This window comes from Ostrea edulis, chromosome 5 (genome assembly GCF_947568905.1).
Source record: "Ostrea edulis chromosome 5, xbOstEdul1.1, whole genome shotgun sequence".
In the NCBI taxonomy this organism is placed as follows: Eukaryota; Metazoa; Mollusca; class Bivalvia; order Ostreida; family Ostreidae; genus Ostrea; species Ostrea edulis.
The window spans coordinates 32230106-32374284 of record NC_079168.1 but is presented as its reverse complement, the minus strand read 5'-3'; the positions used below and the strand labels follow the sequence as shown (position 1 = coordinate 32374284).

The following is a 144179-nucleotide window of genomic DNA, read 5'->3' as shown; positions in this document are numbered from 1 at the left end:
CCGTTTTATGAGGTGGATAACAAATGACCTACATTCATATTTACCTGATGTTATTTGACCTTCATGGGTCCTTGGATACAGAGAAGTCATGTTCTGAGTAATTTGGAACTTGAGTACGGGATATGAAAAATCTTTTTTCTTTTCAATGAATAATAAGTGAATTTGTCAAGTAAGCAGGTTTCAATTTCAATTTTTTTTTCTTTTTCTGCAAAAGCAAAAGAAATTGGGATTTTCTAACTGTTTGAAAAATTTAAGAGCAAGGTGCACGTGAAAATCATAAGACAACTTGAAATAAACAGAGTAGATATTTATTGTGGTTTATATAGTCTCATACAAAATTAATGTCAATACTTAATGCACATTCCATCATTCAAACAGCGATTTTTGTGATGATTGAGTTGACATTGCAATACTCTTGGGTAACAATGAAATAGGGTTTGTGAGCAGCAGTGCTGGTGGGAAATTTCAGAGAGCTGGGTAGTGTTAACTTAATAGCAGTATTAATTCACACCTGTAAAGTACATGTGATCTCAGGTGATCAAATTTCAATTTTACGGGCAAATGAGAGGCCATTAGAATGTGACAGGAGTAGCTTAATGGCTTCAAAGGTAACTTATTGACACAGGATAAGACATTAAAAAAAAGCTGTATATTTGTTAGAAATGAAGTCAAATATGCAAATAGATCAAGGAGGTATCTAGTTTTAAGGAAAGGGGAGACTGGCCCAGCAGTAATTGATTTAGCAGTGTTTGCTTGTCTTGGTGTTATGTCAGATGTAGATTAGAGCTCCTCTCATTGATCTGAATATTGTGATACACTGCCCCGAGGTGATTAATTTGGTATGTTACGTAACTTCTGGAAAATGGGCAAAAAGTATAAAGTAAATAAACATCAAAGTAACGAGCCCCAACAAGCCGTCAATTTCATGTTTTGTAATTGTAATGATTATGCTTCAGGGTGTTCGTGAAATTGTACAAAATGTACATTATTTAAAACTTTTCAAGGATATTTATGAAAGGAAAGGACAGAGTGACACAGTTTTTTTTTAATTAATCAAGCACAGCAGTGAAACACAAAAGAAATTCAAGCCATTTTGATCAGCTGATTAGAGTGACACGATGGTGCAAATGGAAATCTGGTATCTGGGAATTAATTTGATAAGATGGTGCACTAATTGATATTGTTGTTGGGTAATTGGTGCATGGTGTAATCTGAAAATGTCCTGACAGACAAAGCCCTGTGTTAAAACGTTTGTGATGTAATAGTTCTCAGCAGCTCTTCTCTTGTAACACGACTTCACATTAAGATGAAGGTCAAACTATTTTTAGATTTGATTAAAATGAGTTTGTGAATTTCCATTACAACCATGAGGAAGAGTGTAGATTCTGACTGACATTTACATTTACTCTCGAATCTCGTAAAGGTCCACACACTATTATATACCAAGCCTATACTGCTAGTAAAACGTGAAATTTTATGAATTTATTCTAGGAGATTTCTACCACATTATACTTCATTCTGATATGCTCTGAAAATCTGTAAAAAAAAATCTGTCTAGAGAGAAAAATAAATAAATCGCTTAAGTTTTTTGGTTTATCTCATTGGTCTCGATATCTTGGTTGACAAGTTGTTGACATGGACCATTGGTTGATGAGTTGTTGTTCACAAAGACCATTGGTTGATGAGGTGTTGTCGCCTATTCATGGTTGGCGAGTTGTTGTTTATTGTTTGTTTTCTGTTAAATGTATTTGTGCAAAGATTTTACATTCATAGATCCAGTACGAAGCCAACAAAATTTAATTAGATGTCCACAAAATTTAGATGACTTTGCAGTCAACATTATGTCCCCAAAAATAAAGAAAGTAACAGGAAAGAAAATTGATTGTAAGTGTTGATGATATATTCCTTACTCATTCTTTCTCTTGCAGGTTACACGGATCTGTCACTCAGTGATCAGGTGCATCTGATTGAGTGTTGCTGGATGGAACTCCTCCTCTTAAATTGTGCATTTAGGTCCATTGAACATGGGGGCAAAAGTCTGGCCTTTGCCCCAGATCTTGTTTTAGACAGGTAAATACTTCATGTTAGTCAATACCATTATCAAATCCGGTTCATGGAAAAGCTTCACCTACTAGTTTGACTGAGTATTATAGTGTACTGCTAAAAGGACAGAAGAAATTTTTAAATTTTAAATCATCAATTTTAAGAGATATATTATGCAACAACTGTTTTCAACATTATATCAGTGAAAGGAATGAAAAAATTAATTTTTTGTCATGTTTTATTGTTTTTTTGGCAGAATTTCCAAGGAAACACCTTTCAGAGATTACGAAATCTTTGATGAAATTGAAATTATATTCTATTAATTTTTGAATAGGTCGTCGTGGAGCACCATTGAAATGGGGGAGATCTTTGAGCAAGTGGCGGCCGTGTCAGAACAAATGATGCACAACCATCTCCACAAAGATGAAATGCTTCTGTTACAAGCCATGGTGCTTGTTAATGCAGGTACGTCACAGAGGCCGGACTTCAGCACCCCAATAAAACAAAGCAGTTCACGGATCAATCTCATCTTATTGTACGCATACTCTTAGAGGAAGCCATTAAGTCAGTGGCTGTGAAACTCAAAATGCTTTTATTGAAAATAATTTTTTTCAATCCTTACCATATCACAACAAGACATCAAGAAAAGTTAAATTAAGTTTGTGAGTACCATGTTGTACATTTTCATTGGCTGAATAACTTGCTTTATTTTTCGTCAACATTCCTTGTCATGTAAAGCATTATGATATCAACACTTACAGTTTTTGTTTCAAATTCATCCTAAAAGCATAAATAAAAGTGTATTTTAATCAAGTGAAGAATTCAATAAATAAATTTGATAGCAGACCATCTATTATGAAACATAAACTGGTGCTGATTGTACTTTTTATATAAGTCTGCTTTGCAGCTTGCATAATCTTCAACATGTTACATAACCTAATAACACATTTTCTATTAAATCAATTCCCAAATAAAGTAGGCTCTCTGTGTGAATGTCAAGCTTAAAATTCCCCAAAAAAGCAGTTTCTAAGAATAAAGCCATTCAAGTTTAATTAGCTGAAATGTACGTGGGTAATTAGAAAAATCAATGTTTGCAATCTACTTCTTCCTATCACCAGTAGGTGTTTCTGATCTTAGACTAGCAAATCTTTATACAAATCTTTCTAATACATACAGTTAAATGACATTTTTTTAGTGTATTGTAATTGCATTATTTTAAAGATTTTTTGTGTATGAAATGTTTTTTAATCAACTATTGCTATATCTGTATCATTAGCTTCAGGTAGAAATAGGGTCAAACAAGCAGGGTTTTTTTTAATACATGTAACTGTAAAAATATAAAATGTCTCAAATTTCGTGATTGTTCTTTGTCAATTTGGGACTTGAAGCCTTAATGTTCCACCCATTTAAATGCTGTCATAGGTTAATTATTTTAAAATGCTGCCTGTTTCATGCCGATTGCTAGGCCGTTCTTGGCCCACTGATTTTGAATACAGATTACTCCGTTTACCTAATCAAGATATAGGGCTCATGGCAGGTGTGACCGGTCGAGAGGGGATGTTTACTCCTCCTAAGCACCTGATCCCACCTCTGGTATATCCAGGGGTCCATGTTTGCCCAACTCTCTATTTTGTATTCCTTATAGGAGTTATGAGATTGAGCACTGTTCGTTATCTTCACCTTTTTAGGAGTTATGAGATTAATCACTGTTTGTTATCTTCACCTTTCATGATACATTGTACCTTTCATTATACATTATACCTTTCATTATGCACTGTACCTTTCGTTGTAGAAGTGCGACGACTAGCCAGCTATAATCAGATCTACAACATGCAGCAGTCTCTTCTGGACGCCATTGTGGACACTGCACAAAAATATCACCCTGACAACGTGCGGCACATCCCGTCAGTTCTGTTATTGCTGACGCATATAAGGCAGGCAGGGGAACGAGGAATTGCGTACTTTCAGAGACTCAAGTCCGAGGGCATTGTGACTTTTTGTGATTTACTGAAAGAAATGTTAGATGCCCAGGACTTCTTAGAGAAGAAATCTTCAAATGAAGGAGATTAAAAAGGTGTATGTGTTTTGTCTCAATCACCGTAGTGATTCTGTAACTATAGTGATATTTTGACAACTTTGGCAGATGCAATTATATGTACATGTATATATAATTATATATATATATACACAGCAGAGATGATGAATTGGAACTTTATGCATTTATGGTAAGAATGGCATATGTATATATAGAAATTGAAGGTTATGTTTACGGATGTTACAATTACACTGTGTATGAGTTGCTTACTGAATTCCTATTGTTACCATGGTTACTTTGTGTCAACATTTGGCAGGTTTTTTTTCTTTCTCTTGTTACTATCAATTAGCTATTTCTTATTCTAAGATACATAGACTGTGTGTTTTGCCCAGGATTTTTATTTTTGAGCAGCTAAATGTCTGTTAAAATGAAGAAGCATATTTTCATACTTACATTGGCTCACGATCTGTGTTTGAACATATATGTGCTGCTCTTTGAACAAAGTATTATGTACAGATCTATTGGAAGATTTTTGTTAAGAAAGACATAAATAGTTAAAGAAGGTTTTGTTTGTCAACATATCTTCATCATCAAACATCTCATTTTCATCATAAGACAAAACATCTTACACAGAGGATGCATTGTGTGTCATTGCCCTTTTTTTCATAATAAGGATGGAAATTCAGCAAGCAAGCGTTTGTGTTACTCAGTTGTCTTTTTTTTTTTGAACAGCTGGAAATGTGTGTCCAGCTCTAAACATTTCTGAGATGTGAACTATGTTTATAAATAGGGAGAACAAATTGTTATTTATATGTATACAGTAATATGTTTTGTAGCAGCTGAAAGCTGTAAGGGGGAGAATTTCACCATATGTCAAACAGGGGGCGTGTTAGAAAGATGGCTTAACAAGCACACACACACACACATACAGCACTTGTAGATTTTTATTATGTATAGAAAATGTGGTTCTCTGTAAAGAGTTGTCTTCTCTTGTTAAACTTGAATGTCACTGCTTTATGTGTGTAGTAATTTGACTGTATATAATTCACGGCGCTGTGTTCACATTGCATTGTTAGATGGTGGATATGTCGAATTAAAAAAATCACCTCAGACAAACGGGGATTTTCTCTCTCCAGATTTTGTCATGAGTGAAAAGTACTTTCTGGTCGATAATTGTAGAATGGTGGATGTTTAACGTAAGCTTGTCATATCACAATCGATTTTAAATTTGAGTTTTATGATATCCACATTTTAAACAAGTATATTGACAGATTTACTTGAAAACTTCGTAAAACATTGCAGTAGTTCATGATTTTTTTCCCTATTGTACATGAAATTTGATCAATATTTAATTGGGTCAAAATTGATGCAGTTTATAGTTTTAATCCAGGTTTCCTGTATTTTTGCACATCATGTGGTTAAACAATGACTGTTTAGCGATATATTTTACAAGTTGCTTATTTTACATGCATAATTTTTATTGTTTTCACGTATGTATATGCTCAGAAAATAGTGCTTAAGTCAATTTACATATTTTTATAAATAAAAATCATTTTATTCCCTTAGAGAAAAGATTTGAAAATACTAAAAAAGCAACTTTTTTTGTAGTTTTAACTTCTTAATGAAAGTATTGGAATCAAATCATTTTCTTAACTTTTAAATTAATTTTAAAAAAATACAGATTTTTTTGGAAAATCCATATACAGGGTGCTTAAAACACATTTTTAGTCAATATTTCAAGAGAAAATATAGTTCGATATTTAGGTTGTGCAAGTATTAATTAGGGCTTACCTTATTAATGAATGGGGATAAAAACAATAGCGGTGGTTTTGAAATTGTTGCTCTCTTCGTTTTACAGCTTTATTGTTTTTACAGATTTACAATTAATGCTTAAACAGAGCCCTCCAAAGGTTTCATTATTTTCAATATTCAATTTATTGACTTGACAATTAATTAGTGCTTAAACAGAGCCCTCCAAAGGTTTCATCATTTTCAATATTCAATTTATTGACTTGACAATTAATTAGTGCTTAGATAGAGCCCTCCAAAGGTTTCATCATTTTCAATATTCAATTTATTGACTTGACAATTAATTAATGCTCAAATAGAGCCCTCCAAAGGTTTCATTATTTTCAATATTCAAATTATTGACTTGACAATTAATTAGTGCTTAAATAGAGACCTCCAAAGTTTCCATCATTTTCAATATTCAATTTATTGACTTCACAATTGATTAGTGCTTAAATAGATTGCCCTCAAAAGGTTTCATCGTTTTCAATATTCAATTTATTGACTGGACTGGGCATTGGCATGATGTCATCAGTTTCAATGATAAAGGTACTGCTTTAGGTGAACTTCCCATTTCTTGAGCTCTGTTTTTCTAATGACACCCAAGGTTTACAAACAATATATGATGACAGTGTTTTCTGTAAATGGATCGATGCATCCATATAAAACAAGTTTATTGTTAGATATTTTTTGTCAGACCTTCGCTAAAATTTTATGTTGTGTAGTAATGCGTGTTCTCATGGAAAGGCCAGTCAAATTTATGATTAATTGGTTTATCATATATAATGCATGCATGACATACTTAGTCTATATTTAGTCATTGTTTAAAATTAGTTTTTTTTTTTAACCAATTACAAGAAGAAATTGTTATCTATTTTGCTTCTTTTTTAAACCCTTTAATTCTAATTCTGACAATATGGCCCAAACAACACTTCTCTGTCTATCATGTGTGCACTTTGTCAAATTGTCAGGCGTTCTCTTTTTTGTATATTTTTATTCCATTAATTATCACAAGACGTGGCATGTATACCCTTCAATATATAACGGTCTTTTTCAGGAACTAAAATAATACATCCTAACTTGAGTTTCATTACAAGGTGTGGTGTATTTGTTTAGTTATGGTAATTAAGAGTTATATATTGATCTGTATGCAATGGCTTGTGGTTACATGCATGTAGATAGGGCAAATAGAACTGGGGGCTGTTGATTGTATTGGAAAAGTCTGCATGACGACATCTCCGGGGAAATGCATTATAAATGTAGATCTAAAAGCTTATTGTCTGTCATTTTTACTGTGGGTTGAATTTGGATTGGTTAATATAAAATCATGTGATTAATGCATCCTGGCAGTCATTCCAGAACGAAAGAGAATTAATGAAAATATTCAATGTTTTTATCTTGATGAATTCGTAATTGTTATTTCTCACATGGCTTGTCTTTTAACACTTTGAATTTAAATCGACAAACAATGTAGATTTTCAGAACAGGTATTGCATTTCCGTGATTTGTTGTCAAGATTACATTTTTTTAATCGGAGCACTTCTTGGTGTGTTTTTTTGGTGCAGTTTCCCCCTTTCTCGACATTGGTGCAGATTATTATATATATATACCATGTTGTTGTTACTAAGGTTGTCTGGAACCTTAATTTGTATTGTTATCTAGGTTAAATGGTGTCGGAAGTGATGTCATCATCACGGAAGTGATGTCATCGTCACGTCTGCAACATCTCAATTTCATATTGTAGTTTAATATGTATTTTAATAAAAAAAAATTTAAATTAATTTCATGTTTGTTTGCTTTTTATTATCTCACAGTTCATTGCGAGAGGGGGTATGGAAACGGGCTAGTTCATGTGTGGGCGCAAATATATGAGTGGGTGTCTAACACTAAGCTGGTAGACACTCTACAGGCCATATTGTTTGCTCCATTGATTGGATACTTCACACGTAGCTTTGTTATCAAGAAAGGAAGAACCCTATTGGTTTTGGGGTCAAAAGGTTCCAGGTCACTACAGTAAGTTTGTAGAGACTCATTTCGAGGGGACATGACTCGCCCTACAGAGCTCTGGTTTACCTGCATTTTACATTTGTCATGAATTGTTTGGTTGGAGACAACATGTGATGCTAACATTCTCAGCTGAATATGTTTTTCCATGTGAAGTGTAGGGCCCACATTGTCACACTGTGCACTATGTACAAGTGATCTGTGCACAGGGTAATTGTTAAAAGCTGCTGAAATGGTAAGGTTAAAAACATAGCGACATCTTGAGGTGTTGCGGTAGCACTCTAGGGTTGTGGGCCATGACTAGGTGCTTTAGCAGCTGGTTCCATAGTGGAGTCCCCAGCACCTGTCATACAATATGGTAGGACATAGCATAGAGTACCGTATAAAGGGGTTTTCCGTGGGTCTAAAATTTGGCGAAGTGCTGGCTGAAAGGTATGCTAACGATTTTGGCAGAATAAATTTTGGTGGACAAAGAAGAGTTATCTCTCTTGCAAATGCTGAAGTTGCAATTGGGTGCATATATTTGGTGAGAGCTACTAAATCGCTAAAATAAGCTATCAAATTTATCACCTCGCGAAAAAAATAACTGTTATACGTTTGTGACACAGACTGGTTGGAAATATGTCACAGGTAGGTATGTTGGAGGTATGTCACAGCAGGTATGTTGGAGATATGTCACAGCAGGTATGTTGGAGGTATGTCACAGCAGGTATGTTGGAGGTATGTCATAGCAGGTATGTTGGAGATGTGTCACAGCAGGTATGTTGGAGGTATGTCACAGCAGGTATGTTGGAGATATGTCATAGCAGGTATGTTGGAGATGTGTCACAGCAGGTATGTTGGAGGTATGTCACAGCAGGTATGTTGGAGGTATGTCGCAGCAGGTATGTTGGAGATGTGTCGCAGGTATGTTGAGACATGTTGCAGCAGGAATGTTGGAGGCATGTTGCAGCAGGTATATGTTGAGACATGTTGCAGCAGGTATGTTGGAGATGTGTCACAGCAGGTATGTTGGAGGTATGTCGCAGCAGGTATGTTGGAGATGTGTTGCTGGAGGTATGTCGCAGCAGGTATGTGTCAACAATGTTGTATGTGGTAAATCATCGCTCCTTCTCTACTCCGGTGAAGGCCACTCCAGGGTTTGAACAGTCTGATTAAAACCAGCCCCCCCCCCCCTCCTCCCTTCTCCTATCCTCGTCAGATTGACGTCTAACGACGATAGAAGTGGGGGGGGGGGGGGGTGAATAATTTCACTGGTGGAATTGTAGTCCCCCGGTCACAAATTTTGCTGCTCTCCACTGGACTTCTTTAATACTGTTGATGTTCTTAGCTGTGCGGCGTGTATGGGGGGGGGGGGGCTAAGAATTCTATTGATGTTGTTAGCTGTGTGTGTGTGGGGGGGGGGGGGGTGCTAAGTATACTGTTGATGTTGTTAGCTGTGTGTGGGGGGGGGGGGGTGCTAAGAATACTGTTGATGTTGTTAGCTGTGGGTGGGGGGGTGGGGGGTGGGGGGGTTGCTAAGGATACTGTTGATGTTGTTAGCTGTGTGTGGGGGGAGGGGGTGCTAAGAATACTGTTGATGTTGATAGCTGTGTGGGGGGGGGGTGCTAATTCAAGGATTGGGTAGACCAGTGCCTTGTAATATTCCTCCTTATAAAGCTTAGACTGCTATTCCCTTTCTTCGTTATGAAATCCTCATGGTCACTCCAGGTGAGTTTGTCCCCGATAGTCACCCCCAGGTATTTCCTCTTCGTAACAAGTGAAAGATGCTACCCAGGTGAAGGTAGAGTCTACGGTGATACGCTTCCTTGTGTTCTGATCCACCCTGCACTTAGATGGATTAATTGACATCTGCCAGGCCTTAATCTTCCTGCAAAGGAGACTATGGTCAGTAAATAGCCTGGTGGTTGATTTTACTATCTCTGGAAGGTCACTGTTCTGGAGATGAATTTTGGCCATCTATGAATATTCGCTGGCTGCTTTCGCTGACGAAACTCGAGATCCGGTTCAGTAGCTTCTCGTAGTGCTTACGCTTGTGTGGCCGACACTGGTGTGGGACTTCGTCAGAGGCCTTACTGAAGTCAAGGGCTATAGCGTCCACTTCGTCACCTTCCTCACTCTTTGACAAAGTCATCGATGGTCAAAATTAGCTGGCTCTCACGGGATCGTCTTTTGCGGAGTCCATGTTGTTGGTCAGATAGAATGTTGTCCCTATCTAGATGTTTCAGCATTTGGCTATGGGTGACGGTTCCAGGATTTTACAACATAAAGCTGTCAGTGATATAGATCTTTAGAAGATCGGTGCCACTAGGGCCAGCTTCCAACCATCAGACACTCTATCTGCTAAGGTGAGCTGAGGGCTCCTGTGGATTCCTAATTTTATGCGAGTACTTCAAATCGCGAGAATATAAATTCGCGAGTGGTCTGTTGATCCAGAGTTTTTAATTGTATTTCAGCAATATAAAAATAAAAGTTAATAATTTTATTTTGCGCTCGATGCTTCTCGCAAAATTGCAAGATAATAAATTCCTCGAGTATATTTAGGAATCTCTAGTATTTCGTGAGCTAGCTATAGGCCCTTGATGAATCTTGTAGGAATACTATCAGGCCCCTGTGCTTTGATTGGGACCAGGCTCTGCAGAGGCTTTAATAACCAACAGTGATCAATCTCATAAAGTTGATAAAGAAAACAAAATTAAGAGAAGGGCAAGCATGGACCCCTGGACATATCAGAGGTGGGATAAGGTGCCTAGGAGGAGTAAGCATCCCCTAAAGACCGATTACAACCGCCGTGAGCCCGATATCTTGATCAGGTAAATGGAGTATTCTGTAATAAAAATTAGCATGTAAAGAACGGCCTAACAATTGGTATGAAACACGTCATACAGCATTCGACCTAATGACAGGTTGTACAAATGTACTTGTAAATTAGATCTTTATAGCGACCATACAATTTGCGAAATGCTGGACTTTAAACAAGACTGTAGAAACCCCTGTAACATCAGCTTGTTTGTCAGTAGTCTGCCTCATACGCAGACCATGCTCTTGTGAATCAAATAAGTTGAAAGACATAAACATCATATGCAGTTGATAATGAACATATTCATTGCTAACGATGGTTCGGTACTCATTGGTGGTAAAGGAGACGTGTTCTCAGATGTTAAGATGCTGCTGTCAGAATGAGGCCATTACTTTGAGTACGGGGACTCCGCTGCTGGCATGTTTCTGGTTGTTGATGTAAGAGTAGAACCTTTTCGCGTTTCGATCACTAGTGCCAATATCTTGGGTGTAGTTGTTGTGAGAGTCTCTATATTCTCTACTAGTGCCAATATCTTGGATGTAGTTGTTGTGAGAGTCTCTATATTTTCTACTAGTGACAATATCTTGGGTGTAGTTGTTGTGGGAGTCTCTATATTTTCTACTAGTGACAATATCTTGGGTGTAGTTGTTGCGGGAGTCTCTACATTCACTACTAGTGACAATATCTTGGGTGTAGTTGTTGTGGGAGTCTCTATATTCTCTACTAGTGACAATATCTTGGGTGTAGTTGTTGTGGGAGTCTCTATATTCTCTACTAGTGCCAATATCTTGGGTGTAGTTGTTGTGGGAGTCTCTATATTCTCTACTAGTGCCAATATCTTGGATGTAGTTGTTGTGGGGGTCTCTATATTCTCTACTAGTGACAATATCTTGGGTGTAGTTGTTGCGGGAGTCTCTACATTCACTACTAGTGACAACATCTTTGGTGTAGTTGTTGCAGGAGTCTCTACATTCACTACTAGTGACAATATCTTGGGTGTAGTTGTTGCGGGAGTCTCTACATTCACTACTAGTGACAATATCTTGGGTGTAGTTGTTGTGGGAATCTCTATATTCTCTACTAGTGACAATATCTTGGGTGTAGTTGTTGCGGGAGTCTCTACATTCACTATTAGTGACAATATCTTGGGTGTAGTTGTTGCGGGAGTCTCTACATTCACTATTAGTGACAATATCTTGGGTGTAGTTGTTGCGGGAGTCTCTATATTCTCTACTAGTGACAATATCTTGGGTGTAGTTGTTGCGGGAGTCTCTATATTCTCTACTGGTGACAATATCTTTGGTGTAGTTGTTGCGGGAGTCTCTATATTCTCTACTGGTGACAATATCTTTGGTGTAGTTGCGGGAGTCTCTATATTCTCTACTAGTGACAATATATTTGGTGTAGTTGTTGCGGGGGTCTCTACATTCTTTAACAGTCTCTTTATCTTATGTGAGGTCCATGGTTGGCTGAACTGTAATCTCAACGAAATTCGTCGAGGCTGGATATTTGGACTGACCCCTCTTCCGAAGAAGATTAGCTGAACTGCACTGAGACATTCTTGTTTGGTACCTTTTCATCAATGATGGTTAAGGATGATGTCTTGAATGTTTCTCATAAGTCGTTTACTAACATCGTCCTCACAGGTTCTGTTGGAAATGAAATAGTCTGAGAACTGGGTCACGGGGGAGGGGGGAGGGGGGTTGGGTTACCGAGGTGAGAAAGAAAAAAGAGTTCTCTTAAATAATCTTGTAAGACAAACTGATTACATAGCGATATTTTCAATGAATGACGAGAGGGTCATGGGTCAAATCTTCATTTTCACATATTAAAGAATTGAATGCCAATTATGACCAAGGCTCATGTTGAGAACAAAGCCATCTGATTAACCCCGTCCCCCCCCCCCCCCCCCCCCCCCCCCCCCCCCCCCCCCAAAGAATCAGTGAACAAGCTTCAAAAAGATGTTTGGATACTATTTTCTTAAACTGTCTATATATATACTTGACAGTCTGTGCTTGACATTTTTTAGGAAGTTGCGCAGTTTGCGTTATCATGCAACAGAATTACTCTCTCTCTCTCTCTCTCTCTCTCTCTCTCTCTCTCTCTCTCTCTCTCCATTTTCAAGTGAATCAATATATGCGTTGTATTAATAAAATACAAGGTAAAAAATACAAGTGTTTTTATATTAATTAATCGCCCGCTTGGAATTAAACACATCTGTGCAGAGTAAAACACCTACACATTATCGTCAATATTCGATTTAACGCGGTAACAAGACAAATTAGACGGCGATGTGTAAAAAGGGATTGATTTGCGTACACAATGTGGCTAATGATGTCCTAATATGAAATAGATTTTTTTTTCGGTGAGACGGATTTTATTTTTGGACGCTTCATGGCCAGCGTGTTGAATGATCGTCTGTCGAGATTTGTTATGAGGTCATCGATAAATCATATTTGTTAAAAAAGGAAACAGCGGTGTTTGCACCCTGATTACCAGCAGATTTGTCCAAAAAAGTTTGATAACGTGATAAAAATAACAATGACTGAGAGCTAATGATGGAATGAGAAGTATGCAGTGAAATATATTTACATTTCCATTGTTTTTTGTGGGGTTTTTTCTTCTTTTGTTTTTATTTTTTAAAAACTGTAATGATAGCAATCTCTTTATGAATGTGCTGCAGTTGTGAGCAATACAGGTATGACTCTTTATCAATATAGTACATATATATTTAAACACTGGGAATTCCAACAGAAATGAAAGTAAACTGAAAATACAGAAAATAAACAGCATACCTACACGGTTTGTCTGCTCTGAGGTAACAATTCAGAATGAAGATGAAAATGTTCATGACATAATATTCACATTTCCAATGTTTCTGCCTTCAATATCATTACCAAACTTTGTAATGAAAGCCATTTCCTCGTGAATGCGATGCAGATGTGAACAAAGTGTGTATGAATCCTGATAAATGATATAGAACATCTATTTTAATGGCAGAAATTCTGGCAAAAATGAAAGTAGAATGTAAATTACAAAATATAAATTTCAATTTTGAAATTACATGAGGGTATGAACTGCATTGCTTCATGTTCATATACTTATAAGGGAAAATTGTGTACAGAGTTTGCGGACATAAGTCTGCCATAATATTTATTTTACTTTTCACCCCCCCCCCCCCGCGCAGCCCCCATTGTTTGATGTCGTCAATGAGACTATATTTAATACTATACATGTAAATGCAGAGATTAAATGTGAGCAGTTTATTTTTATAGTCACTTTGGAGAAAGAAAATACCCCTTAAAGAAAAACCCTGTTTTGAAGTCATCAATTTCTATTTACGTGCATAGGTCTAAAGGTAACGATCTGGTTTCATAGTTTTAGTATATTTGTCAGACAGGCACTGAGAATATGTGGCAAGTAGAAATCTGCGTCAAGATGTTTCCACTGAAATACAAAATTAAAAAAAAAAGTGTTTCAACGTTCTAAATATTTCATCATCTTCACAAGCTGGTCATCTTCACTTGTGTAGGTGATATTTCATGGCAGTCTCAAAACGTGATTAGAAAATTATTGAAAAGAAACTAAAACATTTCAAATATCACTGCAAGTCATCTCATAGAGTTCTGAAAACAGCCTCTTCCAAACCCATGTTTTATTTGATAATTTAGTTTTCCCCACTTATTAATGATTTGATGGGAGAGTGTCTTGATTTTTAGTAAGGACTCTGTGCGTTTGGGGCCAAATCCGACCCCGAGTCCAAATTAAATGATATATTTCTCAGAATTCTTTTATCGGGTGTTTTTTTCCCCATAAAATGATTATAAGATTTCGTAAGAACCTTTCCAAGTACATATAATACTTATGTAAATACAGTATAGTTTATGATAACGTCGTGTCATTTTGACGTTACTTTATGCGACGTCTATGGCACGCCAAATTCACAAAAATGAGCTAAACATAGTTTTCACAGTTCATCCGTAAAACTATATTTAACGGTTGTAAACTATAGTTTACAAATGCTAATCTAAGTTTATCTGTCTTTAAATAACCGTTAACAATAGATTTTGCTGATAAATACAGATTCACATTTGTAAACTATAATTTACATTCGTTATCTATAGTTCACAATTGTTAATCCTAGTTTCACAAATTGTGATACTATATTTATCAGATAAACTATGTTTAACATTCGTTAATTATAGTTTTTGATCGTAAACTATAGCTAACTGCCATTTTTACTCATAAACTATATTAAACAAAACTGTGTTTATCACTTTTTTGTGAATTCGGCGCATTAAATGACTATAAACTATATCTTACAAACCGTAAACTATCATTTACATTCGTTAATAATAGTTTTTACTTGTAAACCGTAGTTTACAATCGTGAAACCGTATTTATCAGATAAACTATGTTTTGCAATCACTAATGATTGTTTTCATTGTTAATTATAGTTTACGCTTGTGAAACATAGATTATCTGTTAACTATGGTTTACAGAGGTGTATGGCACGCCAAATTCACAAAAATGAGCTAAACATAGTTTCACAGTTGATAAACTAGGTTTATCGACTGTAAACTATAGTTTACGGACCGTAAACTATAGTTAACGACGTTAATCTATATTTCACATCTGTAAACCATAGTTAACAGATAATCTATGTTTCACAAGCGTAAACTATAATTAACAATGAAAACAATCATTAGCGATTGCAAAACATAGTTTATCTGATAAATACGGTTTCACGATTGTAAACTACGGTTTACAAGTCTAAACTATTATTAAATTTATCTGATAAATATAGTATCAAAATTTGTGAAACTAGGATTAACAATTGTGAACTATAGTTAACGAATGTAAATTATAGTTTACAAATGTGAATCTGTATTTATCAGCAAAATCTATTGTTAACGTTTATTTAAAGACAGATAAACTTGGATTAGCATTTGTAAACTATAGTTTACAACCATTAAATATAGTTTTACGGATGAAACTATAGTTATCGAATCGTTAACTATAGTTTACAGTTCGTAAACTATAGTTTACAGTCGATAAACCTAGTTTATCAACTGTGAAACTATGTTTAACTCATTTTTGTGAATTTGGCGAGCCATAGTTGTGAAATATAGATTAATGTCGTTAACTATAGTTTACGGTCCGTAAACTATAGTTTACAGTCGATAAACCTAGTTTATCAACTGTGAAACTATGTTTAGCTAATTTTTGTGAATTTGGCGTGCCATAGACGTCATGAACAATAAAATTTTGTCATAACTCATGATTAAAATAATCCATCTCATTTCACCATAATATGTTAGTTTTATTTTAAAATGTGCACTGTGGTTTTTATTTGAAAAGTTTAACTGACTCTCTCCGAAAGTTTTAATCAATTGTAAATGATTCAATACAGCGGATGCTACGATTTGAATTCATTGATTGATTGCATCTTGTTTAACGTCCCTCTGGAAAATTTTTCACTCATATATAGACGTCACCAATACCGGCGAATAGCTTTCATGGGTTATCCTTGGTATTTATGTATGTATATACCGAATAAACATTTATTTATTTTACCTATGTTAAAAGTGTTCAGCGAAGATACACGCCCTAAACAATACTGCATTGGATTAAGCCACGTCCGGAGTTCGAAAGGGAGAAGATCGTACATTTTGACAGCCCCGCCCCATTCTACATGCCCGATTTAGTCAGAGATATCATAGAAATAACTACGTTAATTTAGTAGAAATGTGACATATTTTCAAAGTTTCAGTTTATTTTTGAGACAAGTGTATCGCCGTCGCTGTTTTACAATGTAAGTGTTTGATTCAACATGTACTTCAGTTTTAAAAAAAAAAAATCACAGGGCCAAATTTAAATATACCAAACGAACTTCGTAATTTAGTTTTTCTGATTTTTAAAATTCATTATCTTTTAAAATTTATATATTGAACATATGCATGTGGTTTGCACCAATAGGCTTCAAAAACACATGGAACTGACTGCAATAGAAGATTGAGTCTTTATCAATATCGGTGTCAAATTCGGAAATCTTACCAAGCAATAAAAACACAGGTTTTCCACATCTTCAGAATCCTAAATGGGGGGGGGGGGGGGGGGGGCTCAGAAAAGTTTCTTCCCCAAACTTCATCGCGAGTGAAGGGGGTGGGGGGGGGGTTAAGAGCTCTTATATCGCTAAACAGTTTTTAATTCACATTCTTCTCATTCATTACCATTAGAAATAAGGGGGGGGGGGGTATTCACCCAACATATCTTTATTTGCATTAGAAAGTAAAAGATAATCATTGTCAAAATTAACAGTAAGGTGGTAGAGTGGTCCCCCCTGATTTTACGTGCCTGATCATGACAAGGATTAGGTAGTCTCGCTTTCCCCAGACTCTCGCGAGACTAAGGATTAGGCAGCAGGCTGAGCCTATAAAAGCCTACTCCAGAGTACTAGATAATGTCCACATAATGAAGTGAGAAATTGCAATGCATGCAACACTGAGATGATAATATCTCAATTGAATTGAAAAGATTCTAACACAACAATAGCAAGGGCGGATTCAGAGGGGTGGTTCCAGACACCCCCCCCCCCCTTTTTACGGACCAAAACGTTTAAGATTTATTCATTTTTGAGTCTTTGAGCGAAATAAAAAATAAATAAATGATAATTCGGGGTATACATACATCCAAACATGCATACATGAAAGCTCGAAAGCTTATTTCCGATGGGGTCCTTTGATGCACGGATGTTTGTGTTAGAGGGTCAAAATGATATAAAAGGTGGATACTTATATATTGTAACTGATTTGAAAGACATGCTATCTTTAACAACTGTGATAATTTTATCTGATGGGAATCTAAAGCCTAAACTGATTTTAAAGTTCTCTTCGTATTCCATGAAAATTTAATTTGTATTATTAATCTGTGATTTGATTCTTTATTAAACACTTTTGTGATGTCTCTCAGTCTGTAAGCTACGACTGCTGTTCCTTCCTACTTGCTGAACAAAGTCTAAAAGCTGTGATTGACAGATGTGTCCATTATGTGTGGGATATTTTCCTACAACTCACAGTATAAAGCAGTGAGGTGAGAGAGGAAACTAGCACCAAGTTTTAATTCAAGCTTTTGGGATTGAACTTGGATTTGAACATACGTGTATTTTATAGTGATACAGAATTTACATTGGAATTCACTACAATATATTACACAAATATGAACAAGTAATTACATGAATAATACACATAAATAAAGGTCATAAAATACACCAATATGCTTACTGGAATACTTAAAAAATAAATTTCATTTTTGAAAAATGCATGAGAGTATGAACTGCATTACTTTATAACAGCATACTTCATGAAGTGCATTATTTCAAAATTGAAATTTATTTCTTTTATTTACAATCTGTAAAATTAAATCCTCGCTGAAAATTCTGCATATACGGTAGAACAAGTACTTTTGATAAAAAGTACAAACATTTAATGATGAAGTATCTAATTGGCATCACAAGAAAGACAACTTTAGTGTTTAAACCATCTATTGTATTTCAGGAAAAACAGTGACATCATCAATATCAACATGTAAAGCTGTGTTATTGACAGTACAGTGTAATTCTCACAATTGATCTATCCATGTTTAGAATCCAAACTTTCATCCAATGAACTAAGACAATGTTGTTGCCATCTTTATCACCCCTCCCCCCCCCCCCCCAATCAATTTCCCCCATTTAGATACACACTTCAGACAACATTTAACAGTATGGTAGGGAGTGGTTTATTTGCTTCAAGTGAGTGAATGTTAAACTTTCTCAAGCTAATAAACTTCTTCTTCCTCTTTGATAATAACCAGAAACCAGAAATATACAAATGGGGAGGGGGGGGGGGGGGGGGGGGTAAGCCTTCCATGGTGTTGAGATGTTAACTCATGTATGTGTGCATTGGTTGGTACTATGTCCTGGCATTCCCAAACCACCTCACACAATCTATGGCTGTATGCTGTATTGAAATCCCAGTCATCATATCAGTCATCACATCAGTCATCATATCAGTCATCACAACAGTCATCACATCAGTCATCACACCAGTCATCACACCAGTCATCACATCAGTCATCACAACAGTCACACACTGTCAGAGTTTGGTAGACTCCATTGCTGAGAGTTGAGGAAATCTTCACACTCAGACAACACGAGCCCGATCTCTGCCTTGTGGCTGTCTATACATTGTTTAGAGGCCTCATGAACGATCAAGTTATCCTGCCTAAACCATATCTACATTTTTAAAAATCAAAAAATTCTCATTAGATACATGAACTAAGTCAGCATATAGAATTTACCTTCACCAGGAAATGAAAAACCATGTCAATATTGTATGCATTTAACACACCTGTGTAAATATTAAACACATTAGTGAAAAATCATGTGAATACTGGTGTAATAAAATCCATACACATGTGTGTACGAATTCTACACACTTGTGAAAACTTATGTCAATATTGCATGTATTCAACACACCTGCATATATGTACAAATTGACACATCTGCATATACGATATCAACATAATCATGAAAAATCATGTTGATATTGTACAAATTGAACACACCTGAGAGCTAGCATTGTTACAATACTGCATAAGGACATAGCCATGCGTTTCTTTAATGTCTGCCGTTAAACACATCCCATAGTTTTTTATTATGCCTTTCTTCTTCCAAGTCCATTCCTGTAAATATCAATTACATCTTCATTATTTTCAAAAACTGATTTGCAGTTTTTATCTGACGTATGCACACTCACAGAATAAAGAATAATTCACATTATTTATCATATCCTGAAATTCAAATCACTGAGAGAAAGTAGAAATATCAGGAACAGTGTTTTAAAACTTCCATATCTAAATGACATACATGTAGGTGTGAAATTATTTATTTGTGAAATTAAACATTAAGGTAGCTCCACTCTCATGTGACCTTTTAATGGTTCAAAGTAGAAAGACTATTAATTTTCATTTAATCTAGTTTAATTCAATTAATAACCAATTAAAATATATATAATGCCACCTTTTTAAAGATGTCGGACATTCATAAACAGAAGTAATTTCCTTAAACAACATAACAAAAATACTAAAAGCTTATTATCAATACGACAAACTTTTAATTTCAACATTTTCAAAAATCTGCTACTTTATAAATATATGTAAATCGATGGTGGATATCTGGGAAATCATTGTATAATAGACATACAGTTGAGAAAATACCAGCACAGGAGTTATTGCCCTTGACAACATTTTTTCAATATATAAAATTAATTGCAGAAAATATAAACTTTTTCAATATCAAAGAGTTTACCAAATTTTCTATAATCCCCTCCCCCAATATACATGTACATGTATATATATTGATCAAGTGCAAAGTTTGATTAAGTAAAGATTTTGCAAAATCCTAGGATGTACGTCATACATGTATGGGGAGAATTAAGATACATGTACATGTACCCTTAACTTACCTAGACATTTTAATATCAATGCTTTCTTTTAAAATAGTCAACTAAATACTTATTCCAAATTTGATATACATGTAGATATTTTTCCATTTACGATAAGCTACACTGAATAATTTAAGTTGATTTCAGTCTCCATTGTATAAAGAACTGACAAGTAGAAAGCACTTTGTGCAGATTTTGTCTAAAAATCCATCTGCAACTAAATATAGTCCCTTCCAAGAGCAGGCTTAACCCACTAACCATAGTTAATTAGAAGGCCATGTATCTAACACTACTACATCCCCCCTCCTGAATGAGAGAGAGAGAGAGAGAGTCTTGACTCTCCTGGAGTGCCAGTGTCTGTGGGGTGAGGTTCTGGAGACACTTATTCTCACCTACCATAGAGTACTTGTGTCCCAACATGGGCACCAAATAACAGATAATTACATGTAATGATTCGGAATTTACAATGGTGAGGATTTTTATTGTGCCAGTGTTCACTGTGGCAGTGTTTACTTACGATTTTTAAATTGTTATCTAATTTAATGACTCTGGCGTGGCAAGGCCAGGCATCGAACCCGGGTCCTCCTGCTTACTGATTACCATGTGCTGTGATGTGTGGAGGTCTGATGAATGAAATGCCTTCATACCTGGGAATTTTTCTCCTCTGAACATGGACTGAGACTGGCCATGACCGGGACATGTCCCAGGGCAATGTCCATACACATGCCTGGTTCCTGTTTTATCCTCCCGTACACAAAGTCATCGTAAGACAGAGGTTTCAGCTGAGGGAAGACATTGTCCAGAAACCACTTAAACGACTGACATTTCAACTGACTCCGCAGCTTCCTACGTTCAGCCACACTAAAAATTCAAAACGATTCAGAGATGTAATTTTGCGAAACAAGAGATAAAATTGCTGAATCTGTGCTCATGAAATTGACTATACTTAAAGGCTAACACTGTCCTGAGTTTGCCCCCCCCCCCCCCCCCAAAATTAAGTGACGTGTGAATTTTTAGGGATACTACAATGCTCTGGAACACTTCTAAATACCTGCCATGTGAGGTCATTCTAGCAGACGGACGTTTGGCGTAGAAATATCTTTTGTACCCGTCTAGCCACACCTCTGCAACTCGCCTAAGCTCTCTGTCAGAAAAGAAGAAAAATGCTGTATGGGCAAGAAAATGTTCAGGGTTGAAAAACCATTTTTTTGAATAGACAACAAGCAAGAATTGATTTCTTTAAGAAAAGAAAATCAATCAATGTATATACTTTCAGTTTCTGGGGTTTTTGTCACCCCCCCCCCCCCCCCCACTTCCCTTCCATTTCAGTTTGTTGCTATATTTTTAGCTGATTGTAACAAATGAGAAGTACATCTCAATTTAAAGATATCTCAGTTTAAACGTATATCAATTCAAAGGTATCTCAGTTCAAAGGAATCTCAAGTAAAGTATCTTACTGAAACTGGACTGGCTGTTTTATACTTGACCTTGTTAATGAAAGGGAATCTCTGTTTTGATAACCGACCTTGTTACTGAGAGAATCTGTTTTGATAACCGACCTTGTTACAGAGAGAATCTGTTTTGATAACTGACCTTGTTACAGAGAGAATCTCTGTTTTAATAACCAACCTTGTTACTGAGAGAGAGTCTCTGTTTTAATAATTGACCTTGTTACTGAGAGAGAGAATCTGTTTTGATAATTGACCTTGTTACTGAGAGGGTGTGGCTGTTTTGATAACTGACCTTGTTAATGAGAGGGAGTTGCTGTTCTGTGCTGAATCAGTCTTCCGTTTCTTTATGATACCCACATGACTGCAGGGTATGATCTCGACAGTCCCACCACACATCCAAGATTTCAAGGACAGCTCTGAAAATTTAAAACCTGTTTTATTCAAATGCAAATAAAGAGCACTCCTGTTAGAATGGGCAGATTTTCCTTCTGATAGTGTGCAACCATATTACATTTTATCTCATCTAAATTTTTTAAACTGAAATTTGAAAAACATTTTCTTATATCCATGCAACGAAGGATTACCGAGTACGAAATTGACTTAGGTTTTCAAGCAACATTAACAAATCTAAAGGTTCAGGAGTTTCATTAGCGAGTCACATTTCAGCATCTTCATTCTCTAAAGCAGATGAAACTGTCATAAAGTCTGTGTACACACAATATCGCATCCTCTAAACTACAGAAAATATACTGTAAATCACATTTTATTCGAGGACTTTTTTACACGCAATTTTAAGAGACAAGCCATTCGCAAAAAATTTGTTCTCATGAATAAACTCTTACCGGTACATATAAAAGACTTGAACAATTAAAAATGATCCGTTGAAGTTATGTCTCATGAATAAATACATTATTGTATCCACGCGGAAATAAAATCTCACAAAATAAAAGTGATATACAGTGATTCACTCCAAAGAAGTGGCCTCTCCAGAATCACAGAGAGCATGCGACACAGGGTCAATATGTCTAATACCACAAGCCCTCCGGGCATCTGGGTCTCTATTATACAGATCAAGGTTACCTTGATGTTTGGGGGGTGGGGGGTGGGGCTGTGGCTGGTACTGCAAAGCCAGTACACTTTCTTTATAAGTACTTCGTACCTAATCCCACATTTGCACTCTCTTCCAGACCGGGGTCAATTTTACCCAGTTTGATGAAGCTCTTCCTGTCAACAGCGACTACTGTCCCATCTATGACAGGTGTTCTAATGAATAAACACAAAATAAATATCAAAATCATATCTCGTTCCAGTTGTATGACGGGTGTTCTAAAAAATAAACACAAAATAAAAAGTCGTAATGTTCATCCGTCTACTGTCCCGACTATGACAGGTGTTCTAATGAATAAACACAAAATAAATATCAAAATCATATCTCATTCTAGTCGCAATGTACATCCTGATCAATTACACGTTTGAAGGTGTGAAATTTCCTATTTCAAGAACTTCCCCATCAATATAAAATCAATCTTAATCAATACAACTAATTCAAACAATCAATCAACACATTAAAAAAATCAATACAATTAATAAATACAAACAATGATTAATATGGTTCGGAAAGCAGAATGCAAATTTAAGGAGATCAGTTTCAGGCTGCAGAATGTAAATTTAAGGAAATCAGTTTCAGAATGCAGAATGTAAATTTAAGGAGATCAGTTTCAGGCTGTAGGCTGTAAAATACTCACACAATGGATTCTGCTAGATTTGACTTTGATGATAACTGCTGCCATTTCACAGATAAACTCCAATCAAAAACTAGAATATCCAAGTCATCACATTTTCATTACAAAACATAAATCTATTCAAATACACATGTTTATTTTAACAATGTATGATCCTGCCTCATTTAATCTAACAATTGTCTTGATAAAATTTATTTTCCACTGTTATTGTGAGGGTGTTTAATTCTGACACATGCTCTCTATTTCTTACTTGCTCTTTGTTTGGTTTCAGTGGATTCCAACCCAAATGTTTCAGGATTGATGGAGTCTACCACTGGACTGACAATAACTGCAGGCTTCTGAAGAAATTTTAAAAACAAACTTACATATTTTCTTCTCATACAAAACCCAATGTCCTACTTCAGAGAAAAATCTAGGCATTTGATTGGAGGACAAGCCAGGAATATGAATAAATAGGTTACAAAATGAGGTTGATAGATCTATATTCTTAACTGCCTCATAAAATAAACATTATAAACATCACTCTGCAGAAGGACATATTCGTTATATGGATTCTTGGCAGGGTATATGGACTCACATTCCCTGCAATCTAATTAAAAGCAGACTTCTTAGATCTGCGCCACATACTCTGCGTAAGTAGTCTGATTTTAATTATATTGACTTTATATTCCCCCTCACCTAACTGTTCGGGAGAATATAAACTTTGACTGGGAATGTGAGTCCATATACCCTGACAAGAATCTGTATAACTAATAATATCAACATTTCCTACATTTTTGCCTTTCATGCAGCTCTAACAAACATCATGAAGCCCTCAAGTACCATGCTCCCTCGATATATTGCCCCCCCCCCCCCTTACTGCCTGAAAATCCAAATTAAGAACAGATTTCTCCCCAAGTTAACACCCCCATTATAATGCTAATCCCACATAATGCCATATGCCACTGATTTTCACAAACAAATGATCAAATTTTATAGGGTGTACCCTTAGTTAATAATAATGCCAATTACCCAACACCCATCAATAATCAACCCGTACTTTGAGAGCAGTGTGGTGAGATGTGACAGTCTGGACAAGGTATTTAGGTTTTCTGGTTAATTACAAATAATTGCTGAATGAAACTCAAGATTATATCAATGTTTATACAGAATGGAACCCAAATAAATTTACAGAATAGAAATTTTTTTGATCGTTCAGTAAATCATTCGTAACGGTGAATTCATTATATTGCCACCCCACTTTATTGCCAAAATTGGTCTTCAACAAAAGTTGGCAATATATCGAGGGAGCACTGTATTTTCAAAAAATGAAATTTATCTTTTAAACGTGTCTGCAATTAAATCAAAATACAAACGTATCAATATTGTTTTTAATATCTAAACAATTTTCTGCAAAATTATATTTGAGAGAACTCAGACCACATGGATTCTGTCCAGCAGGGGTTCCAGCCATCCTGGAATTACTTCCCCTACTCCACTCATCAGGACCAGCACATCCCCATCAGCTTTATCAGCTCCCCATAAAAGGTGTTCCACCGACCCTAATAAAACAAGTATTAAATTCTGTGAAAGGTGTCCCCTAACAGACCAAAATCCACAGCTCATGACAACAAGAGGCCCATGGGCCACAATGCTCACCTAAGTCATCTTCAACTGTTGTGTTTTTTAAGATTTTATTTTTATCAATCTTTATTCCCATGCAGAATTTTGACCCCATATTGTAGCCCTAAGCTAGCCTTAAAGGATTAAAACATCATGGTATGATATGAAAGACCTCACCAAAAGAAATCTAAATACAAAATACAAAAGCCGTATCTTAAATAGCTCAGGAGATATTGAGTAAGTCAGATTTTTATCAAAAGTAAGTCAAACTTCCAGGTCAAGGTCACAAGATCAAACATCGAAGTATTTCAAGGTCTTGCCATAAAGAATCTATAATATACAAAATATACAAGCTTTCCCTTATATAGTTCAGGAGATACTGATTAGGTCAGGTTTTTAAAAGAAAGTATGTCAAGGTCACAAGATCAAATACGATTATATCACAAGGCCCTCTTGTCATAAAGAATCTATATACAAAATATGAAAGCCTTACCTTGAATAGTTCTGAATATATCTAACAGGTTATGTAATTATGTGGTTCTTGAGAAGAAGGTTTTTAAATGACACAGCCTATAGTTGCATTTTCGTGATTATCTCCCCTTTGAAAGGGGTATGGCCCTTCATTTGATTTTGAACAAACTTGAATCCCCTTTTCCCAAGGATGATTTGTACCATGTTTGATTGAAATTGGCACACTTGGTCCTGGAGAAGTTGGAAATGTGAAAAGTTTACGGACAGACAAAATGTGATCAGAATAGCTCACTGAGCTTGGGTGAATAAAAAAAACTTGTTTGGTCTCTGTAATGAAAAGTTGTGTACCCTCTAAATGAACAATCTAATGTCACAGTCTTGTATAATCATAACGAGAGGGCAATAGGCCACAACACTCACCTGAGTCACCATGGCCTTGCTTGTCTACAGAATTTTTTTTACCCTCAATCCCATTACAAATTTTGACCCCATATCATGAACAAAACCTAGCCCCAGTGGTACTTTAATGTCAAACTTTGATCCCGTATTGTGGCACCATACTACACCCCCATATAAACATATATACATTGTGGAAAGGGGAAAAAAGGTACATAGCATACAATTAAAAGTTGGGAAATATCATATTTTATTATTTGTAATTGAAAGTTTATCTTTAAATTTCTTTTTTAAAACTACCGTTGGTAGAAACTGCGAACACAAGTTCTGCCTATATGTTGTTACAAGGTGAAGGTCAGTTGGTACGAGTATGTATTGAATTTGAGAGCAGAACGGAAAGCATATGTCGTAGGCCTATATGTAACAGTGCGTAGCTTCGATAGAACCATTTTCTCGCAGTTTATCTACGTCCTTGTCCAAGTGCTTATTTGAAAAAGTACAGGGACAAATTCTACTTGTTTTTTATGACAAACTCGTTGTGCTGACAAAAAATATTCATGTCTTGTCCCTCATACCTTCCTTCGAAAATTGAAAAAAAACACAATCCAAATCCTCTCTACTGACAGCAAGTACACCCTTAAACGGCACAAAACATCCTAATGCAGTGTTATTTGCAAGCCGTTAATGTGATAATTGGTTTTTTTGGCAATTAAATCTAATCTGTTTATGAAATGGCCAACAACTGTTTTCAAATCTTCTCGCTCGAGGTCGCATATGACGTCACAGAAAATGGCGCATAAAATATCAAAGAAAATATGCATATCGGAAAATTTGAATTTCATCGCTTTCAAACTCGAAAACTACGCAAACTGTTTCTTATAAAACACATGTAAAGTAGTTTTAGGCATGAAATGAATTAATTTTGCTGAAAAAATTAATAAGTTTAGAAACATGCGATGTGTCCTTTAATCTGTAGTACCTGAGGATGCTTACTTATCATGATTAACCATTCACCTGCTGGTCATGAGAGTTTTAAAAATTTCCTCATATACTGCACATGTAAAAATATTATTCCCTATTGTGGCCCTACCCTACCCTCTAAGGCTATGATTTTAAGATGCTTGAATATAAATATGACTAACCATGGCCTTGATCTCCAGATGAAGATTTATAAATATGTTTCTGATATATCCACTACGTAAAACTTTTATCCCCTATTGTAGCCTCATCCTACCTCTGACATTCATGGTTTGTACAATTTGAATTTACTCTCATTACAGAATCTTTCACATAAGTTTTGTCTTTTCTGGTCCAATGGTTCTTGAGAAGATTTTTAAATGACCCCTAAATTTTCACTATTTTTGAATTATCTCTCCTTAAAAGATGGTTTAGCTTTCCTTTTGAACAAACTTAAATCCCCTTTACCCAAAGAAGCTTTGTGGGAAGTTTGGTTGGAAATGGTCCAATGGTTCTGAAGAAGTTGAAAATGTTAAAAGTTTACAGATGGATATTATGTGTAATGTGATCAGAAAAGCTCACTTAGACTTTCATATCAGGTAAGCTAAAAAAAAAAAAACCAAACATTTTTCATAATCAACTCGGTAAATAATTTGGAACTTACACAATCTACTCAGTAAATTATTGGGAACTTAACACAATAAAAGGAACAAAGAGAGCTAAACAGAGGTTCAATCAACCTTAGAAGTTTTGTTAAAATAAAGTCAGCCATGATGAAAGAGAAATTTAATCTGTATCTACTCATTAGATGACCACAAAACAAATTTCAGTTTCTTAAAAAAGTTAAAATATAGGCTCATTCTACAGCTAGTTATAGACACACACACACACACCTCTGCTGATGTCTGGTTCCAAAGGGATAGTCAGTTTCAGCACAAGTTTACAAAATGCAATAACGTTAATTTCACAGTATGTACCATTCTACTGTTCACATTGACATCATACTGTCAGCACATATAACAACAAAAGTTATAACAAAAATATATTTTGAATAATGAACAAGAGACCCAAGGGCCACATCACTCACCTGAGTTACCTTGGCCCATATCTGAAGACTTTCCATATATATTTGCATGTAAAACCTTAGTCCGTAATGTGGCCCCAACCTACCCCTAGAGGCCATGATTTTTACAAACTTCAATCTGCACTATGTCAGGAAGCTTTCATGTAAATCTCAGCTCCTCTGGCCCATTGGTTCTTGAGAGGATGATTTTTAAAGGTTTTTTTCTATTTATTCCCAATTTCCCATGTAAAACTTTGATCCCCTATTGTGGCCCCAACCTACCCCCGGGGGCCATGATTTAAACACTCTTGAATCTGCACTATGTCAGGAAGCTTTCATGTAAATTTAAGCTCTTCTGGCTCATTGGTTCTTGAGAAGATGATTTTTAAAGATTTTCCCTATATATTTCTATGTAAAACTTTGATCCCCTATTGTGGCCCCAATTTACCCCCGGGGGCCATGATTTTTACAAACTTGAATCTGCACTTCGTCGGGAAGCTTTCATGTAAATCTCAGCTCCTCTGGCCCATTGGTTCTTGAGAGGATGATTTTTAAAGGTTTTTTTCTATTTATTCCCAATTTCCCATGTAAAACTTTGATCCCCTATTGTGGCCCCAACCTACCCCCGGGGGCCATGATTTAAACACTCTTGAATCTGCACTATGTCAGGAAGCTTTCATGTAAATTTAAGCTCTTCTGGCTCATTGGTTCTTGAGAAGATGATTTTTAAAGATTTTCCCTATATATTTCTATGTAAAACTTTGATCCCCTATTGTGGCCCCAATTTACCCCCGGGGGCCATGATTTGAACAAACTTGAATCTGCACTTCGTCGGGAAGCTTTCATGTAAATCTCAGCTCTTCTGGCTCATTGGTTCTTGAGAAGAAGATTTTAAAGATTTTCCCTATATATTTGTATGTAAAACTTTGATTCCCTATTGTGGCCCCACACTACCTCCAGGGGCCATGATTTGAACAAACTTGAATCTGCACTATGTCAGGAAGCTTTCATGTAAATCTCAGCTCTTCTGGCTCATTGGTTCTGGAGAAGATGATTTTTTAAAAGATTTTTCCTATATATTTGTATGTAAAACTTTGATCACCTATTGTGGCCTTAACCTACCCCCGGGGGACATGATTTGAACAAACTTGAATTTCCACTATGTCAGGAAGCTTTCATGAAAATTTCATCTCCTCTGGCTCCGTGGTTCTTGAGAAGAAGATTTTTAAATGACCCCACCCTATTTTTGCATTTTTGTAATTATCTTCCCTTTGAAGGGGACATGGCCCTTCATTTGAAAAACTTGAAAGCCCTTTACCCAAGGATGCTTTTGGCCAAGTGTGGTTATAATTGGCCCAGTGGTTCTTGAGAAGAAGATGAAAATGTGAAAAGTTTACAACGCCAACAGACAAATTTTGATCAGATAAGCTCACTTAAGCCTTTGGCTCATTTATTGGTGAGCTAATAATATACCTTTGGAATCTGTCTGTTTGTAGTAGTACAATTTCGGAATCACTGAGAGAGCTTTCCAATACAAGTCTACAAGTCAAAAATATGTTTCATTTTTTAAATCCAAATCACATGTACAATTATATGATAAATAACTGATATCTGATGTTGATAAAACAATCTAGATTGTAAACTATACATAATGTATATGTATACCAAATAAAACATCTGATGGAAGATGACACATTAGGAACACACAAAATGTCTGATGGAAGATGACACACTAGGAACACACAAAACGTCTGATGGAAGATCACACATTAGAACAAACAAAACATCTGACGGAAGATCCCACATTAGAACAAACAAAACATCTGATGGAAGATCCCACATTAGAACAAACAAAACATCTGATGGAAGATCCCACACTAGGAGCAAAGAAAATATCTGATGGAAGATCCCACATTAGGAACACACAAAACATCTGATGGAAGATGACACATTAGGAACAAACAAAATGTCTGATGGAAGATGACACATTAGGAACAAACAAAATGTCTGATGGAAGATCCCACATTAGGAAAAGACAAAACATCTGATTGAAGATCCCACATTAGGAACAAACAAAACATCTGATGGAAGATGACACATTAGGAACAAACAAAACATCTGATGGAAGATCCCACATTAGGAACAAACAAAACATCTGATTGAAGATCCCACATTAGGAACAAACAAAACATCTGATTGAAGATCCCACATTAGGAACAAACAAAACATCTGATGGAAGATCCCACATTAGGAACAAACAAAACATCTGATGGAAGATCCCACATTAGGAACAAACAAAACATCTGATTGAAGATCCCACATTAGGAACAAACAAAACATCTGATGGAAAATCCCACATTAGGAACAAACAAAGCATCTGATGGAAGATGACACATTAGCAACACACCTGTTTTACTGCCGCTGTCATCCACTAGAATTATTTCCTGTAGTAGACTCGGTGGAGAACATCGCAAAATACTGTGATAAAAAGAAAAATCTTAAATAAATCATCATAAAAAATTTATAAAATGTAAGTAATCCGTGTAATAAGTAACTTAATTACAACAGATCGTCTTGTTCTAGGAGAACAGTTTTGTACAATGCAATTTAAGTTTTATACAGCGCACTCTGTTTAATTTTTGTACAATGCACTGTTTAATTTTTATTCAGTGCACTGTTTAATTTTTGTAGTGAACTCTGTTTAATTTTTGTACAATGCACTGTTTAATTTTTATACAGTGCACTCTGTTTAATTTTTGTACAATGCACTTTAAGTTTTATACAGTGCATTCTGTTTATTTTTTGTACAGTGCACTCTGTTTAATTTTTGTACAATGCACTCTGTTTAAATTTTGTACAATGCACTCTGTTTATTTTTTGTACAATGCACTTTGTTTAATTTTTGTACAATGCACTTTGTTTAATTTTTATACAATGCACTTTGCGCTAGCATCAAATAGTTCGTAAACCGTTTACGTATTACATGTAGAAATGCATAGTTTCTGTAAAATTTACTTTTCCACCGTCGGTCAACTGAGTATGTACTTTGAAAAATGACCAAAATATCGCTAGAATTACAATCTAATATCAACAGTGATATTTCACACTATTCAGAAATTCCTACACGCAGAGAATTTACAGTACAGGTCAAAAACACGGGCCCCGCGGACTGAAAGTGAGCCTACAAAAAAGTCGATGTCTTTGAAATTGCGGTTTCTGCGTATTCTATAGCATTTGCGTGGACCTTTCAAATCCAAAGATGCATATATGTACACGCGTGCCCACAATCAGGAAAATGATAGTAGCGTCAACTGATTTTGTGTTAGCGTCAAATTGAAGCAAACCAAAAATATCGTGAATCGTCACATTTAATGCTGAATAAATCAAATATTGATGAAAAACCCAAGAATTTTGTTATTTCAAGAAAATTTGTCATAAGTTTGAAAATCAAACCATACGCCATAGAATTTCAGGGTTTTTAAATACACATATCTCCGTGGGCCGCGACCAAGTTCTTAAGCAGCAAGCGTCAGCTGATTGACAGATAGAGCACGTGTACCTCGTGTGTAGCAAGAGAAATTAGAAAATCGGTACATGCAATGAATAAAATGTCAATTTAGTTTTCCTTTGTTAAATAGAGAGATTGAATTATTTTATTGACATTTAGATTCATAATCATGGTGAAAAAACTTTCCATTTAAAACAATACATATTTCCCCGTGGGTCGCAGCCAAGTTCTTAAATGATTTTATTGCCTTTTAGAGTCATAATGGTGAAATAACTTTCCATAATATCTTATTAATTACTATTCAATTAGACTTTTACATTACTAATTGTGTAGAATCAATCACACTCACATTCTACATGCACTTCTCTGTCGATCCACGTAAACCTTCATTATCTATACACGAAGTTGAACCCATTATTTTTTTATAAGTTAAAACGCTCAATAAAAAAAGAGCGAATGAAAAAAAAAAATGCATTTCTTGATATTCTGTTCATCATGTTGAATGATATGAAAAAGTTATGTAGCTGTATGTATCATTTACTGAAAGTTTTGTTTTACTATAAAGTCATTCACTTATCACATCTTAAAATACAAATTGGATTCTTTCTACGAATGAAAAAGATGAAAATATTATTGTCGCAGTCAACAATTTATGCCAAGACGAGGTCTTTCATGCAAATACCATCAAGAAGTAGCTTCACAAAAAAAGGTACAAGAATATCGTTAAATCATACACCTGGACAAAGACCATATAAAGGCGTTTAACCTGGCCAAAGAGACCATAATTTCATTATAACTGGCCAAACCAGTTGTGGAAAGACAAATTAATATGATTAAACCCTTCAGAGCGTTTCACGGTTTGCTTTATAATTTTTCATGGAAATCTGAAAGAACCAAATTGACACAATCCGACTAAAGTACATACCTATATCATATATATAATATAGGTCTGTACTTTAGTCAGACTGATATACTGTCCTATATATTTTTAATATAATATAGGTATGTACTTTAGTCAGATTGATATACCTTTATCTTTTTAATATAATATAGGTCTGTACTTTAGTCAGATTGATATACCTTTATCTTTTTAATATAATATAGGTCTGTACTTTAGTCAGATTGCAATTAATGCTTCACATAACATTCGTTTTTCAAAAGGTGTGACTCTATCTAAACAATGTATTTCATCAAGCCCCTTCCATGTGTTCAGATCCAAATCCGATCATAAAAATCAAATAGATTTATTTCTTTAGGTAATTGATAAAAAGAATCAAAACTTTATGTTATAAGATTTAACAAATATCATGCCATTAAGAAGCACAATTGTGCATGCATCGCACACATACGTGGTGTGCATAATGATGATAATAATAATTATTAAAAATGACTAACATCTTCCAATCCCAAACCCCCATATCATTTTAGATCATAATGAAATATTGTTCTGTTTTGATCTAACCTTCAAGTAGACATTTTGTCAATACCATTTGCTCCAAATCATGATTAAGAGTCTACAAAGGTGATATATTTGGATATGTTTCCAATGATTTAATTTTTTGTACAGTGCACTCTGTTTAATTTTTGTACAGTGCACTCTGTTTAATCTTTGTACAGTGCACTCTATTTAATTTCTATACAATGCACTCTGTTTAATTTTTGTACAATGCACTGTTTAATTTTTTGTACAGTGCACTCTGTTTAATTTTTGTACAATGCACTCTTTTTATTTTTTGTACAGTGCACTCAGTTTAATTTTTATACAATGCACTCTATTTAATTTTTATACAATGCACTCGGTTTAATTCTTATACAATGCACTCTGTTTAATTTATGTACAGTGCACTCAGTTTAATTTTTGTACAGTGCACTCAGTTTAATTTTTATACAATGCACTATGTTTAATTTTTATACAGTGCGCTCTATTTAATTTTTATACAATGCACTCTGTTTAATTTTTGTACAGTGCACTCTGTTTAATCTTTGTACAGTGCACTCTATTTAATTTTTATACAATGCACTCTGTTTAATTTTTGTACAGTGCACTCAGTTTAATTTTTGTACAGTGCACTCTATTTAATCTCTGTGATGGATCAGGCAGGTTGTTGGATTGCATTGAGTAAAAAATTTGGTAGAAGATAAATGGGAATGAAAATTTGGGTTGGAATACATCATGAAACCAAACCGACATTCATAGACTTTTAACGCTCTGTCCAATCCTCTTCTGTATTGAATAAAGTATTCCAAAAACAATAGACAAAGCGTGAAACCGATCATACAGGTATTTAATTAGACAACAGACAAAATGTGAAACTGAACATACAGGTATTTAATTAGACAATAGACAAAACGTGAAACTGATCATACAGGTATTTAATTAGACAAAACGTGAAACAGATCATACAGGTATTTAATTAGACAAAACGTGAAACAGATCATACAGGTATTTAATTAGACAACAGACAAAATGTGAAACTGAACATACAGGTATTTAATTAGACAATAGACAAAACGTGAAACTGATCATACAGGTATTTAATTAGACAAAACGTGAAACAGATCATACAGGTATTTAATTAGACAAAGCGTGAAACAGATCATACAGGTATTTAATTAGACAACAGACAAAATGTGAAACTGAACATACAGGTATTTAATTAGACAATAGACAAAACGTGAAACTGATCATACCGGTATTTAATTAGACAATAGACAAAATGTGAAACAGATCATACCGGTATTTAATTAGACAAAGTGTGAAACAGATCATACAGGTATTTAATTAGACAATAGACAAAGCGTGAAACTGATCATACAGGTATTTAATTAGACAAATAGACAAAACGTGAAACAGATCATACAGGTATTAAAATTAGACAAAGCGTGAAACTGATCATACAGGTATTTAATTAGACAAAGCGTGAAACAGATCATACAGGTATTTATTAATAATTAGACAAAGCGTGAAAGTGATCATACGGGTATTTAATTAGACAAATAGACAAAGCGTGAAAGTGATCATACAGGTATTTAATTAGACAATAGACAAAGCGTGAAACTGATCATACAGGTATTTAATCAGACAATAGACAAAGCGTGAAATGTATCATACAGGTATTTAATTAGACAATAACCCGTGTACAAAACTTTTTTTTTTTTTTAGAACTAACCTGTGTACAAAACTTATTTATATATTAACCATATTCTGGACCATGGCCACTTGTAACACATTTGTTTCTACGGAAATAATTTAGTTCAGAAATGTTGTAGAATAACTATCTTAAACCTGTGTTCATTCTTCAGTATTTTCAGTGAAAAAATAGTCACTATGTCCCTAACCAAAAGATAAATATTCCAAGTGAAAAACACTGTTAAAATCTGTGCCATGTTGGATACAGATGAAGTTCATTATTAGCGCATGCCTAATATAGCCTGGTTCTAAAGTCGCGAATAGTGAGATTCATTAACAGCAGTGTCTGATTGACTTCGACGAAACAAGACCCAGAATTAAAACAGGAAATATTACAGTCAGAATTTTACTTTCACCAGTTAACAATCAGAATTAGATTGTTAGAGAGCTAACAGATTTTTTCAAGTCACACTAACTAGTGGGTGACTTTGTGCCTTAGTCACTGAGTACAATCTGTGCACAGAATAAAGTATAATTTCTGAAGCTTACAAATACCTCATGACCATTCGGAGTACAACAGAAGGGCTCTCATTCTGCAGAACGATGATGATGGAGGCAGATGGTAGATTTCTAGTTTTCATAACATACCTACAACTGAACAGATTACACAGCAAAATAAAATCAAGTACACAAGATGCCCATGGGCTACATCGCTCACCTTGGTCCATATTTAAAGATTTTGATCCCTATTGTGGCCCCCCCCCCCCCCCCCAGGGGCCATGATTTTTACAAACTTGAATCCGCACTATGTCGGGAACTTTTCATGTAAATGTAAACTTCTTTGGCCCAGTGATTCTCGATTGGATTTTTTGTTTGTGGACGTATTTAAATAAGGTATGTAACTCCTGTGGATATCTGATGATAAATGAGAGACGTGTGCCACCCAGGGTTACTATGATACTGAAATACTGTGTATGTGCCACTCATAACTACAATTTGATGTCTTAAATTTTCTAATGTCTTCAACATTTTGGGGAAACGAAGGGCAGATAATTGCATTCTAATCCCAAGCATTAAAAAATTAGGGTTGGGGATCGAAACAGAGTAGGTTGCGAAATCAGAACCATACAATGATTTATTTTATGCCAAATTAACAGAGGTGAACTAACACATATTGCCTAATGGTTACACATAAACCCGTTTGATATTCTCTGAACCTACCTGGTGTGGTATACCCAGTAATATGCTAATAATTCACAATAGTTATGACTGTAACAAACTTGCTGGAATAAAATACAGTTTATTGAAGTAATCCGAACCTTTGGGGTCTCTGATCCGGGAGGGACCTGTTCCATGGAATGCGAAAGCTCCTGTTAATGTTGTACCTGTACTTTCCATTTCCTTCATCTGGAAAACTCCGAAGATAAGTGTCCGGATTGAAATTCCTCAAGGGGATCGTATGAATCTGAAAGGAGCCAAATCTATGTGTATACTTCAGAAATGTTATTCATCATTTGCTTATTTTTTACATGTAACAGGGAGAAAATGCAACAGACCGGGATTCGAACTCGGGCCCCCTGAATCTCTAGTCAGGTACTCTACCAACTGAGCTATCTGGCCACCAGCGATTGAACCCGGCTGACCTCTACAGACAGCTAATCGACTGTAGTATAGGAGAGGAGAAAATCTTAGGCTGTACCGGAAATCAAACCCAGGCCCCCAGCCGCCCCCTGCATTTCTAGTCAGGTGCTCTAACCACTGAGCTATGCAGGACGATATCCACGGTCCGTATAACCCTAACTACTACTGTACTGATACAGAGAGCACGGATCACAATACTGCTCAGTTTCCATTCTCAAAGTCATCAAAACAGCATAGATCCAGAATTATGATATCATAGACATGACATTTTGTCACTATTTTCAGTATTTTTTCAAGCAGTTTTTCTTACAGAAAATATGAAGCTCATGCAGGCCTGGACAAACTTTTGAATCATACTGAAGATTATCTTCCCAGTTGTAATAAACGAAATTAGAAAATTTAAAACTGGACAGGAAAATCAAACCCGGAACCCCTGCATTGCTATTTAGGTACTCTAACCACTGTCAGTTGTCCAGGCCAATATCTACAGTCCATATATATAGCCCTTACTACTACAGCAGTAATGAGCATACCTATGTGATGGATTCTGATTTCCAAAGTTGCTCTGTTTCTTGAAAGAAAAATTTTATTCATAAAAATCAAGTTTTTCACAAAAGTGTGGGAGCTGGTCCTCGTAGGCATAAAGAGCAATGTTCCAAACGTATCTTAGAATATCTTCACACCATTTACAAATTGAAGTTGGACGGTATCAGGGTATCCCAGCACACGTGCAGTTTTGTTCAAAATGTGATTTAAATGAGATAGATGAAATTCATTTTCTTTTTAAATGCACCAACTTGAAGCTTAAAAATGCGAGAGATATTTTCTTAAAATGTATCTCAGAATTATGCATCAACTTCCCTAACCTTGATTACAATGAGAAGCTTGTATGGCTATTTACAAATGAAAATGAGTCAATCTTAAGAATACTAAGTCAATTTATATCAAAACACTGTAGATGACTGAATAATTTTGTATTGAACTGGTACTCCTTATTCAATATGATAGTGTTTATGTTGCTTGTCTACATTGGACATGAGGAGAAATGCTGCCTTCTATGCAAGTTATATTATATTTGACAAGGATTATGCATTTTCTAATGCACCGTCCCTTGATGTCTCCAGTTGACTGGCAACCTATACATTCTTGTTCAATAATTTATTTTCATGTACTCCAACATTTTAACATATTTTCCCCCATTCTCCATTTCATATGATAATGTATTATTGAATTGCTGATATACATTAGATATGAGGAGGAATGCTGTCAGAATAGTTGCACTTACTGAGACATGCATATCCTAAAGCTCTTTTGTAGATTGGGAATATAATTATGTCATATTTCCTGGTGTAAGGGAGATAATTCAAATTACTCATCAACTTTGCCTCACCTACAATATAGACTATGGAGTATTTTTTGTATGTTCTGCGTATTGTTAAATTATGGATGTCACTTTTCTTGCACTCATGTATGTTTACAAATCATGCTCATTTTTTTTTATCTATATGTATGCTATGCCCCCATTGGGACCATCTTTTCTATCTTGATCTACAGGTTTGTGGGGTGGGGGTGCTAACTGTTATCATAAATATGTTGATGATCTAGTACAGCATAGCCTAGGGTGCATATATTAGTGCATATCTAATTAAAATCGATCACTTAGAGCAACATATCAATATATCGTGGAGCATAAAAGATCCCATTTTAATTAGATAATCATAATAGATTGCATCATATTCATATAGATCTAATATAAATAAGGACGAGTTAAGTAAATTTGGGGTTAGCTAGCTGCAAATTAAAAAAAAAATACCTCTCCAAAATTATCGACTTCCGTAATGATGTGTAATCCAGCCCCTGCATCAAATACATTGTACAGAATACCGCTGAGCAGGTAAAATCCACAGGTAAATACAACAGAGATGCCCAGAAAAAATAACAGCCGACGAACTTTGCGCATTATTTCCTTCTTGTCATTCTTGGTTTATGGGGCGTCTTTTGAATTTAAGATAAACATGATAACAATGGTTTCAGGTTTCACTATTCGCGGCATTGCGACTTCGCAACGTGTACGATGTGTCAACATCACAAGGAATCCTCAGACCGCATCGTCAGTGGCTGGAAATCCAAGAGATGTTCCGAAATGAGCAATCTAGTCTGGTCCCCTTCCCATAAATTCCGTTCGCGCACTCCCTAGATTGAGCTTATCCTGGTACCCGAGGGCTTCCGAGCTTAGAGAGTTAGTCTGGTCCCCTTCCCGTCAAGGTCAAGGTTTTAGAAACGGTTCCTAAATTATCGTGATTGTATTATTTTAATTCAGGTAACTTACTCCCCCCCCCAAACAACCCAGAAAATGTTTTGGAAAACTATAGCTGACGTGCGTGTTTGCTAAATTGATTCACCAAATATGTTGGCATACCATCACACACGCGCACTCAGGACACTTGATCCTGGTTCCAGTTTCGATTTCTAAAGGGTGGACAGATATTTTTAGCTTTGTTAATTTGAGCATACTGCTTTCACAATTGGAAATTTAATTTAATTTTCATTCATATGTCGATTCCCGTATTTTTAAAGTAGCAATATTTCATTATTACTTCCATATGGTGTTTATGTCTCTCAATTGTTTCGATGCGCAAGAGCTTGTTCTGCGTATGATCAGTTTGTAAATTGAGGCAGGCTACTGACAAACAAGTTGATGGTGTAGGGGTTTCAATATTCTCATTTAAAGTCAACATTTCGCAAACTCTATGGTCGATTGTTATAACAATTTAGTTTGCCAATACAACCTATCATTGGGTCAAATGCTGTCTGACGTGTTTCATACCGATTGTTAGGCTGTTCTTCCAATTGGCACACTGATTTTGACTACGGATAACTCCATTTACCTGATCAAGATATAGGACTCACGCCGGGTGTGACCGGTCGACAGGGGATGCTTACTCCTCCTATGCACATGATCCCACTGTTTGCCCAACTCTCTGATTGATCATAGCTGCAATCATCTTCGCTAGCCAAGGGAACATCGTATATCGTCACCCTTGGCTAGCGAAGATGAGCTGCAATAATGTAGCCTTCTCCGATTCCCCCCCCCCCCGAAAACGTCAGAATAAAAAAAATCGAATAGGGCTACATTATTGCAGCTAGATTTACCACTGTTTGTTATCTTCACCTTTCTATAAAGTACGTTGGTTTCTGTAGTCTTTTTTAATTGTGTGATAAATATAATTGTTAAATTTATCATCTAGGCCTATCATATATTCCATTCCTATAGTTTTAAACCTTGGGCCAGATTGACTGGGACCGGATTAACTAGGTAGTAACCACAAAGGAATGGGTTTTGGGACCGAAGCGACCTATAACCCCATTAAAAAAAAGCGGAGCTCAAACCCACGGCCTTCCCAACGCTTTTATATAATCATTGATTCAATTAAATGCAACAAATTATCAGAATTAATGCATTGTAATAGCTGGTACAGAAACGTCTTATGACAGGTTTCATTTTAAAGGTCACCTTTAGAGGTTCCTTAATTACTATTGACGAAACGTCTTGGTGTCGAAACGTATCGGTGCCGAAATGTCCTAAATTCCTTCGGAACGTCTCTGGGATCGTTGGGTAGAAATCGAAAGCTGCAACCATGCCGTTCGTTATGGGAATAGATCACAGATATATTGTAATGGGGACCCTAGCCTGCACTACGGGAGTTGCCGTGTTCTCAACTTACAAATGGCTGCGTGAGAGAAGGAGGCGGTACAAAAGTTCCGTTTATGAATCCCAGAAACTACTTAACGAATATCTTGTTTTTCATTATGGAGCAAAGCAAGAGATTTTGAAATACGACTTTGGCCCAAAAGAATCGCTTGATTTTCCAAAGAGATGTGCTGATATGTGTTTAAAACACAGCAAAGGATTTGGTAAGGTAAAACGTTTTAAATTCAGCGATAATCCTTTGTAGCAAACCAAAATATTAAATCATATTTTTAGGGTTATATTTCGAAATGCCACTCACATGGGCTCGATTAACTGTAGTACGTACGCTAGCCTTCCCCAAGGCCAACCAATGCACCACATGACCTAAAGCAGTTCAACAATTGATTTTAAGTGCCAACTTCGATTTTGATTGACACGACTACAGAAAAAACCAATATTTGTTTAAAATACTAGATTATGTATTGTACAACAAACAACATAGTGCTCAGCCTCAGGAGCTTTTATAATTGACTAAAATCTATAGGTGAGGTACTATTTAGACCTATGAATGGCATTTACAATTACAGACATAGCAGTAAAGGTTCTTTAACGTGCCAACGCCTGCCGCGACATGAGACCTCCGTTTTTAAGGTCATATCCAAAAGACCTGTGACTCTCACTTCTGTGACTTTCACTTCTAAATGCTGAGCATTTAGCGAAGGAGCAATCACTATCTACGTTTGAGTCTTGGGTTGGATGCGGCCATAGCACAAGTAGGGCTTGACCAGGTTGCAAAGTGAAGGCTCTACCACTGAGTTTATGACTGCGATGTATCAGTCTAAGGGAGACAATCATGCTCCCTTGCTCTTTGGAGGAGTGTTTGGCTTGTGAAAATGAGAGATCTCTGGTGAGATTAGAAATCAGAGAAACTTCAGTGATTAGTTTTCAAAAGAAATGATTCCTCCATTTGTATTGATTTTACATTGAAATTGACACAAAATATATTAACACAAAAAACTAATCAAGTCAAATATGACAGTTGGAGGGTGTGGAATTCGAGGTTTCAATTTCTTAAAAATGAGATATAGTGAATTTAGTGTTGCTAATTCCTCATCTTTTCTGGGCTGTGCTTGACATCAGGGTGTTAGTCATTTCTCACTAGAATTAAACAGAGTGAGGATGTTGCTCATATCTCACTAGTCCAAGAATTAAACAGAGTGAGGGTGATAGTCATTTCTCACTAGAATTAAACGGAGTGAGGGTGTTACTGTTAGTCATATCTCACTAGAATTAAACAGAGTTGTTGAAATACAACAAGTCTACTCCCCTACATTACTGGGAAAATTGCACAACAGTCCTCACAAACTGTCAGGCTATGATTTGATTGATTTTGGGATTGGTTATAAATTTCTACAAGACACAATTGTATACATGGGGATTGGATCAGGATGAAAAATCCTACAGTGTTACAGACATGAAAAACAATCTAATATTTTTCCTTTATGTATTTTTTTTAGACCCAAACTTTATGCCGAGCATTAGACATAGGTTGCGCGGTTGGTCGATCTTCATTTGAGCTGGCTCGTGAGTTCCAGGAAGTGATTGGTATTGACTACAGTCAGTCCTTCGTTGATGCGTGTGATCACATGAGAGACCTGGGCGAGAAGGTCTACTTCGTACAAGACGAGGGAGATCTAGTCACACCTCTCGTCGCCAAAGTACCGGAGGACATCGTAAGAAACTGGGGTGTATTTTAGATGGGAATTTAATTTTTATAGAAGAATGTTTGTCGCTTTGAACTTCAGTCTAGCAAATGTCTCAGTTGTTTTTGAAATAAATAAAAATGGTAATTTGTGTAATGGGTGTAAACAATGAATGCATGGGGTAATTTGTGTATTCCACTAAGTTGATGCAAAATTTACTCCAGGACCTTGCTTTCATTATTTTATGTATCTCTTTATATTATACAAATGCCAGCTACATTCATTCCTTATTTTTTGTGGTAAAACATTTCTTTTTCAAAGTATAGGCTTGCATTGTTGATCTTTATTAATAGAGAGCGGGAGGGGGGATTATGCAGTGTGCAAAACTTACTTTTCTGTAATAAACTATTGACAACTAGTCTACCACATTTTTGTATTCTATAGAACTGACTGATTTACTATAAACCAACAACAAAGTTACAAATATCCTTAACTTTTTACTGTACTCTGAAGTCTCTTTGTATTTCATTTCTTTCATAACATGAGACAGCTTTATTATTAAATTTTGAATATTATGCGTAGATCATTTACAACACTGTATAATTGTTGGTAATGTTTTTTAAAGCCTAATTCGCATAAGTTGTGGAGGCCAGTAAAAATTTAACTACAGAATGTCATCAGACATGCAACTCTCTGAGACTGTATTTATTCACTCTATACACTGGAGAGAATCTACGTACGGACAAATTTTCTATAGATTTTCTCTATCAGCCTCATTGTTAATTTTGCACACTGAGTTATGGGGGTTGTAACCACCCTCCACCCCCACCACTCCTTTGGTTGAATATATTTAAGGAAAGGCCGTGGTTTTACGTATCCGGTTTTAAATTTTAAACACCGACTAGAAAGTTCCGGTTATAACTTCTTTGTCTGATGTTTGTAGTTTACGAGAACCGTACGAGTCAAATTTAGCATTCAAATGTGAATCTTCAGATATATTTACCATGAATTATTATAGTGTCAAGTCCTCACTAGCTCCAATGGTACAAAGCAATATAATATCTACACTGATCTCTAAAAGGCTTAATATACATGTATAGCTTGCAATCTAAGCCTGAACAAATTAAAAATCATACATAGGCGTGACCCCTCACAGTGGAATTCAAACTGTTTTTAGTGAGTTTGTGTTTGGTTCAAAGAAACCCAGAATTATGAAGCCTCAGAAAATCATCAGCAAAGTTGTTTAATATTTGAACTCTTCTTCATAAGTACTTTCAAGAAACAAAATTATTTGTACATGAGCTGTAGTTGCTGGAATCTACATGAATTGTATGTTACACTATATTTACTTTTTCTATAAGTATGAGATAGCATGTATGTATTTTTATGTATGATATGATTGATAGCCCCAAAAAAAAAGGAAAAGAAAAATAACACACACACGCAAAATTGTGAGAAAAAGGAAGGGAGGTGCCCCCCCCCCCCCCCCCCTCACTCCTCGTGTTCTAATTGTCTGGTAGGACAAAATTTTCAGTATGTTTTACATATATATATATTGTTATATTCTGTTAATCTTGATTTTAAGACTATTTGCTGTTACAATTTACTATTTTCAAAGTGTGCAAAGAATAATTGTAAAACTTCAATTAAAAAATGGGGGTTTAGGTACGTGTTCAAGAGAGCATTTTGTAAAATATCTCTGGTCAACTATGGTAAAATATGGTTTTTTGTTAACCTTAGATATAATTCTAAATATTTTTAAAGAAAAACTGGCATGTAAACATTTAGATTTTGAGAATTTTTCAAAATTGCGATATTCTGTGATTTTTTTCTGAAGGATGTGAGCAGATTAAACAGCAATTGTGTATGTTTTCAATTGAATATCTTTAAAAATTCTCTCAGTAAATAAATATCTATTCGTTTTTATATATTATAGCTTAATATGATGTGCTTTGGTACATAAATTAATAAAACATGAGATCATGCATCCTTGTTAAAATTTGGCTTTTGCATTTGGGGGTATATGTGCTCTGTAGCACATAGTATAAAAATAAACCTGCAAAGGTATGTCTAATATGGGTTTTTCAGTTAGTTTATGAGTTGTTAAAGTTATTTAAATGAAAAAATATTTTGATTGACAGAAATTTCTAATAGTATTTACCTACCTTAACAAAAGTGATCTTCTTTTTTTGATACTCCATTTTGCCCACTTCCCCCTTTTATGAGCACAAGAAGAAGAACAAACTTGGAATGCAACCCCACCACCACCCCTCCTTTGGCAATTTTCTTGATCTTCTACTGGCTTGTACATGAACTGAAAGTTTACTCGCATGTCACAGAATGAAAACTGACAAAGCATTTGCAAATGTAGATTTTGTCAAATATTTTTCTGCAAGATGTAAATAAACTGTTTTGTAAATGTAATATATATTACAGGAAAAAGCAAGATGTAGCTTTGAACAAGGAGATGCTTGTGACCTTCGACATGACCTGGGGTCATTCGGATGTGTTCTGGCTGCCAATCTGATCTGTAGATTACACTCACCGTTTGACTTCTTGCGGCGGCTGATTGACTTGGTGGCTCCGGGCGGTGTCCTTGTTATTACATCACCGTACACTTGGCTGGAGGATTTCACAGATAAAGTGAGGGTTATTTTGAATATTTTCTGTTTAATTCACAGTTAAACTTTCAGTTCAGAGTTTCTGTTTCATACTAATATAGAATGTTATAAAAAAAATTCTGCTGTAAATCAGTAGATTTCAAAGTGAAGTTGATTAGATGTAATATGCATTCTCCGCGTAACACGAAGAACGATGTAGGATTTTGTACAAACAGTACACCCAGAAGCAGGAAGCTTTCTCTGAAGAATTCGACAACCTTATAGACACAGGTTACCATGATTAATGTTTACTCAGACAGTTCAGAGTCCTACAATAGGTCCTCTGTACCCCCTTGCTTGTCGTAAGAGGCAACTAAATGGGCGGTCCTTCAAACGAGTCCTCAAAAGCAGAGGCCCCGTGTCACAGCAGGTGTGGCACAATAAAGATCCCTCCCTGCTCAAAGGCCGTAAGTGCCGAGTCTAGGCCTAAATTTTGCAGCCCTTCACCGGCAATGGTGACGTCTCCATTTGAGTGAAGAATTCTCGAGGGACGTTAAACAATACAAAATCAATCAATCATTACTCAAGAGATTGTCATAAATATTAGCCTACGATGAAAACTATTGTTTGGGTGCAAAGAATTCTGTACAACGTAGGATTTTGCAAAGGGCATCTGGAGGTATAAATTTATGGCATCTTGACTTTATATTTGAAAGTGAAATGCAATATTTGAGTTGAAAAACTTGCAAAATTATTCTGTATATTGAATGTTATGTATTCTACATATTTGCAGGAAAATTGGATGGGGGGATACAAAAAAAATGGCCAGGCAGTTACAGGGTTATCTACCCTTAAGAAGGAGTTGGGACCCTACTTCACATTGGTGGAGTCCTGTGACATGCCTTTTTTCATCCGTGAAACTGCCAGGAAAAATCAGTGGACTGTAGCACACTGTACCGTGTGGTCTAGAAAACCGAACTGAGTCAACTTGATCTTCAGAAAGTCTTCTCAGATTTGCTCATATCTCTTCATAACAACATTTTATTCAGAATTGATTACTGTATCCACCAATAGTATTCACTGTACATCTATAATTGTTTACCTGCTGTCTCATACATGTTATGGAAATCAAAAAGTTTGAAAAATGGAAAAGTTGCTGTAGAGATTTGAGCAGATCTGATATCTGCATAGTCCCTGCCAGGACATCCAGTGTCAATGTCGTCATCAGATTATTCAGGATAATTTCCTTTTCTTGGCTTGTTGATATGAAGTATTATGTAGTACATTTTTTTAAAGCAGTATTGATATACAATGTACATTTTTTTTTGAATACCAGATCTAAATCTTATCACTTTTGATTTTTTGAATGATCTGGTTCTTTGACATACTTACATATAGGAGTGATTTTTAAAAATAAGATATCTATAACGCGTCTTTTGCATTATATATACTATATATGTTTATATCTAGCTTTCTGTATCGTGTGCATCTATGATGTAGTTTGAATGAGTAAAAGAATTGAATTAAGAGATGGTACAAGATCTTAAGACTTTGTACATTGTTGTATTAGAAGCATTCATGACTTAATTAACCCAGGTTCATTGTTTTCTCTCTGTCTAAATCCCTTTTCACACATCAATAGCCGGTCGACGCTGGATGCAAAATTCTAGTCATCCAGGGTGATCTGGCGTCTTTGGGTTCTGTGACGTCGTAATGGTGGTGTCAACACGGTCTTATCACGATGCAAACACGGAAAACGCCGGTTTCGCTACGGATATTCACGATAACTACCCGTACGTCCCCGTTAAAAATCCCGGTTGGTCTTGGCGTTATCACGGAGCGTATGGAAGATCAATGTTTCTGCCAGTCTTTTCACGGAAATATTCATTGTCAAATTCACAAGAATAATTGTACTGCCAGACTAGTTCGAAATATCTGACGTTTTCCTGGCCTTTTTTTAGCTCTTCTGAGCCGAAGGCTCAAAGAGCTAATGCTATGGCCATTTGTGCGGTGTGCGTAAACTTTTTAGAAAAAGGGCTATAACTCAAGAACCCCTTGGCCAATTTTTTTCAAATTTGTTACAGGGTATCATTGGCCCAAGGGCTTTCATACATACTAAATAGAGGGATGTGACCCTTTAACAAGGGGAGATAATCAGGAAAATACAAACAAAAGTAGTGGTTGCTAAAAAATCTTCTCAAGAACCACTGGGCAGATTATCACCAAACTTACACATAAGGATGAGGATATGTTGTAGATTAAAAATTGTTCAAGGCATTACCCTGGGGCAAAGGGCGTGGTCTCAAGGTCACTTCAAAGTTGACCTAAATTTATATTTCCTTAAATCTTTGATATTTTAGTCATTATAAGGACTAGGATCATCAAATTTTGACAGTTGATGCATCTTAGGACCCTGTGTCAAGTTGTCTCAAAAGTAGGTCACGGTGACCTACTTTTTGAATTTTGCAGGTATTTATTTTAAAACTAATTTTGATGCATACATGTATCTTGGACACTTTGAAGCCTATGATCATCAAAACTTGTCAGTTGGTGGATCATGGGACCTTGAAATGCGTCAACTGAAAAATAGGTCACCGTGACCTACTTTCTGAATTTTATGGCTTATCATTTATAGATATATTTTAAGTTGTTATTTCAAATACCGAGAGGTTTAGAATCATCAAATCTTGTAAGTTGATGCATCCTGAGGCCTTGAAACATATTTATAAAAAAAGTAGGTCACAGTGACCTACTTTTTGAATTTTGCAGATATTCAAATTTCACATTTTCAATTTTAGATGCATATTTTGGGCACTGTAAAACCTAGGATCATCAAACTTTGTCAGTTGATGCGTCTTCAGTCTTCGGTTTGTGTCGACCAAAAAGTAGGTCACCGTGACCTACTTTTGGTATTTGACAGCTAAATTACTATATTTCAGACACTATTTGACCTACAATCATCAAACTTTGTCAGTTGATGCATCTTGAGTCTTCGGAGTGTATCGACCAAAAAGTAGGTCACTGTGACCTACTTTTGGCATTTGACAGTTATATTTATATATTTCAGTCACTAATTGACCTACAATCATCAAACTTTGAAAGTTGATGCATCTTGAGTCAACGGAGTGTGTCGACCAAAAAGTAGGTCACCTTGACCTACTTTTGGAATTTGACGGCTATATTTATATATTTCAGATACTATTTGACCTACAGTCATCAAACTTTGTCAGTTGATGGGTCTTGCATGTTCGGAGTTCGCTGACCAAAAAGTAGGTCACCATGACCTACGATTGAAATTTGACAGCTATATTTCAATATTCAGATACTAATTGACTTTAAATCATCAAACTTTGTCAGTTGATATTTCTTGGGTTCTCAAAATGTGTAAACCAAAAAGTAGGTCACATTGACCTACTTTTTTTGAATTCTTAGGATTTAACTAAAGATTTAGAATACTAAGAGGCTAAGAATAGAAATGGTGGGGTTGTACAATTTATCAGAAGAGCGATTCTAGGCCCTTGGGCCTCTTGTTATGATTTTGATATTTACCGTGACAGGAAAGCTCAAGGTGAGCTTTTCTGATCACCTGCATGTTATCCGTCGTTTTTCCGTCGATAACTAACCTTTCCACATTTTCAACTTCTCCAGAACCACTTGATCAATTTCAACCAAACTTGGCACAAAGCATTCTTACATTAATACATGGACAAATTCTTTGTTAAGAAATACTTCACAAACGATATGTTAAATTGGCACAGTAAAAACGCACAGTGTGGAGGCCTGTAAAATTTGTCCATTCATGATCAAAGATTCTGATAATTTTATGCATTTTTCGTCAGATGTATTCAAACATGGATATAACATTAGAAATACTAACAATTTAAATTAATATTGTACATGTACTCTCTAAATAGTGCACGAAGATACAGATATCCTACCCTTCAGCATGTTTTCAACGAGAATGCAAATTACGATTGTGACTTCTAAAAAGATGTTAGCTGCTACAGATGTATGGAGCGCCAAATAACAAACTCAAATAATTGAAGATATCTTCAATTATTTGAAGATATCATCAATTCATTTGATGTGCGCAACAATTGAATTAAAGATCTCTTCAAATAATTAATGATATCTTCAATTCTGAATTATTGCGCGCATTAATTGAATTGATGAGAGCATTAATTCTTCAGCTGATTTGATGCACGCTTTAATTGAATTAATGATCTCTTCAAATGAATTAATGATATCAACAATTGAATTGATGCGCGCTACAATTCAATTGAAGAGAGCAATAATTGATATAATGCGCGCATTAAATCTATTGATGAGAGCAATAATTGAATTGATGCGCGCATTAATTCATTTGATGAGAGCAATAATTGATTTAATGCGCGCATTAATTCAATTATTGCTCTCTTCAATTGAATTAATGATATCTTTAATTCATTTGAAGAGAGCAATAATTCTTTTAGAGAGAGCAACTATATAATTAAAGATATCTTCAATTCAACATATCCACAATTGAACTAATGATATCTTTAATTGAATTGATGCGCACATTAATTCCTTATACAAAAGCATTGTAAATGATTTAAAGATATCTTCAACTGAATTAAAGAGATCATCAAATTATTTATACCGAGCTCTAAATTAATTATTGCGAGCAATATTTCTACTAAATTTATGTTCTCATCAAATGAACTGAAGAGAGCAATAATTGAATTAATGTGCGCATCAAATCTATTATTGCTCTCATTAATTGAATTAATGCGAGCATCAATTGAATTGAAGAGAGCAATAATTGAATTAATGCGCGCATTAAATCAATTATTGCTCTCATTAATTCAATTGATGCGCGCATTAACTCAATTGATGAGAGCAATAATTGAATTGAAGCGCGCATTAATTCATTTGATGAGAGCAATAATTGATTTAATGTGCGCATTAATTCAATTAAAGAGAGCAATAATTGAATTGATGATATCTTCAATTATTTGAGTTTATGTTAATTTGGCGCTGATTAGGTCCATCTTAAGATGGTAACTTATAGGCAATCAAATATAGACGTTTTTCTAAAGACAAATTGCACAAAAGTTTCTGAAACTTTATTGAAGTAGAAATCTTCGTTAACTTACAATCCAATTAAAATCAGACCCTAGAATCCGCTCATAATCACTACAATACGCAGATGTAAGAAGTCTGATTTTAATTAACTTAGTAATTCATAGGAAATTAGAACACCCCCCCCCCCCCCCCCATGCTCGTCCGTGAATACATTTTAAATCCTACCAGCGCAGTCGAAAGTACTATACTCATCTGGAAAATTATTATTTCTGGCCAAGAATGTTAGACACACGCCTCTCTCTCTCTCTCTCTCTCTCTCTCTCTCTCTCTCTCTCTCTCTGGTGTGTGTAAGAAAATATATTATCTACATTCAACTATCGGCAACATACACTTTTAGATATTCAGATCTATGTAACATCAATATTTGTTGTACAAAGCCCGGCTGACTTTCCATAATCAGTTTTCTACCATCAAAACCAAATCCGTGAGGGTGGTAACAGAACATCTACTATATAGCCATTTTTCCGGGGGAGGGGGGAGCTACTACATCACGCATGTAATATTTAAGTGAACACAATGATCTAATATTTACACTTTTTAACCTAAAATGCCTGAGACGTGAAACAGAATCGATGAAAAACTGTCAATAACTGATGAAAACGGGGATGAAGAGCATTTTGCATAAACGAATAGTGTTTGAATAGGGGGGGGGGGGGGTAACCTAGACCTCTTCCTAAAATATAGTTGCTCATCATATTCTTCTTGACAGGTTATTTTCCTTGCAAATATCTAAACCATACGATATTCCGATACTAGTGTTAACTTCTGGTCTGTTAACAGGGTGCTCCGTGGAAAAGAAACAATTAAGGTTGTTTTAGAGGGACTATGCCATTTGATAAAGACCAAAGTGAAGGTAACGGAACGGCCGGAGAACCTGGCATCCACCAAGGAAAATCCTCAAAGGACTGATAGTACTCGTGGAAAAATATTAATTTGAAACCAACTTTATTTTAAAGAAAACTTTGAATTAAATTCATGTTTTGAATACGCAAGTTCCGAGTTACCCAAAAGTTATTTCCCTTTGTCGAACTCTTTCGCATTTTATGACGCATGGTGGGTACACAATGTATACATTATATCGTAGACTGGCATTGTACATAACGATTACGTACAATTAATGTAATAAAAGCGTAACTTTTGTTTATATCAATCACTGGTATGCATATTCTGGCCATATCAAGCATAATCTGTTTGAATAAGATCATCAAATTGGCTATTGAATCATTATTCGTTTCCTTTTCTACATGAGTGACGCTTTTATCAAAGAAAGATGGCAATTAACAATATTTGTTTGAGCCATTTTGTTATCCAATACTCATAAACTCAATAAAGTTGCCTTTTCCCTGAGATAGGATGGTCTCAGAAAACTGTGGAGATAATCTTTTAAGAAATAATACAACGATAGTAATTAGCAAATGTACCCACTGTCATCATATTTTACGTCATAATTTACGGAAGAGTTCGACAAAGGGAAATAACTCTTGGGGAACTCGGAACTTCCGTATTCATAAATCTCATTCGCAACACTAATGAGCAACTTGGCTCACACGAGAGGTTACGCATTAATGGTGAATTGAATTTAAATCAGTAGTTTGTAATGAAAGGATGGAGGCAAATAAAACTGACCACAGCTCATTTTCTGATCTTTTTTCATCATTAGTTTTACCACCTTACATGCATAAAAGTAAATGCACTTTAATACTAGTAATTTAGATCACCAGGATATTACAATTATCATCAAGTACCAATGAATAGATTTATATGATAGGGAAAACTATATGATGTGGGGACCGGGTTACCCGGGTGCTTTATTATCTCAAGATTGATCCTATTTTCATGTACCAATCCATTTAGAATTATATTGCATTCAGAAACCTTTTCTGTAAATTTGCTCACATAAAGAGTGATAAGCATTGCCTTCTAACAAAAGAAATCAAAAAAGGAAATCTTTTGAGAATATGCTGTAAGGAATAGGGATTAGATAATGAAAGATGCACTTCCTCTGTAATATCTGGGGAGTAGTACCTCCATCCAGCCAGTGTTATAAAAAAAATGTAGATTAGCTTACCTGAATTTTGACATTCCGCATGACCTACTCCATCTTTGCAAGCCAAGTGTCCAATTCGCTTACTCTCATCTCCCCCACCGGAGGATTTAGTTGCGACTAAACTGTCATCTAACGGATCCACAGGTACTCGACGTTTTAAATATCTATAATTAAAAAAATTGTTTTTCTGTAAACATAATATTCACAAGGTATATCACGCCGCCATCTTGGTTTTCTGTTTTACCAGCAAATGGATGTATGTTTACAGAAAGACAATTTTTTAATAAATTCCACCAGTGCATACTATCTATTCAAGATTTATTACTGGATTCAGGTACTCTTCACACAATTGCTCTGAAAAAATATAGTTCCATTCATGATCAGCAGATACAACATTACAACAAATGTTTAGAATATCGATGTGCATGTAATACGTAGAAGAAAACAAAATTAACGTCAAATGATTTTAAGAAAATCATTTTTCACCAGAAATGTAAATAAGAAGTATTCATATTCCCACGCTAGCTGCCTCCTCAGTGTTTTTCACGAAAATATATAGGTCATTCTTCGATTGACAATTATTTTCCTTTCATGATTATTGTTCGTTAATTATCATACAATTTCTTCTGAGAGAGAATGTTAATCATTAAATTTGTGTGTGTGTGTGTGTGTGTGTGTGTGTGTTTTCTTTTTTATAAGGATTTATATGTATAACAGAGCACTTCTGGTAAATGCCGATGATTTTGACATCGACATTTGTCTTATACAATACGCACGACTACGAGTTATCGACCGTTATAAATAAGCATGACGCTTTGTCAACACGGCTTCATAGACGATCTATGTAATCAGAGCAGAGGAAAACAACTGAACAGAAAAGAGAATAAATGTGATATCTAAAGGAAAACATGTTACCACTGGTAACGAGAGTTTTAAAAAACAAAAGGCTATCAAATCATTTTATTAAAGTAATACATATATGTGGGTTTTTCCAACTTCTAAAAATATAACACATGTAAAACAATGTACGAGTGACGAGTTTTTTTCTTTTTCTTTTTTAAAGGTACTGAACTTATCAACATTTATATTGCAGTTTATGTGCTTTCTGCTTGTTGTCTGAACAAAGTAAAGAAACACGTGTAAAAATAAAATTGCATCTGCAATATTCTCTACTAGACACCTCGGTAAATATTGCGTACTAAGTGGTATTTTTGCATGGAAAACTGTATTAATTTCCACTCAATATAGTTTAATTTAATTAATAACCAAAGAAATATATATGTTGCCACCTTTTTAAAGATGTCAGACATACAAAAACAGTAGTATACATCAACATCAGAAAATGACACGTTTTCGTTAAACAGATTAATAAAAATAGATAAAAACTTGTTGAAATGACAAAATTTAAATATCAACAGTTTTTAAAAAACTGATAATTCATAAATATGTATAGATTAATTGTGGATATTAGGTAAACCAATGTATAATAGACATCCAGTAGAGGAAATTCCAGCATAGGAGTTATTGCCCTTGACAAAATTATTTTAATCATAAATATTTGATTATCTATGGAAAATATAAACTTTTTCAGTATTAATAGTTTACCAGATTTTTTATTATATCCAGTGAATAAAATTCCTCGGAAAGATATATTTCTATTATGCGCAAAGTTTAATTTATTAAGATTTTTGCAAAAACCTATGACATCACATGAGGATCGATCAACCTTAAGTCTCTCGTTTACGAAATGCCCTGCAATTCAAAATGATTCCCAGGTTTTTTTTCCCCAATATATAGATTTTATTAAGGCAAAGTATACATTTCTTGTTGAATAAGTGCATAGGTTGTGATCCTCATGTGCAAAATTTATTAATTCATAAGGTTTAGAAAATACAAATATAACCATAACAGAGAGAATTTAAAAAAAAATAGGAGGGGTGGATTAAAGGTTTGGAAATTATGAATTCATAAGGTTTATAAAATACAAATATAACCATAACAGAGAGAATTTTAAAAAATAGGAGGGGTGGATTAAAGGTTTCGAAATAAGATATTTCTACTAAAAAAAAATTATCAAGAAAGGGGACACACAATTCATTCTGGGGTGGACATTTTTTCAATTAAAAAAGAAATAACCTAATTGGGCAATTTATTTTCTAGGAAATAAAATTAGATGGGGAGGGGGATATCATAGTAAATATCTACAAAGTGATTTTCACCTTCTTGATTTTTGCATTACTCTATATATGTATTTTTCAGCTAATATAAAGAAAAGATTTTAAATTATCCTTCTTTAGTATTGTTCATGTAATTGTACATTTTTTTTTCAAGGTTAAAAGGTCAAGGACAGGTGTGCGCACTGTTTGCTAGTGAAGCAAGACTGGTCACAGTATTTGCTACGAGTAAATCAAAAGTCGAATTTCTTGGATATGGGGTAACCCATATCTATTCTTGTTAATTATAGATATTTAAAACGTCGAGTGCCTGTGAACGGATCGAGCGAGTCGTCGTTCTTGACGAAAACAAATCAAATCAATCAGATAACGCATCATAATTTACATGTGTATGTTTACATAAAGAAGTTGACATATGGAAACAATAAAATGGGTTTTTTTTTAATTTATGTGTGCATACTGGCTGTACGCCTATGTCACCTTTGTCTGTAAGGTGTAAATCACGTATCAAAGCATGCCTTTCAGATTTCAGCGTTTAATTTCTACTTTCACTTTGATATCGTACTCATTTTGCTGGGTTTGTTCAGTTCAATCCAGCACATACCGCCTTTTATCGTCTTGTGTGTTAGGTTTACTTGTGACCGCAAGTGGCTCAGTTCAGTTCAGTTTATTAGCACAAAACCATAAGGTTTACAGGCATGTAATGAGTACACCGCATACATGTAGAAAAATTATCAACATTCATCTATTACATAAGACGTTCACATCAATATACACATACAGGGCCGTAAGTTAACCTTCAATTTGGAGGAGGCAGGAAATTAGGCGGGGGCGGCCCCCAGACGCTGAGCACATTTTGTGCACGCTGAACACGTTTCGTGCAAAATCCTTGAGTCTAGGGCCTTCTAAGATGTTACTTGACTAACTCATTCTAAAAGAAAGATTTGGAATGCTTTTTAAGGGAGGTATCATGTTCTTAGTTACTGGAAACAACATAAATTCTAATGAACTTTAAATTTTAATTTTTTTTGGCTCAAAAGTTGGAGGAGGCAGCTGCCTCCTCCGCCTCCATGTAATTTACGGCCCTGCACATATAATAAGGGAGTACAATGGTGTACATAACACACAATATACCATAAGTTTACTAACATAAGTATATGTGAGATAATGCATTAACTTTATCACACGCCCGATTGATATAGCACTTCCGGTCTGAACTACTTTTGACACTGTCCCCGCTTGGATGACCTATTTTCTGTGTTTATGCATATCGATGCATGAAATAAAGTGTATAACTTGTTATTCTGTATTTATTAAGAGTTTCTTTTAAGGCAAAATTAGAATGATGTTGCCCCCACTGACATGCAAGTTACCGGCCATAAAGATGTCAACTCGATCAATAACTACTCAAAAATTACGATAAGAAAACAAAGAGATGTCCACACTATTATCATTAACAAGGAACCAACCGCTTATTGGACAGGCCTAGTCGAAAATACCTCGACATGCTGCGGTACCAAGCATCACAAGCACAGTCTTTTTTTTTCTGGAGCCATATTGAATGTAATAAATCTCAATATTTTTACTTTCTAAAGCGCCTCCAAATACACAAACACTTCAACTTTTCATTGTAAACTGTTGAACACTTTTATAACGCTGCATTAAGATATTACTTTCATTGATCGTTATTACACATGTTTATTTTAAAAAGACGGCGACATCAAACTTTTATCAGGTCAGGCCTACGTCAATAAATACTCGGTCAATAATTGTTACTCTGTTGGAATGCCAAAACCAATATTAATTATAAACTATAATGCCTTCTAAAACAATTTTCATCCATAGTTTCTTTTATTAAAATGCCCTTTGTAATATACACGAATCGATTATAAGCGCACCGTTTTTTCATTAATAAATTAATAAGTACGACACCTGAGCCACGGATTCAAAACAAATTCAATCAGCTGTTTCTACCATACTTGGGGTCATCTCAAAATTAAGCGAAAAGAAGACGTATGCGATAAATAAAACATATATAATTGCGTATTTTGATATTTTGGTTTATCCAACTCGTTGATATGGTGTATTTATTCGCTCGGCAAGCCTCGCGAATAAATATACCATACCAACTCAAATGAGCAGGTACTTTTTTTTCTTTAATTACCATCAAAGGCGTTCCTTTGTCCGTTGATGACTCTGCCGTACAAAACATACTTGATCAGTTCAAAGTTTCTCTATGCGCTCAGACTGACTAAGATCTTTAAAGAGGGGAAATTTCTACCCCGATCCTGCGTGTGCGCCGGGATTCAGTGCTTGTTATTTCATAAGGGCCAACCCTCTCTCAAGCGTTCTCCTAGATGCAAGGTGACGATAACGAACAGTAATCAATCTCATAACTCCTATGACCAATACAAAATAGATAGTTAGGCAAACACGGACCCCTGGACACACCAGAGGTGGGATCAGGTGCCTAGGAGGAGCAAGCATCCACTGTCGACCAGTCACACCCGCCGTGAGCCCTATATCCTGATCAGGTAAACAGACTTATCCGCAGTCAAAACCAGTGTGACAAGAACGGCCTAACAATCGGTATGAAACATGTCAGACAGCATTTGACCCAATGATAGGTTTTACTGACGAACTCGATCGTTATAACGACCATAGAATTTGCGAAATGCTGACTTCAATCGAGACTGTTGAGATCCCAGTACCATCAACTTGTTTGTCAGTAGCTTGCCTCGATTTAAAAACTGACTATACGCAGAACAAGCTCTTGCGTATCGAATCAGTTGAGAAATATAAACACCATATGCAGGTGATAATGGAATATTGCTACATAAATATGAGACGTTGACGATGGAGAAGCTGAAATCATCCCGTTTGTCATACATTAAATACATACAATTAATTACCAAGAGAGTAAACCCTACGGGTCAAATGTATATATAGTCTATTATTGTACTTACTTATTATCAAGATTGTGATATATATTTATATGAATTACTTGCGCATGCGTGAATATTGTTTTTGAATGCTTGTTTGATATGTTCTCTATGTTGTGTTAACAGCGAATTAGAAAAATAAAACTTGTAAACTTTTATAAGGTATGCATGGTGGTTACTTAGATTCAAAGATCCGGAAGGACAATTGGCTCGAAGTCATATCGACATATGACCTGGAGATAGAGCACAGAGCTGGTAAACTGCATGGTAATGCAGATGGTCTCAGCAGAATACCTTGTAATCAGTGTGAATATTTTAATGACTGGGACAAAACAGATGTGTCTAAAGATCGTGCTAGGGTGATAGAGGACAACTCTTCGGAAAACGTTGAATCTTTTGAGCTAGTCACATTGCAAGAAGAATGTAAGGATATAAGACTTGTGAAGTCTTGGTTGCAAAATGAGACACGTCCAGATTATATTGATATAGCGTCTGAGAGATATGTTGTGATATCACTTTGAGCTCAGTGGAGTAGACTTACAATAAAGGATGATCTGATCTGCAGGTTATGGGGAATTGGGGACAGCAATATAAAGACATATCAGATTGTTGTCCCACTATCTCAAAGGAGGCTTATCTGTTCGTTATCTTCACCTTTCATTTACACAATTTTTAAAGTAATTTTTCATTTCTGGTTGCAAATAGATTATGAAAACATCGGGTCTAGTATGAAATATTACTGGTATATAATGTCGCCTGATATCATTTAAAGCAGTTATAAGATATCTTATAAAAGTTATAAGATATCTTATAAAGTTTATGAGTTATGAGATTGATCACTGTTCGTTAAATATTCCACCTTATAAAGTTTATGAAATATTTCATATACTATACAAGATATATCATATATTCAATAAGATATTTTGTAAAGAAAAAATATAAGATGTCTCATATATTTTATAAGGCAGGCTACTGATAAACAAGTTGATGTTATAGGGGTTTCAACAGTCTCGTTTAAATTCAGCATTTCGCAAATATTCTATAGTCGATATAATGCATGATGATCTAGATTGCCAATACAACCTATCTTTGGGTCAAATGTTGTCTGACGTGTTTCATACCAATTTTAAGGCCGTTCTTTATCAAATACATGTATATAGGTGAATATGGGGTTTTTGATTGGAAATAAAATGAGAGTGGAAATGTGTATAAATTTCTTATTGAAAGACACGAATATCACTTGTGGTAGTTTCGTTTCTTGAAAGTTTTTATTTCACCTTTTGGCCTCACATGAGGCATGAAAGTACAAAGATATAAAACAAACAGTAACAAACAGGTAATGAATGGGGGAAAGTAACATATTTACAGGTTGATAGTAGAAGAAATATCTTTTTTTTTAATATTGACATTACAATTCTACAAAATATGACAAACCGATAAGGGTAAATCTGTCATCACTATTAATAAATTTGCAAAACTAATAGCATTTCTAACTTTGTAAATATTTGCAGGTAAAAACATTTTTCTTTCATTATTGAAAAATTCACAGTTAAATATGTAGTGGTATTCATCTCCAATTTCATTTGCATTACAGAGATCACATAACCTATCAGATCTATCAATGCTAAAAACATCTGCCACATTCAACTGGTAATCTATGACTGACACATCTAAAAGTACTTAAACTATAAACAAGACCACAAGGCAATAGTTAAAAATATTTCTCTAACCAAAATCTGTTTTAAAAATTCTATAGTTATTACACTTAGAAGAATAAAAAATAATAATAGATTTCCACTCTGCTATAAATGCATCTTTACACATGGTTTTCACTTTTTTGTATAAACATACATTCTTTGGGGTACATTGGTCAATCCAATAGTTTACAAGACCATTTTTATCTAAAATATCCCTGGTGTGTAACAACCAGTCTGAGTGGAAAACATCCTCGTTGTGAAGATTAAAAATAATATCATATAACATTCTACTTATCTTTTCTTTTTTTCAAGATACAAGTTTTTGCAGGAAGCCAATCACTCTGGCATTTATAAACACTTGTAAAGGTACTCTGCCAAGCTCACCATATACAATACTATTACATATAGTATAAGTAGACTTTTTAACTTTCATTATATATTTACAGAATTCCAAATACATTAATTAAATTGTTATTTTCATATCCCCATACTTCCGAGCCAAAATTGGAACAACCATTGCATCAAACAATTGCAAAAGAATATCGACAGGTAGACATAATTTTTTAGACTTGCGTAAGACTGAAGATAGCTTTTCTTGCCTGTTGAACAAGTCTCACCTTATTCTTGTGAAAATTACCTTTCCTTGAAAATAAAATGCCAAGATATTGAAACTCATCTACAGTTGTCAGCTTCTCATTATTGTATGTAAAATGAATATTTTCAGAACGTCTACTTTTTGAGAAAATCACAACATTTGATTTTAATGTATTTCCATTGAGCTTCCAAGTTTCACAATACAATCACATGTCATTCAAGGCTGCTTGTAATTCGGATGCAGATGCAGCAAAGATCATAGTGTCATCAACATATAACAAAAGGATATAATTAAAGAACACTTCAATATCATCATTATCAAATAACAAATGTGAGATTTTACAAACATCAGTAAGACCAGTATATGCCTTTGACATGAAGTCAGTGAGGTCATTCAAAAATAGAGAAAAAGGTAGAGGCAGGGACCTATATACTAACTTAGTATATAGGTCCCTGGTAGAGGGGACAAATTTTCTCCTGCCTTTCTCCAATATTGGACATGAAAAATTCTGAGCATTTCATACCACTTCTCACAAAAGATCTTGCATTTTTATATAGGTTTTGTAATATTGTGAGCATTTTACCATCTACATTACAACGTAATAGCTTTTGCCATAGTAAGACTATTTACTGAATCAAATACTTTTTTTGTAGTCAATAAATGCACAATATATAGTTTTTGTCCTCTGACTATATACAAGTCAACAAGACATTTTGGATTCAAGATATGGTCAACTGTTTCATAACCTTTTCTGAATCCTGTCAATTCCTCACACAGAATGACAGAATTTTTCAGGTAGGATGACAGTCTATTGTTTAAAATACAGACAAATAACTTCCCAAAGCAGCTTTCGGTTTAACTTCTGTTATTTATGAATTTCGACCCCGATGTAAATGACTACGAAGATCTCGTCAATGAGGAACTCCAGCATCTTTTAATATCTTCAGAGTACTTGTGCGTAAAACCAGAGTGTTGTTTAACAAAGTAATTTTATTGAATGACTGATCACTACATATGAATATTTTGACTATTTTGTGTATCGAAAGTTTGTTTGTTCAAAACCGGGTTTGGCAGACAAGTAATACCGTTGATGGTGACGATCTCACGTTGTTAGCAGGTATAACGAAGGTAAGATTGAAGTAATGTTTTAAGGTTATATTTCAAGTTATCAAAATAAAATTACAAAAATTTAGAGTATATAAAATACAAATTGAGAATATGTTATTATTCGTATATCAGCTAGATTGTTTTTAAAATAATACGCGATGCCGGAAGTAGGTCTACCTACATCTCATGTTTTCAAAGTATACAAAATTACATGCATTTTGTCTTCCTTATGCTTGTAGTAATTAATTCTAATAGTTCGTTCGCCGAAATATTGCGATAATTAACAACAATACAGACGGAAATCTAGGCCCCGATTTCAAAAACTCTAGTTAATTAAACTCCCCGTCGAGGCCTCTTTACGTCACCTACGTATAGACCTCTCCTATCAATCGGAACGCGCTCGTCCTTTTCCGTAAACAGCAAGAAGAGTTCATTTGCGGTTACGGAAATAGCCGAGTAGTTACGATTGCTCTTCAATGTGACGCAGTACAATATACAGATTTGTATATTGTGTGTCCGCGATTATCACGCAGGCAAATAACACTAAAGAAGTAGTTCATAGTTAAAAGTTTGAAGATATTGATATGAAGAGCATTAATATATAAGTATGAATTTTATTTTAAACATAAAATGATCAAAAGATCATTAAAAAGTAGGGAGACTCTGTTCAAAGTATTGTGTAAAGTAATGAACTTGATGTTTACGTTCTTGTTTTGAAAGTTGTTTATGTTTGACGTTATGTTTTTTTTCGTCATTCTACAGTGATGTCACACAGTATACGCGGCCTAAGAAATCGCTATTCCATAATGCCTAGCTGGGAGAGTGTGGTTAAACTGGTTCCCCGCTGATTAGTGCTACACACAAACAATGGATAAGCGGTACTTTGGTTAGCCCAAATGAGCCGATTTCATTGGTCAATTGATTTTTATGTCTCACTAGAGAGATTCCGAATGGTAGAGTCGTTGCATTCTCTACCCAGAGTTCCGTGCGATCCTCACAAAGGCCTATGTGTATGTGAAGCTTGCGTAACGCGTCCTCTGGTGAGAGAATGGAGTCGTTGTAGTCTAGTTATGACGTCAAAGTCTACTGCGCTACGTTAAAATTACGAAGTTTCGCGCTGCATAGGCTTACTTCACTGTATTCATAACGTAGTGTAGTCGACTGTAACGTCAAAGTTAGCGTCGTTGTTGTTTTGAAAGGAACTCTCGTTATACGCGTGAAATAACGATACAGTCCAAATCCTGGTCGTCAAAAATTGGCGCTTACCTGTTGTATCCGTAGAGAAGCGAGATCAAGAGGGAACCAGTTTAGAGTGTGGTTTGTGAGCAAACGAACTCTTCCAGCTAGGCATTATGGGATAGCGATTTCTTAGGCCGCTTACAAACTTCCACCACTAATTGCAACAGAAATGGTTTTTGCAAACTTGTTGTGGAATATGCTTAATATGTATATGGTGTGACCATTGGATCGAGCGAAGCATGAAATGGTCATTGGCGTGTCCCAAGTGGTAATCATAATTTCGTTAAGTACGGTAGATTATGATTCATTTTAAAAAATAAATTTTTTATGAAATTTTCCTTGCGCTAAACACCCAGCAATATCTCAATATTAAAGAGGGATATATGGGGATAACAGTTCTACAGGATCCGCCTATTCATTTAACGCGGGAAATGAAACGCAAGGCGACGTAAACCGTGTATTTTGACGTCAAATTTAGCCTCGACTTTTTTTTCTCTTTCAAAGCAAACAATACATCCCGTTTGCAATGAAAAAGGCCGTTAAAACTAAACAAAATTAACCAATAAATTCAAAATGATAAAAAAGTTACCGAAGTATATCGTATATTCTTATTTAAAGAAACTCATGAACTCGTTCATCTATTTAGTCGTATTACTGTTTTTCTATTTGACGATTGGCTAAAAAATTGTAACCATAATAATCACACCATTCATTTTTATATACAAACAGCTAGGCATTATGGGATAGCGATTTCTTAGGCCGCTTACAAACTTCCACCAGAGTTCGTTTGCTCACAAATAGTCCAGTCATTCTACTGTGCAACAGAAATGGTTTTTGCTTACAAACCAAACTCTTCCAGTTATAGGCATTATGGGATATCGATTTCTTAGGCCGCGTGTACTGTGTTACGTCACTGTAGAATGACGAAAAAACATAACGTCAAACGATCGGGTTCAATTTTAAAAACAGTATGTATTAGCCAAATACTCAGTACATGAATGAAATTAGGCAGCAGAAACAGCCCATTTTAGTTTTCTACCAGGATTTTAAAAATTAAATCATTAAAACATAATGAATGTGATTGAAATATTTCATTCTATATACAATTTTTTTTCTGTTGCCTTCGATCACTTTGACTTGCTTAACCTTTGACACGACTTGCTTAGAACTGTATGTTCTCGACTGCATGCCTCTATTTTACTTATTTCTGCCCTCAATCTTTCCAAGTCACTAATTGTGTGATAAAAATGGCCAAGTCTTGTAGTAAACCTTTCAAGTTTGTAAAACTGTGTGAACAGCACTGCCTTTGAACATAAAACGCATTTCAATATAGGCCTAATGATAATTAAATTTTAAATAAATCGATAAATTCAACACTATTGCACTATTAGATTTACTTAGTTAAGTACATGTAGTACAGTGTATACCTGAATTCATCAAGAATTCTGATCAAGGTCAGTAATTAAGTCATTTATTTAAGGTTAACTTGATTAGTTCATACTTGGGTAATTCTGCAGTGCATTACAAACTTATTGCTTCAGAATGTAATTAGTATTGCATAGTTGGTTTATCATTAATTACTATTAGTTAAGTTTATTTGTTTGCTATATCTTCATTAGGTGAGGTATATATATCATTCTACAGGGTGCTACCAATTTTTTCTTCTTTTTGGTTGAGTATTATTCATCCAGTGTACAACCCCTGCTCACATTTTTTTGTCACGCCTGACTGCACACCATCATTCATTGATACTTTCCAGAGTTATTCTTCTTTCATAAATAACCAATTTCATCAGGTTCACTGAATTTATTTAGCTTTTTGAAATCTTAATATCAACTTATATATATTTTGCATTGTAAAGTTAAATCATTCTAGGTTAACTTTAGATTTCATCATCACTTGTGTTGCTAGTTGACTTCAATTTATTTTTTTAAAGATCCATATTTAGAGTTAATTTATTTTTTTGGTTTAGAGTTTATCAAACACAATTAAAGTTATTTGAATCTTAGTCATAAGAAATATTAGCCACTAATTAGTTGCAATTTAATTAAGCTCTTAGATAATCCATTTAAATTTTTTTAAAAATAAGTTATTCAAGAAATAATTATCATTATTAAGTCTTAGGGATTAATCATAAATTTAATATATTAAAAAAATTCATACTATCCGAGTGAGCTTTAGCGAAACTTCAAAACCAACATGGCGGAGCTATCTCAGGAGGAGCTTACGCAGATTGCGAATGCATTCAAGGAAATGAATATTAAACCAAAAGCCGATTCAACTGCTGACTTCAAGAAATGGATGTCTGATTTTGTCTCAAATATGAATGAAACTGAAATTAAAAAGGAACCAGAAACTGAACATACGCTTACTACTAGACAAGGAAACTACATTCCAAAGATTTCATGCTTTTCGGGAGATGGGAAACATGAGACTACATATGACCTATGGCGGTATGAAGTGGATTTTCTGATTAAGGAGAAGTATGCAGAAGGAGTCATTGCACAAGCAATAAGGCGATCTCTCAAAGGAGAGGCTGGGAGTGTTTTGATGAGAATTGGACCTGATGCCACCATATGTCAGATTTTGGATAAGATGGAAAGTATTTTCGGAACAGTTGAGAGAGGAGAAACTATCATGGAACGATTTTATAGTGCAAAGCAAGAACCGAATGAGACAACTATGAGTTGGAGTTGCAGATTAGAGGAAATATATAGGAAGGCAGTCATCAAAGGAGTAGCTCGGAAAGAAGAATCAAATGAAAAGTTGAGATCAAAGTACTGGAATGGACTTCATCAATGGATCAAAGATATTACTGGATACAAGTTCGACCAGATTTTGGATTTCGATGAACTTCGGAAAGAAATTAGACTGGTGGAGAAAGAACACGATACCATCAGGAAAACACATTTAAAGATGGCAGTAACATCAACCAGTACTGAAAGAGAGGATGATATCAAAGAGCTCAAGGCCATGGTTCAGCAATTAACAACCAAAGTACAGGAACTTGAAAATCCCAAAAGAAAGAGGAAAACAAATTCCAATTATTCTCAATACACGGAGACAAGGGACAAACAGAGACATGAAAATGATTCAGACAGAAGGAATTGGGAACCAAAACAAACATCATCCAGCAAATATTCTCAGAATCCTCATCCTGAACCATATGAGACTGAGGAAGGCAAACCTATATGCTTTAAGTGCCACCAACCTGGACACATTGCAAGAAATTGTCGCATCATGATGGATCACAGCCAGCGTAATTTAAACTTCAGCAGACCTGCGCCGAGGGGCAGACGTTAGGTCATTTCAGGAACAGACGCCCTACATTTGAGAACACAAAGAAAACAGAAACTGTTTTAGTTGGGAGCGCGTCAGAAGTACAAATTTTTATCAATAACATGGAAGTAACAGCCCTAATTGATACAGGTTCTACTGTGTCCACCGTGAGTAAATCATACTATGAAACATGTCTCTCAGATTTACCACTGCATCCCATGACTGAAATCCTACACATAGAGTGTGCAGATGGAGGAACATTACCATATTGTGGATATATAGAGGCCAGTATAACATCTACAGGACTACCTCATTCTAACTTAGCAGAGTATCCTATCCTCGTTGTCCCGGACAGTAACTACAATCAGAAAGTACCTGTTCTTCTTGGAACCAACATACTTCATCATCTCCTCACTGATATACATACGAACTATGGAGACAGATATCTACAGACAGCCAAATTACACACTCCATGGTATTTAGCGTTCCGAAGTATGACGTTACAGGCTAAAGAACTTAGGAAACAACAGAACAGACTAGGGATAGTTAAATCCGCAGAAGTTCGACCAGTTGTCATACCACCTAACTCTAGCGTCACTATATCAGGCTACATTCATAGAGCTATTCCACACCAAACAACACCAGCCCTTCTTCAAGCAACTACTGATTCCAACATTCCATCTGATCTCGATATACAGCCCACAATCATCAACTATAGTTATCCAGCACGAAACTTAGTCAAAGTGTGCATTGACAATGTAACAACTAGGACAGTTCAAATCCAACCAAGATCTACTCTTTGTGAGATACAGCCTGTAGTCATAGAAGATCTCAACATTTGCAATGCAGCACAAGCCACAGACCATTTACTGGAGCTAATCAAGCTGGAAAGAGAGACTTTGACGACCAACCAGATTCAATTAAGTGAGAAACTACTATTGACATACACAGATGTCTTCTCAAAGTCCGAAACAGATATTGGCTGTACACAAATGGTCAGACATCAAATTGAACTACAGGATGATACGCCATTTAAACAACGTCCACGTCGCATTCCACCATCTATGTTTTCTGAAATTAAGCAACACTTGAAGCAGTTATTAGATGGAGGAATTATCCGAAAATCAAAGTCGTCATGGTCAAGTAATGTTGTCTTATGCAGGAAGAAGAATAACGAGTTGAGAATGTGTGTCGACTATCGCCAACTCAACCAACGCACAAAGAAAGATTCCTATGCATTACCTAGAATAGAGGATATCTTAGATGCACTTAGTGGGAACAAGTATTTCACCATATTAGATATGAAAAGTGGCTACCATCAGATAGAGGTACACGAGGATCATAAGGATCGGACAGCATTTACCGTAGGCCCACTTGGATTCTTCGAGTACAACCGAATGCCGTTTGGTTTAGTAAATGCTCCAGCCACGTACCAGCGACTCATGGAACAATGCTTTGAAGGACTCCATCTTGACATTTGTTACATCTATTTGGACGATATAATAATATTCTCCAAAACCTTTGAGGAACATCTTGAAAGAGTAGAAAAAATTTTCCAGCGACTAAGAGATGTCAATTTGAAATTATCTCCGAAGAAATGTGAATTCTTTAGACGACAGGTCAAATATGTAGGAAACATTGTCTCAGAGAGGGGTATTGAACCAGACCCAGAGAAGATTAATAAGGTAAAAGAATGGCCAGCACCTATTAATCCGGATGAAGTACGGAAATTCCTTGGTTTCGTTGGATATTATCGTCGGTTTATTGAAGGATTTTCCAACATTGCTCGTCCATTGAATGACCTTCTACCAGACACCAAGAAGAAGACCCGAAAAGGAGCTAAACCAAAACCACCACCAGCTGGTTGGAAATGGGGTCCAGAGCAGGAACATTCATTCAACATCCTGAAAGAGAAGCTTATTACTTATCCAATCCTGGGATATGCTGATTATACCAAACCATTTGAGCTTCATACCGATGCATCTTCTAGTAGTCTTGGAGCTGTATTATACCAATTACAAAATGGCGCAAAACGAGTTATAGCGTATGCAAGCAGAAGCCTATCTAAGAGTGAGAAAAATTATCCAGCTCACAAGTTAGAGTTTCTTGCCTTAAAATGGTCAGTTTGCGAGAAATTCCACGATTACCTTTATGGAAACACATTTACGGTACTTACTGACAATAACCCACTTACATACGTAATGACATCAGCGAAGTTGGATGCTACAAGCCAAAGATGGGTTGCAACTCTAGCCAATTATGATTTTGACCTCAAGTATAGACCTGGTAGTCAGAATGCTGATGCTGACAGCTTGTCCAGAATTCCAGCTGATTCCATCAAAGCCATTTGTAATTCTCTAAATGTATTGCCATACGTACAATGCCTATCTATGACAACATCTGCAGTAGGACAGTTACCAGATTTATCAGACTACACTGAGATTGATTTACAGTACTACCAAGAGAATGATCCTGTATTACGCTTTTGGATACCATATGTCAGAAATAATGACCAGCCAAGAAAACATCAGCTACCGTTCAATTTTTCACAACAACATGCTGCAATGTTTCGAAACTTTGCCAAACTGAAAATCAAAAATGGAATTTTAGTTAGACAGATCACAGTTAATGAAGAAGTCAAGACGCAGGTTATTTTACCCAAGTTATGTATCAAGAAAGTACTTTACCTTCTTCATACCGAAATGGGACATCCTGGAAGAGAAAAGACCGTTAGTTTGATCAGAGATAGATTTTACTGGCATGGAATGACTTCTGATGTTGAAAAGTATATTAGCAACTGCAGACGATGTCTTCTGAGAAAAACACCGACTAACGAAAGAGCTCCATTGACGAACATCAGAACTTTTCAACCTCTAGAACTGTTATGTGTGGACTACTTGAAATTAGAAACCTCCAAAGGTGGTTATGAAAATATACTCGTCATTACAGATCATTTTACGAGATATGCCCAAGCCATAGTTACAAGAAATCAGACAGCAAAGACAACAGCTGAAGCATTATATAACAACTTCATAGTTCATTATGGCATTCCATTGAAACTCCACAGTGATCAAGGAGCACAGTTTGAATCCCACATTATCAAAGAATTATGCAGTATATTGGGAATTGAGAAATCAAGAACCACGCCATACCACCCTATGGGAAATGGGTTGACGGAGAGGTTTAATCGAACTTTGATCAAAATGTTAGGGACACTAGAAAATTACCAAAAGCAGGACTGGAAATCATACATATCTTCATTAGTTCATGCCTACAATTCTATGAGACAGGAAACAACTGGACAATCACCTTTCTTTTTAATGTTTGGCCGAGAACCGAAATTACCAGTTGACATCATCTTCAACACTTATGACCAAGACAAAACAGGAACTCTTCATAAATATATTGCAAATTTGAAATCGAAATTGGAAAACTCCTACAAATTAGCCAAAGATTCCATTGAAAAAGCACAACAAAGACAGAAAAAGAATTATGATATCAAAGTTAGAGGAGCTGTAATCCGACCAGGAGACAGAGTCCTAGTGAAGATCGTCGCATTTGATGGGAAGCATAAACTATCTGATAAATATGAGGAAGAGCCATATATAGTTTACCGCCAGCCCAATGAAGACATTCCAGTTTATGTGGTCAAGAAGGAAAGTAACGGAAAGATACAAAGAACACTGCATCGAAACTTACTTTTGCCTATTGGTCACCTTGATGAATTTGAACTTGAGATCAACAAACCTAGACCCAAACCAGCACCTAGAAGAAGCAAACCTATCACCAGAGAATCCAAGAGAGAAACTAAAAACCAGAAACAAGATCAAAACGATTCAGAATGCAGTTATGAGTTCGAGGGAGAGACAGAGGACATTGCAAACTGCGATGAAAGTACACCTGTTTCAGTTCCAAAGCCCTATGTAACTTCTGCAGATAGTTCAGAGACACCTGATACAGTGTTAACTGAGGTGGAAGGAGCTGCAGCCGCTCCAGAGAGAGACGAAGCACGTGCACATACAGACATACCCGAAGAAGCAGCAGTAGAAGTTTATACAGTCGCTAATGCTTCTGAGGATGCTGAGAAGGATGAAGAAGTCAGAACTCAAGATGAGGATGCAGATAGCAACATTGCTACAGCATTACCAGATACTAGTACTACAGTTGGGAACATACCCCATCTGAACAGTACTGATGAGGAAAATGGTGAGGAAGATGCTGAGGGTCAGAGGAAGTCAAAAAGGACTAGAGAGAAACCGGCTTGGATGAAAAGAGGCGATTACCTTATCAACCAACAGATAGCAGTATCTCAACCAGAATGGAAAGTCAGAGCAGATTATTTGCAGTCGCTTGCCACTAATCCAATTTTTAACTCGTTGAATTCCGAAGCAGTAGCTAAAGCTCTCATTGATATAGTTACTGGTAAACATTAAAATTAAAGTCATTTTTTTTAAATCAAAACAAACCAGTCAGTTCAGTCAGTCTAGTAAGAGTTAGATATTAGATATCAAGTATTCGAGACATTATAAGAGTTTTAATATATTTTGCTAGCTTTGATTTTTCATACTTTACAGTCAAGTTACTCAAAATAAGCCATATCTATATTTTTTTGGTCATAGTAAATGACGAGGACGTCATTTTACAAAGAGGGGAAGCATGTGACAGGGTGATATTTTTCTAAAGTAAATATATTATTTCATTATTTAGATTATGAAGATTAGTACATGACAAAAGTTGTCTTTACTTTTAATTTATTTTATGTACAACTTAATAGTATATGCAAATATCTCTAAAGTTATTTATAGATTATGAGATCATAATGGTCAGTAATAGCACCATGTAAATATTTATAGAATATAGAACTCTCCAATTTCATTGGTTGTCTAAGTTCCCTCTCTTTACTATTGTTCACATTTTGAATTGTCTTCTAAGAATATAGAAGTGTTTTCCAGAAGATTTTCCTAGTACAATTTCACTGTAAGTAAATATGACTTTCTTTTGAGTTTTTATGATCATATATAATTCAAAGTACATGTGCTTACTTTGAATTAATACATTTGCTGAATAGTTAGATTTTATGCATTTTCTATGATGGTAATTGAGTAAGAGTGATCATATGCATTCTACATTATCTTTAAGTTATCAATTACAACTAAAGAGTAAAATGTATATCAGTATGAATGTATATTAAAACTATAAATCATGATTAAATCAAATGTAGTAGTTTAAATATGTTATGTGTGAATGTCAGAGTGTTCGAGTAGTATTCAGCTATTTTTACTTTCTATGATTTCCTTATGTGAATAAGTAATGTAACATTAGTTTCACACAAGTATTTGATATTTCATTATTTCTATATAGATTTATTACCAGCATATAGAATATTTTGGACCTGACCAGAAATTTGGCTCTGTGTCACACATAGGTATGACATTGCATTTTTTTGTATATTCTTTGCATTATGATAAGTTCTGAATATTCTTATCAAGTTTATTAATAGTCTATGATTAATTAAGTGCAATAGTCGAGTAAGATAAATCTATTTATTATTTATATCATATAGTAATCAATAGTCAAATATATCTTTATAAGCACTATTAAGGGGAATAACTCTTGGTTGTAAACTGTGCTGAGCAAATGAGTTTTCTTTGTTGATATTTTTATACTATATGTTTTAATTCATGATATATATATATATTATATGTGATATTCTTGTTATATATTTCAGAGTTAATTAGAAAAGAATACAAACTCTGATAGAACCCTACCATTGGTGTTGAGTTGTTTATATACCTATACAATCCACACTATTACATAATCACTAAAAACATGTACAAACAGCATGTCATTAGATAATGTCAGACGTAAATCTGTGCTCTGCATAGGCATACTGAGTAATACATGTGGAAGGAATTGTTTTTAAATTCGACAACAATGTTGTAAAATAGTGATAATATGATTTTCTTTTTTACATTTTTTAAAACATATGCCGCTCATTGTTAATTTTTATACCATATGACGTCATAGTAGACTTATAATACGTATTAGTAATTAAAAATTACGTCATAACAGTAGTCAGCGGAATGGTGAAAAAGACGTTCCGAAGTTTTAAAATTGGGCCCATGAAGAAACAATATATTGTCTAGATTGAATGCTGGTTGTCGGAGGAAATAACAAGTAATTTCTTGGGAACATATAAATACACACGACAAAAAACTCCTTATGTGTAGATCAGAATTATGTATGTAGGCCTAAATTGTAAACATGTAGTATACTACATGTAGGCCTATATAGCGTTTTGAACAAAGAATTTTGTATAGATCTACACAATATTCATTAAAATATCTATAAAAATAATTTTCAATAACATAGTCTATTCTTTAATTTATTTCGCGCACCCTTTAATAGAGATGCATACGAATTTAATGCGCATTAGTTTACTTCGCATTAAATATTACCGCCGTGTGAACGCTATTTAATTCGAATTAATTTAATGCGAAGTAAAATTTAATGCGCATCCGTGTGAACGAGGCATAAGATTTATTCACAAAACTAGAATTAATTAATGATTTTCGATCGGGCCGAATTCCGTTTATTTATTTTTTTGTTGTTGTAATTTTTCAAATAGCTTAAATTCACATAATTCAACAAGTTGGACTTTTTTTTTCTTGTTAGAACAATCAATTCTTTTTTAAGACTATAGTATTTTAATCAGATTAGTAGTTTGCAGTATGTATAGGAAAAAAAAAATATTTCAATCACATTAAAGTATATATGTTTTAATGATTTTTAATATAAAACTAAAACACGCTAGCTGTTTCAGCTACCTAATTTCATTCATGTTATGAGTATTTGTCAAATAGATATTGTTTAAATTGAACCAGATCAAATCATGAACATTACAAAATATGTACATACATGTAGCTGCGCTCGCTCAAACGGTAGTACCGTCAACATATTAGACCATCGTCGGAAACCCACGGTCGGTCGATCACTCAAGACGATTACCTACCGTGGGTCACAAGGCCGATATTTTCGCATAACTCATTAAAATGCGTGATTTTACGTGACCTATCGAGGACCAATGGGAATCGCCGTAAATATTCCCGGTACTCAATGTGTCAGCTGTAATGGCGGCTCCCATGAAAGTGTGTGTTTTGTTGTGCCACTATCAAAGATATATAGATGAAAACTCCAGATTTGGCACCCAAAATGGCTTATTATTTTAACTAATACTTCACTTTCACATGTGCCCCCCTCCCTTTCGGAAATCCTGGATCCGCCTCTGGTATGTTTATTATCATCACTGCTTCATGGCACGTGAATAAAATCAGTCATGCATGATACAATTTAAAAATTAGATGCAAATTTGAATTAAGATATGGTCTTACACGTCATTTTGTAATTAGCGTAGGTGAGATATCGTGTTTATACGAGAGAGGTGTGTTTTAAATCGAAGGTCACAATTACTGGCTCAAATTGTGCCGACAACACAAAGAGAACAAATTACGGCAGTACTTAATACGCAAGTAAGTTTAACATATCTATAAAAACAGATGAAATACCAAGTCTGTTAAAAAAAACCCTATACATTGCTCCCGTATGATGGAACTACGAACTCGTAGCTTCAATAATACAGATAAAGCATCTCGCTGAAATTTTTGTAACTTGTCCAACTTGAATGTAGTCAAATCTTCGAAAGCATGTTTTTTTTTATGCTACCGATGACTGGAATAAGGGGCTTTTTCATTGGTTGAATATCGCAATAAGGAATGGTAAAGCGACCAATCGCATATAGAAGCCGAGACACACCTTCCAGCGAAAATACTGGCCTTGTGACCCACGGTAGGTAATCATCTAGAGCGACCAACCGTGGGTTTCCGACGATCCTTACAGACATTTGATCCGCCTCTTCATTTAACGCGGGAAATATAACTCGGAGGATGTAAACAGTTACATTGTGACGTCATATTAACTGCCATGGTTTTTTCTTCTTCTTTCAAACCAAGCAAAAACAAAACCTTTGAAGCTATGAGAAAGCTTGTCTGAAATTTAAAAACGTTTATGGTATTTTCTAAACAATCTAATTATTTTAATTACGGGATTGTCAATGAAGTATACCGCAGTGACCGCGACATTTTCCCAGAAGCATTATGGGTAATAGAGGGCGAATTAAGCCCTCTCACGGCCCGAAGGGCCATGAGAGCGGATCTCTCCCTATAGCTGACACGTATGTACATGGTTAAAAGGAAAATATAGAAAACTAATGAAAAATCAAACCATACCTATGGAACTTGAAAAGTTTGGTCTCAATGGCGTCTATTCGAATACTAGCGCGTGGACATGTATTTCTCCATTTTGAATCTCGTGTACCCAAGTTCATGCCGTTCTGAGATGTTATATAAAATCCGTAAAAGCATGTAAATCTTATTTTCTTAATTGTATAATCACTCCTCGATTAACGCGATTGTAGGTCATGTCTCCTACATGTATTTGCTAAATACCGACGCTGAATGTGACGTCACAATGCACTGTTTACATCACTTGCATAGAGTTTCCCGCGTTCGATGAATTGGCGGATAAAAAATGTCTAAAGTTAGAATACTTTGATTGAGCTCTGTCCTCGCACGTTAGGTGCTAATATTTCGGGATAATTTTTGTTCTGGTATGGATCTAGATACTGATGCAAATATTTTTGCATCGCCCTCAAACACGGTCACGCCGTAAGACATATCACTCATCTTTTTTCAGCTGATGAAGATCAAATCACACGACTCATATGTGTAATCATTGGAGCGATCGAGCTCGTACGCGAACTTTGCTCACTATAATTTGAACAGAGTCTCCCTACTTTTTAATGATCTTTTGATCATTTTATGTTTAAAATAAAATCCATACTTTTATATTAATGATTTTAATGTCAATATCTTCCAACTCTTAACTACGAACTACTTCTTTAGTGTTATTTGCCTGCGTGATAATCGCGGACTCACAATATACAAATCTGTATACTGTACTGCGTCACATAGGAGAGCAATCTCTACCCAGAGTTGTCGTTCCTTGCTCTCAACTCTGGGTAGAGATTGATAGGAGAGGTCTATTCGTAGGTGACATAATGAGGCCTCGACGGGGAGTTTGGCTAGTTTTATTAGTTAGGGAGTCACGTGGTACAGTGACGTCACATGCGCCCTTCTTCGATCAACTGATTGTGAAAGTAGTATGATACCTAATTTATTCACCATGGCCAACATTTAAATCGATGTTGACAAAGAGGGTGTTGTACAGAAACGTGAATTTTCCCTAATCGGAGCTCCGTGCCAACATTCGTGACGTAGAACTGACCTTCATTCATATTTATACTCATTGCGCATTTGCCATTTAAATACCTGATTTATGAAGGATTCCCCAGTACTAGGGACAAGCCTAATACATTTTATGTGTCAGTACATTATACATGTAGTCTAAAGATAATTTTTGAAATCGTGAAAACTAAATTGTCTTCTTTTTTTCCTGAGTATCAGATACAATGTATACGGTTACATGTTACGAGTGTATCAAATATTTTTATACTACTACAGTCCAAAAGCTCTTATACTCGTATGTTTTATTTTCTACAACCAACAATTGGCAACTGTACATGACTCTGACCACAAAACAATATATGGGAAGTTTAATACGCATTAATAAAATTCAACATTATTCAAAGTACATGCACCTGTAAAAATTGATTCAACATAGCAGTTTGCTACTGAAATACATATAAACTCAAACTGTTTAACGGTTATTTACCTCGTTTGGCCTTAAAGTTTTTCTTCGAAAGCTTTGCAAAGTTCACAACGGTTTTTCGTAAAAGGCACCATGCCTTTATCAACAACTTTCATTCAGAAAAACATACAAGTTTTCGTTAGCAGCCTTGACTATCAAAATGCAGGTATTGCATGCTGTATTCGGCGTGTTTGTTGAGTCTTATTCACAAACTAAACAGTGTCCAGGTTGGAAGTTTATTTCAAACTCGGAACATGGTAATAAACAGAGATTTGACATGAAACATTTTTAAAAACTAGAAGCGTGTTTCAATTAAGAAAAAAAAAATCTAGATGGAAAAGGAATATGAAAAAAAAAAATATGTTCGTGAGGGAGTCGAACCCGGTCGTTTTAAAAATAGGAAACATCTTTACATTTAAGAGTCGACAACCTTATCCACTGAACCACGCAGTAGACCATACATTACTATGGAAAATTAACGTACAGGTGAAGTTGAAAATAATACTAGTGAAGTCGTTTCGATTTTTTTTTAATTTTACAAAAAAAATGCCCTCGTGAAACAAAATTTCAAAGCGAGTTTTATTTAGAGGAAAAATCGAAGAACATGCCCATGCTAAATTTATTTTGTTTCACGGAGGCAGTTTGGAGTGAAATTCTGGGATACCCCTTCATTTTAACGCTAAAAATCATATAAATCGCTTATTGCTTGATTTAAACTCGAAATATTTTGGTTAATTTTGTCAATACACGTCTTTTAAACTTATTTTCAAAAATTATTGAATCAAGACATACGTTCGAATTGGTTTTGTCATATATTTGAATAACTTAAATTTTTCGATCTTTCATGCAACACTTCTAGGGAAATTAACATGAGACGTGCAACACCTTCTTTACCGAGTTTTATGTTTTTGCCACCAACGCTTACAAATAGCGATATATATATATATATATTTGTAGAATCACACATGTCGTCACGTTTAAACTATTTTGAGAAAGTAGAAAACATGTCTGAATGTACTTTTTTGAATTGTGTATATATCATTATATATCTACTTCAGGTATAAAAAAAAAAATCATGATCGATGGAATCTACAATAACTATCCGAGGTCAACATCTCGTTGAATGTCATATTTGTCAAGAGCCTGTCTCGTTCTTCTGCAGACGATGTGGAGTCAATCTCTGCGATTCATGTGTTCCGGTTCACCTCCGAATGAAGTCCAAGACCGGACATATTGTGGTGAATTACGGTAGTGGAGATTATGACGACACCTGCACGTGCGATTCTCATCCACAGAACGAGTGTTGTGTGTACTGCCAGACTTGTGATGTTCCGATATGCATGGTGTGTGTTTTAAACAAACACAAATCACACGAAATGTTCGAGCTGTCCAAGAAAATTGAAGAAATGATAGAAATTATTACAAGAGAAAATGAGCGACTTCAAAAATATAAATATGAACTTGAGAAAATCTTGGATCATACGATACAGAGATTGCCTTCGTTATCCAAAATTTACCAACAGAAGAAGGATGAAGTGACGTCACGAGGAGAGGAGTTGCACAGACACATCGAGAAAAACGTGAAGCTGCTCCACCAGGAACTGGACGACATGCAAAAGGAGCACGAATCACTTCTCCAAGAACAGAAGAAAGAACTAGAAGAGATTTTAAGAAAAGTTGATGAAATGAAGACAACGACCACGAAACTGAAAAATTCACAGAATGTACTGGAAATGAAGAAATGTATGATTGAAAATCAGGAAACTCCCTCAGAGATTACACAGTACTCATTTCCGGTGTTTTGCGAAGCCAAAATTGACGACAACTCTTTCAAATCATATTTCGGATACAATGTCAAAATACAAGAAAAAAGGATTTCCCTATCGAAAGTAATATTTTATGACAATGAGATTTCGAGTCCCAAAATATTAGAGGTGCCGAAAGTTATCACAACTATAGACACAGAGTTTCCTGCACGTGAAAAGTATAACAGTCGTCTATACGATATTGCAGTTATTGATGTTAACAGAGTGTGTATGGGAGGGGAAAGTAAAGAACTTAAGGCGTTTGATTTTCTGGGAAACCTCCACGCAACTGTTCCTATCACGGCACAGGGCATGTATTTAACGGTATACAACAAACAAGTGGTTTGCTCAGTAAGGCGCAACATCAATTCTGTATATAGAGTAGCCGATGATAAAGCGATCCACACGATGTTTACAACGGGGGAGTGGGAACCATACGGCATCACGAGTACCATGTCAAATGAACTACTGGTATGTCTCCGTAAAGACGACCTGTCCAAAATCGTGCGATACAACAGTACCGGTACCGTACTCCAGGAAATCCAGTACAACTCACAGGGCCAGCCTCTGTACGGAAAAACAAATTACGTCACTGAGAACATCAACGGGGACATCATCGTAACAGATTGGAAGAAAAATGCTGTGACTGCTGTCGATAGATTAGGAATATTTCGGTTTTCTTACTCTGGGCGGGGCAATGAATTTGATGTCTGCGCCGTCACTACTGATCCTGCCGGTCACGTTATCGTTACTGACTCAGCAGGTAACAAGATCCACATGTTGGACAGGAACGGGACATTCTTGAGGTACATCATTCCTGAAGGAGGGATTAAAGAACCACGCGCCGTGTGTTTTGTCGGGGACGGGGAAATGTTTGTTGGGGAGCAGAAAACCGGAATAGCTAAAAGAATAAAATATTTGGAGAAATAAAAAGAATAAAATTTGCATAGTAGATCTATATGTTGTTTTGAAGTGGGACAATCTATTCTGACTAGTGAGAGAGAGAGAGAGTGATGTTGATCTTGTAATTTGTATATTACTCAAAGTTGGGGTAAGGTGCTTAGGAGGAGTAAACACCCACTGAACATTGACCGACCTCATCCGCCATGGGCTCTCTATCGTGATCAGGTAAACATATAAACGCATTTGTTGGTAGCATACATCGGTTAAAATATTGATCATGCGCAGAACTTGTTTTTGTGTATCAAATCGGTTGAGAGACATAAATACCATATACAGGTGATAATGAGATATTACAACACAAATATGTGAAGTTGACACCGGATATGCTGATATCATTTCGTTTGTAATGAAGTTGAGTTGTTAGTTTACCGTTAACATCTACCGGTATGCTCAATAAAATATCCAAATATATAGCAGATACTGATGACTCTGGTATAATTTATTTCGAGTTCACTGAGATACATCGAAACGACATATGGATAAAAACGAGTAATGTTGATTTATACGATAAAACGTTGCCGATGTATCTTGATAAATTGAAGGCCACAACAAGATATATTTTCCTCTTGTGTAGAGGCTTTTGAATAAATTCTGCCTCGAGATCTTAGGAATACAAAATAAGAGGCTCACAGGCCTTATCGGTCACCTGAGTACTAGTTAAATGTATCACTACTCCCAAGGGCTATGGAATCTTTAAAAAAAAAATCCTGTTCTGAATATCTAAGCTAAATTCTAATATTCAGCAACAGCATAAAACAAGATGTGTTCTTCAAACTTCAATGCCCTCAAAAGTGCATACACTGACGAGAAGCTTTACATAACATGATATGTGCATTAACATTAAAAGATGTATTTTTTTGTTCATCCTTTTCTGCTATTCCTAAGTATGCATTTAGATTTTACACAGTATCAGCAAACTTAAATAAGTCCTTCAAATCGTTATAATTTTGACACCACCCTGAAACCAAACCCTTACCGCTAGGATCATAGAATATACAATTTTGGCAAAGGACTATCTGCTCTTACTAAATATCCATTTAGTTTCAAATTAGTATCAATAGCACTAAATGTTATTTAAGTGTTTTACACATAATCACTATATAGTAAGCTTGGCCCTACCCTGGGATCAAAACCCCTACCCCGCGGATCATGAAATTTACAATTTTGGTAAAGTCCTTCCTCCTCTACATCACTATGCATTTAGTTTTTCTTACACATGTGCAAGTCTAGGGAATATTTTTTTAATTGGCCAGTTTTTGGCCTCCCCTAAGTCCCTAGGGGTGCATGAGTCCTGAAAATTACAGTTTATGTCTCCCTTGTTCCAAAGATGCTTCATACCAAATTTGAAAAGAATTGGAATGGTAGTTATCGAGAAGAAGTTAAAAATTTCTATTGTTCACATGTTTAAAAACATTTTGGCTCCACCCTGATACCAAAACTCCCACCCCTGGGATCATTAGATTTACAATTTTGGAAAGGACTACCTGTTCTTTCTAAATATCCATTTAGTTTCAATTTAGTATCAATAGCACTAAAGAAGATGTTGTTTAAGTGTTTTACACATAAAGACTATATATACCAAGTTAGGCCCCATTCTGGGGTCAAAACCCCTACCCTGGCGATCATGAAATTTACAATTTTGGTAGAGGCCTTCCTGCTCTACATCTCTATGCATTTAGTTTTTCTTACACATGTTCGGTTGTAGACAAGAGGATTTTTGAAAATTGATAAATTTTGCCATGCCCTTAAAGCCCCAGGGGTGCAAGAGTCCTGAAATTTACAATTTATGTTTACCTTGTTTCAAAGATGCTTCATACCAAGTTTGTAAAGAATTGGAATGGTAGTTATCAAAAAGAAGTTAATCATGTCTTACCATTTTGGCCCCACCTGATACCAAACTCCCTACCCCTGGGATCATCAAATTTACAATTTTGGTATAGGGCTACCTGCTCTTACTGCATGTAATTATCCATTTAGTTTCAAATTAGTATCAATAGCACTAAAGAAGATATCATTTAAGTGTTTTACACATTAACACTATATATCAAGTTTGATCAGGGTCAAGTTTGATATCAAGTCAGAACCTTACCCCGGGGATCATGAAATTTACAATTTTGGTAGAGGTTTTCCTGCTCTACATCACTATGCAATTAGTTTTTCTTACACATGTGCGGTTGTAGAGGAAAAAGAAAAAAGAAAATTGGTCAATTTTGGGCATTTTTTGCCCCGCCCCTACGTCCCCAGGGGTGCAGGAGTCCTGAAATTTACATTTTATGTCCCCCTTATCCCAAAGATGCTTCATACCAAATTTGAAAAGAATTGGAATGGTAGTTATGAACAAGAAGTTAAAAATGTTCAATTGTTAACGCACTACGACGGACGACAACCAATTGCAATAGATCACCTGAGTAAATTCAGGTGACCTATAAAATTCAGCTAATAAAGGAGCACAATTAGTGTCCATGGAACGCGGTGGTCTTGAGGTAGAGCGTTCGCCCCGCATGCGGAAGGCCGGGGTTCGAATCCCGACCGCGACAGACCTAAGTCTTTAAAACAGAAAGTGACAGTTCCATCACCAAACGCTCGGCACCAGGTGTGAATGTCACGAGTCCTCGGAGATGACCTTAAAAACGGGATGTCCCATGTCACAGTATGTGTGGCACGCTAAAGAACCCTCACTGCTTAATGGACGTATATAAGCGCCGAGTATAGGCCTAAATTTAAAGCCTTTCACCGGTATTGGTGACGCTTCCATACGATTGAAAAATTCTCGAGAGGGACGTTAAACAAGACACAATCAATCAATCAATCAATCAATCAATCAACAGATTGTTGGAAGACATGACCACCAAAGACTGCCTAGATATATCATCGTTGAGGAACCCCATTTAGTCACCTCTTACGACAAGCAAGGGGATATTGAGGACCTATTCTAACCCGGATCCCCACTTAGGTCTAAGATAGCTTTCACGTTACACCGGTCACGGTAGCTCAGTGGTAGAGCGTTCGCTTCGTAGCCGGGAGGTAGTGAGTTCGAGCCCGTTCGTTTCATGACCGCATCATACCTAAGACGTTAAAATAGAGCTCGGTTGGTAGGCCTAGTGATTGCTCCTTCACCAAACGCTTGGCGTTTCTAAAGAAGTAAATATTACGGGCTTTCGGATATGACCAGTGTCGCGACAGGCGTTGGCACTAACTTGTGGTACTTCACCTACAGCTTGCGACGTTTCAATAAGTGAAAAATTATCGACGGGACGTAAAAAAAAAAAAAAAAAAAAAAAAAACCCAAACGTTTATATCTGCCTTAGTCATAGTGCATTTAGTTATAGAAATAATAACGTCATTCTAGTACAAATATGTCATAACATTTGGCTGTGGATTAGTATACATATACAGTGTATATATATATATATATATGAAAAAATTTATTTCTTATTTACCGGACACTGAGGTAATTTTTCACATTTGGATATATATATCTATATGAAAGGCGAAGACAACGAACAGCGACCGATCCCATAACTCCTATAAGCAATACAAAACAGAGAGTTGGACAAACACGGACCCCTGGACACATCAGGGGTGGGATTAGGTGCCTAAGAGGAGTAAGCATCCCCTGTCGACCGGTCATACCCGCCGTGGACCCTATATCTTGATCAGGTAAACGGAGTTATCCGTAGTCAAAATCAGTGTGACAAGAACGGCCTAACAATCGGTATGAAACACGTTAGACAGCATTTGACCCAATGATAGGTTGTATTGGCAAACTAGATCGTTATAACGACCATATCATTTGCAAAATATTGACTTTAAACGAGATTGTTGAAACCCCTGCATCATCAACTTGTTTCTCAGTAGCCTGCTTTGATTTAAAAACTGATCATACGTAGAACAAGCTCTTGCATATCGAATCAGTGAGATGTAAACATCATATGCAGGTGATAATGGAATATCGCTACATAAATATGGGAAGTTGACGATAGAGAAGTTGAAATCATCCCGTTTGTCATAAAGTTGAGTTGTTAGTTTGCCGTTAATATATCTACCTTCAATAAAATATCTAAGTATTGAGCAGAAGTGGACGACTCTGTTGTGTCTTTTATTTCGAGTTCACTGGGATATATTGAATCGACATATGAATATAAATTATTGTTAATAGATAATACATCGTCGATATATCTAAATGTCGAATTGAAGGCCACAGCAAGAGAAGTTTTTGAATAAATTCTGCTTCATAGGAATATAAAACAGGTCAGCTAATAATGGAAGACAATTCGTGCCCATGGGAATTCCAACAGACTGTTGGAAGATCTGATCACCAAATACCACGAAGATATTGACAATGAGGAACTTCAGCATATTTTATATTTCAACTTCAGAGTACTTCTGCATGTGGAGTCAGAGTGGCGTTTAACAAAGTAATTTTTTGGATGACTTATCACTAGATAGGAATATTTGCGTTTTCCATTTTTGTTGAAGAAGCAACTGTCTATGATGTCAAAAAGTCTAATCTTTAATTCATCGTGAGGAATGGTTGTGTAAAGAGTTGAAAAGTCATACGCTTTGATGTTGTGGATATGAGAAAAGTTTTGTGATTTCAGGTTTACTAAAAGTTCTATTTTTTTTTAATCCACATTTGATTTACACTTCTGGCATATGTAGTAGCACAGTACGTTTGAAGTTTCTCCTTCACAGCTGTTAATATTTTCGCGAGGAGCAAAGATAGGGGCTTGGTATAACATTTACTGGATCCAGCAATGTATCTTTGTTTGTAATGGTTTTTATGAAGTTTAGGAATCCAGTATAGGTACGGTAACTCATATTCATCCCACCTATTGATATTTATATATATATGAAGTCCTTTCAATAGAAATATGTCCTCAAATCTGGGACAGAATATAAACAGGGTATAAGGGGGAAATACCCAAACAAAATCATTCCAATAAAAGTTTTTTCAATCAACCAAGGGATACAAATGTACAGTACACAGAAAGGATAAAAGCATTTAGTACAGGCAGGTCATTCATCTCCGAGATATAATTTAAGTCTCGTTTGAAGTAAGAATTTAGCAAATTCTATGGTCGTTATCATGATCTATTTGCAAATACCTGTCTTTAGAACAAATGCTGTCTAGCGTATTCCATAACAATTGTTAGGCCGTTCTTGACTACGGATTACTTGTATTCCGTTTACCTGATCAAGATACAGGGCTCATGGCAGATGTGACCTTTTTGATATAGAAATAATTCTAGTGTCTGCAAAAACCCTCTTCGTTCTTCTGCAGACGATGTGGAGTCAATATTTGCGTAATACATATACACGATTCTCATCAACAGATATGGGGAGCGGATCGGATCAGAAATCCTTGACTTGGGAAGATGGCGATGTCCCTAAAAGGTTCCATCAAACACAAATCACACGAAATATCCGGGAAAATTGAAGAATGAAAATCATTAGGCCTACCAAAGAAAGTTGCAAGATGTGGCTTACCCCCGTAAAGGAAAAGTACATCCCCTGTAAAATTGTAGAACCCATGAAAACCATTGATAAAAAAAACAACCGAGTGACTTAGAAAATAAAAGTGTGACCATACAACACCGAGATCGTGTTAATTACCCCAAAACAAGGATGAAGTGATGTCACGAAAAAAGTAGCACAGATATTAGGATCGGATCAAGGAATTCTTGAAAGGAGGGGTTCTACAATTAATTTTGGTTTTTAAAGGGAGGCGGGGGTGTTCCATCCTCAAAATGCCTTGCTTTCACCTTTTAGCAAAATGTTCTGACGAAATAAAGGGGTGAGTGTGACCAAGAACGGCTTAACAATCGGCATGAAACACGTCAGACAGCATTTGACCCAATGCTAGGTTGTATTGACGAACTAGATCGTTATAACGACCATAGAATTTGCGAAATGCTGACTTCAATCGAGACTGTTGAAACCCCTGTACCATCAACTTGTATAACATTTCCCCAAATTTAATAAAGTTCAACAACCTGTAAATATTTAGAACATCAGAGAAAATTAAACATTGTTGAGAATCAAATTCCTTGCACTAAGCACAGCTTCAAGTTAATTACAAAGACCCTAGCTTCTAAAGGGACAAACCATACCCTTTATTCAATATATATCCTCAAAACAGACCAAGTTCAACAACCTGTAATTGTCTCAAAAATTGAAGAAAATCAAAATCCTTGCCATATACACATTTTCTATATGGATATAAATACTCTGTAAAATAAGGAGGTCCTCACTTGAAAACTGTACAAGGGAAAATAAAAGACAAATCATGTACTCTCTATGCAATATTTCCTAAAAACTAAGTTCAACAACCTGCAATTTTCTCAAAAATTAAAGAAAATCAAAATCCTTGCCACATGCACATTTTCCATAAAAATACTCTGAAAAATAAGAAGGTCCTCACTTAAACTGTGGAAGGAAAAACAGACAAATCATGTACTCCCTACGAAATAATTCCCCAAAATTAAGTTCAACGTGTAAATTTTCTCAAAAATTTAAGGTAATCAAACTCCTTGCCACATGTATACCTTCAATACCCATATAAATACTCTGTAAAATAAGAAGGTTCTCATTTAAAAATGGTGGGAGGAGTTAACCAGACAAATACCCTAATGTACCCTCCATATAACAATAATTTTCAAATAAAGGGGCAAAACTCCTGCAAGAGAGGTCGAAATGGGTCAAAATTGCATCATGATCTAGTGATCCACAAAGCTACATAGCAAGTTTCAGCTTGATATGTGACAGAGAAATTAAATTAGAAACAGAAAACCCCGAACGGATGAACGTACAGACATCGCTGTACCATAATATGTCCTGTCTAAAGACAGGCGTATAAAAAGGATGGAGAGGTGTTTGCACGGATGCACACACAGATGAATCACTATAGGGCACCTGCCTGCAGCAAGGCCCCTAGGAAATATTCTTCATTAACTGTACAACTAGAGCTTTTATGTTTATTAGGATATATCAAAATACAATTTGTTATGTTGTTTACAATGAAGCATACAGAAATGTATTGTACACAGCTCTAAGATGGAATCACAACATCCACTACCAAATCTACATCAACGTCTCACCAACACAAATCAAGTAGACGCATTCTATTTGCAAATATTTATGATATGTAAGTATGTCCAAAAAAAAAAAGATGGAAACAGTGCATTGTATGATGAATGTAAAAATTCTACGTTCAGAAGATTCAATCTTCCTCAAAATTCCAGCATGATTAACATAGGGAAATGTTAGTGTATAATGACTAATAAATATAAAATCATGGCTAACATTTCATATATCTTAAAATAACACTTTTGAAGTGGCTGCATAACGTTAAATATTTCTTCTCCCTCTGTATTTTTTGTTTGTTGTCTTTCGGCTTTCTCTCAGGCACAGTTGTGTGCGGTACATAATCTACGAAAATTTTCATAATAGACAGCTTTCAATTCATTACAAGACACTCTAGAAGGAAACAAAACAATTAAAAAAACCCACAGAATTAAAATTATGCTTCTCACTACTTGACAAAAACATGTTCCCAAAGAGGACATGAGAAATTGCACACATATAGTTTCCTCTCTGTGGCTTGACTAATTCTGAAGACTACATAACAACGCGTCATTATTTCCACTGTTCTTTATAATCTCTGTAAAACATTCTCGTGACGAATTATGCTGATGATAACAAACGACATACATGTACTGTTACAGCAGAGCTACCTAGAGTGAGTCACACACAACAGTGCAATCTAACAACAAAAACTCACAACAGCCTTAACATTGTCGTCTAATAATCATCAAATATTTCATTTCTTTTAAAACATGTAGCCAAAAAAATTAAACATTAGTTCCAAAAAAATTCACTTCCATAGAATTACAAACCAAAATAGAAAATGCCCCTAAGTACAGCGCTTCCATAGAATATTGAATCAACAGTGCCTCCATCGCTCCCGTCCGAGTTTAAAAATGTCCTTGTACACATTCCATAGATTAGCGAGTTAAATATTTCCCTATACACAGTGCTGCTGTCTGTCCGGCTTGTCGTCCACCGTTGTATTAAGTTATACCTGTCTGTACCTGAATGATAAGTATGAGCATAAATGTGTCCAGTCTGTGGGACTCCACACTCGATCCACCACGTACCACCGAAGCACTAGAAGTCTGACGACACTCTGTATTATCTCGCGCTGGCCTCCGTGAACTGTACCAAGTACTTCAAACACACCTGCCTGTGGTCTTCCACGATGTACTCATTGTATGTGGGGCCATAGTGTCTACCCATACTCTGATCCTTTGTTTCTAACATACCAAGTGGAATCCTGTACCCTGAAAACATTGAAAGAAGATTGTGCATTTGTGTGAAGTCCCATTTGATTGCTATTCTTCTGCCAACCATCACTACAGGTGCATGTAATTGACCACAAGTCCTGCGTGGATCTGGATCAGAAATAGGTACCCCCTTGCTTGTCGTAAAAAGTGAGTATTCCAAGTAAGTGGGGTGATCCTTCGGCGAGATCACAAAAACAAGAGGCCCATGGGCCACATTACTCACCTTGGACCTGCTGTTCTTCAGGTACTGATTTTTGAAAGATTTTTTGCAATCTTTATTCCCATAAAACGTAGCTCCATAGGGCCACGATGTAGTCATAAAACAATGTCACAAGAAAAATAATTATGGTAAATGAAAACTAAAGTCTTGCTATATGGAATCTATATACAAAATATGAAAGCCTTACCTTCAGAGGATATTACCATGGTTAACTTTTCTTAAAAGTAGGTCAAATAACAAGGTTACAAGGTCCAAACTTTTGCTGTTTATACAGATGACCTCCATTTACTAAATTGATCTCAGACTTAAGAATGATGAATCATTTCACATACGGATTGATTATTTATGGTTTTACGCCAAGTTGGCATTATTTTAGCCATTTTTTGGCTTCACATACACAAAATATATTCTTTATAGTGCATTTTGAGTGGATATAAATCTTTGAATCTGTGCACTTTGTTGGGGAGTCTAATCACCAGAAATGGGAATATTGTCATATTACATTGTATAACGGGATTGTAAGATATTTCATTTATAAAAAATAGAGGTTAATTTATTATCATTACTGATACATGTATACTTTAAGATATTGTTGATTTAATTTTTCCAAATTCCTCTAAAATGGTGTTACTCAAAATATGTTGATAGATATTCCTGATCTTTGTGATTGTCACTAAATTCACTGAAATATGGATTACAGACTATAAATTAAATATTAAATCCTCAGAATGTTTTCCATTTGAAAAAGCACAAAATCATATTCTCAAAGATATTCTAGGTGTACATAGAAAAGCATCAAATTTAGCAGTCAATGCTGAATTAGGTTCTTATCTACTCTACTACTTATGTTATGACATGTTTAAATATTATATCAGATTAAACGGACTGATTCACGATTTTACCCAAAATTTTGTTTTTCACTTTTAATGATCAAAATCTGTTTAATGTGTTTGAAAGATTTCACATGAAAATCAAGGTTATACATCATCACAGAAGCTCATTTTAGAGAGTTTATTATTTGTTTTGTAAACAAAGATTAGCGGTATGCTAGTGTTTACGAAATTTTCAAAAGAAATGGATATCGATCTAAGTTTATTATATCTTTCACATTTCAAGCATTTTTGGGGTAAAATGTGTCATCTAAAAGTAAAAATTTATGACTATGCAAAATTAAGATGCTTTAAATTACAAAATCAATAGTTCACTTGTTTGTTTGTTTACATAAAAAGACTCGAGTCTTAGTTTACATAACACAAATTTAAAGCTAAAATATTGCTTTCATTCTTGCATTCAGAAGGTCAAAATTTTGGCTGTCAACATTAAATGAGTTATATTTCTAATGTTTAACATCAAAAATGAAAAATATTTTTAACAAAAATCGTGAACCAGTCCCTTTAAGAGATAGGGAATCAAGTACCACATATAATAATGCGCTTTTAATGTCAGCTTTCAAAGAAGACAAAGAACTAGCTTTGAAAAAGAGCTATAATTCATGGCAAAGCAAGATTTTCAATCTTCAACATAAACTTAACTTGATCTAAATATTTCGCATAAGGAGTTTAGGTGTAAGCTTAATAAAATTTTGCTGACATGACCTATCCTATGAACAAAATCTCATTATCTGACTCTGGAAAATCTTACTTCTATAGTAAAATCTAATTGTAATGAATATAAATTGCAGGATTACTTAAAGTTTCCTTTGAAAAAGTATGAAAGATCACAGCTTACAAAATTAAGAATAAGTGTACATTCACTAATTATTGGAACAGGTAGATATTGTAAACCAATAATCCTGAAGGAAAAATGTATATGCTATGCTTGCAAATCATTTAATGAAAACAAAAAACATTTTGTACCTCACTGTCCTGTGTATGACAAACTTCGATTTCAATATTATGATATTTTTAGCGATAAATTATACTGTGGTACTGATCCCATTAAAGAAATTGTTAACCCATGTGATTATAATATTACAAAACGTTTATGTAACTATTTAGATAGATGCTTTATGCAGAGAAAATAAATTCATGGATTTTAAAGAACCATATGAATATGTCTTATATATGCTATAGTCATTGTGCCATTATTTTTTATTTTCTATTTGTTATATGTCATTTGTTTTGTTATTTTGACTGTATGACAACATGGTGATGTCAATAAATAAATTCAAAATGGCTGACCTCATCAATGATAAGTCTTTCATGATCAACAAAACATCCAAATATGTAACAGACTCCATTTAAGGTGAGACCAAAAGTTCAATGTTTGACAAAAAACTAAATTCACAGTTTTCACAAAGACACCCCCCCCCCCCCCCAACTAAATATGATGAAAGATTAAAAAGTAAAAACATACAATAATAAATAACACTTTGTATACCTTTTCTACTGTTTATTCACAAATGAAAGTGTGCATATATGTATTAAAACTATTAAATGTTCATTAATATGTAATATCATTAAGTGGTTTTGAACAGTCGTTTGTCTTTTTATCGCTTTACACTGAAGTGTAATCCATGTCTGTTGACAGAAACTTATGTGAGATTTATCCCCCCTCCCCCTAACTATTTGAATTTATATTTTTATCTGACATCAATCTTTTGATCTCGCCCCTTATGAAACTACCCCAAAACTTCAAAACGTTGCAAATACAAAGGGGAATCCATCATTTTAAAATTGCTGGAGGAATAATGAAGTGCCTTGAATGCCTGGCAGCTTACCTCCTGGCATGGCCACTGTAAAATCGTCATCCGGCTGTTTAGTTCCCTCCACCAAACGACTTCTAAAGTCTGTGTCCTTCAACACACTATTAAAACAATTGGTGTTGGGATCTTTCACTTGCGATTTACCTAGTGCTACCTACAATGAACATAAAAATGAACAAAATGCATGCTGGTCATCGTTTGGGAAGTATATCTTTCAAAACAAAATAAGGCGACTGTGTGAATCCGCAAAACCCAAGCCAGCAGACACAGTGTTTGAACCACAACTGTACTGACCCAGGGTGAAGAATCCACTCCACACGCCTTACCAACAGACGCGTCTGTCAATCTATGATGATATAAAACCATGACAACCATACCTCAAATTGCATGGGGAACATCATCAACTTCTATCACAAAACTACAAAACATGTCTCCGTATCTCTAATCATAACCCCACATAGAGAGAATGTAAACATAAACAAGAGGCTCACAGGTCTTATAGTTCACCTGAGTATTAGCTAAAGTGTCATTTGCTTTAAAGGCGTCCTGTGGGGATCCAGGTTAGAATAGGGACTTAGTACCCCCTCCCTCGTCGTAAGAGGCGACTAAATGGGGCGGTCCTTCAGATGAGACCGCCAAAACCAAGGTCCCGTGTCACAGCAGGTGTGGCACGATAAAGATCACTCCCTGCTCAAAGGCTGTGAGTGCCAAGCATAAGTTTTTCATATGATAATAAGACATTCAATCACCATGGCCATTTTAGCCCCTCTCTGGTACCAAAACTAAAGGTTGCAAATATTAACAATATTTTTGAAGAATGGTCTATCCCCCCCCCCACCCCCTGGGGTACTTGAGTCCTGCATTTACAATTTATGTCCCCATTGTCACAAAGATGCTTTATACCAAATTTGAAAAGAATTAGAATGGAAGTTATCAAGAAAAGGTTGAATATCTTCCAATTGTTAATGCACGACAAAGACCAATAACAACAGGTCACCTGAGTGACTCGGGTGAACTAAAAACTTGATATGGCTTAAGTGTCAATGGCAAGTCGTACCAAAATTATTCATGCATCAAAATGAAATCGATGTTGGATGACTGAAACTTGTGAAAGTTTTAAATCTCCCCCTCCCTCTATGGAGGTATCTGAATTATTTTTTCCAACATCAATCTTTTGATCTTGTCCTGAAGCAAAATGAGAGGGAAATTGTGTGAATCCGCAAAAACCAAGCCAGCAGACACAGTGTTTGAACCACAACTGTACTGACCCAGGGTGAAGAATCCACTCCACACGCCTTACCAACAGACGCGTCTGTCAATCTATGATGATATAAAACCATGACAACCATACCTCAAATTGCATGGGGAACATCATCAACTTCTATCACAAAACTACAAAACATGTCTCCGTATCTCTAATCCTAATCCCACATTTGAAATATAACAACCATACCAAAACAGTATGATGCAATGATGAAAACTTTACATAATATATCTTATATTAATATTATGGATTCGCCTTAGAGTCAGAATCCTGGAGTTGTGAAAATATACACAATTTTGGACATCCCTTTCTACTCTTCCATAATATACATTTAGATTTATAGAGTTTCAGCAAAATCTTTCAAATGACAGAGATATTAATCACCCTCACCATTTTAGCCCCACCCTGGTACCAAACCCAAAGGGATAATCCGCTCCTAGCAAATATTCACATAAATTCAATTTAGTATAAATACCATTGAAAAAATCTCATCTAAATCTTTTACACTTAGCACTGCAAATGTGCCAAGTTTGGCTCTGCCCTGCAGTCAGAAATTCTACACTGGTGATCATAAAATTCACAAGTTTAGTGAAAGCCTTCCCTTTTCTACATGATGATGTACATGTAATTAGTTTTTCATAGACCTGTGGTTATGAAGAATACTTTTGAAAAATGGTCAATTTTTGGTAGTTTTTTCCCCCACCCCCAAGGCCCAGTGGGTTCAAGAATCTTGAAATTTACAATTTATGTCACCCTTGTTCCAAATATGCTTCATACTAAATTCGAAAAGACTTGGAAGGTAGTTATGAAGAAGTTAAAAATGTTTGAATTGTTAACATATTTAACCACTATTACCATTTTGGCCCCACCCTAGTACCAAAATTCCTACCCCTGGGATCATGCAATTTACAATTTTGGTAAAGAGTTACCTGCTCCAATTAAATATCAATTTAGTTTCAATTTCGGATTGACTGAAATTTGCGAAAATTTTTATCCCTGCCCCCAACTATTTGAATTCAGATTTTTTTTCGTCCATCGATGTTTAGGGCTATTCCAGAAATAAATACATGGGGGGGTCGGGAGGCACCTTTTGTATATACCAAGCACCCATAAAAAAAAATAATAAAAAATTACACCATGACCCATCAAATTAATAAACTCATTTTACAATGACCCATCTAATAAAATAAAAAAAATAACCAGACCCACCACAAAAATATTTTTAAAAACGAAAACGGTACAAATCTCGATCTCGCGAGGTTTTCGGGACAAACATTCTAGTCAATGACGCGGTAATGCCTGTGCGACATTGTATCACAGTAGTTCTGAAGAAACGATGTCACATCAACAATCAAAGGCATCTATGGCAGGAATGTTGGAAAGATTGGGAGTCCAAACTATGCTATTATCATGAAATGGGTATGGATATGTTTTTCCACGAATCGTTCGTCTTCTAATGGAGCCCGCGCCCGGAGGCCTCTATCACCATCACACCGACTGATAAATATAACGCATCGGTACCCTCGTATAAATTAACTAAGGTTTGCCTATTTCTATTAGAAAACGGAATACCTATTGGTTTCAAAATATTCCCAAAATCGATGCACTGTAAACTAATAATCTACAGAACAGAGTTCGCCGCCATTACGTCTAAAGGGACCCTACTAAACGCGCCTCTAATTTGAAGAGTGCCGTAATGGAAAGTTATGTGCTGCAAAGAGCGACAACTCGAATAGTTCTATGTTACTTCCGATTTCCGATTTCGAAAGCATGTTTTCAATTTTCCCTCCGACATTTTGTAAGCAACACGACAAGAGCGACAATAAAAATATTCTGAGAACTCAACACCCACGTGGCACAAAATAAAACAATAGAAACTACCCACTACCCATAATAAATATTTTTTTAACAGTCCAACCACGGACCAATTAAAATATGAAAAAATACGACCACCCACACAAAAAAATATCGTTTGCCGCCCGGCCCCCCCATTTGATCATTTCTGGAACAGCCCTTATAAAAAAAGATCTTGTCCCGAAGCAAAATGTATGAATCCGCAAAACCCAAGCCAGCAGACACAGTGTTTGAACCACAACTGTACTGACCCAGGGTGAAGAATCCACTCCACACGCCTTACCAACAGACGCGTCTGTCAATCTATGATGATATAAAACCATGACAACCATACCTCAAATTGCATGGGGAACATCATCAACTTCTATCACAAAACTACAAAACATGTCTCCGTATCTCTAATCCTAATCCCACATTTGAAATATAACAACCATACCAAAACAGTATGATGCAATGATGAAAACTTTACATAATATATCTTATATTAATATTATGGATTCGCCTTAGAGTCAGAATCCTGGAGTTGTGAAAATATACACAATTTTGGACATCCCTTTCTACTCTTCCATAATATACATTTAGATTTATAGAGTTTCAGCAAAATCTTTCAAATGACAGAGATATTAATCACCCTCACCATTTTAGCCCCACCCTGGTACCAAACCCAAAGGGATAACCCACTCCTTGCAAATATTCACATAAATTCAATTTAGTATAAATACCATTGAAAAAATCTCATCTAAATCTTTTACACTTAGCACTGCAAATGTGCCAAGTTTGGCTCTGCCCTGCAGTCAGAAATTCTACACTGGTGATCATAAAATTCACAAGTTTAGTGAAAGCCTTCCCTTTTCTACATGATGATGTACATGTAATTAGTTTTTCATAGACCTGTGGTTATGAAGAATACTTTTGAAAAATGGTCAATTTTTGGTAGTTTTTTTCCCCCACCCCCAAGGCCCAGTGGGTTCAAGAATCTTGAAATTTACAATTTATGTCACCCTTGTTCCAAATATGCTTCATACTAAATTCGAAAAGACTTGGAAGGTAGTTATGAAGAAGTTAAAAATGTTCGAATTGTTAACATATTTAACCACTATTACCATTTTGGCCCCACCCTAGTACAAAAATTCCTACCCCTGGGATCATCCAATTTACAATATTGGTAAAGAGTTACCTGCTCCAATTAAATATCAATTTAGTTTCAATTTCGGATTGACTGAAATTTGCGAAAATTTTTATCCCCACCCCCAACTATTTGAATTCAGATTTTTTTCGTCCATCGATGTTTATAAAAAAAGATCTTGTCCCGAAGCAAAATGTATGAATCCGCAAAACCCAAGTCAGCAGACACAGTGTTTGAACCACAACTGTACTGACCCAGGGTGAAGAATCCACTCCACACGCCTTACCAACAGACTATCAATCTATGATGATATAAAACCATGACAACCATACCTCAAATTGCATGGGGAACATCATCAACTTCTATCAAATCGCTATTTTCATACATAGAAAGAACTTTTTAAAAAAAATCAATCATGATTACATCAATTAAAATACATTATTATTATTTAAGACAATTAGCCTAAAGCGCTTTACATGGAACGCAATAAAAACAAACTAAAACAAAGAACAATCATGATTACATCAATTAAAATACATTATTATTAATTTTCTTTGACAATATTGAGATAAAATGTCTCTAAATGCTAAATTCTCGGTAAACCGGCCATCCCTATAGACCGGCCGTTTTTATCGATCCGAAAGCCGGCCGGTTTAGAGAAGTTTCACTGTAGTTCACTGCCTGGGTTAAGGCCATCAAAATACTTGTAATAGATGAACTGTTCAGAAGATCTTCATAAACACACAAAGCCGACGGAACAGTTTATGATGCCCAATAAAAAACCTTACCTCACATAACACAGCAAATTTAGCTTTGGAATCCTGACTGGTATTGTAGCAGTAATTCACACTTTTGGCAAACGCGTCTGATGAATAAATTCCCTGGAAGAAATAAAATCTATCATCAAAGATCTCAATTATAATAAAGTTTCTGTAAGATTTTGGTTGTGTAATAATAAGGAAAACAAAAGACCTCAGAGAGAGGCGGATTGTAACAATATATCCCATAAAAAACGGGAATGGACCCCGACAAGTTCTTATGATTCCTCAAGATATCACAGACAAAATTCTTACTTCTCCGTATAAATGTCCTGTGATGGGAATTCCAGAGGGTGCCACTAACAAGCCTCGGTGTAAAATACTTATAAAGTTTGCCGTGCTGCTACCATGCCACAGTAGTTTGTGGTTTTCCAGCTTCATTTTTCGAATATGTTCCTCTTCTCCAGGACGGCAAATTTTGTAGATTGCTTGAACACGAGTCTTCTGACCTGTTATAAATGAGCAGTTGACATACAAGTTTATATACGGTCTATAACACAAACTAAATACAACAACAGGATTTTGACGGAAATTTGGTCCTACAATATAACAGTCATGAATTACGAATTATAAATGCCCAGATTTTGCCCATTTCCTGTATTAAAAAGTTGACCTTGACCCAACAATGTTTCGATCTTGATTTTGAAGAAGAGTTAATATGAAATCTCTATTACGTTGTTAATGAACAATCTTCAAGGAAAATTGCCCGAGCCTTTATTCAATACAAAGTATTGACCTTGTCCATTTTCTTCTCCAATCCACCATTTGAATTGGACAGGTCAAAAGCAATATTCGCAGGATCATTCCATATGTAGGCGTATAGCGATACACGAACATGGAGTATAAAGCAATACATTATTATATATCCATCCATGTATCATTTTTTGATAATGTTGATTTCACAGTGTGATCCGATTTTCCGGATCACCACACTGTGGCTTTCTGTATCCTCTGAAAGGTCACAATGCATCCACACGTTTTTCGTGAAAAATATTGACAGCATCACAAACAATACTGCATACACAAAATATAATTTCACTGTATGTCATTTGAACTACAATAATTATCTTAAAAATGTAAATTTAAAAATACATAGGGGGGTATATAATAAATTTATCATTACTACAGTAACTTGATCTGAAGAGTTGGATCACATCTTGTTGATGGGCGCGGATCATCATATCACACTTTGCATCACGTGTGATCCAATGATCCATGCCTGTCAACTCGATGTGATCCAACTCTTTGGATCAAGTTACTGCGCCCCACCCCCCTTAAATTTTATGGAGAAACAGGAAAGGTGATCGTCACCAAACCAATACTTACATGAACTGTAAATGTACTTGAGTATATACTGAGCCTCACAGCTTTCCTCATCCAGCAGAGATATTCCACACCCCATGGCTTGGTACACATAGTCCAGGGGATTCAATTCTGAGGAGATCAATATATTCAATTAGAACGACGCTTTTATTTTCAGTACAGCAGCAACAAACTCATCCAACACCGACCATGGATGACGGAAACAAAAATAATTCCTCCCCGTGTAGGGTATCCAATAAATAACACTAATATTCTTACTAACTGAAAATTTAACTGAAAAATTCATTATCTCATGAACTTTCATCTTTTGAAATAGGCTAATCACTGCATATAAATACATTTAACCTTATCAGGAAAACACAAATTCACCATTAAAATGCAAGTAGAATTATAAAAATATAAGTAGAAGAATTGTCTTTCAGTTTTTTGATGCTCCACTCAATATGCTGGGGTGTGAAGAGGCCCGAGATATACTGTATAAGCTTAATTTTTAGCGAGGATTTAATTTTGGCATTATTAGCGACAGTGTTGAGATCCCTAAAATTGAATGAAGCCAATACTTATTCTCTATCGGAGGTGATAGCTATCTTTCTTGGAATTCTACAGTTGCTAAAATCAGCTCTCGCTAAATATATTAATACCCATAATTCATGAACAAACCACTAAATTTACGTCTCGCTAAAAATAACCACTTATACAGTATCATCTCATATACTTTCCAAAATCTAAAAAATATTTCTCTAAATATAGTTCTTTTAATTTTAAATCTATATCAGTCAATTGTCAGACAGAAAGCTAGCTTGAAGAATTACTTTTTAATTTATATGCCAAAAACATCTTTTTAACATGGTATATTTTTGAATTGATTCAGCAATATTTTTTAAAAATACGACTAATTTTTAAAAAAACTCCTGGTGATTGATTTTCTGTTCTGATACACTGTATCCTTCCTCTAAGTTTTTGATGAATTTTCTTTGGGGTTATCTGTAAACAAATACTATTGCAGATTTCAAATTGAGTACAACATACTAAAATGATAATTGACCCACCTTTTATCGCAATTCACCTTTGAATTAGAACGTTTTGGCCGATATAGTATTGCGTTGTGTGACGACACAATTGAATCCGTTTGTAATACAATTGCGAAATGCAACAAAAACTCTCATTGGTCCATATGTATAAGTCCGCCCAAATTACCTTATACGGGAGTAGTCAGCATTTGAAAACATGACGGCCAGATGCTAGATGGGGAAAAAAATTCAAAGGAAGAAAGAGGAAAAAGTTGTATTCTTGTGTTGTTGTCTCATAAATTTAATATCAAAAAAATTCCTAACATATTTTCCTACTATACTTGTGTCCAAACATACCTTCAAATATTAATTAAAGCCCCCATACGACCCAAAAAACTCGATCACAGCTTTTGATGATTTCGTTCGTAGACGTAGCCATGTTAGGTAGCCAGTCAATTCGAATCCCGGTTCATTTCCATACTAGCACAATAGCGTCTAGATGTGTACTAATACCCCACAAATATTTTAGCTAAATTGTTTAAATAATATACCACCCCAGTCCTATTAAATGATAGTTATTAAAATAACTAAACTCACAGCAACGCGGCTTTCATTAGTCAAGAGCGGTCGCGCCGGCCGGTCTCCATCTAATGGGCTTATGTAGCATTTTCGTTAATCAAGAGCTTATTTACCTTTACAAAGACTGGTACAAAAAAATGTTTTAATTTCTATTAATTATTCGTGTTGATAATAAATGAAGAGCGAATTCATATTAACTTACAACCAATTTTATGAATAGATACCAAAAGCAAGAGTTCGAATTGACCGGCTACCTAACATGGCTACGTCAACAAACGAAATCATTTGAAGCTGCGAGTTTTCGGGTCGTGTGTGGCTTTAATGAATATTTGAAGGTATGTTTGGACACATGTAGATCTATATAGTAGGAAAATATGTTAAGATTTTTTTATATTGAGTTTATGAGACAGCAACACAAGAATACACCGATATCAGGCCTCAACCGTCCGCAGCTTTTTGTGGCCCGTAAATCGAAGGTTTTTATAAGAGGTGGATCTTTTCAGAGAGCTATGTACAGTTCTCCAGCTACACTGAATCCGCTCGAGAAAGTGGGCGGGCTGTAATCGGCCAATGAAAACTCTTGTTGTATTACATCAAACATGTCATTCAAATTGTTCAATCGTCTCATTCAATTGTGTCGTCACACAACGCAATACTATATCGGGTAAAGCGTTCTAATTCAAAGGTGAATTGCGATAATTGGACTTGGGTGCCCATTAGTATTTGACTTGCACACTCCAGTTCCAGTAAATGATAATAAACCCACCTTTTAACCTGACTTGGGCACCCATTACTATTTGACTTGCACACTTCAGTTCAAGTAAATAATAATTAACCCACCTTTTAATCGGACTTGGGCGCCCATTAGTATTTGACTTGCACACTCCAGTTCCAGTAAATGATGAAGAACTTCAAGTTTCTCTTTCAGTTCCCGCCCATCAAAGATTGGGCTAACTTTCTCGAAGGCATACCCATTCATTGGAACCAGGTGGTAGTATTCATTAGAGAGTCTCCCAATCTGAAATAATACACAAACGGTTCCCAAGTCAAAATATCAGCTCCTGTTAAAGTCCAATGTGTGGTGAAAATTCTCCATTATATTATAATCTCACACCTCTGTCCTCTCCTTCTCCTCCTCTTCCCGAGAGAGGGACCCTGCACACTGTTTATCTTCTATTCTTTTAAGCGCCTCCCTATCAATAGACAATTGACAAACTGAAATAAAATGCCCATGGGCTACATTGATCAGCGGAGTAATTGCAATCTTTCCAACAGACGTGTAAATTTTCTCTGAACACTCCTCCCTCAGAATGATAGAAATAACTTCAGACTTCACACTACATTAGAAAACTTGCACATTTCTCCAAGGTTTCTTAGGATGTTTCTAAATAATGAATGTGTCCTAAATGTTATTTTGTAAAACATCAAACATCTTTTGTGACCCAATCCCATCCTCTGGAGCCATGGCTTGAACAAACTTTAACCTAAATGTCCATTACATGAATGTGTTAATCTTACAATATTTACATTCCAAATGTTTTTGCCTTTGATATCTCTACAAATTGTAATGATAGCAATTTTCTCATGAATGCATTCCAGTTGTAAGCAATGTGCTTATGAAGAGAAACAAGTAAATATATTTTTTAACAGCTGGGAATTCTGACAGAAATGAAAGTAGAATGTAAATCTGTATTTTTTAAAACACTCAAGGTATGAACAGAAAACACACGAGGTATGAACAGAAATGCTGGTATATTTTTCACGAAGCGATAACACTCTTCATGAAGTTATCGACGTATAGCGTCACAGTTCATACCCTCGAGTGTGTTCAAAAACGAAATTTATTTCCTAATTGTTGACCAGTCTAAGTTTTTTTTCCTTAGAAAAAGTTTTCCAAAACAAAATTTTAAGCTCTTACAGTGGCCCTTAAAGAATATTAATATTTCTCAACTACAAACTAGGTCTCATCATAAACATGCTAATTTTTCTTAAACCATGAAAGTAAGTCATTCTAGTGTCTTTCCACTCTCATTATATTAGCATGCTCAATTTCACGAAAATAAGCGACCCTCCGCTTTGTATCCTTTCATTCCCATTCCATTAACCTACCCAATCTGCAGGAGGAGTTTCTTGCCTTCCAACAAAGTGTCCTTCTTAATCTGACCGAAGGGCATAAAGACTTCATCTAAATTCCACTTCTTGGTAGCTGCGTTTAACATGCTGACACTGGACTGCAAAATACAGGTACGACGTAAATGTGTGCGACATGAATGTGTGCGACGTAGACGTGTGCATTAGCTTCATGACACAAATATTTTTATTTGGAGAAAGCTTCTTCCTTGTCAAAGCATGTTATTGATTGTGAAACTAGCACTCATTGGACATACACGTCTAACATCAACTCAATAAACTCATTGAGAGATGCAAATACCACACACAAATTGGAGAGCAATCTTATCCAGCAATTATCAACATGTACATGTACATGTAGTTAATGGTAAATTTGGGAGAAATCATTTTCCAATAAATATATGAGTGAAAATAAACACAGATTGAAATCTATTCTAAAGTTCGTTCATAATTGCACAATGAAAGATAAAAGGACTGCAATAAATCTGTGACCTACAAATCGTAGTAAGATTTAGGAACCAGTACCAAAATAAATTGTAGGAAATTTGCAGGAAAAATATTTATTCTTTCCATCATTTTCAAAACTTGTGGAGACAAACCGCAACCATTGCCTGCATAATACTGAAGATTTGACACAATGGATAGTGCTATGCTTTTATAAGGCAGCCCCCCCCCCCCCCCCAAATTAAATAAAAATAAAACTGTCTTTACCAATTCCTTCATCAGATCCTGTAAAGCTTTTGGTAATTTGGATGGAATGTCCGATTTGAGACAGAATTCTATTTTACGGGCTTTCTCTGGATTCACGTCTCTCTTCACTAATCTGTATTTCTTTGCATGAATTTCAAATCTGAAATATCCATAAAACAAGATTTCTCTCCAGAAAAACATATACATGTACATGTATCTGCATTCCACAGAATTAATCAACATTGAAATATCACGTTATCATCATTCAAAACACAATCTTGAAAACATACACCCGTAATCACATTAACACCATGAAATCTCTTCCATTTCACCTTTCAGTGATGCTCTTGGCATATCTCCAGCTATCACTTACTTTTTCACATTCGTCCATGCGTTCCCCGTCTTTGCCTTGAAGATCTTGCAGAACTCGGTCACTGCACTGGCCTGGGACTGGAACGGGGTATGCTGGTACTGACCACTGTCCCCAATCCGACCCCAACGTGTGAACAGAATGTAAAGGTCGATTCCCTTCTGATACACAATCTAGTAAAATTCCAGGAAACAACTAAGATACTTTAATAGACTAATAACTCTTGAAGACTTCTTCCAAAATACCAAAGAACATGTGCATGTGTTTGTGTCAATAGTCAACTGTTCATAAAACAATAGGCCTACAGGTCTTATTAGTCACCTGAGTATTGATTAAAAGTATCACTAGACCCAAGGCTATGGAATTGGAATCTAGAATAATTCTCCTGTTTTGCAGATTTAAGCTAAATTCTAATATTCAGCAGCTGTATAAGACCAGATATGTTCTTAAAACACAAACATCCTCCAAAAGTGCCCATATCAATGAAAGACTTTACATAATAAACATATGTTATATCATTACTATATGACAATTTTGGTACATCCCTTTCTTAAAATTGATATGCATATAGTTTTCTACAGTATCAGCAAAACCCAAGTCTTTCAAATAACATTGACCACATTATCACCACCCTACCCTGATACCAAAACCCCTACTCCTAGATAAAGGGCCACCTGCTCCATCTAAATATCCATTTAGTTTCAATTCAGTATCAATAACACTAAAGAAGATGTTAATATTTTAATCATAAACACATGAGTGAAAGATTCTCAAGAGGGATGTTAAACAATATTTAATCAATCAATCATAAACACTATATGCCAAGCTTGACCCTGAGTCAGAACCTCTACCAGGATTATGAAAATTTACAATTTTCCAGCTCTACATCACTATGCATTTAGCTTTTCTTACAGATGTGCAGTTGTTTGAAATTTGGTCAACTTCTGCCCTGCCCCAAAGACCCATGGGGAGTGCAGTATTCCTGAAATTTACAATTTATGTCAACCCTGTCTCAAGGATCCTTCATACCAAATTTGACAAAAATTAGAAGGGTAGTTAAAGAAGAAGTTAAAAATATTCAACTATTAATGCATGACATACCACGACGGACACAGACCCATATCAATAGGTCACCTGAATGATTCTGGTGACCCAGAAAGGTAAACTACGCTGAGCAATACCTGTAGGCGATAGAAGTTGTACATGCCCCATCTTCCTTGACTCACATCCACCTTAGATAACAAGGCATCATAGGCAACTCCCTGAGACTCGTCAAATACAACCTCTCTGTGAACAAAACAAAGCAAATCAGGATCAACAAGAGCTCCACAACATTCACAATTACCTGTTCTTACTATTGTACACATAGGGACACACCTAGTGCTCACCCCTCAAACACATGTTACATATTTTGCTACTCTTTCAAAAGTAGGTCAACAAAACCCAATCTCAAACTTTACCTCAATGAGATAAATCATGCATAAATTTTCAATTCAATAGCTACAGGGATAACCACATCATTCACCTGAGTCACCCTGGCCCATATATATAGATTTCCATATATTTGGATGTAAAACTTTGATCCCCTATTGTGGCCCAACCTACCCCCGGGGGTCATGACTTTTACTATCTTGAATCTGCAACTATGTGATAAAGCTTTCATGTATATTAAACTTCTTTGGCCCATTGCTTCTTGAGAAGAAGATATTTAGAGATTTTTTTCTATATATTTGTATGTAAAACTTTGATCCCCGATTAATGTCCCACCCTACCCCTGAGGGCCATAATTTTAACAAACTTGAATCTGCGCTATGTCAGGAAGCTTTCATGTAAACTTTACAGGCCCAGTGATTCTTCAGAAGATTTTTAATGATTTTTATCTATATATTTCTATGTAAAAATTTGATCCCCTATTGTGGCCCCAATCCACCCCTGAGGGCCATGATTTTAACAAACTTAATTTGCACCATGTCATGAAGCTTTCATGTAAATGTAAACTTTTCTGGCCCAGTGGTTCTTGAGAAGATTTTCAAAGATTTTACCCATATATTCGCATGTAAAACTTTGATCCCCTATTGTGGCCCCAACTTACCGTCAGGGGTCATGGTTTTAACAAGCTTGAATCTGCACTATCTATGTCAGGAAGTCCAGTGGTTCTTGAGAAGATTTTTAACTGACCCCACCATATTTTTGCATTTTTGTTTTTATCTCCCCTATGATGGGGGCATAGCTCTTCATTTGAAAAAACTTAAAAGCCCTTCACCCAAGGATGCTTTTTGCCAAGTTTGGTAGAAATTGACCCAGTGGTTCTGAAGAAGTCAAAAATGTAAATGATAGTTTACAGACGGACGGACAGACAGACGACGGACAGCAGGTGATCAGAAAAGCTCACATGAGCTTTTAGCTCAGGTGTGGTAAAAAGACAGGAAAAGAGTTTGCATGGACGGACAGATACACTCACAGGCTGATCACTATTATGCGGGGCCCTAATCATCACTATTCCACTCGAACTCACAAAACAAAACCACAACGCTCCGTGAACATGCCTTACCCCACATCTTTTATGACACAACAACTGTCTGGTAACACCTTCTCTGGCTTTCCATCCACTTCCATGTCCTCCGCTGCAAACTTTTTCAGAAGAGCCTCTGCATCAGCATGATAATCAATACTATCCGTTTTCAACAGAGGATCCACAATATCTGAATTGCTGGCAAATGTTGGTTTTTCCTATATCGTTAAATAAAAAATGGTGTTGAATTTCTGGTGTTTGTCTTTTTATCACCTGATAATTTACAGCAGAAGATCCCCTGAACCAAAATTTTCTCACTGAAGTTTCTAAATGAGCGATACATTTAATGATCTCTACATTCTATTTGTTATATATATATGTATATGTACACTGTCAGTAACAGTAAACGTCTAGCAAGTCTTTATTTTTTAAGCAAAAGTATTTCATGGGGATTGAATAAATTGTTCTTTTCCTAGATAAGACAGAGGTTTAACTGTCTGCAGGGGGCTTGCATGTAAAGTCATTGATTATTCTTGTCCAATGACATGAATGAAAAATTGAAAATCTACCCCAACAATACATAATGCAATGGTTTTGTATTTAACACTGTAAAGTCTAACATCCTGTGCAGTCTCTCCCAATGCATGTCACATTACACAACCTTTACTGTACAAAAATTCCCATACCCTTTTCTCCTCCTCAACACCCGAGAGTTTCTGGAGAAATGCTGCCAATTTACATGCTCCACGGATCAGTGCGTGGTCCAAGGGAGACAACCCTGCATGGTCCTTCTTCTGTATGTCTGCTCCACATTTGGCAAGAACAGACAAAATTTCTTCATTATCAAATGTTCCCACTTCCAGCGGACACACTGTATGGTGCACTGATGTCCAGCCCTGATGGTCAGTGGCATTCATATTCACATCACTGGTCTTTGTTATAGATTTTCCCTGGTTTGCTTTCCACCACTTTTCACTCTCTGAAACAGTGAGAAGTTCTCGAGTCTGAACAGAATCATACTTTTGCACTACAAATCCTTTCATCAGATTTCAGTCTCTCTAACAAATCTCCATTACCTTTCATCAGATTTCAGTCTATAACAAATCTTCATTACCTTTCATCAGATTTCAGTCTCTCTAACAAATCTCCATTACCTTTCATCAGATTTCAGTCTCTCTAACAAATCCTTCACACTTCCTATACACAGCAGATTTCAGTCTCTCTAACAAATCTCCATTACCTTTCATCAGATTTCAGTCTCTCTAACAAATCCTTCACACTTCCTATACACAGCAGATTTCAGTCTCTCTAACAAATCTTCATTACCTTTCATCAGATTTCAGTCTATAACAAATCTCCATTACCTTTCATCAGATTTCAGTCTTCACACTTCCTATACACAGCAGATTTCAGTCTCTCTAACAAATCTCCATTACCTTTCATCAGATTTCAGTCTATAACAAATCTTCATTACCTTTCATCAGATTTCAGTCTCTCTAACAAATCTTCATTACCTTTCATCAGATTTCAGTCTCTCTAACAAATCTCCATTACCTTTCATCAGATTTCCGTCTCTCTAACAAATCCTTCACACTTCCTATACACAGCAGATTTCAGTCTCTCTAACAAATCTCCATTACCTTTCATCAGATTTCAGTCTCTCTAACAAATCTTCATTACCTTTCATCAGATTTCAGTCTATAACAAATCTCCATTACTTTTCATCAGATTTCAGTCTTCACACTTCCTATACACAGCAGATTTCAGTCTCTCTAACAAATCTCCATTACCTTTCATCAGATTTCAGTCTATAACAAATCTTCATTACCTTTCATCAGATTTCAGTCTCTCTAACAAATCTTCATTACCTTTCATCAGATTTCAGTCTCTCTAACAAATCTCCATTACCTTTCATCAGATTTCCGTCTCTTTAACAAATCCTTCACACTTCCTATACACATCTTTCTAACAAATCTCCATTACCTTTCATCAGATATCAGTCTCTCTAACAAATCTCCATTACCTTTCATCAGATTTCCGTCTCTCTAACAAATCCTTCACACTTCCTATACACAGTAGATTTCCGTCTCTTTAACAAATCCTTCACACTTCTTATACACAGCAGATTTCAGTCTCTCTAACAAATCCTTCACACTTCCTATACACAGCAGATTTCAGTCACTCTAACAAATCCTTCACACTTCCTATACACAGCATGCTGCTTACCTGTTAGACTGTTTTCTTTTCCTGTGGATTTTTCTTTAGAGGAAGATTTGAAGATGGAAGGGAACTTTTCTGGGACCTCCTCGTCATCCTCCATAACGTCGGTGTCTCTGTCGCTGTCCTGATCGCTGTGTTCGGAGCTTCCTGATTCATTGTCCTCTACATCAGAGTTTTCCACTTCATCTTCCAGATCAAAATCTAAAATTCAATTCCCTGGGTCAATTCCATGTTCTGTATATCTACTTTGTAGGAATCCCTATAACATTGGATTTTCTACCTTTGTCATCTATTGCTGCTTTTTTTGTACGTAATGTTAAATTTGACTGTGTGATGTTCTACTGATTTGAAACATATTTTATAAGTATACAGTGGGATTAGTTACAAGTTCCAGCAACCTGAGAAAATCTCTCCCGATGTTCTACTGATTTGAACACATTTTATAAATATACAATGGGATTAGTTACAAGTTCCAGCAACATGAGAAAACCTCTCCCAATATTTTACGTTGTATGCTTGACGTCAAACGAAATTCAAATTTCTTCTTCAGAAGACAATAATGAAATTCAGTTAAACTTGCTATAACGGTCACCTCTATCAAGCGGTCATTGTCCCATGCGGTCATCTTAATTCCTTCAGATTAAAAATCCTATAGAACTCTATTAAGCAGCCATCTGTGTAACTCAGTCAGCAATTTCCAAAATTCATACTAAACCACTATCTGTTTCACATGGTCAGCAATTACCAAAATTCATACTAAACCACCATTTTCCTTTGTGTGTTGGAGCCATGTTTAATTATCATGACTTCCGTCTGGAGTTTATCTTCCAAATGCAGGTAGATGGTATCTGATTGCGTTTTTACCATAAACTGATTAAGCGTGGCGAGATCAACAATATAATCCGTCTAATTAGATCAATTTTGAACAGTTGGATGAACAAATAAAGGTGTCTATTAGCATATCATAATGAGTTGTTTTCACATATTAAACCTAAAGTGTTCATTTCATATGTTAATTGACTTAAAAGAGAAGAAGGAATTGCTATATCTGTAAGAAGGATATGAGGCCATTAAAATGACAGAATGGCATTACTTGCTATACTGCTGCTTCAAATTGGGCGTTGGGAAAACTTAAATTACAAATATCTTAAAAGGGAAATCTGGAATAATAAGCGATAAAGAAAACAATACATCTACTGTACAAAAATCATCAACTTGTCTTCAACAGAGAACAGCTTTATGTGAATTACTTAAAAATGTCTCAAATTTAGCTGTTTATTATGTACAGTATAGCAATCTATCTGCATTTACATGCATGTACTGGAAATGTATATACACACACTGTATTTTATAGTATACATGCATGTACAATTGTAAATCATGGACGATGTTCATGTATTATTTTTGTACATAATTACTTTAAAGCAGATTAATTACTTTATAAAGTTATTAACTTTCCCTTAATTACATGTTTGAAAACATCTGCATGTATAAGAAAACAGTGAGAATATTATTTAGAAAGTAAATATAGTGTGGCACATATATAAATCATCTGGAAAGCCTCAGGCCTTTCACCCAGATAACGCATAAAGTATAGTGTTAGACCAATGCACGTCAGGGGAATCCCAATATGATGTATTAACTCATATGCAACTGTCTAGTTTTAAGGCTGAAAGAGCGTAAAATAACGAATTACTAAGAGGTATTTGATATTTTTATTTCTATTAATCTTATGGCACGGTACTGTTGTAACAAAATACACAAATTTACACAGATAAGACCACCGATGATCTGAAAGTTTGAACTGGTCAAGTGACTGTCACTTGAAATGGCAGAGTGACGCAGTTATTTGTAAACATCGATTTAAAATCAAATAATTTTGGTTAAAACAAGTGAAATAATGTATGATATATCATACAGCCTCATAACTACATACGTGCGATGATTTAATGGCGTTTTTTCGAGATGGGGGAAATGTAATTCGGACCATACAGCTTTAAGCTTCATCAAGAGGTCACCTCTCTCTAAAGGTCACTTCTAATGAATCGCCCCGGTGACTGCTTACTATGGGTTTGACTGTATTATAATAGATCTTTAATTCTTATTCGGATTATATACCTTGACTTTCATTATCTTCCTGATAATCAGGTTTGACTGTATGGATCTTATCCGGATTATATACCTTGACTTTCATAATCTTCCATGATAATCAAGTTTGACTGTATAGATCTTATTCAGATTATATACCTTGACTTTCATTATCTTCCTGATAATCAGGTTTGACTGTATGGATCTTATCCGGATTATATACCTTGACTTTCATAATCTTCCATGATAATCAAGTTTGACTGTATAGATCTTATCCGGATTATATACCGTGACTTTCATTATCTTCCTGATAATCAGGTTTGACTGTCTAGATCTTATCCGGATTATATACCTTGTCTTTCATTATCTTCCTGATAATCAGGTTTGACTGTATAGATCTTATCCGGATTATATACTTTGACTTTCATTATCTACCTGATAATCAGGTTTGACTGTCTAGATCTTATCTGGATTATATACCTTGACTTTCATTATCTTCCTGATAATCAGGTTTAACTGTATAGATTTTATCTGGATTATATACTTTGACTTTCATTATCTTCCTGATAATCAGGTTTGACTGTATAGATCTTATCCGGATTATATACCGTGACTTTCATCATCTTCCAGATAATCAGGTTTGACTGTCTAGATCTTATCCGGATTATATACTTTGACTTTCATTATCTACCTGATAATCAGGTTTGACTGTCTAGATCTTATCTGGATTATATACCTTGACTTTCATTATCTTCCTGATAATCAGGTTTAACTGTATAGATTTTATCTGGATTATATACTTTGACTTTCATTATCTTCCTGATAATCAGGTTTGACTGTATAGATCTTATCCGGATTATATACCGTGACTTTCATCATCTTCCAGATAATCAGGTTTGACTGTCTAGATCTTATTCGGATTATATACCTTGACTTTCATTATCTTCCTGATAATCAGGTTTGACTGTCTAGATCTTATCTGGATTATATACCTTGACTTTCATTATCTTCCTGATAATCAGGTTTGACTGTCTAGATCTTATCTGGATTATATACCTTGTCTTTCATTATCTTCCTGATAATCAAGTTTGACTGTCTAGATCTTATCCGGATTATATACCTTGACTTTCATTATCGTCCTGATCCTGTGCTTCATCCTCTGCTTCTTCCAAGGATTCCTTTTCTGAAAGACATTAACCAACAAAAGTATACAGTTGAACTTCAGTATCTCGAACACTTCTTGAATACCAGGGATATAATTCGAAAGTTCCAAACACTTATTCTTAAAGTATTTGACCCTAGATATCTCGATTTTTTCTCTCTCAGTCCCATCAAGTTCGAGATATTGAAGTTTGACTGTATATGTAGATATTGTGATGGGAAGCAGGCCATGAGAAACTATTGATTAATTTTTTTGGGCCTAAACTACAGCAACATTTAACTTTGTGCTCTGGCACTACTATAACTGCTTTTAACATCATATACACAATGTATATGTTTAAATGGTACTTTCAATGCTTATCAATTTTTAAGCACTCAAAAGAATATTCACATCAAATTTATTCTGAATATCCAATTCAAATTTGACGGAGATCTGGTGGGAAAATACAAGAAAAATAACAAGCAATTACACCTCAGATATTCTCATTTGTTCAGGTTTGGGAGGCTCTTCACTGTAACTTTACAAAGTTTATTACCAATGACATCATAGCCTACTACGAGATGTAACATAGTACAGTAGGCTATGATGTCATAGGTAATAACAGCAGCCATTATGATTCAGTTCTGACATGACACATTTCTATCACGTTTTATAACATGACAAGTGATGATAAGTGTCCTGCCTATATCCTTAATTCAAAAATTTCTATTTTTCATTAAAATCCAGTCTCATTTTACCTGATTCTTCCTTTCCTTCATCATCATCATCATCTGATCCACTATTCACATTGCCTGATGCGATGTGGAAGACCGGACGAGAATGCTGTTTAAAAAGAGAGAATGGGCGTGCACCAAAAGTGAATGGGCCGGCACCAAAATGCTGATTAAAACCCGAGAATTGGCCTGCTCCTTGGTCCTGTAATTGAGTACTTTGCCCTTCATTATGACAATAGGATACATTGAGCAGCAACTTGACAAGGTTCACATCATTCTGAAATAAGAAACACATTGCATATAATATCAATTTTCTTCAGAACTATTTAAAGTAACCATTACATCTGTCCTCGTGAAAGCTAGGATACTTGATATTATCATACACACAAATTCTTTCTAATTGACTATGAAGCTAGGATACTTGATATTATCATTCTTGAAAACAGATTCTTTCTAATTGACTATGAAGCTAGGATACTTGATATTATCATACACACAGATTCTTTCTAATTGACTATAAAGCTAGGATACTTGATATTATCATTCTTGCAAACAGATTCTTTCTAATTGACTATAAAGCTAGGATACTTGATATTATCATTCTTGCAAACAGATTCTTTCTAATTGACTATGAAGCTAGGATACTTGATATTATCATTCTTGCAAACAGATTCTTTCTAATTGACTATGCTCAAGATGTGCGAACAAATAAAATCATTAGAAAAGTGACCCTCAAATAAACCTTTCATACATTTTACTAGCCCCAGAGACTTGACCTTTTTCTTAAGACCATAACTGACACGAGTTTCGCATTAAACTATAAATATTTTGCATTGAGAACTTAAAAAGGGACTGATTCACACCCCCCCCCCCCCTTTTGTTTTTCACTTTTAGTGATCAAAAATTTATTGTCCAACATGTTTAAAAATGTTTCACAAAAAAATTAAGATTATACATTATCACAGAAGCTTATTTTAGAGAGTTTATTTTTTGTTTGTAAACAAAGATTGAGTTATGTTATTGTTTATGAAAATTTCAAAAGAAATGGATAGCGATCTAAGTTTATCACATATATCACTTTTCAAGTATTCTTTAGGTAAAATGTGTCATCTAAAAGTTTAAATTTGTGACTGCAAAAATTAAGATGCTTTATATTACAAAATTAACATTTCACTGGTTTGTTTGTAAACATAAAAAGGCCCGAGTCTTTGTTTACATAACAGAGAATTAAGGCTAAGGTAGTGCTTTTATTCTAGTATTCAGAAAGTCAAAATTTTGGCTGTCAACATTAAATGAGTTATATTTTTATTGTTTAACATAAAAAATTAATTTTCCCCCCTAAAAATCGTGCAGAAGTCCCTTTAATCATTCAATATTGAAACAACATAAAATCAACAGTATAAACAAGCATTCTAAGGTCAGGGGTAGGCAAATTTTTGGTTTTGAATTCAGTAAATAATTGCCTTGTGTCACTGGAGAAGAAACTTCTACATGATACATACATTTGTGAGTACTGACATGTATAGCATCAAGTGTTAAATATTGGGTAAAATACTAAAGAAACCCAAAAAATGACCTTTTGATAACTGAATTTACCAAGGGACTGATTCACGATTTCCCCCAAAATTTTATTTTTCACTTTTAATGATCAAAATCTACTGTCTTATCTGTTTAAAAGATTTCACATAAAAAATAAGGTTATACAGAAGCTCATTTTATAGAGCTCATTATTTGTTTTGTAAACAAAGATTGCGGTATGTTATTGTTTACGAAATTTTTAAAAGAAATGGATATCGATCTAAGTTTATCATATTTTTCACATTTCAAGCATTCTTCGGGTAAAATGTGTCATCTAAAAGTTAAAATGTGCAACTATGCAAAATCAAGATGTTTTATATTACAAAATTGATGTTTCACTTGTTTGTTTGTATACATAAAAAGACTTGAGTTTTTGTTTACATAACACATATTGAAGGCTAAAATATAGCTTTTATTCTTGCATTCAGAAGGTCAAAATGTTGGTTATCAACATTAAATGAGTTATACTTTTAATATTTAACATAAAAAATATTTTGTTCAAAAATCGTGAACCGGTCCCTTTAATACATGACTGCATGTATATCTGTGTTGATCTACTTGCAGAAAGTACGCACGATGCCATTTTAAAAATTTCCGATGAATATTGAGCCTGACTTTTTAGATTATTTTGTATTTTTTTAATTTGAGAAACGAAGTCTACATAAATTAAGGACTAGAATCTATCCCGAAAATTAAAGCCAAAGCCATTGAAGCATGGGGTCGATTTCTTACAGTAGCAATTACCTCATGTCTACATCGTTTATAATGTAGATTCCTAAATATATGCGTGGAATTTATTTCACATAATTTTGGGAGAAGCATCACTAGCAAAATAAAATTACTCGCTTTTATTTTCATATTGCTAAACTAAATGTAAAAACTCTTGATCAAGAAACCAACTGCAAATTCATGTTCTCGCAATGACGTCTACGAGTCATTTAGTGATATTAAGTATTCATGTGACATAAAGAATCTAATGTACCTCCCTTGACACATATTTCGTGAATACCATCACCATTTTAAGTTATTTTCTTGTAGGATCTACCTTTTTCACAGCATGCATCAAAGGTGTGAGGCCTTGGCTGTCAGCAAAGTTAGCTGAGGCTCCGTTCTGTAACAGGAACTTGGTCATTTCAAAGTGAAAGCCATTGATGGCCAGGATGAGGGGTGAGATTCGGTAGGAGCTGGCAGTAGTGAAGTAGTTCGGAGTGTCTCTCAATAAAACACCAAACTTGGGATGATCTGATGTGGAGAAATCACATAAAAAGTTGTAGTTACTTCCCCTGTCTGTCAGAAGCTTCAACCATTGTCTGCAAAAGAGATAGGATATGAAAATTACTATGAAAAGTATCTTTGATTTTGGTGTGTACATTTACATACATGTATAATGTAGTAGCAGGGTGTCAAGCCACTTTTGGTCTAAAAAATATAGGATTATAGGAATTTTTTTTGCAGTTTATAAGGCAAATATAGGGATTTTTACAGCAGATTTCTAGGAATGAGGGTTTTATCAAAGAATTTGTATAAAAGTTAATTGTTTCTGCATAAAAATCTAGCAAGCATAGTGTCTTACTGGGGAAGAAATAATATCAAATATAAACAAAGATGAAATCCTTTCAGATGTGGACAGTTTTCCATCCAATAGACAGTTCTTATACAATCATCATAGTTATTCTTTTCATAACAATCCAATTAAATATCAATCTGGCATCAGTTCCTGGATTTTATTTTCCTTTTTTATCATTTTTAAATATAAATATATATATATAGAGGGATTTTAATGGCTTATAGGGAAAATATACTGTAGGAACATAGGTACTTGACACCCTGTAGTAGAATAAATTTGATCTACATTATTTGATCTACATTATAACCTGTAGGGATGTTAAGGAGCTACTGATAATTTGTTAAGCATCCATTTATTGAAGATGAAATTTACTTGATTACTGGAAACTGAAGTCAAAGGTACAACACAGTACTGTCAACCAACTTTTATTCACCTTCGAGAAATTTTGGTGAAGTTTGCGAGAATCTCATCGCCACAATTATTTCTTTCTGTGAACCAGTTCATTAATGTTTCTTTCATTTGTTTAAAATTATCTTTGTCGTGAAAATTAGTCGCCTCACAAGACAACTTATCACTGTTAAATTGCCAAACGAAGTTGTCGCAAATAAAAGTTAGTTTACAGTTACTGGTGTCATCATTTGATTGGATCTGATTTACTAAATGTCTTGTGATTCGGCTTTTATGAAATAAAATACAAGACCTCCATGTTCTTAATCTGTCAGCTGACAATGATCTTATGAAATACAAAACTTACTTAACATCATCTGACAAAACTTTTGAGAAATCCCAGCCCCACAGATATGCTGCCAATACCGTTCTATCAAACTTGTCTTTCTTATTTGGTTCAAAATTTTTGTCATTTTCTGAAAATGGAAAATATGACACATGAATTATGGTTACAACATCTATTAAAATCAAACCAGATTACATCATTCAAGCTCCTAGAAAGGTTTCCTGCACCTTAGTTGCATCCCTCTAAAGTGGGGAGGGGAGAGGGGGGCACTCAAATTTTCAAGTGGTAGAATACCTATATTGCTATTGCTTATTTCAATACCAATTATTGTAACTATAAAAATTTGAAACTCTTTAGAAAAAGAAGTTACAAATATTATATGCCATTTGTAATTCAAATTAGTGATGACCAATGACAATTCATTCCTGATACTGATACATCATTCCTGATGCCTCCTGATTTAAAGATTACTTTTCAGAATGTTGCATGCAAATATCCTAGTACCAAAAAACATGAATTAGATTAAATATCTGATGATAGGTAGCAGAAAAGGAATAAAGAGAAAATATATATATTAAAAAAAATCACAGTTCCCTTTATCAAAACAAGAGTACCTCCAACTGTGGGAAGCAAACATAGGGTGTTTCTCTTACACCATGATTTGTAGGATTTGGCTTCAGTGTGACATATTTTCTTTGCATCATAAAAACAGAGAAATCATGTACTCTCAATGTAATATTTCCACTTGGCATAAGGTGTATCTGTACCATGTGTACCAAGTTTGACAGTCCTAGCCTTAACGGTTTGGTCTGTATGCTACAACTATGTCCTTGACCTAGAGAAACAGTAGGCATCCTCCACTTGGCATAAGGGGTATGTGTATCAAGTTTGACGGTCCTTGCCCTAACAGTTCGGTCAGTATCCTGCCTACAAGGGTTTCCTAGTGATACTACAAACTTCACCTTAGACCTCTGACCTTGAAAAACAATAGGCATCTTCCTTTCATCATGGTGATCAAATGTACCAAGTTGTAATATCCTGGATCTTGCGGTTCAGTCTGTATCCTGCCTACAAGGTTTTCCTACTAAGTGATACTACGACCTTGATCTTGAAAAACAATAGGCATCCTCCTCTCATCATGGGGATCAAATGTACAAAGTTGTATAATCCTGGAGAGTACAGTTCGGTCTGTATCCTACCCACAAGGTCTGGACAGACGACACCATACCATAATAAATCCCGTCCAAGACGGGCGTTTAAAAAGTGAACAGCCATACCTATATAGAATTTGGCTAGATGATAGGGTTGATGCTTCAATGCTGCATAATGAAGAGGAATACAACCATTCTCATCCGTGTCATTCAGGGACACCCCCCGAGCCTTCAAAACTTCTGCCACCTAAAAACACATCACAGTTATCAATATAACTAAAAACATTCAATAAATGAATCTGTGTGTGGGTGAGTACACAGATAGGAAGATCACCAGCACTTTAAATGTATGGTATCAAGATTTAAATATCCTGTTTTCCCCTTATTGTGTAGACGTCTCTAAATTTTAGACTGCCATTAAGGTGCTGGGTCAAAACATGTTTACAAAATTTCTAGAAAATAAAAATTTACAGTAATTCAGGCAATATTGCTAACATCACAGATGTCTCCCCTTTCACAATATGGTCTTCTTATAAGGCATTAATAATGAGTGCAAGAGAATGATCCGAGCAATATCATGGGCCAGCGTAAATGTCTTGTCATCTATCTTACATCAATATTGTACTACTAAGTATGAAGTCTTTATGATCCGAGCAATATCATGGGCCAGCGTAAATTTCTTGTCATCTATCTTACATCAATATTGTACTACTAAGTATGAAGTCTTTATGATCCAAGCAATATCATGGGCCAGCGTAAATGTCTTGTCATCTATCTTACATCAATATTGTACTACTAAGTATAAAGTCTTTAAGATGTGGGATATACCTATCACTGTGATAAAACTGAATCCCGATGGATATAAAGATGTGGACATACCTAGTACTGTGATAAAACTGAATCCCGATGGATATAACAATGTGGACATACCTAGTACTGTGATAAAACTGAATCCCGATGGATATAAAGATGTGGACATACCTAGTACTGTGATAAAACTGAATCCCGATGGATATAAAGATGTGGACATACCTAGTACTGTGATAAAACTGAATCCCAATGGATATAACGATGTGGATATACCTAGTACTGTGATAAAACTGAATCCCTATGGATATAACGATGTGGACATACTTAGTACTGTGATAAAACTGAATCCCGATGGATATAAAGATGTGGACATACCTAGTACTGTGATAAAACTGAATCCCAATGGATATAACGATGTGGATATACCTAGTACTGTGATAAAACTGAATCCCGATGGATATAATGATGTGGACATACCTACATGTAGTACTGATAAAACTGAATCCCGATGGATATAATGATGAGGACATACCTAGTACTGTGATAAAACTGACCCCCGATGGATATAATGATGTGGACATACCTACATGTAGTACTGATAAAACTGAATCCCGATGGATATAATGATGAGGACATACCTACATGTAGTACTGATAAAACTGACTCCCGATGGATATAATGATGAGGACATACCTAGTACTGTGATAAAACTGACTCCCGATGGATATAACGATGTGAACATACCTAGTACGAATCCCGATTGATATAACGACGCAGACATACCTTGTACTGGGATTCTGTTTGGTTCGCAGAGTTGGTATAGAGAGCCAGAATGTGAAACAGGTTCTGTTTCTGTCCATTCAATGCCTGAACCTTGCTGTTGTCTTTGATTCTCTTCAGAACTCTCAGTGCCACATTTAATTTGTTCACTTTCAGAGCTGCCTATGATGAGGAAGCACTGAGCCATCAGATTACCATACAATCAAGGTTCACCTTCATTTTTTTTTCTAGACGGTTTTAAATTCAAACTCTGTCATCAGATTACTAAAGAATCTTCATACACTGTTTCATATTCAAAAAAAAAAAAAAAAAATGAACAAGAAACTTAACCCTGTAAGCCAACATACAACCTCTGTTCCCTGAACTCTAGGACAGGTTTACCTGCAGTTGGCTATTCAATCTATGTTTCGCCTTACAAACACTGCACGCGCTCAGTGCAGCATCCAAGATTCAAAACAATGAACTCTGGTTAGAATTTAGAAACAGTGTTTCAGGAAGCTTCTTATCATCACATGACAATAGTCCAACATGGTCTGTGTATTGATTATCTTGTATACATGAATAATTACAGTATTTACAAATGATTAAATTTTTATTCTTTTTTTCTCCCATATTTATTACCTCCACCATGGAAGCACCGATATCAACTGCGTCAAGCACCATGTATGCCACACCCTGCTGTTCTTTTTTTATACAGTCCTGTTCATGGGGAAGAAAAAATATTACATAATTCATGTACATGGACTTTGCAAATTTCATAAATAAATATCATGCAAAATGATAAATAAAGTACATGTAAATTGTTATCAAGTGTGAAAAAATGTTTGAAAAACAGTCCATATGCACAAAAAGTGTTATGCCTCAGTGTTACATTTTACTCGTCATCACAATGTGCATACACGTACTAAAGGACTCCAGTACGAGAGATGATATTAAACTCAACGTAAACAAATCTTCAAACTTTCCCCCCTGACCTGGAATATGGAGAATTCCTTTTTCTCTGCAATTTCTACAGGCTTGGCATACTTCCAGATCCAGTTGTGTGACTCTGCAAGTTTATCTTCCTCCTTATTTTCTTGTTCCTCATACTTCAGAGCCTCGTTCACAACCTTCTCATTTACACTTGCTCCTTTCTGGATCAGCATTATCGCACAGCTAAAATCAGACAAGCCTCACTCACAAATTTGTGCAAGACACAATCATGCCCCCTTCCGAAAAATTTATATAAAATTTTATAGCTATTGAAATATTACACCAGTAATTTGGCACTTTATGAATGACAGACAGGAGTTTAAGCTTTCCTTCAGACCCCCCCCCCCCCCCCCCCAATGACCTTGCATCTGATGGCCCATAGAACAATAAGCATCTTCATAATTTATAAAACAATGTAACGATATCTTCCAGTTCAAGTCTGTGTAAAGGAGTAGAGGTTTGTCATTCAACAAAACAATTTTCCGCAAATCCAGACTGTTCTCAATGAACTTAAAGTTGGACATCATGATTAAAGAAATGCTTAAACAATAGGATGCAAGGTGTTTCAGTACATCAAATTGCTGATACCCATCTGCCCATTCAAAAAGTTGTTCAACTTAGATAACCTGGACAAACCCCTAAATTGTCCCTACCTGTCATGACCCCTGCTCACTGCTAACGACAATGGCGTGTTCCCATTAACATCTTTTCTGTTTATCTCCACATTTTTCTAAAATAAATTTTTTTTGCTTAAATATAATACACATGTACAAACACTGACCTAGCAATAAAAGCTTTCACAGTTTGGGAAGGACCAAGCTTAAAGGTGTGACACATCTCATGTTTTCAAAGTATACAAAATTACATGCATTTCGTCTTCTTTATGCTTATAGTAATTAATTCTAATAGTTCGTTTGCCAAATTTTTGCGATAATTAACCACAATACAGACTTAAATGTAAGCCCCGATTTCAAAAAGTCTAGTTAATTAGGTAGGTAGTCACACGGTACAGTGACGTCACATGCGCCCTTCGGATTGTATAAGTAGTGTGAGATATTATTAAAAACTAAGCTTTTAGGGGCCTAATTTATTCACCATGGGCAACATTTAAATCGATGTTGACAAATTTTCCAAGTTTTATATGTTTCCGCCACCAGTGCATACATAGAGCGATGTAAATACCCAAAAATAGCGAGGAAAGTGTGTATGAAATCAGCAATATTGCGAGTAAATAATGTTTATATGCATGGGTCGCTGTCTACAAACTGTTTGATAATGTTATTCCTTTATACATCTGTAATTGGCACCGTTTCCCCCCCAAAAATAAACAGTGTAATAATTATTTATTTTTGGATTAGACAAATTATAATACGTTACATTGTTGACAACTACGTCCTAGGCCAAGCTACTATCACGGCCGAGTGCATTTCGGAAAGAGGGAAAAAGAAACAACACACACCAATCAGTAAAAATAATCAAATTTAAAATGGAAATTATATTTTATTTTCATAAAGCAATATTTTTGTTTTTGAATTGTGATCTGCACGTCGTTAGGAAGGGGGAGCACGGCGTTATACTGACACACTCTTGAAAGATGTTACATACACAGGGGCTAAGCCCGTTTTGGGCCCGAACTCTGACACAGATAAAAAACTAACCACTCGCTTCAAATGCCTAAAAAATCTTAAACTAGGTAAGCTATGCGTAGTTTGTCGTTTTCCTTGCATAGATTAATGTTTTAACTACTTGCATGCCAAATTTCAAGTCACTGGTTCTTAGAATAACAAAGATATAGGTCATCGTTCTCTCGATTTCACTTGTTTATTTTTACTAGGACATTTACCGGTCCAGGTCACGGAGTCGTTTCTCGCCTATGACAGCAGCGAAATTCAGACTAGTATGGAAGATTTCGGACCTGTCAATTAAAATTTCACATCAATTATACGCTACTTACTTCCTCATATCTTAATAATGTTCTTCGTGTAGACGTTACACGACTTATTTTTCCTCAGCCGCATCAACTGTTGACAAGAGCTGCCGTTTTAATGAACGCACTAAATACCCGATAGACTTAAAATCTCAAATACCTTAAAACTGATCAAAACATTATTCTTGTGATATTGCACTTAGAGAAGGAAATTGAACATTATTTCTTGGCTTTTTTAATTTTTTGTTTTTGTTTATTCTATTTCCTTTAGATTATTATTACCCATTTTCCCCTTCTTTAAAGTTTTAGACATTTCGGGTATTTAGTGTATTCATTAAAATGACAGATCTTTGTCAACAGTTGATGCGGCTGAGGAAAAATAAGTCGTGTAACGTCTACACAAAGAACATTATTAAAATATGAGGAAGTAAGTAGAGTATAATTGATGTGAAATTTTAATTGACAGGTCCGAAATCTTCCATACTAGTCTGAATTTCGCTGCTGTCATAGGCGAGAAACGACTCCGTGACCTGGACCGGTAAATGTCCTAGTAAAAATAAACAAGTGAAATCGAGAGAACGATGACCTATATCTTTGTTATTCTAAGAACCAGTGACTTGAAATTTGGCATGCAAGTAGTTAAAACATTAATCTATGCAAGGAAAACGACAAACTACGCATAGCTTACCTAGTTTAAGATTTTTTAGGCATTTGAAGCGAGTGGTTAGTTTTTTATCTGTGTCAGAGTTAGACCCCTTTCTATATTTATGGTATCACAGAGTTCGGGCCCAAAACGGGCTTAGCCCCTGTGGTTACATGTACGAGTTCATTGAGGAAATAATTTTATAATTCAATTCAAAGTTAGGAAATACAATATTCTATTAAAAATATAATTAAAAGTTCAATTATTTTGTATCTTTAAAATGTTTGTAAATCTACCATTTGGTAGAAACTGGAAGGACGTTATACCGGGTATGTTGTTACTGACAAGGTGAAGGTCAGTTGATCCGAGTGTGTATTGAATTTGAAGACCAGAACAGAATTACATGTATGTAGTGCTTATAAGCTTCGATATATACATGTATGTATCCATTTTATCGCAGTTTATCAGGGTCTCTGTCCAAGCGGTTTTTTGAAAAGGTGACTGGGAGTGTTTTTCAAGGTAAAACTTTTGTTCCAACAAAAAATTATCCACATCTTTTTTCTCGTACCTTCCTTCGAAAATACTCAGTCTAAATCCTTTCTACCGACAACTAGTACACCCAAGCACGGCACAAAACATCTTAATGCAATATTATTTACAAGCTGTCAATGTGATAATTGGTTTTTTGTCGATTAAATCTAATCTGTTTGTGAAATGGCTAATACAGTGTAGATGTTTTTAAACCCGAGGGCACATATGACATCACACATAATGGTGCGTAAAATAGCGAAAGTAAATATGCATATCGTAAGATTTGAATTTCATCGCTTTCAAACTCGAAAACTACGCATTAAAACACATTTAAAGTAGTTTTAGGCATAAGAAGAATTAATTTTGCTGAAAAAATGAAAAAGTTTAGAAACATGCGTTGCGTCCTTTAAGTATTAGCTTAATCATCTTTCATGGTTAGGAAGGACCAAGCTTAAGTATTAGCCAAGTCACCTTTCATGGTTAAGAAGGACCAAGCTTAAGTATTAGCCTAATCATCTTTTGTGGTTAGGGAAGTATCTAACATGATTATAACATACATGTGTAAACATTGGTCATGTCAGCCTTCAAGATTGAGGAAGGATTCCACATGACAATTCCCTGCTGGGGGAGGTGGATCCATGATAATTAACCTATGCAGGAGGTTAATCTATAATTACCTGTTGTAGGGGGTGGATCTACAATGATTAACTGTTTTAGGTGGTGGATCTATAAATACTTACTGTAGGTGGTAGATCTATAATTACCTGTTTGTAGATGGTAGATCTATAATTACCTGTTGTAGGTGGTAGATCTATAATTACCTGCCAGAGTTCCCGAAACGCGCCGGTCCATCGGGCATCCCCGATAAATTTTGAATGGGGTCGGCAAAATCCAAATTTTATCGATCAAAATGTCCGGCAGATTTTATGGACTATTTTGAAATTTAAAAACATCAGAACAAATATAACTAAATGTAATAGTCATTTTATTAGTTACAAAAAATAACCATTAATTAAAAGTGGAGGGAAAAGCCAAACAAACGCGTAGTTTTATTTTTTTAATCCGGATAAATTCGCGGGTTCTTTTTTTACACACGTACGACAATTTCCTATTGGAGTTGACCAACATTGGGCATGTGGCCGATAAAGTGGAATTCGGGTGCCACAGGTACTAAAAGAAAAGAAAAAGACGGTCAGAAAGACAATGATGGGGATAAAGGAAGTAAGAGGGAAAGAAAATTCCACAAAAAAATGGCTAGATGATTGGAAATGGCTGGTCTATGATGGATATATGATGTTTTGTAAAGTTTGCATCTCTTACGAGGAATCGGGGAAAGGTCGGTCAATTGAACAAACTGTGCATGAAATGGAAATAGAAATAAATTATTAGTCCGATCTATGTTAACTTTATCTCTTTTTATTTAAAACAACAATGTCCGGTAAATTTCACAATTGTCCGGTAAATTTTGAATATTTACCGGACAATTGTCCTACAGATTTTTTACTAGTTTCAGGAACTCTGACCTGCTGTAGGTGGTGGATCTATAATTACCTGTTTGTAGGTGGTGGATCTATAATTACCTGTTGCAGGAGGTGGACACAGCAGATGGTGGCTCCTCTTTGTGCTGCTAAGTGGAGAGCTGACTGTCCGTTTTTATCTCCATCATCAATGTGGTCTCCCTTCATGGCACCGGTCAGTAAACTACACAGTTCAATCGGATCCACAGCCGAGGACTCCCCAAATCTACAGTAAACTACACAGTTCAATCAGATCCACAGCCGAGGACTCACCAAATCTACATACATGTGTAAGACATGCATCAAACTCCGTTAAATGTTACGTAATCTTTGCCCAGAGCACAGGACAGTCATGAAAAATATGCACAACTCAGTATGACAAGGTTTGTGGGCCACATCACTCATCTGCAGAGTTGCATTTACCCTTATAACACATTAAAACCTATGCAACACAAGGATTCTAGCAAATCAAGTTAACATTGTCCTCGTTCTAGAGAGAAAAAAAAAAAATCCCCCCCCCCCCCCCCCCCGATGTTTAATTTCGAACCTCTACTGTGGTTCCACTCTGAACGGTTGAATGTGCTCTACATTAAGAGGCTGGTATATTGTACCTTTGTGAACGGTTGAATGTGCTCTACATCAGGAGACTGGTATATTATACAGGAAAAGATTGATTGATTGTATGTTGCTTAAAGTCTCTTGAGAGAATTTTTCACTCATATGGAGATGTTACCAAGACTGGTGAAGGGCTTCAAATTTAGGCCTTTGCTCGGTGCTTACGGCCTTTGAGCAGTGAGGGTTCTTTAGCGTGCAACACCTACTGCGACACCCGTTTTTAAGGTCATCTCTGAGGACCCTTGACATTCACACCTGATGCCGAGTGTTTGGCGATGAAACTGTCACTACCTGTTTTAACGACTTAACATATGTCGCGGCCGGGATTCGAACCTTGGCCTTCCGCATGCGGGGCGAACACTCTAACCTCTCGGCCACCGTGGCAGGTACAGGAAAAGATCTTAAGAGCATTTTCAAATATATTACAATGTACATGTGGAACTTTGAACCACCACCGCAGCACCACCCTGGCTTCAAAGACCATGGCTTACAAAAATCTTAACCTCACATTAGGCAATTTTCATACAAGTCTTGGCAATTCAAGTTATGTGGCTCTATATAAAACCTTTTTTTTTTTAAAAACATCCTACTTCATTTTTGGTATTTCTTAATCATCCTTGGAAAGGATTGTACCAAGTTTGGTTGAAATTGGCATTGTGGTTCTTGAAAAGAAGTGAAAAATGTGAAAAGTTTGATTTGATATGCATATATTTAAATGTATAGTACAGACTACCGTCAAATTTTGATCGGAAAAGCTCACCCGAGCTGTCAGTGCCAGTGAACTGAAAACAGAATATTTACCTGTCCACTTTGTCAAAAGTGTAGTGAAGTGGGGTTCTACCCAGACTGCACTTGAGGAAGAGATCTGCTTTGTTATCTATGAGGAACTCTTCTAATGCTGTGCTGGCATCAGCTGTGCCGGGGTTGGAGCTGACACTGTAGTGTAGAGGGGTTCTGTTCCACTTATCCGTGGCATTCACAGACGCTCCAGTCTTCAGCAGTGCTTCACACATGTTCAACTTTTGTGATATGGACGTACCTGAAGAACCTGTAAAAAATTCCTCATCCTATAGCGCTCATTTATCTCAATGAAATATCATGTACATTGTAAGTATCCAAGTCCAACTCTGAAAGATGTCTAAAACCGACATCTACTAGCCCAGAATTTACACACGCAATACATATTCATAGAACCGCACACTTTTATAAGAATTGACTGTAAATATTGTTAATCTCCCACAGATAAACACTCACCTTTCCTAATAGCCAGCTCATGTAACGGGGATCTCTTGGTATCAGTGTTTTGAAAGGTTGAAACATTCCCAGCGGCGGCTAACAAACATTTCAACATTTCCTCTGATCCGCTTCTGTAAAAACAATGACACATTCTAACTAACAGTCTCCCAATGAATGTTGGAAGTTTGACAGTCCAACAGGGCCTTTGTTTACAACATTCTTGGGTTGCGTTCAACATCGTAGCAGCTAGCCTAGGTATGGTGGCCGATTTGTGTCATTTTACAATTTGTCATCGTTTTGTAATTTTGATGCAAAAAGTAGCTAATATTATAATCATTTTGTCGTCTTTCGTTATTTTGGAATGTTGTTGTTTCACCTCGAAATAACAAAAAAGACGATAACGTGTAAAATGGCACAAATCAGCCACCATACCTAGCCCCGAGGCTAGCCGCTACAATCCACAGCCCTGGTGTATCCATCACTTACAGTGCTACTGTATTAACCACGCTCACTGTGGTCCCTTTCTCTTTGTTTACATAATAATCTGTATCAGCCTTTGCTCCTGCGTCTATCTAAAATACAAAATCATGCGATTTATCAACATCTTCATCTCCCTACGAAACAAAACGATGCAATTTATCAACATCTTCATCTACCTACGAAACAAAATGATGCGATTTATCAACAATTTCAGAGTGGAAATCTTGTAAATAAACATTTTCCTTTAATGAAATAACCACAAGTTAATTCAAAGATGATACCCCCCCCCCCCCTTCAGTTTCTCTGACAAAGTGACCTAAAACTACCCCTATATTCATCAGTTGTCTATGTACACCACACATTGTTGACATTCTGGCGATTTCCAGCCAGCTTTCTTCCTTACGGAACACTTACCAACATTTTTACAATTTCCAGTAAGTTATGGGTGACAGCCAGAGCGAGAGGGGTCTTTCCATCGGTGTCTGCACTCTCTAAGTTTAGTTTCTGTGACAAGAAGTATTTCATACCCTTTCCCTCCTTATCCCACTTCGCTGCTGCCTGGACCATAAAATGTCCCGGGGTGTACAGACCTATAATATTTACCAAAAGGTCAAAACACACATTCCACATATCCAATGTTCCACACACCTTTTAAAAGTGTCAACAATTTTGGCGATTGTAAGTTAGATGATTTACTTATTATCTACACAAGAGGCCTACAGGCCTTATCAGTAACCTCAGTATTAATCAAAGGCATCACTCGCCCCTCAGCAACAGTATAAAACAAGATGTTCTTAAAATGTAAATGACTCTGAAAGTGCCAATACCGATGAAAGACTTTACACAAGGCACAGGTGAAAGGTTAAATTGACCAATTAAACAATTAACTATCCATCCCATAAGGCATCACAAGTGATGTGTCCCCATTATATGTGCCTAATGAACACACCCAAGCTAGCCACAGGAATTCACAATTATCCAGGTAAGGAACAAGTGGAAATAATTATACGCTTGTGTGATGGCGAGTAAGCACTAGGTACCACTACATCAAGAGTGGAAAACAATGAGATACGTTTTACAGGACCCCAATTTCACTTCTCGAGATCAAGAGTCACACGTATACGGGGAAAAAATGCAGTATACATAGTTACCATATTTTCCTTTGTCTTTTTCTTTTTCTTTCACACACTGGTTACATTTCACCTTAGTGATTTCAATAAGTGTCTTTATGTAATCCAAGCAGTACTGGACTCCATCTTGATTTCTCTGAGAAAAAAAGAGAGAAAGAAACAAGATACATTTGGGAAACACTGATGCCCCCATACGGCAGCAAAGTAATTGTGGTACCAAAAAAAAAAAAAAAGTCTTGTCACAAGGATTACACAATCATGTGAAATATGAAAGCCTATCACCATTCATTCAAAAGTTACGGGCAAGGTTAAAGTTTATACGGACAAATCATGTGAAATATGAAACCCCCATCACCATTCATTCAAAAGTTACGGGCAATGTTAATTTTTTTGCGGACAAACAAACAGAGAATACAGACAGACCAAAAAGTATATGTAACTCAGTCTCAGATCATGGGGGTATAAAATGTTTACATCATTATTTTTCTAATTTATCAATCCTGTCTTTTAACATGAATTTTAAGTAAACAAGAGATGTTTGTAAAACACATATGCCCCCCATGGTGCAAAATTGAAAAGGGTAATACACACACACATTATTTAATTGAGAGTAGTATCATCAATTCAAAATATTGAGCAGACAATATCTTCCTATGTCAAGAGTGGATTGACCATGTGACCTAAAAATCAATAGGGGTCATCAACTCCTGAAGATGTACCAGTGTACCAAGTTTGATGTCTGTCAAGCAAAGGGTTCTCAAGATATTGAACGGACAGTATATTCCTATGTCCAATTTGACCCTTGACTTTTGACCATGTGACCATAAAATAATTAGTAGTCATCTTCTCCTGAAGATGTACCAGTGTACCAAGTTTGATGTCTGTCAAGCAAAGAGTTCTCAAGATATTGAGCGGACAGTATATTCCCATGTACAGTTTAACCCTTGACCTTTGACCACGCAACCTCAAAATCAATAGGTGTCATCTTCTCCTGAAGATGTACCAGTGTACTAAGTTTAATGTTTGTCAAGCAAAGGGTTCTCAAGATATGGAGCAGACAGTATATTCCAATGTCCAGTTTGACCCTTGACCTTTGACCATGTGATCTGAAAATCAATAGGGGTCGTCTTCTCCTGAAGACATACCAGTGTACCACGTTTGATGTCTGTCAAGCAAAGGGTTCTCAAGATATTGAACGGACAGTATATTCCTATGTCCAGTTTGACCCTTGACCTTTAAACATGTGACCTCAAAATAAATAGGGGTCATTTTCTCCTGAAGATGTACCAGTGTACCAAGTTTGATGTCTGTCAAGCGAAGGGTTCTCAAAATATTGAACGGACAGTATATTCCTGTCTAGTGTGACCCTTGACCTTTGACCCTGTGACCTCAAAATCAATAGTGGTCATCTTCTCCTGAAGTCGTATCAGTGTACTAAGTTTGATGTCTGTCAAGAAAAGGCTTCTCGAGATACTGAGCAGACATTATATTCCCATGTCAAGTTTGACCCTTGACCTTTGACCATGTGACCTCAAAATCAATAGGGGTCATCTTCTCTTGAAGATGTACCAGTGTATCAAGTTTGATGTCTGTCAAGCAAAGGGTTCTCGAGATATTTAACGGACAGTATATTCCTATGTCCAGTTTGACCCTTGACCTTTGACCATGTGACCTCAAAATCAATGGGGGTCATCTTCTTCTGAAAATGTACTGGCGTACCAAGTTTGATGTCTGTCAAGCAAAGGGTTCTCTAGACATTGAATGGTCAGTATATTCCTATGCCCAGTTTGACCCTTGACCTTTGACCATATGACCTCAAAATCAATAGGGGTCATCTACTCCTTAGGATGTACCAGTGTGCCAAGTTTGATGTCTTTCAAACAAAGGGTTCTCAAGATATTGAGCGGACATTATATTCCTATGTCCAGAGTAGATTGACCCTTGACCTTTGACCTTTTGACCTGAAAAACAACAGGGATCCTCTTCTACTCATAACTAACCCACATATGAAATATCATTATCATCAAGTGAAAGGTTCTCAAGATATTGAGCGGACAACACATGGTCTACAGACCGACCGACATACCGACCGACCGACAGGTGCAAAACAATATGCCCCCTCTTTTTCAAAGGGGGGCATAAATATAGTATAAATGATAAAACTTACATGAACATGGTTAACAACAGATGAGAAAAACTAATGGTTCATGGCACATGATAATACAGTGTGCCACGGGGGTACATGATACGCCCGTTTGGCATTGCATTGTACATGATGCATATCTAATTATGTTTGCATCTCAAGACACACCTTCCACCAAAGACCCAGCAGTTGACCAGGTGTGGCTATTTCCCTTTGTATACCCATTAAAACTCTTTAAAATGAGGTCACATAGACCTACATTTGGGTTGAGGATCATCCCCCCCCCCCCCCCCCCCCCCAACTGACCTACATGTAAGTTTGATGGTCCTAGACTTCAGTGCAAGATATTCTGATCTGGACATGATTTGACTATGTATAGCCATAATATTTGAAAGAGAGATCCCCCCCCCGAATCCATCAATTGCCCAAGTTTGATAGTCCTAGGCTTCAGTGTGCAAGATATGATCTTGACACGATTTGAGTATAAATTCCATTCAATAAAATTAATAGATGGACAAGTCAATACCTTAATATGACCCACTGCACAGTTTATTATAAAATTAACGCGGGTTTACAGCCCTTGATAAAATTTACACAGGTTCACAGCACATGATAAAATTTACACGGGTTCACAGCCCATGATAAAATTTACACAAGTTCACAGCCCATAATAAAACAGTTCACAGCCCATAATAAAATTTACACAGGTTCACTGCCCATGATAGAACTTGAATGGTTCACGATAAAACCAACACGATTCACAGTGCATAAAACAGGCATAGTTCACATAATTACACTTACATCATGCCTGCGTTCTTTCATGTAGTCCTTGTACTTCTCACAGGCCAGGAGGAGTGGGGTGAAGCCTTGATCATCATACTCGTTGACCATCTGTTGGAGAACGCCCAAGGCCGACTGGAAAGACGACTGTTTCTTCAGACTAGGCACTTTGGTGGTGGGGGCATTCTTCACGCCATCCATTCTGTCATCAATGCCATTTTCTTTCACATCATTCTTGGAAGCCTGAAGTGTATATCAAACAGGGTAATGTTAGATTCACTATAGCACCAACAAGTTTTATTGATAGTTGAATACATATATCTGCATTCACGCAAAATAGACTCACAGGCCACATCATTCACTCAGTACCTTGTTGATACAGAGATAAAGATTTGGAAATTTGGCACAAACCGGTATCATGAATTTAAATCTATAATCCATATTCTGAACTTTCCAGCGCCCCTACAGAGGTGAGGATGTTTTCTAAAAACCTGACGGCACTAATCCTATGGCTTTGAATGCATATTCTGCCCACCACAATTGCAATCAATAGCCTTGACCTTTATAATCAATAGAATATGACAACTTGCCATGAGAGTTTGATGACCTCCCCTCCCTCAGTGCAGTGGTTTCTTACTCTTGCTTGCTAGGTAACACACACTAACAAATGTTACCATATTTTGTTTGCAAAGCAGGACATTCTCTCACAACAAAGCAGGGCATTCTCTCACAACAAAGCAGGGCATTCTCTCACAACAAAGCAGGACATTCTCTCACAACAAAGCAGGACATTCTCTAACAACAAAGCAGGACATTCTCTAACAACAAAGCAGGGCATTCTCTCACAACAAAGCAGGACATTCTCTCACAACAAAGCAGGACATTCTCTAACAACAAAGCAGGGCATTCTCTCACAACAAAGCAGGACATTCTCTCACAACAAAGCAGGACATTCTCTCACAACAGAGCAGGACATTCTCTCACAACAAAGCAGGGTATTCTCTCACAACAAAGCAGGGCATTCTCTAACAAAGCAGGACATTCTCTCACAACAAAGCAGGACATTCTCTCACAACAGAGCAGGACATTCTCTCACAACAGAGCAGGACATTCTCTCACAACAGAGCAGGGTATTCTCTCACAACAATGCAGGACATTCTCTCACAACAAAGCGGGGCATTCTCTCACAACAAAGCAGGGCATTCTCTCACAACAAAGCAGGACATTCTCTCACAACAAAGCAGGGTATTCTCTCACAACAAAGCAGGGCATTCTCTCACAACAAAGCAGGACATTCTCTCACAACAAAGCAGGGCATTCTCTACCAACAAAGCAGGACATTCTCTCACAACAAAGCATACATCTATTACAGCATTCTACAAACATCCTTGGTATTTTTGTGTAACTGGAATTTGTTTCACAAAGTATTTTGGAATTTCTATTGATTTTGGCATAAAAAACCAATAGGGATGCAAATCTTTATGCATTTGTTTAGAAAAGGTAGAGGATCAAATTTGATTCTTTGATTCTTCTAAGTAAGCAAATATATGTTTCACAGCTTTCTTCCAATAATGGTTAAATTACGAGTGTCATAGGGGCATGCTGAATCGAGTTGAAGACATTCGTAATTACTGAATAACTCACTTCTTTATGAAAAGTCCTCAGAAGAGATGCCAGCTCCAAGCTAGTACAGTGCATCGTCAACAAGTGCAAAGAGTTCTGTCCCTTGTCATTCTTCTCCGTCGTGATTGTTCCCCCTTCCTCTATCAAAAACTTCACTAACTTTGTGTTTACCTGTGATAAAGTGAGACATTATGAAATCACTATTCATGGGTACCCCTTAATTTAAAACTTTACTAAATACAGTCTACATGATGTGTCAGTATAAGTAATCTTATACCCACTAAACATGACCTTGAACAATGATCATGATGCATCCAGTTGTCTCAAAAATCAGACAATGAATGATTGTCATGACATATCTGGTGGTCATGGAAATCAGGCATAAAGTAAATAGAGCATCTTGAACGAGTGCTTATGGCATATGAAATTTATGAAATGAGTTGCCGTTTTAATATTTCCTGAGCCTTGGTGAGCGATATAATTAAACCCAGTAACGAATTTCATATATGCCATACACATGAGTGCAAGATTTAATTTATCACACAACTATCAATAAACGCATGTTTTAGTTACTTTCCATTTCATGTGATTGTTTTCATTTCGAGGTCAGCCTGACCTCAATGCATCGTCTGAAAAATGTCCTTGAATACAAGAAATAAGATCTAAAGATAAATACATCAACGTGATAGCTAAATTGAAATTTTAATCTTTAAATCTTAATATGAAGTGATGTCATTATATTACAACAAATGAAACAGGAATAATTATGATAGACTTGAATAATGTTTGTAGTAAAACTAGAAAGTTGACAATTTTGTATCTATGTCGGTACACACAATTTTGCATTTTCATGTTGTTATTGTTTAACATCATCTGCTCCGTCACCATTTGGGGAATTAAACTTAGCCCGTCGCTTGATAGTTCTGCTTGAAAGTCAATGCTGCTTATTTCACTTCATAAAAAACAAACTCATCTTGGAACAACTTTGGTTACAATTGCATTCCCCCAACAGTCAATTTTAACAGTCACCAACTTCAAAGGATGTCACGTTGTTTTGTTTACGTGGCGCATGAATACATGTGATTGACCTACATGATTTGTATAATTATTAACCTGTTCAACGAGTTCATATCGTTTTTCCGAACCCGCATTATGAACTCGGAAATGGTACAGTTGTGTAATAAATTATAATAACACATTTTCAGGTTGTCCTGGAAATTGGACATAAAACATGACACTGGGTGATTATGAAGCCACGTCATACTCCCACCTTCTGACATATTGGATATGAGATACAGTCCATGCATTACAGCTATGATTCCAACAAAAATATTTCATTTCATCAGTCCCCAACTTTTTATCTTTTCTAAATGACCTTGTGACTTTTATCTTTTTTAAATGACCTTGTGACTTTTATCTTTTTTAAATGACCTTGTGACCTTTATCTTTTCTAAATGACCTTGTGACCTTTATCTTTTCTAAATGACCTTGTGACACTTCCCTTTGTGCTACATCTATGCATTATTTTTTTTTCAGGCCAGTAAATTTCCACCAGAGTATAGATACCTCACCTTCGCGAGGGCCAACATCACAGCCGTTTGATTGTTGTTAGTTTTTGCTTTGAGGTTACATCCTGCTTTCATCAGCAGTTTAGCAATGTTAACAGAATCATCCTGGAAAAAAAAAGAGAACCTTTATGTAAATTCAATTTACATAAAACTAATTATCTAACTCGAAAATGCTGGGAGAAAATGAAATGCAAAAGTATCACTTATCACGAATTGTATTAAATTTTACATACAATATTCTATTCACATATTTCATATTCACAATTATGAATTATATTCATTGCGCATTATATATCATAATCATTACATATAACATTCATTACACATTACGTATTACATTCATTAAATATTACATGGTCATACATGTACCTCTTTGCTGTTTGATGAATTGTGACACAAATGATGCAACTGAAAATTAAATGTCATCACATTTTACTGATGGTGCAATGAATACCTGTGCATTAAAACACGATAATTATTGCCTTTCAAAATTGCACATTACAAGGATCAAAATAAATTACCAATACAGAAGCCTGAGTCTATCCAAGATAGAAAGTGTTTATTTTTACAAGAATACTTCAAAACTTTACCATTGTCTTTGCAATACTTACAGCGTTAAACCCATCGATGTCAACAATTGTAGGGTCTGCCCCTTTATCCAGAATGTAGGAGACCTGTTCCAGAAGCCCTTTCTCTATCTTACTACTGCAGGCTATACTGATCAGGGTCTGCCCTGGAATAACACAAACTCACTGAGATACCAAACAGAAATATTACAAACTCACTGAGATACCAAACAGAAATATAACACAAACTCACTGAGATACCAAACAGAAATATTACACAAACTCACTGAGATACCAAACAGAAATATTACAAACTCACTGAGATACCAAACAGAAATATAACACAAACTCACTGAGATACCAAACAGAAATATAACACAAACTTGCTGAGATACCAAACAGAAATATTACACAAAACTCACTGAGATACCAAACAGAAATATTACACAAACTCACTGAGATACCAAACAGAAACATTACACAAACTCACTGAGATACCAAACAGAAATATTACAAACTCAATGAGATACTGAGAACTTATACCAAAACAGAAATATTCCATTAACTCTCTGAGATGTTAAATAAATCTGTATTTTAGACTATGAGAAGTAACAGCTGTTTAATGAATAACTATCAATTACACTAGGTCACCTTAGTGACTCAGGCGACCCAACAAGAATTTAGCATAATCACATACCTGTGTCATTTTTAAAATTCACATCAACCCCAGGCATCTTTAGTAAGAAATCCACCAATCCCATGTGTCCCTTCAGATAAGCCACACCTACTGGGGTAAGCTGAGGGATAAAAATAACATTAAGACACAGAATCACTGCTTCAAAAAGATCGGCTGTTTATAAGTTTTAGTCATACATGTACCTGCCAGTCATTGGCCACCGTGGGTTTAGCTCCTCCCTCATTGACAAGCAACTTTAGAACAAAATACCATCCATACGCTGCTGCATAATGCACCAGAGAATTTCCCGAACTATCCACTCGGTTAGGGTCTGCACCCAAATACAACAGGTATGATGCCACATTTGCATTGCCATTCATGACTGCATGTGTTAGAGCTGTTCGCTTGTATTTGTCTGTAAGAACGAAAAGCATTAGATTGCTTCACTATGTAATTAAATGCACATCATACATAGTCGACATCGATACGTAATACAATGAAAGTACAATGAAAGAGAATAGCTGTTGACATCGACATGCAATACTCTGACAAAGATATTCATTATCATACCTAGAAGTTCCACTGTGGCTCCCCCATCGATGAGTCGTCTGACAACACCAAGATGTCCATGAGCTGAAGCTAACATCAAGGGAGTTAACTTGTCCTTGCCAGCTGATAGGGACTTGTTGATGTTGGCACCGAATTTCAGAAGCACATCCAGTACATCCTAAAATGTCAAGCACAGACACGCAGTTCTCATTACAGAGTACACATTCAGTACATCCTAAAATGTCAAGCACAGACACACAGTTCTCATTACAGAGTACACATTCAGTATGTTCTAAAATGTCAAGCACAGACACGCAGTTCTCATTACAGAGTACACATTCAGTATGTCCTAAAATGTCAAGCACAGACATGCAGTTCTCATTACAGAGTACACATTCAGTATGTCCTAAAATGTCAAGCACAGACACACAGTTCTCATTACAGAGTACACATTCAGTGCATCCTAAAATGTCAAGCACAGACACGCAGTTCTCATTACAGAGTACACATTCAGTACGTCCTAAAATGTCAAGCACAGACATGCAGTTCTCATTACAGAGTACACATTCAGTACATCCTAAAATGTCAAGCACAGACATGCAGTTCTCATTACAGAGTACACATTCAGTACGTCCTAAAATGTCAAGCACAGACATGCAGTTCTCATTACAGAGTACACATCCAGTACATCCTAAAATGTCAAGCACAGACACGCAGTTCTCATTACAAAGTACAAGCTTGAGGTATCTTCCGAGATGTTTTACCTGCTGGGTGTAAATTCTACCAGACAGACAAATGGACAGGGAGATGCAACTGTCTCCTCCATTACAGAATTACTATTTTATAAATCATTTCACCTGAAGCAATAATTTCATTTCAAGATGAAGGACCTAAAATGGTAAAACCCTAGATACTTACAAGGTCTCCATTCTGAGCCGCTATGTGTATTGGACAAACGGACTCCCATGTAGGTCTGTTCACCCCACCTTCTCCCCATTTAGAGACCAGCTGATCATCCGTATTCACTAAGAGTATTATACATCACAAGAATTAAACCAAATGATAGTTGTTGTGATCTTGAAAACTAAAGGATGACTTTTTTTTTTTTTTTACAAATAGGGAGGGGTAAAGAAAGAAAATTCATAAAATCAAAAACAAACAAGAGGCCCAAGGGCCATATCGCTCACCTGAGTCACCTTGGCTCATATTTAAAGATTTTCCCTATATACATGTATTTGTATGCAAAACTTTGATCCCCCCCCCCCCCCTTGTAACCCTATCCTACCCCTGGGGGCCATGATTTTAACAAACTGAAATCTGAAATATGTCAGAAAGCTTTCATGTAAATGTCAGCTTTTCTGGCCCAGTGGTTCTTGAGAAGAAGATTTTTAAAGATTTTCCTTATATATTTGTATGTAAAATTTTGATCCCCTATTGTGGCCCCATCCAACCCCGGGGACCATGATTTTAACAAACTTGAATCTGCTTTATGTCAGGAAGTTTTCATGTAAATTTCAAAAAGTCGAAAATGTGAAAAGTTTACAACGACGACAGACAAATTTTGATCAGAAAAGCTCACTTGAGCCTTTGGCTCAGGTGAGCTAAAAATTAATTAAACAAGATGTATTTGTGAAACACAAATGCCCCCGATAATGGTCAATTCCAAAGATGGCCAAGGTCACAAGGACAAATATCTTAGTACCAGTAGAAAGATCTTGTAGTAAGAAATGCTTATGTGCAACATGAAAGCTCTAATATTTACCATTTAGAAGTTATGACCATTGTCAAATTTATTTAAAGTAGGTCAAATGTCAAGGTCAAAAGGTTAAGTACCAATGGAAAGGTCTTGTCACAAGGAATACTCATGTGAAATATCAAAGCTCTAGCACTTACTGTTCAAAAGTTATTAGCAAGGTTAAAGTTTTCAAAAAGTAGTAAAACTCCAAGGTCAAGGTCACAGGGTCAAAAATGTTGGTACCCACGGAAAGGTCTTGTCATAAGGAATATTCATGTGAAATATCAAAGCTCTACTGTTCAAAAGTTATTAACAAGGTTAAAGTTACAAACAAGATGACAGAATGACACAGGACAAAAACAATATGCCCCCTCCCCGATCTTTGATCTCGAGGGCATAAAAATCAATCATGAAAATTTATCAGATATCCATACTTGATTTAGCTTTTTTAAGAAGGATTTCAGCATTTTCACTCCGACCAGCGTAACAGGCAGAGTGTAGAGGAGTAACCTTTCTCTTCGTCACATCATTAGGCGTGGCTCCTCTAAATAAAAGAGACCAGATTTTCATACAGATCAAACCGTCTAATCCAATACCTGTGTATTACAAATCACTGTAAATTCCGACCCTACTATCATCCCAAGTGATTGTTTTCCCCAGTTCTTCACACCTGTCAAATCTCTCAAGTTTTGCTGTACGTGCATGAAATATTTTCATGTGTCAAACTCATTAAACACCGATAAAATTTGATTTTCTTAAGAAGGCATGACACATTAAACAAATTTGTCATGAATGTAAACTACACAATCAGTACATGTATAATACAGTGGCGGTGTTGGAAATCTGTGACAAGGTGTTGTTCCCCCTTAACTTACTTCTTCAGCAACAGTTCCAGGGGCCCTGTTCCTTTACAGGCTGCTGCAAAGTGAATCGGCTTCCTCCCATACTTGTCGTCAATGGTATAATCTGGTTCTATCGAAAGCAGTTTCTCCAAGTATTTAACATTGGGGTTTATACAAGCACAGTGAAGGGGAGTTATCTAGAGAAAATCAAGAAGAAAAAAATGTACTTGTTGAGAATTAAAAAAATCATTTAATTATTGTTAAATTAACAATGATACAACTATTCTGAAAGATCAAGAAATTTTGTTTATAAAAAAAAACTTAAATGAATGTGGAGAATATCAGATCTTATATTGTGGCCAAAACGATGAACTCAGCATCCTATTTAAACTTCAACTATCTTTAAAGATTTTGCTCACAACTATAAATCGCCGAAGAGTTCACACAAACAAAAGACCGTTATGTAAATCAATTAACGTAACGGTGTAAATCTCAATCAGAAGATGCCCTATATTAACATACACACCATAGCATTATCAATTGGCTTTTTCCTGACCGAAGCACCTCCAAATGACTTGAGATCTTCATTGGTAAAATTCAAAACCTGAAACAGAAAAGCTACCACATTACCAACTATTGTGACATGGTGAGAATTTGCAGGTAACTTAACGAGTACAAATAGTTCTAGTTACATCTCTGTGCAGGAAATTGAAGCCATATCCACCATTTTTAAAGGCATCATCCATTAGTTTCGCTGAAAGTTCCAAGTGACCTCGGCTAACAGCCAGATGAATCATCTCCATCAGCTCCCTATCCTAAAGATATTCATGTTTGTGAAAGAAGGCAACAAACCTGACTCTTTTTGAAAATCTTCATTAACATTTCAATAGAGTAATGTATATAATTACGGATATTTTCCAAGTTTTCTGATAAACTAAACAGGGAGATAACTACCATATTGTCCTTTGTCAGCTGTGCAAAAGCAGTAAGGGTTTCTTTTTTCACACCACTCAACAGACAGTGTTTAATCCGGAAATCATATTCAGGGTGTTCACTCTCCTGTTGCATATAAAATAAAACTGTGAGTACAAAATATTCAAAAACTTGATCCTACAAAAAAAACTACATAGGATATTTGCATACAATTCTGATATATATATATCTATCTATCAACATCATCACAATAAAGTCATTTAAAGAAAACAGTTTCAATCCGCCATTATATTCCCACCCTTACAAAAGTGATCACAATTACAATTTATATACTAGAGTCTGCATTAGTTCCTGGAATCAGACCAAATTCTCTCTTGATTACTGAATACAATTCAATTCTATGATCTACTTCATATAAATTGGCCAGACTTCATTTTGCTGAATTATCTAAATACCATAACTTTTTTTGTATCTTAACCTTTAATTTGGGTGCATAAAAATTCGCACCCACATTCGGGCATTTGCATACCGTATTCAAAATGGTTAGCAAGAATACCGGAAACGATACATAATACATCCATCATAAGCTAGCTTATGTAATGTACATAATACGCCCGTCACAAGTTTTTGTTGGGTACATAATATGCCCGTCACAAGCTTTTGTTGGGTATATAATACGCCCATCACAAGCTTTTGTTAGGTATATAATACGCCCATCACAAGCTTTTGTTAGGTATACAATACGCCCATCACAAGCTTTTGTTGGGTATATAATACGCCCATCACAAGCTTTTGTTGGGTATATAATAAGCCCGTCACAAGCTTTTGTTAGGTATACAATACGCCCATCACAAGCTTTTGTTGGGTATACAATACACCCCTCACAAGCTTTTGTTAGGTATACAATACGCCCGTCACAAGCTTTTGTTGGTTACATAATACGCCCGTCACAAGCTTTTGTTGGTTACATAATACGCCGTCACAAGCTTTTGTTGGTTACATAATACGCCCGTCACAAGCTTTTGTTGGTTACATAATACGCCCGTCACAAGCTTTTGTTGGGTATATAATACGCCGTCACAAGCTTTTGTTGGGTATACAATACGCCCATCACAAGCTTATGTTGGTTACATAATACGCCCGTCACAAGCTTTTGTTATGTATACAATACACCCATCACAAGCTTTTGTTGGGTACATAATACGCCCGTCACAAGCTTTTGTTGGGTATATAATACGCCCGTCACAAACTTTTGTTGGGTACATAATACGCCCATCACAAACTTTTGTTGGTTACATAATACGCCCATCACAAGCTTTGTCATCTAAAAATAGGTGTATAAGACATCTTGTATCATAATATGTCCCATCTAAAGATAGGTGTTAAAGACTCACCAACAAAAATGCAGAATTGCCCTGTCTGTTACCACGGGCAGTGTTCAGTTTCCATACCGCTCTAACGCCAAGTGATGCTCTGTTGTAGCTACAAAAAAAATGGCAGATACTGTCAAAACCGTCATCCAACAAGCCAAACGGCATTTCCTCACAGTACAAACTTGACATCAATTCCTTATACACTGAATCTATATTTCGTACATGGTAATTTGATTTATTATCTTTAAAAATACAAGTTTTCATGTTAGATATAAAAATCAGTGTTTTTATCAAGCAATAAAATACAACTTAACATCTTAGGTTTGTAACTATGAAGAATATGTTGCATGTGTAATCAAGTGCACCGCCTTGGCACACGATACGCCCATCAGATGTTTCATCGTCGCAAGCTACGGATGAAATGTATGTTCCTCCCCAAGGTAGAGAAGCGTACATTTCAGCTGTGGGTTGCAACAATAGTCTAGTCAATCTAGCAAATCACCTCAAAGTAATTGCAACAGAAACAAACTCGACGGAATTTAATAAACAAAAGCGTGATTAACAACATACAAAAAATCGGACAAAATCGGACAATGGGAAATATTTAAAATTTAGACTTAAATGTTTTAGTAAACCATCGATAATTTGTGATGTTTACGGCACGCCATACACGTAAAGGGGAGTAACTTAACTGTGACAGTCATCGGAATAAAGTTATACACGACGATCTAAAGTGCATGTAATAAAACCGCGATTAAACAGCTTAACAGTTGTATTAAAAAGGTGATTTTAAGACCTTCTATATACATACAATATTGCGCAGCATCTCATATTCTTTGCCGACTTCCATTCCCGGGAAACTTTCGCGAATAAAGCTTCAAAATATTTTGTTTGACCCTCTACTGAATTAATTTTAATTATAAAACACAATATTTACTTTAGAAGTTATGAATAATCAATTATAAATGAAATCTTAAAGAATTAGTGTCAATTTACAAGGGGGAATTACGGTTGTTAAAAAAGAAAGTATGGAAAGCCATTCGGGTTAAAAGTTTCAGTTATTTTGTATCTTCATCATTTGAGCAAGCGTTTTGTATTAAAAACTTTAATAAAACTAAGTAAGTAAAGTATTTTTGCTTTTCTTTTTCAAATTCAGGTTTGGGAAGTCATTCATGGGTAATAATGATAATAAACCATTGATAATATAAATAATAAAAATCAATGTAAGTAAACACTTGCGCATAGTATCATGATTTGATGTAAAATCAAGTAGTTACTCTTTCTAATTAGTCTTGGGCTCACAACCTGCGGAACCACATCTCCTAGCAGCATGCGAACAGCGCGCTAGACCGCCCGGCCATCTATTCAAGACAAAACTTGTTTTCGATGACGATGGAATTCTCGACAAGCTGGCACACGATCATTGAGAATGGAAATGGGATACAGTTATTTATCGTAAATTTTAGAGAATCATACAAAATGCACATTGTGTTTGAAATGTCTATATATAAAGCACAGAAATAGCAACGAACTCTGAAATAAACATAACTGCCCTAAGGGACGAAATCAATGTCGGATGAAAATTTAAATTCAATTAGTTAGGGGGAGGGAAAAAAACTCCCGCAAGTATCTTTCATCCGACATCGATTACACTTTAGTGGAAAAAGGAAAAAGACAAGCGACTGTTGAATACCACAAAATATTTAAATCATATTAATGAACATTTAATAGATTTAATGTACACTTTCATTTGTGAATAAACAGTAGAAAAGGTATACAGAGTGTTATTTATAATCGTACGTTTCTTTTCTTGTTATTCGATTAGTTTCAACATTTGTCATATTAAGTTTTAAAGGGGGGTTGGGGGGGGGGGGGGGGGGGGGGGGTTCTTGGTGAAAACTATGTGAACTTAGTTTTTTGTGAGACATTGAATTTTTGATCTTTCCCCTAAGTGAAGAATATTGTTAAAACCAGACGTCTTTTTAGGAAACGAAGTCTGTCAATCCTTGCCCTTTCTACATGCATTCACAGGATGCGACACAAAGTCAAGAATGTTCGGCATCGGAACAGGTCCTGTATAGTCAAAATGTAGACAAATCGCGTAAAAATTCTGTATATGATTAGTTTTTAAATGGAGGCAGGCTACTGACAAACAAGTTGATGGTGAAGGGGTTTCAACTGTTTCGTTTAAAGTCAGCATTTCGCGAATTGTATGGTCGTTATAACAATCTACTTTGCCAATACAACCTATCATTGAGTCAAATCTGTCTGACTTGTTTCATATAGATTGTTAGGCCATTTTTGGCACAATGATATTGAATAAGGGTAACTCCGTTTGCCTTATTAAGATATAGAGCTCACGGCGGGTGTGACCGGTCAACAGGGGGTGCTTACTCCTTATAGCCCATAGGCACCTGATCCCACTTCAGGTATATCCAGGGGTCCGTGTTTGCCCACCTCTCTATTTTGTATTGCTTAAAGGAGTTACGAGATGGATCACTGTTCGTTATCTTCACCTTCCTATATGAGGATTTCATTGAGAAAAAGATATATTCTGGTGTCGATGTCATATCGACTTTGTACGATGGAATACCATAGAGACACTTATAGGAGATTTGCTTTGTGAAGAATTGTCTAACACAATATCATTTTTATAAGTTCAGTCATTGCCACTAACTACTAACTACAGCTGCAGAAAAGGAGCACTGCAAGATTTTTTTAAGTCATAGAGTGGACTAAAGAAATGATTAATTTGGATCCTTCGAATTGGGGCTTAATTATCACTGCTTTCAGCAATTCTTGTATCCGTTAAAACTAAATTACAAGTCGCGCCAGATAAACTTTTGAACGTTTTTCGCTGTAAATGCAAGGCAAATTGTGACACTAGCCGTTGTACTTGTAAAAACATGGACGGAACTGTACTGCAATTACTCAAATGATCACTTATATAATTATCAGGCACGTAGCAATAATGGCTCTACACCTTTTATCATTACATGCAAAGTTGATAAATTTTTACGTACAGAGGTCGATTTTTAGACAGATTGGTTGCCCTCCCTCCTCTTTTTTTTTTTTAAAAATAGCATTGTCGTGAACTGTACACAGTGGAAGTGTAAAATTGAACTGAGAGAACAACCTTAGCCCCCCCCCCCCCCCCCCAAGAAGGATTTTTATAACTTTGGATTAAAATTTACTTGTTAATTTTCAGGTAATATTGTGAAATTATCTTCACATCTCCACCCCCCTTTTTTTACGATGCTGCGTGCCTGATTCATTTTGCTTTTAATTCTATGTGTCCATTGTTTTTAAAACAGATTACTCCTGAAATTCTCGGTATTAATTGCACAATAATTTGGATAGAACTAAACATCAAATACGGCTATAACCCCCCCCCCCCCCCCTCTTTCCCAAACTCTAGAACTTGACGAAGTGCACGTATTAAAGATTTCTTTATAAAATCGAAGAAACTGAACCTTGTTTCGTCATAGATGTAGTACAAACTTTTAAAACTAAGCTTAATAAAGAATTTGGTAACGTAAGCTTTACTATACACTGTTTGTTTTAAAATACTACATGTATTTATGTGAAACATAGGACCGGAATGGTAAGCGCGCCTCCAACTTCCGATGTAAGGGGAGTAACTGCAAAAATGTAGGTCATCTTTTACAGACCATTTTTGAAGGGGCACTTGTTTTGTGTTAACAGTTTATTTTAATGTATAAATCTTCATGTGGTAACTCATATATGCCTAATGGACAGGAAAAAGTATTTTCTTCCAAAATCCAGTTTTTAATGATTTTTGTTGGAAAATGAAGATTACATTTTGGTGCAGAAAATTTAGTTGTGGATTTGGACGTTTTATTCTTAAAAAATCACTGTCATCTCTTTTATAAAACAGTCATTTCCTATCATTTCCAGTTTTTCACTATTTTTGTTCTAGAAAAAGGTAGGTTTTCCTACCTAAAATGGTATTTTTCATATATATTGCCAATAATCTATATATCTTACTTGTTGAGCAGTTTTTAAAATAAATCCTAACTTCAATTTTTTAATTGGTAGACTCAAATGTATGACAAAATGTGGGTTTTCTTCTTAAAATTTCAACCTTTAACAATTATATTCAAAAAAGCAAGATTTTACCCAAAAATTAGTCAAAGAAAGAATATATTCTGCTGTAAAAAAAAATTAATCGAACATTTCCAGGTTGAAATTTGAGATATGAAACTTATTTTTAGGGCTGTTCCAGAAATGATCAAATGGGGGGGGGGTCGGGCGGCAAACGATATTTTTTTGTGTGGGTGGTCGTACTTTTTCATATTTTAATTGGTCTGTGGTTGGACTGTTAAAAAAATATTTATTATGGGTAGTGGGTAGTTTCTATTGTTTTATTTTGTGCCACGTGGGTGTTGAGTTTTCAGAATATTTTTATTGTCGCTCTTGTCGTGTTGGTTACAAAACATCGGAGGGAAAATTGAAAACGTGCTTTCGAAATGCTACTTTCGAAATCGGAAATAACATAGAACTATTCGAGTTGTCGCTCTTTGCAGCGCATAACTTTCCATTACGGCACTCTTCAAATTAAAGGCGCGTTTAGTAGGGTCCCTTTGGACGTGATGGCGGCGAACTCTGTTCTGTAGATTATCACAGTTCACAGTGCATCGATTTTGGGAATATTTTGAAACCAATAGGTATTCCGTTTTCTAATAAAAATAGGCAAACCTTAGTTGATTTATACGAGGGTACCGATGCGTTATATTTATCAGTCAGTGTGATGGTGATTTAGAGGCCTCCGGGCGCGGGCTCCATTAGAAGACCAACGATTCGTGGAAAAACATATCCATACCCATTTCATGATAATAGCATCGTTTGGACTCCCAATCTTTCCAACATTCCCGCCATAGATGCCTTTGATTGTTGATGTGACATCGTTTCTTCAGAACTACTGTGATACAATGTCGCACAGGCATTACCGCGTCATTGACTAGAATGTTTGTCCCGAAAACCTCGCGAGATTTGTCCCGTTTTCATTTTTAAAAATATTTTTGTGGTGGGTCTGGTTAGTTTTTTTTTTTTATTAGATGGGTCATTGTAAAATGAGTTTATTAATTTGATGGGTCATGGGGTAATATTTTTTTTTTTTTTATGGGTGCTTGGTATATACAAAAGGTGCCTCCCGACCCCCCCATGTATTTATTTCTGGAATAGCCCTTACTGTATCTTACATAAAATGGACATTTTCTTCAATTTTCAGTTTTTAGCGATTTTCATGAAAAAACACATCCTTTTACCCCAAAATTCCAATTTTCCCATGGAAATACAAAAGCCGATTTTTAATATGTTGTTTGCATGTGTTTTCTTGCATGAATAATCAAAATTTCATTTCTGTTGCAATTAGTTTGAGGTTTTGCTCATTTTTGAGCTAGATTGACTAGACTATGCAAATGTTTATTCATGTCAACTTTTGTTCAACAACTTCTCAATATATCTCTTGAATTGTTCAAATAACTAAAGAAATGATATTTCAAAAATATTAACTAAATCCTTTATAATTTCATGAACATTTTATTTTTGTTAAACAAGAGTACCGCAAACATTACATACACCTGATGGACCTGTAAGCACATTATCCACTCTGAATTGATATCATACATATTCTGAATAGAAAACCCTTAAAGTAGGTCATGGTGCACCAATCCATCTGACATGTGAACTGATTATTTATTACTCTGAGAGGGAGATTATGACAGAATGTCAGTGCAATATCTGTATCCATGAAGAGAAAAGTGAAATACACCCACCTTCCTGTGTCTGAGAAAAGTGAAATACACCCACCTTCCTGTGTCTGAGAAAAGTGAAATACACCCACCTTCCTGTGTCATTTTGAAATACACCCACCTTCCTGTGTCATTTTGAAATACACCCACCTTCCTGTGTCATTTTGAAATACACTCACCTTCCTGTGTCAATGTGAAATACATCCAACTTCCTGTGTCAATGTGAAATACACCCACCTTCCTGTGTCAATGTGAAATACACCCACCTTCCTGTGTCAATGTGAAATACACCCACCTTCCTGTGTCAATGTGAAATACACCCACCTTCCTGTGTCAATGTGAAATACACCCATCTTCCTGTGTCAATGTGAAATACACCCACCTTCCTGTGTCAATGTAATATACACCCACCTTCCTGTGTCTGAGAAAAGTGAAATACACCCACCTTCCTGTGTCAATGTGAAATACACCCACCTTCCTGTGTCAATGTGAAATACACCCATCTTCCTGTGTCAATGTGAAATACACCCACCTTCCTGTGTCAATGTAATATACACCCACCTTCCTGTGTCTGAGAAAAGTGAAATACACCCACCTTCCTGTGTCAATGTGAAATACACCCACCTTCCTGTGTCAATGTGAAATACACCCACCTTCCTGTGTCAATGTAATATACACCCACCTTCCTGTGTCTGAGAAAAGTGAAATACACCCACCTTCCTGTGTCAATGGTGGAGAGCAGATAAGGAACACAGCCTGTTTTAAGACGTTTATTGTCCCGTTTATTCATATCAGCATAAATCAATTTAGCTGCCTCAATGTTGTTCTTCTCTAGAGCGACGTCTAAAGGGGTCCTTCCATCAACAATCGATCGCCTTTTATCAATCTGGAAAAAAAAAAAAAATCTTTAAAACATTGAATTACAACACCAATATTAGCTGCACAGACAACCAAAAATATCCACTACAGCAATTCTTTAATGCATACTCAGCGGTCCCCCCCCCCCCTTAAAAATGCCCAGTAACAAACTGCTTTGTATGAAACATCATACAAAGAACAAGGTATAATTGTATACAGTGGGTTTCACTTAATCAGATTTCGCACATTCGGATATTTCGGCCAATCTGATATAATATTGCTGCACTGAACCATTTTCTATATATTCCTTTATATTTTATTCTGATAAGCAAAGTTTCAACATCCGGCTAACCTAATAGTAGAAAAACTCTGTAATATACAATTTCGGTCTCTATCCTTACAATTTCACACCTTTAGACCCTTAATTCATTGTTTATACAGATAAAACAGTTTCACAGGTGAGAAGTCACTCAGATTGCTCCCAAGCACTTGCTAATTTAAGCTACCCACATCAATTGCATGCCCCACAGCAAGTTACCTGGACGGGTAAGCTAATTAAGGGGCTTGTGTTTATGGACAGTTTTGTCTTGTGTCATGTACCTGGCAGCATGGGGTGTGAGAATCAATTAAAATTAAAACAACAAAGGTAAATGGTAAATACAATCCAGAAAAAATAGGTTTGCATTATAACTTCTGTTCTTTATACATTGTACTTCCGGTTCACAATGGCAGCTCAGTGAGCTGTTTGCGGTAAAGTAAAGACATTCAAAATTGGATAAAGTCTAATAAAAGTAAGCAAAATGACAATAAACCATTACGGTTAGAAAAATAGTAATAAATACACATGCAGTTATGAATCAAACGTAATAATACCGATATATATAACATATTTCGTTGTAATATTAAGTTGCACTGTGAAACCCTTCTTGTACCTTCAAAGACATCGATATTTCGGAGATGTATAGAGTTTTGTGAGTGTAAATAGCCATTCGGCTAGTCAAATATCCTGATAATCGGATAAATTTTCCCTGACAAATGGGTTATTGGGTTAACCGAAACCCACTGTATATAAAAAGGCCCAACAAATTTCTCTGTTTTAAATGTGTCTTGAATT

At 35.8% G+C, this 144179-nt stretch overlaps 5 protein-coding genes and 1 non-coding gene across 7 annotated transcripts in view; 3 read left to right on the top strand and 3 right to left on the bottom strand.

Annotated features, from left to right (window-relative positions):
• Positions 1 to 7647, top strand: part of LOC125649281 (estrogen receptor beta-like) — a 28945-nt gene extending 21298 nt beyond the window's left edge. The window contains exons 7-9 of the mRNA XM_048876710.2: positions 1929 to 2070; positions 2378 to 2508; positions 3836 to 7647. Of these exons, the coding sequence (XP_048732667.1) occupies positions 1929 to 2070; positions 2378 to 2508; positions 3836 to 4113 (551 nt within the window). The 3' untranslated portion in view covers positions 4114 to 7647. The remainder of the gene's footprint in view (positions 1 to 1928; positions 2071 to 2377; positions 2509 to 3835) is intronic.
• A 10548-nt stretch (positions 7648 to 18195) lies between these two features.
• On the bottom strand, positions 18196 to 38260 carry LOC125649287 (polypeptide N-acetylgalactosaminyltransferase 2-like). Its single transcript, XM_048876725.2, has 14 exons — positions 37930 to 38260; positions 35795 to 35940; positions 35031 to 35129; positions 30245 to 30315; positions 29311 to 29376; positions 24768 to 24889; positions 23599 to 23686; positions 23352 to 23421; positions 22766 to 22869; positions 21899 to 22022; positions 21207 to 21299; positions 20803 to 21016; positions 19278 to 19394; positions 18196 to 18945 (listed from the first exon to the last, which is right to left on the bottom strand). Exons 1-14 carry the CDS (start codon positions 38074 to 38076, stop codon positions 18796 to 18798), a joined length of 1611 nt encoding a protein of 536 aa, XP_048732682.2. The 5' UTR covers positions 38077 to 38260; the 3' UTR covers positions 18196 to 18795.
• A 1429-nt stretch (positions 38261 to 39689) lies between these two features.
• On the top strand, positions 39690 to 45651 carry LOC125649291 (uncharacterized). The gene is made up of 4 exons (XM_048876729.2): positions 39690 to 40036; positions 41325 to 41540; positions 43947 to 44153; positions 44904 to 45651. Exons 1-4 carry the CDS (start codon positions 39755 to 39757, stop codon positions 45090 to 45092), a joined length of 894 nt encoding a protein of 297 aa, XP_048732686.1. The 5' UTR covers positions 39690 to 39754; the 3' UTR covers positions 45093 to 45651.
• Positions 45652 to 59538: 13887 nt separating this feature from the next.
• On the top strand, positions 59539 to 76836 carry LOC130054851 (E3 ubiquitin-protein ligase TRIM36-like). Of its 2 annotated transcripts, none has more exons than XM_056165807.1 (2): positions 59539 to 59817; positions 75138 to 76836. In XM_056165807.1, exon 2 carries the CDS (start codon positions 75162 to 75164, stop codon positions 76812 to 76814), a length of 1653 nt encoding a protein of 550 aa, XP_056021782.1. In that variant the 5' UTR covers positions 59539 to 59817; positions 75138 to 75161; the 3' UTR covers positions 76815 to 76836. The 2 variants fall into 2 exon arrangements, with proteins under 2 accessions (XP_056021782.1, XP_056021783.1); XM_056165808.1 differs by lacking the exon at positions 59539 to 59817 and adding an exon at positions 69618 to 69739.
• Positions 76837 to 83810: 6974 nt separating this feature from the next.
• Positions 83811 to 143354, bottom strand: LOC125651219 (poly [ADP-ribose] polymerase tankyrase-like). Its single transcript, XM_056165803.1, has 45 exons — positions 142924 to 143354; positions 136455 to 136542; positions 135082 to 135186; positions 134820 to 134942; positions 134654 to 134731; positions 134161 to 134324; positions 133720 to 133829; positions 132469 to 132575; positions 131572 to 131728; positions 131205 to 131416; positions 131023 to 131122; positions 130371 to 130492; positions 130129 to 130167; positions 129763 to 129864; positions 128213 to 128362; positions 126590 to 126811; positions 123667 to 123781; positions 122930 to 123105; positions 122522 to 122607; positions 122054 to 122166; positions 121601 to 121847; positions 120248 to 120410; positions 116220 to 116296; positions 115569 to 115749; positions 115216 to 115293; positions 114598 to 114756; positions 113131 to 113251; positions 111875 to 111983; positions 110599 to 110863; positions 108000 to 108252; positions 107221 to 107283; positions 104019 to 104213; positions 102479 to 102771; positions 101832 to 102010; positions 100462 to 100567; positions 99284 to 99453; positions 98932 to 99070; positions 98200 to 98321; positions 97205 to 97283; positions 96931 to 97108; positions 94505 to 94612; positions 93434 to 93627; positions 93149 to 93241; positions 88132 to 88270; positions 83811 to 85189 (listed from the first exon to the last, which is right to left on the bottom strand). The coding sequence occupies exons 1-45, from the start codon at positions 142995 to 142997 to the stop codon at positions 85041 to 85043; spliced, it is 6303 nt and encodes a 2100-aa protein (XP_056021778.1). The 5' UTR covers positions 142998 to 143354; the 3' UTR covers positions 83811 to 85040.
• LOC125652958 (small nucleolar RNA U85) lies at positions 114846 to 115111 on the bottom strand. Its single transcript, XR_007361776.2, has one exon. It is a non-coding gene; the product is annotated as a small nucleolar RNA U85 (small nucleolar RNA).
• Positions 143355 to 144179: the final 825 nt, after the last annotated feature.

Coding starts and splice junctions, on each gene's coding strand:
- LOC125651219 (XM_056165803.1), bottom strand. CDS start 142,997: ATGAATAAACGGGACAATAAACGTCTTAAAACAGGCTGTGTTCCTTAT. Junction 134,325..134,653: donor AGCCAATTGATAATGCTATG/GTGTGTATGTTA, acceptor GATTTTCTCTAG/ATAACTCCCCTTCACTGTGC. Junction 123,782..126,589: donor TGAAAGAACGCAGGCATGAT/GTAAGTGTAATT, acceptor TTTTTTTCTCAG/AGAAATCAAGATGGAGTCCA.
- LOC125649291 (XM_048876729.2), top strand. CDS start 39,755: ATGCCGTTCGTTATGGGAATAGATCACAGATATATTGTAATGGGGACC. Junction 40,037..41,324: donor ACAGCAAAGGATTTGGTAAG/GTAAAACGTTTT, acceptor TATTTTTTTTAG/ACCCAAACTTTATGCCGAGC. Junction 41,541..43,946: donor CCAAAGTACCGGAGGACATC/GTAAGAAACTGG, acceptor TATATATTACAG/GAAAAAGCAAGATGTAGCTT.
- LOC125649287 (XM_048876725.2), bottom strand. CDS start 38,076: ATGCGCAAAGTTCGTCGGCTGTTATTTTTTCTGGGCATCTCTGTTGTA. Junction 35,130..35,794: donor CCGGATCAGAGACCCCAAAG/GTTCGGATTACT, acceptor TAATCTGTTCAG/TTGTAGGTATGTTATGAAAA. Junction 23,422..23,598: donor TGAAACCAAACAAAGAGCAA/GTAAGAAATAGA, acceptor TGGATATTCTAG/TTTTTGATTGGAGTTTATCT.
- LOC130054851 (XM_056165807.1), top strand. CDS start 75,162: ATGGAATCTACAATAACTATCCGAGGTCAACATCTCGTTGAATGTCAT.